General features: G+C 46.3%; 5 protein-coding genes across 11 annotated transcripts; 2 read left to right on the top strand and 3 right to left on the bottom strand.

Moving 5' to 3' along the window:
• Positions 1-476: 476 nt before the first annotated feature.
• Positions 477-9,750, bottom strand: NDUFA8 (NADH:ubiquinone oxidoreductase subunit A8). 2 transcript variants are annotated; one of them, XM_050926852.1, is made up of 5 exons: positions 9,615-9,750; positions 8,658-8,821; positions 6,116-6,281; positions 3,782-3,940; positions 477-1,219 (listed from the first exon to the last, which is right to left on the bottom strand). In XM_050926852.1, the coding sequence occupies exons 1-4, from the start codon at positions 9,663-9,665 to the stop codon at positions 3,803-3,805; spliced, it is 519 nt and encodes a 172-aa protein (XP_050782809.1). In that variant the 5' UTR covers positions 9,666-9,750; the 3' UTR covers positions 477-1,219; positions 3,782-3,802. The 2 variants fall into 2 exon arrangements, with proteins under 2 accessions (XP_050782809.1, XP_050782808.1); XM_050926851.1 differs by lacking the exon at positions 477-1,219 and having other exon boundaries at positions 3,697-3,940.
• Positions 9,751-9,895: 145 nt separating this feature from the next.
• Positions 9,896-26,405, top strand: MORN5 (MORN repeat containing 5). 3 transcript variants are annotated; one of them, XM_050926855.1, is made up of 5 exons: positions 9,896-10,008; positions 11,362-11,509; positions 12,202-12,313; positions 13,286-13,417; positions 26,183-26,405. In XM_050926855.1, the coding sequence occupies exons 1-5, from the start codon at positions 9,962-9,964 to the stop codon at positions 26,263-26,265; spliced, it is 522 nt and encodes a 173-aa protein (XP_050782812.1). In that variant the 5' UTR covers positions 9,896-9,961; the 3' UTR covers positions 26,266-26,405. The 3 variants fall into 3 exon arrangements, with proteins under 3 accessions (XP_050782812.1, XP_050782814.1, XP_050782813.1); XM_050926857.1 differs by lacking the exon at positions 9,896-10,008 and adding an exon at positions 10,532-10,823; XM_050926856.1 differs by lacking the exon at positions 9,896-10,008 and adding an exon at positions 10,936-11,020.
• Positions 26,406-26,863: 458 nt separating this feature from the next.
• On the bottom strand, positions 26,864-68,868 carry LHX6 (LIM homeobox 6). Of its 3 annotated transcripts, none has more exons than XM_050926842.1 (10): positions 68,786-68,868; positions 67,830-67,901; positions 67,049-67,246; positions 66,781-66,902; positions 46,744-46,964; positions 37,833-37,933; positions 37,642-37,737; positions 34,967-35,141; positions 32,976-33,079; positions 26,864-31,047 (listed from the first exon to the last, which is right to left on the bottom strand). In XM_050926842.1, the coding sequence occupies exons 1-10, from the start codon at positions 68,861-68,863 to the stop codon at positions 31,027-31,029; spliced, it is 1,188 nt and encodes a 395-aa protein (XP_050782799.1). In that variant the 5' UTR covers positions 68,864-68,868; the 3' UTR covers positions 26,864-31,026. The 3 variants fall into 3 exon arrangements, with proteins under 3 accessions (XP_050782799.1, XP_050782797.1, XP_050782798.1); XM_050926840.1 differs by having other exon boundaries at positions 32,984-33,079; XM_050926841.1 differs by lacking the exon at positions 26,864-31,047 and having other exon boundaries at positions 32,231-33,079.
• Positions 68,869-77,181: 8,313 nt separating this feature from the next.
• On the bottom strand, positions 77,182-95,256 carry RBM18 (RNA binding motif protein 18). The gene is made up of 6 exons (XM_050926853.1): positions 95,186-95,256; positions 94,642-94,760; positions 86,502-86,628; positions 84,837-84,923; positions 81,411-81,496; positions 77,182-79,351 (listed from the first exon to the last, which is right to left on the bottom strand). Exons 1-6 carry the CDS (start codon positions 95,186-95,188, stop codon positions 79,192-79,194), a joined length of 582 nt encoding a protein of 193 aa, XP_050782810.1. The 5' UTR covers positions 95,189-95,256; the 3' UTR covers positions 77,182-79,191.
• On the top strand, positions 95,222-115,468 carry MRRF (mitochondrial ribosome recycling factor). 2 transcript variants are annotated; one of them, XM_050926850.1, is made up of 7 exons: positions 95,222-95,307; positions 97,747-97,955; positions 98,743-98,898; positions 100,155-100,273; positions 104,034-104,125; positions 110,804-110,963; positions 113,518-115,468. In XM_050926850.1, the coding sequence occupies exons 2-7, from the start codon at positions 97,772-97,774 to the stop codon at positions 113,593-113,595; spliced, it is 789 nt and encodes a 262-aa protein (XP_050782807.1). In that variant the 5' UTR covers positions 95,222-95,307; positions 97,747-97,771; the 3' UTR covers positions 113,596-115,468. The 2 variants fall into 2 exon arrangements, with proteins under 2 accessions (XP_050782807.1, XP_050782806.1); XM_050926849.1 differs by lacking the exon at positions 95,222-95,307 and adding an exon at positions 95,315-95,434.
• The last annotated feature ends 4,862 nt before the right edge of the window (positions 115,469-120,330 follow it).

Genomic DNA, 120,330 nt, shown 5'->3' with positions numbered 1-120,330 from the left:
GCATCTCCACAACAATTAACATCCCTCTTTGCACAAGCAATCTGGAAGCTCAGGATTAAATCGGCATAGAGACTACACTACTCTCTCACGCCCAGAGTGGAACTCTCAAAGGTCAGGCACAACTACCTCAGCTAATTCCAAACAGAATGATAAAACAAGCTGGGTTTCAAAAGACCCAGTGTCCTAATTACAGGAAACAAATTGTGCTCATCTGCAATTCTGAGTTTTATTGAGGGAATACTATTAGGAAAGGCTGCCTTACTAAAATCCCCCCTCAGATTCTGCAGACTCCCACAAATTGGCAGTGAAGTACGGTCATGCGGTACTTGGTGGCTTATCAAACTACATCATACACAGGTGTCTCCCTTTATTGAGCCTTGCCTTTTAAGGTAGAGAGCAAGCTGCATACCAGTGCCAACCAAAAAAAATTATGGGATAAGAATTTATGAAGATACTTGAAGAACAGAAAGAAAATGAAGCATCTTAAATATTCTATTGGAGGTAAGTCACTCTTCTATCCCAAGATAATGTGTAAATTAAGAATTTTCAGTGAATCTGAATACATTTTAAACATTCAAAAGTTATTCAAATCAAATGTAGCAGAAGTTATGCTGTAGTTCCAGCTCATAATACCAAATCAACTTCCATTTATTATATTTTTCCTTTCAGCTCAAAACTTTTGCACCATAAAAGAGCTGAATTCATTAAGCAAGCCACACAAAAATGGCATGCACGGATCATTTGCACTAAACTATTAAATTGAAAAGGAACACATCTTGTAATTATATTTCCTTTGACTATACCCTAACCTGACCTCATCCTTTTTAACCAGAACAATTCTTACACAACAGTTTCTGAATACCAACAGTACTGGAGGATGGAGATGGACAAGTTTTAGTCTTTTCATTTAAGAGATGAACCACGGACCTGAAGTTGATCGAACTCGCTAACTGCCGGATTTAAAATAGGGCCATCTTGAAATTCAGCTCCAAACTGGCCAACAATATAGTTGGCCAAAAGATGATGCTCAAATTTTGCCCTAATACTTTTTCTACCACATTTTCAAAGCAGAATAGTTAAGGAGGCACTGCTCACGCCCCACGGTATACGAAGGCTGGCAAGCCTAGACACTCCTCTGTCCTCATGGCAGGCCAGGAAAGCTCTGCTGAATTCCTGTTGATTTAGTCACTTCATTTCCCTTCTTCTTCCCTTGGATCTTCTAAAAAGGAAGATTGCAGAGATGTTATGGAGGTCACCACAGCTCAGTAACACATCCAATGGGCTTCAAAAATAGGGTGACGTGTATAATAGGATGAAAACATGTATGGCCTGTTTCCCCTTGGTACCAGTCAACCTACTCTGGTTCATAGGCTGTACTGTACATAAACGGTTTACAGGCAAAGATCTATAAAAAGTTCCCATAGCTCCATAGATTGTCCTGGTATGAGTCCTCCCTCAAATCACCCAGAGTTCTCACATGTATTGGGATAAGAACACAAGCCTTTAACAGGACTTTGAAGCAAACTTATTTTTAAACTTGATGGGTCCCACCTAGCTTTTTGCATTTACCAAGTGCAACTTCATCCAGCTAGACCATTCAGAAACTCTGTCCTCTGCATCATGGTCCTCTTGAACTGGCTCCTATTGAGGTATCCAAGCATATTACAGAAATAGTATGCCAAGTTCTCCTCTCAGAGTGGGAACAGAAGGCCTAATTCCGTCCTCAAGCACATCATTGTAAATATGGACTAAACCCATTAAGTGACTGGAGTTATTCCAGGTTTACATAGGTAGAACTGTAATCAGTCACTAAAGATAGGACCAGATTCTGAAGGATGCACTCAAAGAATATATATCTCATTGAGGAGAATTAAGGTATTACATACACTAAGCAGCAGAGGAAATCTAGGTTTTTGTTTAGCAGAGGAAGGCTAGTAGTATTAGTCCAGAGCTTCATAAAAAAAATTTGAAAAAAATCTTTATCCAATTATTCAAGACCTACATTATAAAAATGTAGCCAAAAGTGGCAGTGTCTATTCACATCTGTAGAATGTGCTATTTCCCCCCCTGCAAACAGAAGATAAAGAAAGCACAAAGGAATCCAATTTGTAAAAGCTATAATCAGTTTGACTTTCCAATACAACATTGATACAAAAATTGGCAGATTCTGAGGCTTGGAAAGAATCCTTACATAAATGAATAAACCCATGCTTTACCCACGCTCTCAATGAATAAGGGCAAGATCATAGCCTATCCTGCACAAGGAAGCAGGGGGATGCAAGGTACCTCTTACTCCCTTGCACTGGAGTTCTGTACCATTGCTTTCTGTGGGCCTGGGAAAGCAGGCAATACATTCCTCCCCCCACAGGCAGATAGGCAGAAAGGGCAGGAGCGGCCAGTCTTGATTTCACCTCACCAACTTATCAGAGCAGCAAGGAGCATGTGCAGCACCTGTATAGACTCACTGCAGCTTAATCCCTCTACAGAGGAGACTGTCACTTCAATTCACAGTTCCCCAATGTCCCTCCCAATCTGCTCCAGCACCATACCACCCAAGCCTTTCTATGGGCTAGATTGCAAAACGACAATCTAGCCCTAAATACACAATATGGCCTGAACTGTAGTTCTCTGGCTTTGGTACAGAAGTTACTTTGATTTTCCTGACCCTTGTGTTGTCACAGTTACCATGTCTCTTGTCCCTTGGATGCTGCAAGAGGGAGCAATTAATGATTTTATTATCAGAGTTGGCTAGTGAAAGGAAATGGAGAGCTTCAGGTGCTGTCACAGTGAGGCTACAGGTAAGTCCTTGAAGTCAGGATCTCTACATAAAAAGGACTGTTTTGCTACGACACTTTGCACTGGGACGTCTTACATGAGTAGCCACAGGGACAAAAATGCACATCAGAAAATAATTTTTGAAGGTCCAGCTGTATAGCATAGAATTCTCGTGTAACAAATACGCTCTCCCTAGTGAAAAAGAGCTGATGAAGGATGGAAACAGATAAAAATAACACACATGAAACATGACCAGTCACTTGTGAATTTAAGTACACACATCTTGACATCTCAAGTAACATTGCATTTCGAGCCAGCAATCTTGGAAACATGGACTAACTACTTAAAAAAAAATTCATGTATCAAATCCTAAATTTGAGGTTGAGTCACCAGTTTTTACCTCTACAGATTAGTCACCTTCACAAGAGGTTTGTCGGAACCACGACACAGACACACGCAGACATCATCAGTAGCCTTGGGAATCTAAATTGGTGACCTGTTTGGCTCCTATCTGGCTTGTTTGAACTAGAACCTCATAAGAAAGGACGTTTGTTGGAAAGAAGATGGATACTTGGAGGCACAAGTATATAAGCCACCAATGCAAATTCTGGAAATCTGAACAGTGAAGAACTGGTTCAATTCATTTTGCATTCTCCCATTTTTTAATATTTAGTAAGAATGTAACAAAAGAACTGGACCATACTTACATACACTGTTTGGCAAATCTTGGCATAAATCTTATATTCTCGTTGCTGAATGACGGACTTTAGAGACAGAACTGACTGTGTTAAGTGGCTAAAAGGACATTATCTTTTAAGGCCATAAGATTCTAAAATGCTTTTTAAAAGGAAAAACACAATAGTATAGGGGACACCGTTCCTAAGCTCCTGTGATGTATATAGAAAAATCTACCAAGCCAGGTGAATTATGGGTTTTTTAATCATTAAGGATTGCATCCAATACACATTGGACAAGATAATTTACATTCGCAAAGAACAGAGCTTACTACAGAGTTGTCGGTCCCATTTTACCAGTTCCAGAAAAAAAGCCTGCTGCCATATTTAGCAGGCTTCAAATCTCCTTCAATGGGTGGATTTGGCTCTGGTCTTGGTCTGGAATGATAGACATTCTCAGGGATAGGTCGGTCTGTCTGCACTTTTGTGACCTAGAAGGAAAAGTAGTACACTGGAATTTTTCTTGTAGTATTTAATAGACAAAACTACATTAAGCCAACGGCTCAGAGGAGAAACAATAAAAGTGGCTTTAATGAGTCATGCAGCAGAAAAAGAAACCATCCATTAGTAGAATTAATCAAATGCTTACTAATTCAACACATATTGCTTGAAGACTCTGCAAGTATTTAGTAGAGCACCTTACCGTTTAGTGGGCCAAATGATCATAGTGATAGACTGCCACAGATACATAGGGCACATTAAGGAAAAGACTCAGTCACATTTCTACGATCTAGATTAGGATAAGAAAAGCAGGAAGCAGTGACATCACAGAGTGGTCAGGGAAGAGTAAGATGAAGCAAAAACAGTACAATAATATGGTTACTTAGGAGAACAATGCATGTGTCAAAGGTTACATTATTATTATTATTTTTTTAAACTCAATAGCTTAAGCACTTCCTTGAAGGTAAGCTTCTAATTTAAAGTCTAGCTCCCATTTACGCCCAATACAACCCCCCTGACTTAAGTGGAGCTACATGCATGCGACATAAGAATTTTGTCTTGTCAACAGTGGGCGAAAACCTCAGCACCTTTGAAAGCTGCTACTTTGCAAATAAAGTAAAAGTATACACAAGTATGCAAAAGTATGCACAAAAAGTTCCTGTTTTAGCTGTTTGAGGTTAAGCACCTGAACTGGCTCAAAAAATAAGTATAGAAAAAACTAGCAAATGCTGTGTTGCCTAAACTTGTATTTTTGAAGGCAATTCTTAAGGATTATCCACACAACAAATTAATATCAAATGTTTAGTAGAAGTGTCCATTTCAAACCCAGCATATCCTTTCCTCCGGTCCAAGGTCAAACATACAAAAGAACCAGCACAAGCAAATCAATGGAACAGTAGTGTGTACACTTCAGAGAACCATCCCTGGCCAAACATTTTTCCTGCAGCTATGGTAGCAGGAATTTATTTTGTGTCATTCTGTTTTTTTTAACTGATTAAAAATTTAATTAATTGAAAATTTACTTAGTTCTGCTGTAAGCATTTTCGTTTTTAAAGCTTACAAGCACTCAAGTATTGTTAGTAACAGATCAAGAACAGAACCTCTCACCAAAGCAAGCACACACTGTAGGAAAGAGAGTTCATAATCAAAGATTCTCCATCCCAGAGTGTGCTTAAAGGGCCTCTACAGTTCTGCCACAGGCTTCAACAGAAGGTTGAGAGCTCATGAATAACTTGCCACTTCCATTGCAGTAGAAGTGGTAATTTGAGATGTAGCATACGAGGGGAACGTTAATAAAACGGACTGCAGAATCTGGCCATCCAGCTAAGGAAGAGTTGAAAGAGTGTCATGCAGTACACTGGAACATTTTTTCCAATACACTGAACTGACAAATGGAACACTGGTACATGAGAAAGGAAAGCCGAATTCAAGACAATATGAAAGCCACATAGGGACCCAGAAGCAGAAGTGGCCTCCTGGGTTGCCCAGTCAAGTTTCTTGCTACACCTATTAAACCAGAAATAAATCCACTGTTATAGTGGAGAAGTTATGAACCCTGAGCTGTATTTATTGCAACATAACATTCACACAGAGTATCCTAAAATGTTTTACGGAACTAAACATAACAGCTAGTTAAAAAGAGTAGATAGAAAGAGATGAGGCATATGCAACAGAAAGATACATTTCAGACTAGATTTGAAATGAGATGAAGAAATACGGGGGGTTATTCCAGGTGACAAGAGGTGCAGAGAAAGTTCTTGTACCAAAAGTGCTGAGACTGTGTTAAAGCAGCACACATCATCACTTGGAAATCTAGTCTGTTTAAAAACAGTTAAAAGTAGTTTCAGCTATTATGCGTGAAGAGTGACAAGACGTGAGGCAAACTGGAACAAGTACACAGAATGCTTTCAAAACCTGACAGCACAATTCTGAACTAGTTTCTCAGATAAAGGAGAAGCAGTAAATGCAATTCAAGACTACAACAAAGGAGACCATATAGGACCTGGTTGGATAAGGTGATGAACCTGTGTCTCTGAACATCAGAAAGCCAGCAGCAGCAGCACGCTGCACATACTGGGGAACAGGGACTTTGAGGTCAGAGAGAAGGGAGCTGAAATAACCAGTGAGAAAGGTGATGAAGAAATGGGGCAAGATTTCCTAATTACCTTAGACAGCTCTCCCAGATCAGGTCTCACCCAGCCCAAGTTCTCCAGCACACAATTATCAAATGCCAGCTGCTGTTTTCGGCAACGACGAAGCTCTTGAAGGTTGGTATAATCAATACAAGTCCAGTATTCAGTAAAAGGTTCTGCACAGTGTGCCTTAATCTTCCTATAAACAAAGGATTTTAACTGTGTTATTTTGGAAAAGACAAGGTAGCTTATAAGAGCTACATTAGCAAAGTTGGCACTCTCCCATTCACTCCAACCCAAAACACATGAACCAATTTCCAAATGGTTGCCATTCAGTAGTTATTTACAAAGTTTATCTTCCAGATGGTATTCATAAAATTGTTAAAGTCTGGTAATTTTGAAAGTAATAGATAAAAGAAAGATTAGTAATAAATAAAAAAATTACGACACATACGCCTGGCATTTCACAGAACACTACTCCTCCCTGTCAAGAAGATCTTACAGTCTAAGCATATGAATTTATAAATCCACATTGATCTCAAGAGAGGTCTGTATTACCCTTTAAATAACTACAGTACAATTATTAATATGATTGTTAAGCTCAGTCAGCTTTCAGACACCATTCTTACATCTCACTTGGTGCATGCTTATTTTAATAATATAATGTGAATGCTCTTTTCATGATATTTAACTACTTCCAACTTTTGATTTTAGATTCTGTGACCTCCGTGACTTTTGCAATGGCTGGTGCCTGAGCTGGGGAGTCCCATTGCCATCAGCAGCAGTTTGGGTGTGTGGGAGGGGGCTAGGGGCAGAGGGTTGGGGAATGCGGCAGGGCGCTTACCTAGGGATGGGAAGCTCCCCAGGTGGTTCCCACTGGCATGGCCCCCCCCACAGCTCATAGGCAGCCGTGGGGCGGGGCGGGGCGGGGCGGGGGGGGGGGTCTGCGTTGCACACTGCCCACACTCGTGGTTTGAGCATTGGCCTGGTAAACCCAGGGTTGTGAGTTCAATCCTTAAGGGGGCCACTTAGGGATCTGGGGCAAAATCAGTAGTTGGTCCTGCTAGTGAAGGCAGGGGGCTGGACTCGACGACCTTTCAGGGTCCCTTCCAGTTCTAAGAGATAGATATAGATACATATAATATGGAGATATACCTATATGAAAGCAGGCCCCATCCCTGCAGCTCCCATTGGCTGCAGTTCCCGGCCAATGTGGCAGCCAGCGCTTGTGGCGGGAGCAGCAGAGCCCCTGCCATCTAGGAGCTGCAGGGACACAGCCGTGTAGGAAGCCCCTGCCAGCCCGTCTCCCCCAGTGCCAGCTGGGGTCACGAGCCACATCACAGAATTTAAGGTCAGAAGGAACCATTATGATCATCTAGTCTGACCTCCTGCACGATGCAGGCCACAGAATCTCACCCACCCACTCCTGTATCAAACCTGTGTCTAAGCCATTGAAGTCCTCAAATCATGGTTTAAAGACTTCACCCCCAGCACCAGTGGACAGCCCACTCCCACAATTTTAGTCAGGGTGGGTATTTTTAGTAAAGGTCACGGACAGGTCACAGGCCTGTGAATTTTTTTTAATTATTTATTTATTTTTTACGACCTGTGACCTATTCATCGTTTTTACTAAAAACACCCATGACTAAAACATAGCCTTATCTATTATTAATATTTATAGTGTAATAGCACCCAGAGGCCTCAATCAGGATCGGCCTCACCTTGCTGGGTGCTATACAAACACATACAAAGAGGTGTTTTGCCTCTAAGACTATGATCCTCCAAATATTTCTATGCACATGATTTCAGTCATGTGAGGGAAGTTCTGTACTTATTTAAATGTTTGCATCATTGTCCCCCAAGCTGACAAAGGATGGGGAAAGCAACTCACATAACAAGTCTGACGTTTTTTAAAGTATGGTCCCAAGTTACTGAAGCCCAGATACTCAAGATCATCATCTTCAGACTTTCAAACAAAGCCAACTTGCCTTGTGGCTGAGCCCAAACAAGAGAAGTCAATAGAACAGAAAGAGCGTGGGTCACAGTTTTCTGAACAACTGAAAGCTATTGAATACTTTGCCTTCCAACCAGCAGAAAGTGTACACTGACACTCTCCATTGAGGAAGCACTGCCTCCAACCCTCAGGAGTTCAAGTCTAGGGAACAGCAACAGTACCTCAACAAAAAGTTTAAAAATAGCATGATCATCTCAGCTATAACTAAAGAAAGTTGTTATTGTAATGCTTGTGTAAATGGTACCACACAGGCAGAAGCTATGCCGGCTGACATTTCAGGACAGATTACCTCCTCCTATGTAAATACCTTAAGCAGACACGTAGCAACATACAGCACATGCTCACTTCATGACCATACTCTTTTGGAGCACTAATTAAAAATGAAGTGTGTACTGTGTCAAAGTGCTGAAGCATGAAATATATATATGATTTTAATACTTTAATCTTGGTTTTGATACGGACCACGTATGTTACAGGCTACTTCAATGTGAGTTTTGCCTAAGTAATATCTGCAGGATCCAGCCCTAAAACTGGATTTGAAAAGCCACCTGAGATTCTTACCTGAAAAACTCTAGTGCACATTGATTGACTTGCTTCCCTTCCTTTAAGCATTTCCGGGGGTCCTTCTCCTCCCAGCGGCACAGCATGAACTCCTTGTTGGGCTTGTCACACTGCGAGCCATAGTGATGGGCTGCAGCTTTCAGCACCGAGGTGCTGACGCTCACCTGAGGAGTTGGGGGAGGAAGTGTTAGCATCAGCGTCAGTGCACAGCCCCAGGGCAGGGCCCACCACTAAGCACCTGGAAGGTGGGACTCGGGCACAGGGTTTCTGGCCCCCCTCTGTGTTCGGGGTCTGCTCTCTTGCACCCCGCTCGCACCACTCTAGGGCACGTGACCCCACCATGAACAACCACAGCCTGAGATGGGGGGGAGGGAGGGCAGAGGGCCCTGACCCATGCCCGAGCCGGGGGAAGGGTGGGGGATGCAGGAGGCCTAGAGCCCAGAGGGGGATGCAGGGGCCCCAGGGGGGCGGAGGCAGGGGCCCCGGAGTCCGGAGGGTGCGGGGGGGGCAGGGGGCCCGGGGGGTGCGGGGGGAGGCAGGGGGACTGGGGGTGGAGAGGCAGGAGGCCCGGGGCCCGAGCCGGGGGAAGGGCGGGGGATGCAGGGGGCCCACGGGGTCGGAGGCAGAGGCCCCGGAGTCGGGAGGCTGCGGGCGGAGGCCGGGGGCCCGAGCCCCGGGGGGGGGGGCGGGCGGGCGGAGGCCGGGGGCCCGAGCCCCGGGGGGGGAAGGGGGGCGGAGGCCGGGGGCCCGAGCCCCGGGGGGGCGGAAGAGGCAGGGGCCCGGAGGCCGGGGGGGCGGGCGGAGGCCGGGGGCCCGGAGTCCGGGGGGGCGGGCGGAGGCCGGGGGCCCGAGCCCCGGGGGGGGGCGGAGGAGGCAGGGGCCCGGAGTCCGGGGGGGGGCCCGGGTCGGGGGCCGCCACCAGCCAAGGGGTCCCCGGAGCGGAGGGGGAGCTCTCACCTCCTGCACATCGAGCTCCTCCAGCGAGGGCACCTGCAGCGAGCCCGGCATGGCGCTAGCCCGCGTCCCCGTCTCCTTGAACTCCCCTTCGGCGCGCGCCCGCCGGCCCGGCACACAGGCAGGCCCCGCGCCACTGCGCATGCGCCACCAGGTCTCACGGAACTAGTGCGCATGCGCCACCTCGGAGCCGGCGAGAAGCGGGTCGGCAGCGGGTGCTCTACATGGGGGCGGAGCTTGTTCTGTCCCCGCCTGCTCCTCCTCCTCAGGCCCCGCCCTCCGGCTTGTTACCGTGGTGACAGTTTGCTGCCCAGCTGAGGCCAGGCCCGGGCGCGTCCCGGGCGGGCACCATGGAGGTCACGGGCAGCACCTACTTCGGGGACTATGTGCATGGCAGGTGGGGGCTGGGCCCGTACACTGTGCAGTGCGGGGTCTGACAGCCCCCGGCCTGAGCTGCCAGGCAGGGCGACTCCTGGGTGGGAAAGGGCTGGAGGCTCTGTCCTTGCGCGCCCGCTCGCTTGTGCCCGCAGAATTGCAGGAGTGGAAGTACCAGCCCGGGTTGGCACCTCTTTGGCAATTGGGACCCTTTGATGCCAGAGCGGCAGAGCCCAGGATGGGGAGTGCGGCGTAGCTGAGGTCTAATCCTGCTCCTGAAACAGCTTCCAGTGGCCCTGGGAAAGTCACTTAGGGCCAGATTTCTAAAGGTGTTTGGCACCTAGAGATGCACATAGGTGCCTAGTGGGATCTTCAAAAGTGTCTCATCAGCTGTCTCCCAGCTCCCATTGAAATCAATGGTACTTAGGTGTCTAGGTGCTTTTGAAGATCCCACTGGGCACCTGTCTGCATCTTTGGGAGCCGACCTATCTTTGCAAATCTGGGTCTTAACTTCTCTGCATCACTATCTGTAAAATGGGGCTAAAGTTACCATGCTGGGGGATGTGAGGATAAACCGACTTCATGTTATCTATCACTCAACCACACTGCCTTGTTGGAGACACTGGAGAGTGATAGAAAGATCTAGGATATGGCCTATTAATAATTGTAAATAGTGTACAAATGCTGCAGGAAAGGATATTGGTGATTCAGGAAGTTACATGCTTCCTTCCAATGCCATAGCCTGCTGATAAAGGGTGCTTTGCTGCTGTTGTCATTGTCACATTTTGGATGAGATGTAATCCCGACATCTTATGGTTATTGAAGATTCCATGGCAGGTGTTTTTTGTTTTTTTTTTCAAACCTAGGAGTGTTTGTCCTATTGTCCTGGCCAAATTCTTAAAGGCTGATTCAGTTTTGTCTCCCTAGCATTCCACTTGTAGTTCCTGTTGCAAAAGGTGGTTTCACATCCTGTCCTAAACTTTTGGGTGATGTTGCTGGGACTGTTAAACCCTAGAAATGGCTGTGGTTAAATGGTGGGTACATTGATCCCTGTTTGTAAATCCAGTTTGAAATGCATTTAGTGAGGGTTGTTGGATGAAAGCTGCCTTGTAAATAACAGCTATTATTATTCACCCTTTCTCAGGGTGCTTAAAAATGGTCATCAGTTTTCTACTGTTCATAGCTTCTGATTTATATTTACTATCAACCTCCCCCTTCTTCCATTTGTACATTTTTAAAATTATTTTTATAGGTGCATCCCCTCTAAACCAGGTTAATTTTTTAACCAGTAAGGCCTTCTTTGTCAGTTGTGGGGTTTTGCCTTTTTGGACATCTAGCCAAGTGTTCTTAAACAATTCCTGATTATAATTCACAGGATTGAAGGGAAAGGCCGCTATACTCTCCCAACTGAAACCAAATATAATGGCACAATGAAAGATGGAATGTTTCATGGCAAAGGAACCTTGTATTTTCCTAATAGAAGCAAATATGTAGGAATCTGGGACTGCGGAATATCAAAAGAGGTATTATATCACTAGTCCTTTTGATGTGATGCTGAAGACTTAGAAACATAGCAATAGAACATGAGGAGGTTGGAAGTTCACCTATGCCAATCCCCTGCTGCAGTCATAGGAATCTGATTGGGTGGGGGTATGCCCATCTTATCTAAAAGCTGATCTCTGCTCTGTACTCAAAAGAACGTTAAAACCCCTTTGTTCCCAAAGGTTACTGCCAATATGCTTTAGGGGAAATTCTCCCTGGTTCAAAGACTGTACATTCAGAAATGTTTGTATCATGAAATAAGTGAAAAAGAGTTCCGTGGCACCTTATAGACTAACAAACATATTGGAGCTTGAGCTTTCATGGGTGAATACCCACTTCGACGATGCTTTTACAGATCCAGACTAACACGGCTACCCCTCTGATACATGAAATAAGTGGAAGCTTTCAAATCACCACCTTTCCCATTGGTGGCTTTTTGACTCTCAATGTTGGCTTCCCCTATTGCATGGACAATAGCTATTTCCTACTGAACAGGGAAATGATTTGGTTATGGAATGTGGTTCTTATGGATCTGCAGGCATTATTTCCACCTGCACTTAAATATATTATTTAGTCTCAGATAACGTGCATCCTTGGTAATGGATATAAAAAATTGTTATTCTTCACTCCATTCATCACACTTATTAGTTCGGTACTTGAATTTGTTTTGCAGGGGAAATACACCTTTGCAGATGGTCTTGAATTCAAAGATCAAAAATGGCATTACTGTGATGGCTATGACAGAAGATTTTATACAGAAATCTGTTCTGGCCTAAAACCAGCAGGTACTGTGTTGCATTTGTGTCTGGAAGGATTTAAACCAACAACTGTGTTTATTAAGAGAGATTAATTCACCTACATGAGTAACTTGGAGTAGGAATATTCTGGTTTATTTCAGAACTCCATCCACATGACACTAACAAATGTAGTGAATTGTCTCTTCTTGAGTGATCATGTCATGAGGGCAGGACATTTGTTACCTTGCAATTTCTGACATCTGATTAAACTTTCTAAGGGTTTCACATTCACTGCATTCTAGACATATTTATATTACAGAGAACTGGGACATAAAACAAAAAAAATATATTACCTTGCACTCATAATTTTTCATAATGTTCTAAAGTACCTGAAAGAGTAACAGAAATCCACAAACAGCATGGTACATGTAATGTGTGGCTCGAAAATGACAAATTTTGAGTGGATACAAAAATATATACTTACTTTATGTCCAGCCTATAAAATTTGTCTGTTAGACACATTTACTTGTTCATCTATGACTAAAAGGTGAAAAAATTATGTGATAATCACTGAATAATATATTGACATAGTGAACTGCAGTCTTACTATACAACATTTGAACAATGACATGTCTCTTTAAGCCATGGCTAGACTTTCTTGGCCTTACTTTGGAGTGTTTGCTGCATGTTCATAGTATTAGTCTTATGGGCTAAATCACAGGACTGTGAGTAAGGGTAACCAAGATCTCTTCCTTTCTATGCTAAACATTTTCTGAGTGGGCTGCTCTGTGCTTCAGTTTCTCCATCTGCAAAATGGTCATAATAATTACCTACCATAGGAGTGATGGAAATCCTAGTTTAGTAAAGTTTATAAAATGCTTTGAGATCTTGTGATGGAAAGTGCTATAGAGATATAAAATAATATATATTTATTATCATAATTTATTTTGATAAAAGAGTACAGCTGTAAAAAAAATGGGATTTTTTGTTTTTGTAATAAATTACACTGTGTCTTTTCAGGTATCTCTCAGCTTACAGATTTAGATCCTCCCAGAACGATTCCACAAGGCTGTTATGACTGTGGTGATGGATTCTATAATACTATTACCAGAGTTGTCACTGATTACAAACTCAGGTTTTTGAGGAATGCAGGTATGTGTTTTATTCATCTTGAAGTACAGTGTAAGTTGACTTTCTTTCACATACATTCTATCATGCATGATTATAGCTGAAATTTAAAAATCTGTGTTCAAGTTCCAGATCGTTTGTATCAATTAGTTAATTCTAAGGAAAGTTGTATAAACCATCCTGCACATTATTTACAAAATTAGAAGTGATGTTTTCACAGGCACATATGAATAAATGCATTTGATTCGTGTTTAATAGCTTTTAAACCCAGGAAGACTCATTCTCCATTGTGATGCCCAGCAAGACAGTGTTTTCAAGATAGATATCTATCTTTTCAATGGGCTCAGTCCCGCAAGGTGTCAAGCTCTCTGCCCTGGTCAGTTAAGTATGTGCTTAACTTTAAGCACGGGAATAGTCCCTTTGATTGCAATGAGACTGCTCACTTGCTTCAAATTAGGGACATATTGAAGTGCCTTGCTGGATTGTGTCAGTGCTAACACTTGCAGGATCATGTCCTGAGTGCATTTACAAATCTGGATCTTGTGTTGTGGGAGGAGAAGAGAAAAGAGGGGAGACTAAATGAACTGGAGGTATCATCTGCTACAAAATATACCCTATAGTACTTAGCCTGTTTCATAAACTCTCAATAAATACTGATTTAGATTATTACAAATGGCACTGATCCAAAATACTAGAGTGGGCCTACTGATGAGTAAGATAAGTAAAATGCTTTCCAAAAACACAGGAACCTGCACAGATTAGTACAGGCAGGAACGCCTAGGAATTCAATTTATTGTTTTTTAAATGTATGCTTTGAACTCATTGTTCTTAGCTACATTTATTTCTATAGCCTACAGATTGTATCAATCGATATTCACTAACATCACTTCATAGAATGCAGTCTAACAAGATAATTAAAAGTAGAATATGCAGTAGATTATTCTGATCTCTTTTCTGGTAACATTCCTTTGAGAATCCAATACTAGCGTAAAGTTAAATTTGTCAATATGGGTGTGAAGGAGGAATGTATCATGTAGCCATACCCTTCCTCTAAGCACACGAACACAATTGAAAGATCCAGCACTTGTTCGACATCAGAGGAATGTTGACTTCCCCAAGAGAAATAATTCAGGGCACAAGGCCACTGCAGTTAAAAAAAAAAAACAGCTGTAGGCAGAAGAAACTGAGGAAAGAGGTTGGAAAGACAGGGAACAGATCCAGAACTATTCCTTTATAGGTTGGTCAGGAAAAAGCAGAAAAACCTCCAGGCTTCAGTCCAAGTCTTGAAAGCATCAAAAGCAGATGGTAGGAAACATTCAGGAAGCTCTTACAACAGCTTGACAGGTTTAGCCAAATGACACCATCTTCCTCAGGTCTGGGAGTGGGATTTGAGGATACTCCAGCCCCAGCCTTTCACCCTTGTTTGTTGCGAAGCTGCTTGCTTCATTGCTGATTGAGCTAGCAGGGAAAGGAGGCACTCTGCCTTTAGCACTGATACTCCTGCCAAACAATCAATGAATCAAAACATCTTTCTAGCAAGGAAAAGAGAAGGCTCTGTTTGAATTTGTTGCAGTTTGCTTTTCTTTAATGCAATGTGTGTACACAGATTATCATAGAGATTCCTGCCTCAGTTAGCAGGACTTCAGCTTCGCAAATATCAAAGGCCTGAGGCTCATTTACGTTAAGGCCCCTCACTGCCAAGTGGTGCAATGGGGTCCTAGTGTAATTGAGACCAGGTCCAGGGTGCATAATGAAAACAATAGTTTCATTTCTCCTAGTGTTACTAGTCAAGGATTTCATTTTTAAAAAAAAATTTTGCAATTATTTCTCAGTTTATAAACCATTTCTTCCTTGGGGATATATGGAAAATTCTGTAATCTGTTCGTGTGCTTTTTGGATCTTTTCTTTTTTTCCCCAATATCATCTAATACACAACATTGCAGACATAAAGAGAACATGCTGAAATACCTATTTGTGAGAAGAAATCCTGCTCACGTTTTTCAATCGGTCATTTTGGAGTTAGACGCCGCTGCTGCCACTAAAGGAGTACAGCCTTTGAGAACTCATACCTCTGACTCCATTTTTATTGAGCGACCAGTACAAAGACCTGAAGATGAATATCCAGAGTTTTGCATCTTTAAATTAAAAGCATAAAATATGAGATTTTAGATTTGCTGTCAAATGGAGAGCAAATTCCAGGGTTAAAGGAGAGCTATGGCATTCTGGGAGTGTAGACACTAGACCCTGTAGTTTTCAAAGATAAATTAGTTAGAAGGAGACATCATTCTCTGCTGAGGAGGTGGCGTGAAAGGGGATAACTGAGTGTGACTAGCCGCTCTGCCCCACTGATAACAAAACAAAGAGGTTTTTGGTGTAATATGCTTTCCTTCTGCTTCCGTCCTCCTGATGCTAACTTACCTGGTGCAACCCCTGCTCCTGCTTCTCCTAGTCTGAGAATGATTCTTCTTTGCTACCTGTTCTTCATGCTCCTCCTCTAGGACTTGAATGGTGCATAGGCCTTGGGGTTGGCCCTCTGCATGTGGAATTGCACCTGATGTACCTTTGTCTCTTTATAGAACATTAGAGAGGAGGGGAGAGAGGAGACAGAGACAACTCCTTCTCTCATTTACACCAGTGTAAATCCAGAGTAGGTTAATTGAAATCAGTATGTTAACTATGGATTCACACATGTGTAACTAAGAGCACAATTTGGCCAAGAGACTCAAGACAGGCTATTATTTATTGAAAGGAAAGGTTTTTTTAATGCTGGAGTCACAAAGCTGCCAATGATCAAGTTATGATTTCGACAAGCCTAGAATCTTGTGACTTAAAGGAAAAGTCCCAGAGTGCTCAAGTGTAGAGTTTCTGAGTAAATTGTTACAACCAGCAGAGGTTACAAGTCAGGAGTATTATTCTGTAGTTTAAACAGCTGTATATTTAGAACATCAAGAGTTTAATTATGTCACTAATATGACTCTATAAGGTTGAGATGGCACTTTAATTCTAAGCCTCAATAATCACATGCTTGCAGCTTCCTCCTAACATTACCCTTGGGACTGAAACTTCTCATGCTTGGTCTGAATGAACCTGGAAATGAATCATCTTGGAATATTTGAAGAAATTCCATTTATCCCTTCTGGATCATCCAAGGACAAAATCCATTCAATTATTGTGTAGAAGTGTGTGGCTATCCCTCCCTGTCAGTATCTGAGGGAAGCCACGCCCCCTGACAGTTGGGCTGCTCTTCAGGCAAGGGTTACTGGGGAATTAGCAATCTCTGAGGCGCTAGCCCTCTCAGCAGGGCCAGACAGCAAGCCATCTGGGGCTCAGGCTCAACAGGACCACAAACAATCTTGGGGCTCAGGCCCTCAGACAGGGAGGAGCACCAAATGGTCTTGGGGCTCAGGCCCTTGGGCGAGGGAGCACCAAACAGCCTGACATCCTAGCTTTGGCAGATAGCAGACAAATGCAGGCCTCTTGGCCTAAGGTAGGGAGGCTGTCATCCCAGAGGTGGGGTTGGCAGCAGGAGGTAGGGGGACCCGGGCCCACCCTACTCCATTGGGTGCCAGCCTAGGGCCCTAACAGTGACAGATGGTTCCATCACTGAGTCAGCGGGGATCCAGCCAAAACACGCTGACCTGGATTCAGGCAACAACACAACTGGACTAAAGTCTGGTGTCCCTGGGCTATTTCCTACACTCCCATCATTGTGTACCTGTTGCTCAGGGTTGTCCTCCATCTCCCTGGGGTATACAGTCCCAAACAGCTCCTTGGCGTCCCTAACAGCTCCTTGGCGTCCCTGTCAGCAGGTGGCTCTGGGAGCACCTCTGGGTCCTTGGTGCAGAGTAGGTCTCCGTCGGGCTCATGCCCCAGCAACGGACGGGAGACATCTGTCTCCTGTGGTGGCTCTCACCCAACTGAGCTACCTTTTATACTTCCTGTCCTGCCCCTCTGCTTCGGGCAGGTCAGGCATGGGTGTCATGGCTCCGCCCACCCAGGGGTAGGCGTGGGTTCCTCCCCATCAGTCTCTGAGGAACGCTGTGCACCCTTCTTGCCTTCAGGGGTTTTGTCTTACAACTTAGATGTGGTGTGTACAGAGTACTCGGTGAGGAATGTGGGCTTTGCTTTGTCTGAAGAAATGTAGTTGAGAAATAAAGCCATAATTATCTGAAAATCATGTGTTACTCATGCACGGTGTATTACTTTCCATACCGCTCTTAGCAAGTACCAAATGTGAGCAGATGTTTATGTGCTCATTCTCTCAGCCACCAGTGACTCTAGCTGACATCAGAATTGGTAGAGGGGCGAGGACTTGGCAATCTTGCAGACCTATGGATCTTTCTAGATATGAGGCAGCAAGTTAAACTTAAAAAAATGTTCTACTGCAGGAGAAGAAGTACTGTACTTTCTGAACATCATTCTCCTCTGATGTTGCCCATTCTATTGATGTAGGTAGTGGGTGAATGCTCTGATTCCAGACTTGCCCCTAAATTTGCCTAAAGAATGTGCAGATTCTTTTGGCAGATGCTCTTTGCACAGGTACTGGAAAAGGAAAGCCCTTCACCACAAAAAAGAGAATAATAGTTTCATTCTTTGACTGAATGTAGGTTCCTAGTGATTTGAATGTCTACTTATAAGACTAGATTATTTAGTAATTTATATATTTGTTTCTTTTTTATTAGATTTAAGATTCTGAATGTAGATGAGCTCTAGCTCCAGTATGTTGAAACTCTTAAAAGCTCTTTGAATAATTGTTCTATGGATACTTGTTAAGCTAAAGAAATCAATTTTGATCGACAATAAAAGTTCATGCTATTTCAAGTGCAATGCTACAGCTATTTGCTGTTGTATATTTAATCATTTTGAATTATATGTCATGTAAAAGATTTTAGCTCTGGGGCATTTGCCAGATGGCTGATTCTGCATTTCACACAACAAAAGAAATAATGTTTTTGTAAAGCTCTGAAAAATTGTTGGTAATCAGTATATTCTTCAAGGAATGGGATCCAGACCTGTTTAGAAAAAAATAAGCTTTTGCAGAAATTAATTTGACGTGCTTAGGCTTTACCTCTGGACTCTGAACAAAACAAATTGTGTCTATTGTTTGTGGATTTTTTTTTATCAGTTTGACAAATCCAGTGAATTTTAAATTTTACATGTTTTTGTGACAAGTGCAGTTTGTTTGCAATTCACTGATCTCCCTTCTTGGGGCTGGCAAACTTACTTCTCCTGAAAAACAAGCAAAGACAGGTGAAGAAAAAGTTGTGCTCAGGTCTGTACATAGATATAGGTACAAGCCTATAACCCTTGCTCACACAAGTAGTCCTTGTGAACCTGAGTAGCCTATTGCTTTTTTCCCTCAACAGCTAAAACAGTTGTCCTTGTCATCTCCTGCCTTGGCTGCTGCTCACTCCTCTTTCTGAACGATCTAATATTCCCATCATTCCAGTCTAATCCCACCAAAATGCCATAGCAAAGCATTTTACTTGTCGGCCATCTGACCAAGTTGCTCCCCTTGCTTCCCTTGACCTCAAGTCTTGCTTAGTTTTACTCCAAACTGTGTCTTGTCTCCTATTATGTTCCCTGATGTCTCCTTTCCCCGCCCTTCTTTTATTCCCACCATTTATCTTCTTCTGTGCTGCCCCATATTCATGCTAATCCTCAATGTCCCACTCCCCCACCTTCCAAAGCCCCCACTTCTGTGAAGGCCCCAGACAGAAAATATTGGATGAACAAGAGGGACAGAATATTTGTTATTATAAACCCCTTCCTCTGGGTCTCCTAGTTCATCTCATCTTTCTGTGAATATCTTCTAAACTGTAAGCTTTTGGGGGCAGGGCTTGTCTTAAAGTCTGTCTTGTGCCTACCTGACAGACAGCATTTAACAAATAATGGATATCAACTGACTTTCAGTGGGATTTCGTACAGGGGTAAGGGTTGAGGAAATACCACAATCACGTCTTCTGCAATACAGGTCTGTCGCATCTTAACGCACATTTAACATGCGCAATTTCAGCTTTACGTGGTCGGCAAAAAAAAAAAAAGAGAGAGAAAAATAACAATGTTAATACTATACCTGTAGCGAGGGTGATTCCCCCTGCCATTACACTCAGTGTAATTTTGACTATATGCGATTTTCGCTTTACGCGCTGACTGCGGAATGTAACCCCAGCGTAAGATGCGACAGACTTGTACTAACAAGAAACTTACCAAATAACATGTTTATTTAACTCACTTATTTACCTTAGGAACAAACTGCTCATTTGGGTGGTGAGAAGGAACCCAGACATAGGAGAGCGGGGAGAAGATTGCTGGGATTGATACTGGGGACTGCTGTGGGGCCAAGTCAAGGGAGCTGAATGGGAAGACGGGGGGGTGGGGAGGAATTCAGTGTGTTTAACTGAAAGAGAAAACACCCTAATCTCATATAATGAAGTAGCTGTGTGCCTGTCATCACCCTGATCTCTTTGGTTGTATCCCTTCCCCCATCCTTCATCGGCATTGTCTTTTGAGATTATGTGCCCTGTAGTATAGGGACTGTGTCTTCCCTGTGAAAGCATCTAGCCCATATTGGACATGACTGCAAAATACATACTGATGTCTTCCTCGCAGCAAAGGGCTGTGCAAGCTACAGCTATAATTGAGAGCTCTATGCTATATAACCTAGAGAGCATGTTTAAAATTGAATCTGGCGTCTAAGTTTTACCAGTCAATTTACCCCATTCAATAAAGCATTTTATTAACCAGTATGAGTGGCCCTCTCTACTGTAGCTAGCATGGCTAACATGGTGTTAATATTAATACATGCATCACCTAACTAAATTACTGCAATCATTTAAACAACTGTAGCCTGTGCTGATATATTGTTCATTGTGGTTTCCTGAGCCTAATATAATTGTCGCTTTGAAACTTGTGAAGGTTTAAATTCCAAATAGCAGCATGCCAAGAACAACAACTTTGTTTGTGTGTTAGCCATCCCACTGTGAATCCACTTAGAAAGTTTTGACCCAAACAGTATAGGAGCTTGTGTTCAGCTATACAGTACGTGTGAAAACAAATTTTGTAGGAGATGGAAAGTTCATTTTGAGGCCATTTTGGATTTACGCAATTAAATGGAAATGGAAGGGTGAGAGTTTGTGTGTGGAAGTAAAGGTTAATTAGATACATATTTTCCATTTTCTTGCCAACATTGATGTTGTTGAGGTTAGGTGTGGCAAGGAAGGGGGTGCTGGAGATTTTGGGGGAGGGGCAGTAGAGGTGATGGCTGTGATGCTATCACAAATGGCTATAATTGTGGAATGGAAGAACATGATAAATTGCACCATGGGTGATGGGAGGAGTCAGGTATGTGAGACAATGAACAGCTGTTGTTATTTACGGAGCACTGAGAATATACTTGGCACTAACTTAGATTAGAAGACGACATAGTTTCTGTTCCAAGGAGCAGACAATGCGAAGGCCCTCTTTTGCAATCTTTGCTCAAGGCAAGTAGCTCTTACTTATGCTAGTAGTCACATTAGCTTCAGCAAGACAGCTCTTGGGGTTAAGAATTGCAAGATCAGGCCCTAACACAGATGCAGACAATCAAGTTCTAACATATAGGATGTATAAGGGAACAGTGCATGGCTTTCTCCTTGTAAGAGTCACCGAGTATTAATGCCTTGGGAGATTATAGAAAGATCCAAACAGGGTTAGCAGAGTGGTGGAGGCCTGTTGTTGGCTTGTAGCAGACTGGAAGGTAGAGTATTGCAGTTTGGATGGAAACGTAAAAAGGCACAGATATCATTTAAAAGAATCAAATGATATATTCCAGTGGCTCATCTAGCAAGACCTCAGTTTGCCTCAAGACTTCAACTGTATCTCATGCAAATTATTAGATTTCACAACTTTAGAATAACATAACGTTTATTAAGCAAACTTGGCCTCCTTGGATTTTATCAATGTTTTCATACAAAGCAATTTCCTTTATTTTCAAAATTTGAACATGAAAGTAGCCCGTTTTAGCAGAATATATTTCATGAATGTATATTCTACTGAGGCCGCTGAGGAAAATGGAGAAAGAATAAACTTTTAAAGATAAATGAGCTGAAATAAAATTCAACACACAATGTGAAGAACCACATACTGCCCAATTGTGCCTAGGATGATAATTTACAGTTGATTAAAGAGTTTGTGTTTAAAAAAAAAAACTTAAGGAAAATTACTTCTGAAGGTGAAGATGTGCTTAGACAATCATATTAACATATTCAAACAATCGCAGTTTGTAAAATAGTAATTACAACAAGCTATCTGGTAGCATTAATCAAACGTCAAGGTTTAAGTCCATTTTCAATATTGATGAAATGTGATTCTCCAGTCTAACCCTGGTGTTGCGGGGTTATGGAAGCCGCCAGCGACAGAAAAAGAGGAACGTGTAGTTAACAAGCAGCTGCCACAAAGAAGGATCGGCATCTGTGATTTAAATTGTTAGCTGCACAGTCAGGTAGAGTGTAAAAAGGGTAGTCAAGAGGCTGTTAAGTCCATTGCTGCCAATTATTAACAATCAGGGAGGAGCTTTAAGACTTGTTCAGTACAATAAACCCAGTTTGTCTTGTTTCAGGGGTTACTACTGAAGAGGTTGCAGCTGCACTGATTCGAATAGCCCTAAAACTACAGTAATTATCAACCAGTCTTCTTTAGTGTGGCAAAAGTATGTTTAACCACAGCTTAACTCTTTCCGTTCTAGTATTTCTCTGCCTCCTTACACATAGCTAATCCCTGGAGCCATTCTGATCTATATTTTTGTGGTTCCTCTAGCTATCCTGAATAGGATCCTTCATTTTCCCTTACCTCAGTCTAAGGAATATTTGTGTGGTGCCCACCGGTTGGATAATAGTCCTAGAGGTTCCAGATATTTTGCTCAAGGTCCTTCATTGTGGATATGGAGTCCCTGTTTCTTTTTGTGGCTCCCAGTGCATTTTACCCACCTTCCAGGGCTGCAGCCCCATCTAAGACAATGATTAGAAATCAGTGGGACAGTAAGCATGAGTGGAAGTACGCAGACAGCACGCTGCCAGCTCATTTCCACTTTCTTTTCCACTTGAGTTAGTTCTCACCTCCGTATGCAGTTTTCAGCAAGTTTTTCTCTTTTTAATGCAGCTCAGCTGTGAATAAAGCATTAGGAGGCATAAGAAAATAATACTGAAAATATGCCAGCCTCTGGTAACATTTTCTTCTGGGTGAGACTGTAAGTTCTGATCACCCAATCTCAAAAAAGAAAGAGGTGTCATCTGTGGATGAGTGATGAATATGATTAGAAATATAGAAAGGTTACAGTGGTTTTGTTTGGAGAAGAGACAAATAAGAGAGGACATGACAGAGGCATACAAATAATGAGGTATAGGTAAAGTAGATCAGTTGCTCCTATATGTCCTTTTCCCATAATGCAAAGCATGGAGACATGCAATGAAACTGAAAGGCCACCAACTTAAAATATCCAAAGAAATGCTTTTCTGCACCATGCCTAGTTAACTGGGTGAACTCATTGCCACACGATGTTATTGCAGCCAAAAAGCGTAGGCGGATGCTAGGCATAAGTCAATCGCTAAATGAGAGTGGGTAGGAAGACGCTTTCCCTATATACAGATTATTGCATAATTCTTCACTATGAGGTTTCTTGTGTCTGCCACAGTCAGAGACTAAAACCTGGATTTGTAAGCTCTTTGGGACCAGCTTTTTGTTCTGTGTTTGTACAGCACCTTGCACAATGGGGTCCTGGGCCATGACTTGGGATCCTAGACACCACAGTAATACAGATAATAATAGATGGCTCACAGGTCAGCTCCAGTGAGGTAATTGCTATATTCCTCTGAATGAAGCAGGGGGTGCCCTGAGGTAGGGCAATGTGCTGTAGTCCCTTCACCAGACAGGCTCTTCTTTCTATTCAAAGTGTGAATTGGTAATAACTGACTCCATTGGGACATCTCCTTACAATACAGCCTCTGTGAAAACTGTATGTAGTCTTTCTCAATGCTTATTTGCTGATACTTACTGTGCATAGAATCAGATCACTGCATGAGCTGAGCTATGGTGGTGTTGGGCCTGGGTGGGAGACTAAAATCCTTAGAAGAAAAGGCTTAGGTGCATGTCATTTACTGAAAAATGTTTCCTTCTGCATCAAGCTGGATGGACCAGGATCCTGTTGAAAACTCATGAACTGAAGTCAAAAACATCTTGTGCCTTTCATATTGGTCAGCTGAGCACCAGAATTATATGACCAATGCAGATTCAGTATGAGGAAGGCAGTTTGCTCACTTCATGGAACTCACCTGAGCAATACGATCTTTATCAAAGGAAGCAATGGATACAGGTGGTGTTTAGCAGGTGGAGTTTTTGATTGATTACCTCATTTTGACAGAATCAGACAATTTAATTTTCTTGCAATTATTACAAGTCCGGAGTAACAACTGTTACATCGAGGAGGTACATAATCACATAGACACTAACAATCTGGACACTACCTAGCTCATCTAGATACTTCATGGCCTCATCTTGTTAATATCGGAGCATCTGGAGTGCAGAAATAGAACTTGACATGCAAAATAATCACAGCTTGCACATGATTTATTGATACTCCCTATCCTGGGCTCTGGGACCCTCCCCTCTTGCAGGGTCTCACAGCTTCGACTCCAGCATGAGCCGAAACATCTGCACTGCAGTTTTATAGGCCTACAGTCCGAGCCCTGCAAACCCGAGTCAGCTGACCTGGGCCAGCCATAGGTGTTTTATTGCAGTGTAGACATACCACAGGGGCCAACTTTGCAGTCCTATTACAGCTTTCAGTGGGATGTGTCCACCTAAGGACTTCAGTGTCAGACCTTAAACAAATTCAGTGTTTTTTCTCTTCTTTTTAGTCATATTTTTTAAAAAGTTATTCCGGTGGTGCTTATTTTCTCCTGGCTTATTTCCTTTGAGACAGAAAAAAAGAACATTGTAATTGTGGGTTTTATTAATGTCGCATTCGTGCCAAGGAATAGAGCAAAAGCTGTATCCTAACCTGCTGAGGTGGACAGAGAAAGAAATGTATCCACTTGAGTATTTTATCAAAATGTCACCGTATCATGCGTTAACAGCAGTTAAAGCACAGCTACAGGCTAAACTAATAAAAGTCTTTTCCACAGCCCTGCTCATAGCAGTAAGCTTTAACAAAACATCATACCTGCGTGTGGAATTGTGAGAGAGGTGACAAGCACAAATAACTGCTGTGGGTATAATTAGTAACTGTGTGCAGAAGAGTAACACACAGTAGTGTGCTCTTGGGGAAAACCTCCTTCGATGCACAAGCATCTCTGACTGCTGTTTGTAAAGGGTGTTGTGACAAGTGCCACCATTTAGACTTGGGACAGAAGCCTGGGCACATGCTTTGGTTAAGTCTGTAGCAGGGCTCAGCATGAGAAGCATCTGACAGGCCGTTTCACTTGACCATGAATGAAAAAAGATGCTAAGATGGCAGGGAAAAAAAGAAAGGGAAACAGAAAAAGGAAAAGACAAGAGCAGATAAGGTTTGATCCAAAGCCCACTGAAGTCAATGGGACTTAAGAACAAACCTAAGATTTTAGTGAAGGGCACTTCTTTGCCATACACCCTTTATATGCTTCTCTCCTTCTTAGACCAGCACAGCTGCATTTATATGACTTTTTAAACTTAAATGTTGCTATAGAAACATAATAAAGGCTAACTCATAAGCAGACGTCTCCCTTCAGAAGCTGATTCCTCACTACCAACATTTTTTTTTTTAATCTATAATTGACAAGGTCAGTATGTTCTCTTTCAGGTAAGCATTGCTACAAAATCCTTGACATTTGGAACTAGGTTCATTAGAAGCACAAATTGCAAACATTGATCAGAGTTTGTAAAGATGACAGTAAACAGAAGTAGCTCTGCTACAGTATGTGTCATTTGAATAAGAAAAGAGATACTGGTACTGTTTAAAGCAATATAATTAATATTTTTATCTGATCTACTACACAGATTTTTTCAATCACCAACACAAGTAAAAGCCTATCAAACAGGTTTTACAGACAGGCTGCTTTAGTCTCTTCAACTACTACTGTTTATCAAGTTATAATTTTCTGTAATTATTCAAAATATTTCTATTCCCACGTTGCTGGATAGGTGCTTTCTCCAAATTGCCTTTTTGGTTTCCACCTTTCACATGGTTTCTGTGCCCTGACAGATAACATGACAGACATTGAATAATTGTGAGAGATACAGAAGATTGTCTAAAGTACTTCCATCAGCTGGTACATCAGCTTGTTGTTATCTGTTATAAGGTGGCATTTTTGTATAATTACGTTGGAAGAAGAGCTGTAAAAAAAAAATCCAAATGAACTGGGGCTTTGACTCTGGACTTTTCACCAATTGCAATTTTCATAAACTGACACCAACATCAGTAAAGTTTTATGTCCTCATTACTGGTACTGGTATCCACTGTAAATGACCATGAGGCCAGAAATTATACTATATACAAGGAAGTGTTACAATTTTTTGCACGAGTTCCCAACAGTTAATGTGACGAGATGGCCTAATGATCAGATCTATTACCATAAACTCTGTCACGTCCTTCTGTTATATATGTTTGAATCTTGGCAAATGCCAACAAAACTGTACACAGGATCTGTTGGCTAAGCAAGAAGTATTTTAAAAATGCATTTATTCCTCAAAGAAAATACTCTCTCTGATCTGGACTCCTCTATGCAAAAGGCAGATCTGAATCTGTAACATTTGACAATTTCTTTTTCTCTCCTTCAGATGATGATGAACATGAATGGATCATTCGCACCTGTCGGAAAGGCTGGGATGAAATAACTGGATTTAAACCTAAACAGCTTTAGCTTCTACCCTGATTTTGGAAAACAACATCTGATTCATCCTTAAGTCTGAATGTCTTTGTGGATTTAGATCAGTCCATACCATTATGTGATTGTAGTTTTATAGCCTTTGTTAGCATAATAAAACTGGAACCATCCTTTAATCAACTATGTTCACGTGAAGCCATGGAAATAAGCTTACTATACTTATCCTAATATTCCTGAGAGGTGTGCAGTGTAGTAGAATCAATATATACACATTATTAAGCCTTAACATACAAACAATTTACTAAAGAGACTGCCTCAAATTCAGTGCTGAAGGCATTCAGCTCCATCTTAGCATTTTTCCCCAGTTATCTGTCCGGGTGTATTTCTTTACCCTCCTTTTGCTCAGTACTTTGATATGGATTGACCATTGTAATAACATACACCAGTTATTCTTTAATGACTGGCTTGCTAACTAGGAAATTATACCCATTTACCGGGAACATTTGTTGAACTCGCCTTTAACAAAATAATAAAAGAAAAACTGGGTGGGTTGCTGTTTGATTAGTAAGCCAGAAAATATTTTAAAATCAAATAAAGTGGAATTACATCATTTTCTTGATGTAAGTGCCAGCACTTCTACTTCCATGAACTTTATTTATTACACAAATCAGACATTTACAAAGCACAACATTAAAAGTATGTAACAAAACAGACATTGGTTTTACAAAAAAGTGCTTACAATTTAGTTTTTGTTTTTTCAATAAATACTAGTCTCAACTGTCCACTCATTCAAAAGGATTTTTTAACCATTGTAGCCAAGACGTGTAATTGCAACATGCTACAACAAAATGATCTGCTTTTGAAATAAAATTCTGAGAAGTGTTTATAGTTGGCCTCGTATTACAAGGTCTGAATATATCAGTGACAGCAGTAGTGCAGGATTTAGCCCCCACCCCAAGCATTACGTTGTGTAAGCATCATTAGCTAGGGCTTTGGGGTTAACCACCATGAGCCAAAAATCAACAAAATGTTTTGGGAATAAAATTTTAAACCACTCCATTTTCAGTCCCTCCCCACATCACATTTATTTATCGTATTAAATTCTAGTGGAAAGTTCATCTTTCACTGGCTAACCGCACTGGGTTTAGTGTATAACATTTTCTGTAAATAGCCACTGGAATACTGTAATATACAGAGTCTGCACTACTGCACCATAACCCATTTGGCAATTACTGAATAACCTAAGTAAATGAGAAGGACTAAAAAAAAAAAAAAAAAATCTACAGAGAGGAGATGACTGCGAATGACCTGAGATAAGGTTTTGTTCAATGGCAACAGTCAACGTGCAATGCATTGTGAAACAAAGTATCGAATAAATTAGAGGATTTCTTACATTCTTGGTACAGTTGAGTATTTTCCATACACAATATTTAGCTCTAAAACTGCACAAGCTGAATTGCTTCCAGTTCTTCCAAACAATTTGGGCTTAATACATCAGAGTCTGATTTCTGCAAAGCTGCTGTGGCTACTTACTGAAGAGTTCTTCCTTGAGCATAAGTTGTACAGTGCAATACTCTCTACACGGCTAGTGGTGACTCCACTTACACTATATATATTTCGTCAGAAATGTCTACACATTAGCCCTGTGCTTTGCATTCTGATCCTGTCAGTGGTAACAGTTAAAATAATTTTGATGTACAGTACATATCACAAGTCAAATTTGATCAGTAACTAAGTAGTTGTTTAGCAGACATATTCTGCAGTCTCCCGCTCATAATGCACCGAGACAGAAGAAAAATACATCAAATCTTTGTCTCCCGCAATAAAACCGGGTTGTGGAAATCTCAGTTACCATGATGTGTGGGGTCAAGTTACAGTCTGGAGTCTCATCCTCACAGTCTTAAACTGAACATCTACCCATTACTGTATTACACTAGTTCCACAACAAAACAGTCATTAGAATGAGCAAGCAGAGATGGAGGAGAAAGTGGCCCTTCCAAGCAGCATGTCACCATCAATGCCATTTCATGTGGACACAGACCAATACACTACAACCTCCTTATAACACATACCAACAATCCAAATGCTCAGCTACAGGAAACAAAAGGCTGTTGTCATTCTCTCGCTCATTGTTACATACAAAAAGAAAAAAAATCTGGCTTATAATTGACTGAAAACTGATGCAAATTTCTACCAGTCACCTCCTCAAAGGGGCGATAATACTAAGTTCTGGAACAACATTAACCAATCAGACCACAGATGCAGATGGGTAGACACCAGTCTCATGATGATTGAATTCAAATGGAAACTATTCTTAATCTTTCAGGAGGTGAATAATAGTATTTTATGGACTTCTAACTTCATCTGCCCTTTCAAATGTTAATTTAAAGTGTGGATAAAACTTTTAGCTGTTGGGTACAGTTGGCCTAGCTGAATTATCATAACAATGAATATATGCAACGAGACATATTGACTTGTTATTTCAGCAAATCTCAAGATGTGTTTTTGCTCTCCTACTTCTCTGGTCAATATATTTTGATGTTCACTGCAACAGAAGTCCAGAGCTGCTCATTATGCAATTTACTTTGCGAAGTTACTTGGGTGAACACCTCCTCGCCGTGCGCTAGACCCACATGCCCAGAAAGCTTTGTTATCATGAGATAATGGGGTACAACTAGGGAAAGTGCTGCAGTGCTGGAAATACTCACTGCCTAATGGTAGTGTGATGGCTGCCATCTTGACTGAAACTGGAGATTGGACCAGGGACCTCCAGAGCTAAAAGCAGGAGTCGCTGCAGCTTGAGCTATAAAGCCAGGTTGTCTAGCTGGTGGACTCAGCCTCTGCGGATCAGGCACAGAGAGGCACAGGTCTCACAAACTGATTGGGTCACATTAGGACCTCACATTCTTGGAAAAGCTGCCTTCAAATCTCACCAGCAAGGTTGGCTGGAGCACTCACAGGAGAGAGATTTTGTTAGGGACCAACTACTAATTTCAAATATTGTTTACCTTTTATTACTACTATCTAGGAAAGATCTTTGCAGTGTTTCTTTCCTGGCTTGGGACAGAGTTGTTGAGCCCTTACTCAGTGATTGCAATGAGGCTGCTCGTGAGAGTAAGCACTCATCAGAACAGGGTGAGCGCTCCACTGCCCGGCCTTTTCTGAGCTGTCATTTTGAATTGTGGCTTAGTCAGAGCATTGTGCTCCCACCTCAGTGAGCATTAGCCAGGAGTAGCTGGGAAACCCCGGAAATGAGGTGCAACATAAAGACCGAGATAATCATAAAAAAGAAGCTGCCAGATTTATTAGCATCGCCTTTATCACATGCTGTCCTTGCCTGCTGCATGAACTCAGCCGTTGCTTGTTCCTCCTGGCCCCATGTGTGCAGGTTAAACTAGTAATTTCACTCTAACTATATTGAAAATGTAAAGCAAAAGATGTAAAGTGATCTCTTAGAAGTTACAGGCTTGATTCATGCACTACTGGGGCAGGGGAGCAGGAACTGAACCCCTGAGGCCAGCAGAGGCTGATGAGCGCTGGGGGCTGATTCACAGGAATCCCTCCATCAGGAATTCCACCAAGCAGGGACAGCTTTGACTAGCTGCTAGGCTACCAGAGGAGTCCAGCTAGTGGAGGCTGCATAAGGGATATGCTGAGTCCTACCCATTCTCCTGTTGGAGAGTGCCCATTTTTGTATGGATGCAGACTAGCTACACCACCAGTGGAGCACTGGTGTACAGAGACCTTTGACCCTTCTCACTGGCTAAACTTTTGCGACTAGGATTCTTCTGCTGGGGTCTGTGCCAGAGTGAATCAAGCCCAATGTACTTAAGACACATCTTTCATTTGGAATTTTAGTAGCAAAATGTATTGTTTCCCAACCCCAGTGGGTGCAGTGACCAGCAGTCTGGTGCAGATACACTCCTGGGATCACTCATTCAGGAGTGAGAAATGACTCCAAGCAAAAGGCTGCCAGGAAACAAAGATGTGGCTGATGGTCCTTGGGATGGAGGTGTGTCCAGCACGCTGAGGGCAGGAATAACAGTCAGGAACCTCTGAGCACTAAGCATGGCTGTGACACCCACTCCCTTTGTGAGCTTGGGCAAGTCATAAGCCTCTGTCTCAGTTTTCCCACCTGTAAATTGGGGAGAAGGAGATTTACTTACCTACCTCATGGGGGGAGTTAATGGATTAGTGGTTCTAAATCTCTTTAAAGATGAAGGGCCATATTTCAGGCTAGCATAACTATTAACTTCAGTAGAGTTACAACCAGCAGTCAGTTTGGCTCAACGAGTGCTAAGTGGCTGAGCTAACGGGCCTGATCCAGATCTCATTTACACTAACGTACATCAGGCGTAATCTAATGGAATCAACAGTGTTACACTGGGGCGAGTCAGAATCAGGCCCAAGTACTTTGCTCCCTCCTCTCTTTGTATTGTTAGGTAATAATCAACACCACCTCTGGCTCAGCATGTAATGGTCTTTTCCTGTTCCATGATGCTGGAAGCAACGGTGAAAGTGCAGTAGGATCACTAATTTGGGCTGTGCATGGCAGTGCCTTAGGGACTCATTGTCATTGTGCAGGTCCACAAGAAACAAGCAAAAACCATGACTGTTGGCAGTGCTGCTGGGAGGCAAGAACATTGGCTATCAGATGCTGTCGGTGCGAATAACAATGCTGAACTGAGTTTCTCCTGCGTGACCATCAGAGTTGCCTTCGATTTAACACCGTGTTTCAGTGACTGAGGGGCAGCGGTGGTGGGAACGCTATGGACAGATGAGGAAGAGTTCGCGCCATCAATATTGAAATAGGATGACCTAGCGGGAAAAAGGTTAATGGAGAGTTAGCTACTTACAAAGAAAAGCCAACGCCTCAAGAGAAACATGTTTTCAGGGAGCCCTGGCAGTCGTGTTTCCCAGCTGGAAACCAGAGGCTTGCTCAATCAAGGATTTTCCCCATCAACCAACTTTTTAAAAAAAATAAAAAACATGGTTTGAACTTAAGCTTTAGTGACCCTTTCTACAGAACAAAGCCACTTCTTGAAAGAAGAGTTGTCTTGTGTAGATCAGGAGTCAGGAACAGGAGACGATGGGACTATGTGAATAGCAGCCTTCATTTAAATGAGCTTTACCCCAAGGGCAGATCTTTAGCTTTTCAATCATAGTACATCTTATGCGAACTTTATGTCAGTGGTTATTTTGTCTGCACCATAGAAGCCTCCCGTACAGCCAGTCACTGAGGTGTTTTGGTTTTGAAGAATAAGATCAGGACTGTAACCAACTTCTTTTAGTCTATCTACTCAAAACAACAGAGCAGCCTGGACTAACAGTACAATCTGAGTATGTGCACACATGCTCCTCTTCATTGCAAATGGAACCAGGGCCCTAGGTTTATTTGGGTAGGGTCCTCCATCATTTTTTATTGTCAGTTGAATCCTATTACAAACCACATATTTGGAAAAAGAAATCACTTTAAAGTGACACGGTGGTGAAGGCAATATATTTTATTGGACCAACTAAAAAAAGATATTACCTCACTGACTTGGTCTTTCTAATATCCTGGGACCAACAGGGCTACATCACTTCAGAGTGACTGTTTTAAAAAGGTAAGTAACATTTGGGACAGCCCTGTACCCTCAGCATCTGAGCCTGAGACATTTCTTAAGCAAAAAGCAAGAGAGTCCTGTGGCACCTTATAGACTAACAGACGTTTTGGAGCATGAGCTTTTGTGGGTGAATACCCACTTCATCAGATGCATGCAAGTAAGTTTAAGTGACAAGTAGTTTAATTGAAACCAGTTGCACTACTGGTATGAGTAGAGTTTGCGTGTGTAGGGGCATCAGAACTGTTTATCAAAGAGTTTGATAATCCAGGGTTGCCAAACAAAACACTGAACACTTAGAAAGGACAGAGCTCAATGTCTTCAGAAATGGGTGCTGAAAGCTGAAACCAACGGGAGCTGAACGCCCCAGGCTTTTGAAAATCAACCCACCGCTGAATTGCCTAAATAAAGCTTAGGAGCCTAACTTTAGACACGCATTTTAGAAAGTCTTGGCAGGAGGTAAAATGTTTATTTGAACAGTAAGCCACACACCGGACATAGTGTTCAGCTGAACCATACTGGTTCATATCCAGTAGTTTTCTGTTACTGTTTTGAGACCCAGTAGCCTAGTATTTAGGGTTGGAGTTTTGGGTTTTGTTTTTTTTTTTTTTTAGTGATGCCAGAGTCTCCAGGAGAGTTTCTCTTTCATGTTAACTCATGGAAAACTGAAAGATCAGTGGATGGCAAAGGCCCTCTCTACGCAGAGTTACTGTGAATGCCCCTTTACCACAAACCACATGGAAAGCTGGGTAATGAAGCATGAGAAAATGCTCATTACTACATGGAAAAGGGAGAGACCAAACGAATGGGTGACGGTGGATCAGGCAGGATGAATCAAAAGACTTCAATAACTCTAAGTGCAACAGCCCAACACATCACGAGAACACCAGGTGCTGAAAGGCGTACAGATGACAGATATTTTGTCAGGGGTTGGTGAGTAAATCCAGGGTCACCAGCCATGGGGACAGTAGGGATGAGCTGGTAGCAGCTGGGGAGATATTCGGATGAAGCAGGAATGTTTGGTGGCATCAGGGAACAGCTTTCATCTGACAACAGGCAGCACAAGGCTGTGGCAATGATATTATACAAACTTTACTACAATTCATGCTTGGACTCCAGGCCTGGAACAGGGACTACATTTACCTTCTCACCCCTATTAGATAGTGGTCCTTCCATGTCTGCTTTGAGGTGCACTGGTGGAGCAGTGTAGGGAAGTCTACAGTGCACTTGCCCACACTGTACCTGACCTGTGAATGAGAAGAGGGCTTCAGCCTCTGTGACCTTCAATCAATTATTCTTTGTGCCAGAACTCAATTAGCTGCCATTACGCTATAAATAACACCCTCCCTCTAGGCTAGGCAGCCAGGATACTGAGCAAGAAATTGGTCAGGACTGAGCAGTAGGAGGAAGGTAAAGGAAGAGTAACTTGTACATCCTTGCTTTGTTTCCATCATGCTGATGCTTAAAAATTAGCTTCTACCAAGATGCATATGGATCAAGAGAGGGGGAACCTTCTGATTTTTTAAAAGCAAAATAATCCAGTGTAATCAATGTACCCACCTTAGCAGCCCATTAATGAAGTGGGTGTTCTGGGACCCACCATTCACAAATGATTAATCAGCACTTAGAATGATAGGAAGACAACTGCTGATCCCAGTCATGGGAACAAGACCACTCAATCTCCAAATAAAGTAATAACTACATGGTGATTAGCCATCATCCCCGATTTACAAGGAAAATGGAAGGAGGAATAATGACCAACAACGTAAAGCCAATACGATGACCTCAGCTGAGGATGAGGGATTCTGTTGAAAGAGACCATAACTATGACTTCTCCTTTATCCATTCCCTTCTCCACCTCTCTGATTCTCTCCACCACAGCTGGCATTAAGCTCTTTGATCTGCTCGGCTGAATAGATTCTTCAGAAAGCCCCAAAGGCCAGAGTTTTTCCAGGGTCCTGTTCTCTATAGGGAATCAGGGCCTCCTCGACCATGGTCCACAATTAATAAGACGTCAGACCCTGCAGAGAAGAGTATCTGCACCATTTGTGCACTGTACATTCACAAGGAAGTTCTTGATAGCGGGTATCTATGCCACGGCACCATTAACCTCTTTGAAGAGAGCTTCTCTTGCTACAAAGCCCTTACTTTCCCCAGCGGTTGGGTTGCCAACTTTCTATACACTCTTGCCCCGCCCCTGCCCCACCCCTTCTCTGAGGCCCCACCCCCACTCACTCCATCCCCCTCTCTGTTGCTCACTCTCCCCACTCTCACTCACTCATTTTCACTGTGCTGGCTCAGGGGGTTGGGGTGAGGGCTCTAACTAGAGGTGTGGGCTCCAGGGTGGGGCCAGAAATGAGGAGTTCAGGGTGAAAGAGGGGGCTCTAGGCTGAGATGGGGAGTTGGGATGCAAGACAGGGTGAGAGCTCTGTCTGTGGGGCCAGGCATGAGTGGTTTGGCGTGCAGGAGGGGGTCTGGGCTGGGACAGGGGGTTGGGGTGTGTGGGGAGTGAGGGCTCCAGCTGGGGTGCAGGCTCTGTGGTGGGGCCAGGGATGAGAGGTTTGGGGTCCAGGAGGGGGCTCCAGATTTGAGGGAGGGGCTGAGGGTTGGGGCACAGGGTTACCTTGGGTGGCATCCGGTCAGCAGTGCAGCAGGACTAAGGTAGGCTCCTTGCCTGTCCTGTCTCCCCCCAGAAGCGACCAGCAACAAGTCTGGATCCTAGGTGTGGGGGGGCAGGGTAATGAGTCTCCACGTGCTGCTGTCACCTGCAGGCACTGCCCCCAGCTCCCACTGGCCACGGTTCCTGGCCAATGGGAGCGCGGAGCCGGTGCTCGGGGCAGAGGCAGCACATGGAGCCCTGTGGACCCCACCCTCCACCTAGGAGCAGGACCTGCTGGCCACTTCCAGGGTGCAGCATGGTGCCAGGACAGTTAGGGACTAGCCTGTCTTAGATCCTCAGCACTGCCAATCGGACTTGAAACAGCCTGGTTAACTGTGCTAACCAGCGCCACCAGGATCCCTTTTCAACTGGGCGTTCTGGTCAAAAACTGGACACCTGGCAACCCTACCCAGCAGGCTCAGCTCCTTTTCTGCCCATCATGTACATTACACCATGTGGTGTGGTTGACACTTACTTTCTATGTATCCGTGCAGAGTTACCATCCTGGCCCTCTCAGGGCTGCTAAAGGGAGAATAGTGGATGTCATCAGAGAGCGACGAAGGGATCCGGGACTGGGGGGCTCCAGAAGGCGGCACCGTGTGCTGAGGCGTGTGCTTTTTATGGCGTGCTCTGCAGTTTTGAAACCAAACCTGCAACGCCAACAGAAACCAAACCATTTGGGTCAAGCAAAATCTGAACTGAGATTTGACCGATCACAGAGACCTCAACAGAGTTGGAACTTCCTTAGATTCCTTTGCACTGGGAAATCTTCCTACCACCACAATGTGTGGGCCTCGATGGCTTTATTTTTATATGTTAGAGCAGAAGTTTCACCTCCATGAAGCATGAACACCAGGGCTCTTTGGCTGCATGGTTACTATTAATTTGACTTGGCTAATAAAATGACACAATCCAGCTTTAATGCAATGATGAACCCGTTGGGCTTGATGCAGGAATCGGTGGGGGAAATTCCATAGCCTGTGTCATACAGGAGGTCAGACGATCATAAAAGGTCTCCTCTGGCCTTAAAATCTATTAGTTTTTAATGGAATGCTACCAGCTGTTATCTTGGTCTTTCAGTGCTCAGAACCAAGCTCGGTGGAAGCACTTAGTAGCCTTATTGTAACATCTTGGGAAGTTCCCCTATTATGTTCCTGACCAGGACTTTGGACCAATCAAATATAAAGATGTTCCCCTTTGCCAAGGGTCCATCCCAGGTTTCACACCAGTGCAGGCTGAGACGGGACGTTGGATGTGTCTTCACTACAGAGTGAACGTGGGTGACTGGCACAAAATCTGAGCCCCCAGGATAGACTAGCCCTGCCTGAGTTTAGTGTCCTCAGTGATGCTGCATTCACCTGTGTGTGTCACTAGAACTTCTGGGGACATATCCCAGGGTCCTTTGTGCTGCAGCAAGCTGAGATGCTCTATGAATCCTCCTCAGTGAGTCCGGGAAAAACCTGTCGTCTTGTCTTTCTAGGCACACGGGGAGAATTGTGGGAAGGCTTTGGACGACTATCAATACTTGAGTGCTCCACTGCAAAGCAAGTGGGTTACCATTGTGACTCAGGCTCTAGGTGTGTGTGTGTGTGTGTGTGTGTGTGTGTGTGTGTGTGTGTGTGTGTGTGTGTGTGTGTCATTGCTTGGATTAAAGGAACATCCAGTAACTTATGGCGGTAGTTAGGATGCGGAATCCTGCTTTTTCTGCTAGAGTAAGATACACATGAATGGCCATTTTAAAAAAAAAGTGCTAAAGTATGAATTTTATTTCTCGCTTTTACATTTTTTTTAGAGGTAGATCAGAGTACAAATGTTCCATGACTCTGAGAAACCCTCTCTCTTTGGTGGAGAACATGGATACTAGACCTCAGAGAAGGAAACACAGGATTATTCCTGACAAATTGTTTCCTGATGAAAGGTCCTTTTTTAGAAAAAAAAAAATCTGCACATGGAATCACCCAATGTATACTCCACTTGGTCTTGGGCTTATTAAAGAGCCTTGTAACTGAGGTCTGAGCTGGATTTTGTTCTACTAGACATTTAAATTTGCCTTTGGCCGAGCAAACATTCATGAAAGTTGCAGGTTTGTTTTAGACTTTCAGGTTTCTCTTACTTGCAAAAATATGTCAGTGCAACATTAAATCTGAGAATATAAATGCACCAGGGGGACAGGAGGTTCAAGATGAGAGTCCTACAGGAACTGTACTTACTGCTTGCAAAAGTAATACTACTTAGATGTTATACACAGCTTTCCATCTGTAGATCTCAAAGTGTTTTAGAAAGGATGTCAAGGCACATATCCCCAATTTACATATGGGGAAACTGAGTCAGAGAGAGGAAGTGACTTGCTCAAGGTCACCCATCAGGCCAGTAGCACAGCCAGGAACAGACTCAAGCTCCTGTGTCCTATGCACTGGGCAGCATTTCTATCCTACTCTCTATCGGTATTACCTTCATTGCCTCGTTGCACAATATACACAACGCACCCTCACTGCGATGGCTTCTGCAATTTCCTTAGGTATTTTCGTCATGGCTGTTGAAGTCCCTCATGTGTTTAAAAACCTCACTCGTAATGTTTTCCAATGTTTCACTTGGGCTGCTCCTTGCTATCATTCTAGTGAACGAAATTCATCGAACAGCTAAAGTTTCTTTGTATTGAGGAGTGTTTGTTCTTGGAGAAGGGTGCTCGGTTGTCTGGACTGATTTTCAGTGACAAGGTAAAGTGGATGGTGACAATATTAAAAGCAGTTTCCCCGCCCCCCTCCCCCCGCCTTTAATGTATTTGCATTGGCTTGGAGCTAGATTTCTTTGATGACACAAATTTGAAAAGAAGAAAGAAAAGAAGGAAGGGGTGGGGGGAGAAAGAGTGGGAAATGGAAAAAAACCAGAATCAGTGCTGGTATAATTAATGGACTCTTCAATCAAACACATGCACCTGCGAGTGGGCACCTGCTAGATCCAGCTAATCCAGCATGGCAGTTCCCAGCAGTGACTCGGTGATGGTCACTCCTACCAGTCATAAGAGTGTGGTGATTTAGACTAGTGATTCCAATGAATCTCAGTGTGGAAAAATCCCCAGCACAGGTACAGCATGGCAGTAAGTGACACTGCAAAGCATCAGAATAGCAGAGCTTCTCCCCTGACTCTTACCTGAATGACTCTCCTACTAAGTCCGGTCATATCTGCCAGTTTCTGAAGGGTCTGTGCATCTGGGTTGTTATCCTGAGCAAACTGTGCCTGCATGACCTAGGGCAGATGGACACAGGGAGAACAATCACCTTGACTCTTGTCCAGCAATGTAACCCCCCTCCAGGCAGAACTCCATGGCCAGGCCACTTTACCTGCAGCTGCTCCGCGGTGAAGGATGTCCGTGCTCTCTTTGCTGGCTTGGGTTGGCTGTCCTGCTCAGACGGGACCGCTCCTTCTAGCGTGATCCCATTGCCTACAGGGAGAGGGAACAGTTCTGAGCACACATCACTATGGTTTGAGGCTCATCTTTGTTTGCACATGTGGTTCCTGTATACGGTGGAATGCCAATTACAGCCCACTCACGGGAACCCAGAACCAGTCATCTAAGCGAAGGAGATTTTCTCATACAGCCAGAGCAGAAGTAAACCCTTCCCCATAGGACTGTCTGGGGAGGTCACTGAAAACAGGAGCTTGCTCATAAGGGAGAGTTCTGTGTTGATGGGATTTGGGCTACTAGTTATTTTAGGTTTTGCAAAGTGACTCAACCCCCCGGGACCTGACCCGGTGCCCCATTATTCAAGCCAGCTCCCATTGCAGAGAATAGGAGTTTGGCCTGGCTGCAGGATCAGGCCCGGACCTCAATGCACAGCCCAAGCTGGAAAATTCAGGAGGAGGAGGGTGGGAAAGAGAAAGCATCAGCATTGGAGCAGTCACTTTGCCTCTAGATCTGCCCCAAGCAACACAGACCCTGCAGCCCAGCTTTGTGCCAGAAGCCCCCGAGAGCTGGGTTCCCTGGCATACCAGGGACATGCACTTCCTGCCCGCTCCCACGTCCCGCACCTGGAGTGTGGCTCCCCTGCAAGGCCTCACAAGGGGACAGGATTCCCCCCGGGGGCGTTAAAAAGTGCAGAAGTCACGTGCATCAGGGCCGGCTCCAGGGTTTTTGCTGCCCCAAACAGCAAAAAAAGCCACCATCACGATCAGCTCTACCGCTGACGCTCCAGTCTTCGGCGGCAAGTCGGCTGCTGGTCTTTGCTCCGAGAGGGAGTGAGGGACCTACTGCCTAATTGCCACCAAAGAGCCCGACGTGCCGTCCCTTCCTGTTGGCCGCCCCAAGCACCTGCTTGCTGGGCTGGTGCCTGGAGCCAGCCCTGACGTGCATGCAAAGCTGAGTTGTGCGTTAGCGACTGATCCTGACTGGCAATTAGCACAAGCACCAGCTGCAATCTATAGCCAGGGGGAGACATTTCCCTTCCAGCAGCTGCAGACAGAATTCCTCAAAAGGAAACAAAGTTCTGTGGTTCAAACAGGTCTCAAAGCAGCATCCTGCCCAGGGGAGTTAGCAACGCACGTCCTCTCCTCACATAGGAGTGAAGAATTGTTGTCCAACATCTCTCAGAAACGTGGCCCCTATTTAGGGTGACCAGACAGCAAGTGTGAAAAACTGGAATGGGGGTGGGGGGTAATAGGCACCTATATCAGACAAAGCCCCCAAAAATCAGGACATCTGGTCACCCTCCTCCTATTGCCAAGCACCTGACAGGATTTATCCTCCCGACAACCTGCCAGGGCCATTATCCCCAGCATACAGACAGGGATGGAAGGCACAAAGCCACGAAGGTACTTGCCCAAGGTCACACCCACTCTGTGGAGGAGCAGGGAACTGAACCTCAGTCCCCTAAGAACATAAGGTCCAACCCAGAACGGTCGCTCAATGGTCCATCCAGCCCAGGATCCTGTCTTCTGACAGTGGCCAATGCCAGATGCCCCAGAGGGAATGAACAGAACAGGGAAATATTCCCCTGTTGTCCAGTCCCAGCATCTGACAGTCAGAGGCTTAAGGACACCCCGAGCATGGGGTTGTGTCGCTGACCATCTCGGCTAACAGCCATTGATAGATCTATCCTCCATGAACTTATCCAGTTCCTTTTTGAACCCTGTTATACTTTTGGCCTTCATAACAGCCCCTGGCAATGAGTTCCACAGGTTGTGTAAAGAAATACTTCCTTATGTTTGTTTTAAACCTGCTGTCTATTACTTTTATCGGGTGACTCCTTGGTTCTTGTGTTATATGCAGGGGTAAATAACGCTTCCTGATTCACTTTCTCCACACTGTCCATGATTTTATAGACCTCTGTCGTATCCCGTCGCATAGTCAGCCAACAACATTAACATTGGCGCTAAATAGTTTGAATAACTCCCGCACCAGCTTTGTATGGGCTGGCAAGTTCCTAACAGAGCAACACCACTTAGCATTGACAATCTCAGCTTGGCACGGAGCAGGTGTCATTGCACCGTCTCCCCTTGCCCCAGGTACATGTATGATTTACACAACACTGGTGCCTAGGAACCCCAGTCCGGATCTGTTGTGCTAGGTGTTGTATAAACGCAATGTAAAAGGCAGTCCCTGCCCTAAAGAGACCCCAGTCTGATTAAGACACAGCACAAGTAGGTGTATCAGGTAACTGGAAGAAAGGCGGAAATGCAGGACAAGGGACAAGCATTTAGACACCATACCAGCCAGTATCGGTAGGCACAGCAGAAGTAGGTCTCTCCCTTCTGAAACTCTTGACTCTGAGCACTGAATCCAGGCCCCACTGAAGTTGTTCAGGGATTAACCTGGGCTGGCCCTGGACGTTTTGCTTCCTTGCATTACCTATAGCTACTGTGCCAGCCTGGCCCAGGTGGTGGCACTTTTACCTCTGGGATAAACTATGGCGGGGGGGGGGAGTTCAAATGCAGAACCAAGCCTCAAATGCATGCTCAGTGGTGACCCTGCAGTGCCATACTCGAGACGTGCTGCCTGGCTACACCTGCTGTCCTTCAGATGAGACACTCCAGCGAGGGCCATTCTGCTCCTCCCTCTGACTGTCCAGCTGGATGATAAAGGTCTCATGGCACTTTCTGAAAGAGGATAAACCCCACATCCTGGGCAACATTCCCTCCATCAGTGAGCAGGTTCTAGCACTCCTGGCTTTTGCTTAAGGTATAATTGTTTCCCCACTGCAGTTATATCCACTGTCAGTATCTGCTGTCACTTTTGAGTTTGCAAGGTCCTTTGGAATCACTTTGCTTTAGAAAACCTAGTTCTGCTCTATTGATTAAGGTGGGACCCACTGCAACAAGGCAGCTCAGTGGGATCAGAAAAGCCCTCTTTGTTAGCTCTCCTGGAAACCTGAACATTGTTAACGAGTTAAGCGAGTGCCAAGACACACTTGGGGCGCGTCTCATGAAGGAGATGTGGCTTTACTGGCAGGTAGCCAAGTCCCCAGCTACACCGCAGAGGAGTCCCTGTTTGGGGTCTCTCAGGGTGAAATTCCCAGGCATAAAGCTTAGACACCACTCAAGTTCCACTGAAGCATAATGGGGGTGGGGGTTGAGGAAGTTCATCCTGCCAGCATGCAGGAATCACACCTTCCATTACCCCTGCCCTGCACTCTGTCTCTGGTTAAAACTAGTCATTTCTATGGCCTTATATCTGCCATGTAAGTAGCTTGCAGGGGGTCTTTCCAGCTTCTTCTGCCCCCCAAATCCGCCTCCCACCTGAGGAACATAAACCCCTCAATCCTGGAGCCTGGATCTAGGACTCCTACAAATGGGCAGTGAATAAGACCTGTGGTGTAGGCCATCTGTGTTCCCTGTCCTTCCCGGCCATTGCAGGGTGCTTCCTTGTGGTGTATTTCCCAGGACATATGCAGCTAAACCACAGCAATGGGGAAAACAGGAGAGGAAAAGGATATTGTGCATTTGATTCATGCACGTTCAGCCCGAATCAGTTTGCATCTGAAATGCAGAACCAGGCTGTGCCTTGCCAGCACCCACCTAGACGCCCTAAAGAGCTCTGGGGAGTGGGGCTGGGGCGCGAGGTCAGGTCAGGCCTCTTGGGAATATTAAAACCTTCAACCTCCACAAAGTCATGGAAATGGCACCACTATAAGACCTGCTTCCACCGAGTGATTCCTGAGCGCAGGGCTCTCTCCAGGGTCCTCGGGCACGCTAGGGCTGGCCATGCTTGGACTGGCTGGTGAAATGCTGGCGAGTACCCACTAAGGGTGGGTGCCTGAAGCAGGCTCAGCAGCTCCCGCTTCCCTGCGCCAGGAGCTGTTTGTTTTGTAGGCTGCACCGAGCTCCGATTGTCTTGGCCCACACTGAAGGGCTTTCTCAGCCAGTTTGACTTGTTCCTGTAGGATGATGAATGGGATTCAGGCTTCAGCTACATCTGTTTATTTTTCTTATATATAAAACCTCATGTGCAGAAGAACTTGCTTTGTAATTACCGGGGGGGGGGGGGAGAGGGGAAATGTGTGGCCCTCTGCAATTCTCCAGACATTGCTCCTCTCCAGACCCTTCCCATCCTCTCTCAGAGCAGCCAGCGCTCGGGAGGTGAGCTTTCAGATGCAAGGTTTCCTTGTTTGCTTCTACTGCAGGAAATGCTGGCCTTAAGCTGTAGAATCATGTGGCACAACCGCTCCACCCAGCTGCCACTAGGCTTCCTCCTGCTGCTTGCCCCACACGGCTGTTGTGATCTCCATTTGGAACGATCACCCTGTGCCTAAGCAGCAGGAGAGACACAGCATCTCAGCTGGTGTAAACTGGGGAAGCTCCAACCACTCCAAGAGAGCAATGCCCATTTACGCTAGCCAGAGAGCCGACCCATTCCCACCAGCTGGGGATCCGGCTCTCAACGTTCAATATCCGCACATCAGCACAAGTGACATCTTCCCCCTTTAGTCATCTTCCCACCAAGGGCTCGTCCAAGCAGCAATACACCCGCATTGTTACAAGTATCACTCTACCCCAGGCATCAGTCTGCCATATGGACTGACGTCCAGCAAACAAGCATCCCAGAGTCAGGACCCTCCCAGGATGATTTGACATTTTGTTTTCATCTCGTTGCTTAAACCTTGTAAACACACATTGATTATTTGCATGTCGTTTTGGATAATCGTTTCCACATGCAGTCGAGGATGGTGCATCACATTCATATCCCTCAACAGCACATCCGCCCGAGTTCAACACACACTGGCCTCCCCAGCAAACAGAAATAGAAACAATATTTAGCACTTCGGCGCCGCTTTCATCTGCAGAGAGCTCGGATGTTAATTAGAGGGTAATAAATGGCAGTGGAAGGGACTGGGGACAAGACTAGCCCCCCCCATGTGAAACTCTCTTATTTAACTTCTCTTTCCCCCATCCCTTCCTCCTCAGCCTCGTCTGTGCTCCAAGAGTTTGGTGGAAAGATATGAGAGACCATGATCGAGGCAAGAAACAAACAGCCTGTGATCTCTCCTGATCACTCCTATTCCAGTCTCATAACGATCCTTGCGCTCAGCTCTTCCACACACATGGTCTCTGTTAGCATTAGCCCTTTGGCCTCCTGCACAGAATAGCTGTAGCTTCTGCAGCACTGGGGAGGTCCCAAGGTTCTGCCCATGCCAGGAGAAACCCTCACCCTAGGAGAAAGTTGCGCTTCATTCAAAACCACTGTAGCACAATGCAGTCTGGACTGAGCTAAATGAATCGGCTTGATAAGCCAGCAAGAACTCCAACACCATCCCTCAGAAAAACAGGCCAGCTGCATGAGGGGACGTGTGGAAATGGGGACACGGTTAGGCCGTGATTCCTGACTCACCCACCTGCACTGTACTGTGGGAAGGGTTCCTCTCAAAAGGGTCTATTAAATGTTTACTTATGCAGACAGACCCAAGTGCGTCTCTCCATCTCAGCACAGAGAGAGCAGCCAGGGCTGGAGGAGACCTACCAAACTGAGTAGATACAACACCCGGGCCAGATCCTCTACTAGAGTCAGTCTCCACTGAAGTGGTGGGCCTGCTGCTGTGCCCTGTGAGACTGACCAACTTGCTTTCACAGCCAGCTTCGATCACAACCAGTGTGTCCAGGGGCACTTGACACCCTGGAAGGGCTCAAACAGGGTTTTGAAAGCCTTCACATGCCTTCTTGCACCCGACAGCACCTCCTCTGGGCCATTCGTATGGAAATAACGGTCTGTCAGCCTCACGGCAGGGGTTTAGCTTCAAACGAGCATTTAGACCACAAAGCAATTCCTGCACCCTGCTGATTCCTGGGACCATTCCTTCTCCCCTTTCAGAAGGCCATCTTTATGGGTGTAGGTCTTTTCCAGTGATAATTTCGTTGGCAGCACAATGACTCTGCAGGTGTCTGCACCTCACTCCATACGAACAGTCAAATAACAAAAGCAAACAACCAGCATGCACCAGGCCCCGTCTCAGTTTGCAGGGACAGACACTCCGCTCTCATGCTGGGGCAAGAGGAGACAGCAGTCCTAGATTCAGCGTCAGGGGAGGCAGTTGATGGGACTGGCCATGGGTCCCTGGAGGCAGTAGGCCTGGTAGAGGAGATGCCACTGCTGCTGCTGACTCCTGCTGTTTGTCTTGACTAAAGATAAATCCCTTGTAATCATGAGCACTCGTTCATCTTCACCCATTCTACTGGCCAGGGACACCGTGAGGCTCACGTTATGGGCCTCACATCTAGCAAGCTTTCTCAGGGCATTTCCACCTGCCTTTCTGCATCCGGGCGATTGCGTTACACCTGGCTTCTGCCTGACCTTGGGTGTGAGAAAACTCCTGGCTTATTTGTGATAACCGCAATGTGCAGCACCACCTGCAGACAATGCTGTGGGCAATTCTCCCAGGCCATCTGAGCAAGACGGTGTTCTTTGTCTCACTGTATAAGCGCTCATTATTATATGCCTGTATTTTCTCCCATAGCTGCATTATCGCCTAACCCTTGATGTCCCGCATAGGTCCAGAATGTCTGAGACTGGGGTTTTCGCACACATAATGTGCATATCTGTCAGCAAAGCACAGCTCAGCCTCTTCCACTCTGAAATGCCCAGCCATGGAACAGTGCATCAGCTCTTATTGAGCTGGGAAGCTGAAGAAAAAAGCAGGACAGTGCGAGGATCTCTCTGGCGTTGTGAGCTCACGTCCTTGCCAAAGCATTCTAGAGCCGTCACCAAAAACGTCAGCGTGAAAGCAACTTCAATGATTTAATCGGCACTAGGTTTAATGGCAGTAACCTGTAAAATTGCTACAGGTTCAGGGACACAGACAGCGTCCCTGCACCTGACACTCAGCCAGCGTCAGAAACAAAGCTCGCACCCATGGCACAGTCACAATGCAGCGTCTCACAAGACTTGCTGACATCAAGGTGAACTCACCAGGGACCCAAATCCTAAAGCTGAACTTCGTCAGATTCCGAACATGCCAAGTCACCCACTGACCAGCTGTGTGTAATGCACGAGAGCAAGGGACGGTGCTCAGACAATCCAACATTTCAATCCTTGGGCCTCCCCACCTGGCCAGCTACTCCACATCTTTCAGGCCTAATTTCGCCATTCCCATGAGATCCTCTTCCACCCCAGCCCAGCTGCCTTGTTCATTTCCAGCAGCGAGTTCTTATTGTATTTTATTGGTGTATAAAATACAAACGCCAGCACTCTCCACCCTGAGAGCAGTTCAGCCCCCCACTGCCCTGTCTGCGATTAGCTCGGCCATTCGGGTTCTCTCTGTGGCATTTGAATGTTGCCACTCAGGAAGAGGGAGCTGGAATTAGTTCAAGGGGAAGGGAGCTGCTCCGTTTTGCATTCGACCTCTGCTGCTCCCTGAGAGGTGTGGGACTTGATTGAGAAACCAGATCCTTGCTGTCTCACTCTCGAGTTGTGCTTACAGTAAGGGGAAGGCCAGTGCACAGCCCAGCACAACTGGGAAGTGGCGGGATCCGTGGGAGGGCAGGGCCAGTGGAAAATGAGGGGAATGTTTGGTCTGACTGCCAGGTTTCCCACCTTCTAGATTTATGATTCACGGACTCAAAATCCCTACTGTTTCCTGCCCCGCATGCTACAACGGGAGACCAGCAAACCAAGCAACAACTCATCCAATCAAAGCTGAGACTGGGGCCTCCATTTCCTTGAGAGAGAACTAGCGGTGCCCAGGCCCTCCCACGTGTTTAGGGGCAGCTGTGAAAGAGAATGACAGCACCACCCCCTCCCCACTGCCTAGCGCTACCGCGAGCTCTTTGCCAAATTAGGCCCCTCGAGGCCACCACTTTGGATCCTGCAGGGATCCTGGTGGCCCAGCAAGTCTGGGGAAATGTCTGCCTCAGCTCTTCTGTAGGAAGGCCAGGGAGGAGGAGGAGAAAAGGCTTATTTTGCTCCCAGGAGGCATCTAAACATGCCACCTACAGAGGTAGAGCCACAGGACAGCTGGGAAAAGCAGCACCAGCGGGAGGCTCCGAGGCAGGAGAAGAGGCAGCAGACAGCATGGGATGGCTGTTAGCAAGGGGAGGGCCATTTCTCACCAGGGGCAGCAGCAGCATGGAGCTCAGCGCTGCCGGCGGTACAGAGACTAGCAAGGTTAGTGGAAAACAAATAGGTTAAATTGGCCACACCACCCCAGTGGGAGGTTTAACCCTTTGGAGACTGTGGGCACATCCCTGCAGTATCTGGAAAACATCAGGGCTCTAAATCAAAGGCTCAAACTCTGTCTTGGGGCATGCACAGACTCCTGTCCACTCTGGACACATTTGAGGGTAGAAATTTGCCCACAAAGAACATGCCCACCAGGGATGATGAGGTTGGTGTTTGCTGCCATCTAGACTGCCCAGCCTTCCAGGTAAGCATCGTCCAGTTGGGACGGTGGAACAGTGGGGGAGTTGAGAGCCATTGAACCAAACTGCAAACCCTGTATATGATGGAAACCACGTCAAGCTAGGGGGTCCAGCAGCACCCCCAGCTCCCAGGGGGAGGGGGATTCCAGCAGCACCCCCAGCTCCCAGGGGGAGGGGGGTTCCAGCAGCACCCCCAGCTCCCAGGGGGAGGGGGGTTCCAGCAGCAGGCTGTTTGAACTGGTCCTAGCACCAACGCACACAGAGACGGGCTAGCACTATGGCTTAGTTACCTAGTAAAGGAACAGGAGGGGAAGGTGGGGAAAATCCGCTTATTCGGCCATTCTACTAACATGGAGGGTGACATTCTCAGGAGAGCGCGGTGCCAGCGAGTATCCCGGAGGGTCTGCATACCATTTTCAGCTGCTCGCTTGAGGTTCTCTATCATTGTGTCATAGTGAATCCGGCACAGCACTTTCTCTTCCACCAGGCCAAACTCCTCGCCAGTAGACAGCTGCCTTTTACAGGAGAAGCAGGCAAAGCAGGCAAGATGGTAGGCATTGCCGCGGGCTCTCCTTACCCAGTCGCTGGCATAGATCTGCCTGCCGCAGCGGGCACACTTTGTACCAAATCGACTGGAAAAAAACAAAAAAGACACAGAGAGAAAAGGTGAGAACTAAGACAGGCTGCCGCACCATGATTGTCATTCAGCTTTATCAGTGCTACATGCCGCAGACACAGCGACAGAGACAGCACTTCCCTCAGACAGCTCCCATTCTAACCAAACCAGACAAAGGGTGGGAGGAGAAAGTGCTGCCCAGCGAGGTCGGCGGACTTGCACACAGGAGCTTAGTGACATGGCTCTTGACTCCTGGTCAGTGTCTTACCGCCTCCCATAGTTCTTGTGAAGGGACAGCTCTAAATACAGGCCAGCCTCACCCGGACTGGAGTGAGCACCACTTCCCTAAGCTGTATTCAGTGTTATTGTCACCGCGACAGTCCCAGGATATTAGAGACACAATGTGGGGGAGGGAATATCTGTTACTGGACCAACTTCTGTGGGGGAAGAGACCAGCCTTCGAGCTTACCCGGGGCAGAAGAAGAGCCTTATCGCCTGCGCAGCATGGTGCCACTGGAGTGCCCAGATGTCACGGGCAATGCACGAAGAGAACCTTGAGCTAAGAACAGTTCATGCTGCATTAAGCCAACCAACCAAAGCAGAGGTCCAGGAGTTAGATTTGTTTTGGGGTCCCACACCCATTAGTAGAGATGAGAGAACCCCACCTGTATTAATCTGTCAAGAATTCATGAGAAATCTCAGCCGTCTCCCCAGGAGACAGGGTCCAGGCCAAAAATCCACCATGGACACTGGCTATCTCAGCTGAGGGGCCAGGGATGGGCCATGGAGACTCAATTCTCCCCTCTTCCCCACCCCCATCAGAGTTTAGGTGCACTGCCAGAGAGGGGCAGCATTTATGGTACTACCTGGGCCACCCCTGTTCTGGGGACTGGGTCCTTTGTTCCCCCAGGCTCCCAAGCCAGAACCTTTCACCATATTCACTGCAAAGAACCCAAGAAGCACATCAGAAGCTAGAGAAGGTGGAATGTTAGAGGCACTGAGAGCCCTGTCTCAGGGGATTGAGTAGGACAAGTGCATTTGGCATTCAGAATAGACTGTGCCACCAGCTGGGGGCAGGCGATTCCCAAAGCACTTGGTGTTGGCCTGACTCGACTCTCATTGAAATCAATGGGAGTGAAGTGGAGAGTTTTGGAAAACACCTTCCCCCCACGGTGAAATGCTGACCCCATGGAAGTCAGGGGGGTTGCCCATGGCTCCAGTAGCTGTCACCCGTCCTGCACACTGACTCTCGCCAGAGCCCTGTGTTATAGTCTCAGGAGACACTTAGAATTATTAGATCCAAACAGTTTAGTGAGACTTAGAAAGTTCCAGCCCCATGAAAGCCAAGCAAAAGGGCCAGGCATGGTAGTGACCTCAGTAGGTTTCTGGGGGTCAGAGACTCAGAGGCACAATCATAGGACTGGAAGAGACCTCGAGAGGTTAGTCCGGTCCCCTGCACTCATGGCAGAACTAAGTATTATCTAGACCATCCCATTTGTCTAACCTGCTCTTTAAAATCTCCAATGATAGAGATTCCACAACCTCCCTGGGCAATTTATTCTAGTGCTTAATCACCCTGACAGAAAGTTTTTCCTAATGTCCAACCTAAATCTCCCTTGCTGCAATTTAAGCCCATTGCTTCTTGTCCTATCCTCAGACGTTAAGAAGAACAATTTTTCTCAGAAGGAGAAATAGAATTAAAGGTCTGATCCAAAGCCCACTGAAATCAACTGAAAGATCCACTCCTGGTTTTGGATCAAGCGTTCGGATAAGAGCTGTAACGTTTGCCTGTGGCAATGGCCTAATGGATGATAAATTCATAAACAAGCGGTTGAGATAATGTGGTTAAATGAATCATCTTTCAAGTCTGTGGGCTTTTTATTTTGGTCTTTGTCAATGTAACATTAGGGTGGGAAATGTGTAAAGCTGGTCAAAAAATAGTTGACAAAACTTTTTTCCTTCGAAATAAGCCAGTTTTATTGAAACTGAAATGTTTCAAAAAATGTATCAGTTTTGGTGAAAATTTCCTTGGGAAGGTTTCCCAGGTCCAAGATGGAATTCCTGTGGAGGGGAGAGGGGAGAAATAGAGCCCAGAATAGTTATATTGCCTAGCGGTCATGACACTCATCTGGGGCACGGGAGACTTAAACCTGGGTCACCCACATCCTGGTTGAGTGCCCCAATTACCGGCTGTTCTGGAGTCTGTCTCTCTTGAAAAACTTCAGAAGGGCTGCACTGAAACAACAACATTTTGAAATCTCAAAAATTGTAGCTCCATGGAATTATTGTTTTCCAGCCAGCCCTAGAAATTTGTTAGAGCCGTTTTCCCCGTTCCAGTGAACTGGACCATGTTATTTTCAAATACTATACACATCATCATTTGCTTTTTTTAAAAATATATAAATAAAAGTCTTTTCACTGATAGAGGAAGAAAGTCAGTTGATTAATTTATGTCAAAAATATCATTTCATGTTATGTCCTTGAAAAAGCAACAAAAGTTCCCAAAGCGCCTTGTGTTCTGTGCTGTACGTCTAGGACTATTCTTAGGTTTATGCAGAACCCAGAATGTCCACTGATGTCCATAATGCCTGATTCTTGCAAGTCTCTGTTGCTTGTAAAGGGCTCTATATTTTACAAGAGAGAATCAATGTGAAATCCTTAATATACAGATGTCCCAGTCACCTCCCCAGAGAACGGGAGCCTTTTTGGGGACTATTACATCCAGCTCAGTGAAATCTAGTTTGCATTTTCCTTCTGATTTTTTTCTTTTAAATGTATATTTATTGTTCTTTAACAAGTAAAAAAACCCCAAAAACAAAACAAAAAAACCCAGCAGCAATGAAGCAATGGAACAGACCATTTTCTTTTCTTTGTGACAACAGCGTTAATGTCAGTCCTGAAATTATTCTAGTATCAGATAACGTTTCCTTCACATACAGTCTAGCGATATTATTGGGGTGAAATTTGTTGCCTTTGTCTAAAACATCAGCAGGAGACAAAGGATACAAGATGGATGGGCCATCTAAATCCCTGTGTTATAATGTCAGTGGAGACCTGGGATCAGACAAACTGCTTGTGTGTTCTGGTTTTGCTGCTCCCATTTTTCAATACTTGAATGTGGCAGGCTGGCCATGCCCGAGCCCAGACAATCTCTTTTGCCACTGGTCTACCAGCTAGGAAGGGCCAAGAAGGTGCAGAATACGGTGCTTCGTGTGTATGTCAATTCAGTCTCTTACGTCTGCACAGCGCAAACTTCCTTTCAGTTTTGTTCAACACTCTGAAAGCATCGGCTCAGCGTGCAGCGGCCGTCAGAAAGCAAACAATGTCAGGAATGATTAGATAATAAATGAGAAAATATCATGCCACTGTGCAAATCCATGGTACGTCCACACCTTGAAAACTGTGTGCAGGTCTGGCCACCCCATCTCAAAAGAGATATTATTAGAATTGGAAAAAGTTCAGAGAAGGGCAACAAAAAATGATTGGGGGTATGGAACAGCTTCCACATGAGGAGAGATTAAAGAGACTGGGACTATTCAGCTGAGAAAAGAGATGGCTAGGTGGGATATGACAGGAGTCCCTAAAATCATGACTGTTGTGGCACAAGTAAATAGGGAAGTGTTGTTTACCCATTCAAATAACAAAAGAACCATGGGTCACCCGATGAAATTAATAGGCAGCAGGTTTCAAACAAACATAAGGAAGTATTTTTTCACACAACACACAACCTGTGAAACTTGTTGCTAGTGGCTGTTGTGAAGGCCAAAAGTATAATGGATTCAAAAACAAATTAGATACATTTGTGGAGGGTAGGTCCATCAATGGTTATTAGCAAGATGGTCAGAGATCCAACCTCATGTTCTGCGTGTCCCTAAACCTGACTGCCAGAGGCTGGGTCTGGACAACAGGGGATCGACCACTTGAAATTGCCCTGTTCTGTTCGTTCTCTCTGAAGCACCTGGCACTGCCCAAAGTTGGAAGACAGAATACTGGTCTAGATGGACCATTGGTCTGAACCAGTATGCCACTCTTATGTTCTTAGTCTGGGATGTTTTATTATTACTGGATCCATTTTTATTCCCAAAGATTTTTGAAAAACAAAAACCATAAGACACTTGCAAATCCTTCATGTTTCCAGACTCATCTTATGGCTCAAAGCAATTTCAACCATTTCAGCCATACAATATAAACCAACTGTTAATTAAACTACAAACCCCACAGAGCTACCCCAGACTCACCACCCCTCACCTGAGCATTGCAAAACTAAGCAACTTTCCATACTCTGTGCCACCAAGTGCATTGTTTCCAAGAATTCTAATGGCCCACAATGGCCCACATGCTCATCTCACTCCCTGGACCGACTCCACTCACTTCAACAGAGTTTGTTCCAATTTACACCAGCATTAGTAAAAGGAGATATAGGCTCTCAGTGTATGAATCCCCACAGAGCTAGTGTTGAGACAGTGGTACAGTTAGATGGGGCAAGACTGGAATCTGTTCAGATTACTAATTACAAAACTATATGAGAGGAATAAAAATGTCTGAATTTCTGAGTCTGACCATAGCTGACCAGGAAAAAAAAAAAAGAAAAAAAGCAAAGAGAGGACATTTTTGCACTGAAGTTATACAGAGATCTGACTAATGTACTTCAGATGGGAACATTGTAAACTGACTTCTTGCCAGTCAGTTTATATAAAAGCACAAACAAAAGAACTGTATTAATTTTTTTTATTATTATTTAGAACTAAACATCTTTCTTGCAACTTGGAACAACGTGCTATGTAAACAAGCTTACACACTGAACTATAGAGACATAAGGGGAAGGGTCAAGCTTAAGCCAATTAATAACACCCTGTAATGCCACAAGTCTTAGCACGTCTCACCACATTTCTCCTCCAGAGCACTCGAAGCGCTTCCTAAAGCCAGGAGACTTTCATTATCCCATTTTACACATGGGAAACTGAGACAAGGGGTGTGCCAGGGACAGAGTCTGAATTCCCAATGCATTGGAAGGCTCTGCCATTTGAAATTCAGGGAACTATCCAATCAGTTACCTCCCCTGCTCTGCTCAGCTGCTAAGCTTAAAGACCACCTAGTGTAATGGTGCAATCTGGGAAGCTGCAGCGGAGAGAAGAAAACCTAAGGCTCAACCATGCTCCCACTAACTCAAGGGGAGTTTGCCACTGATTTCAGTAGCAACAAGATTGGGCCCCTTAGGCTTTTCCATGGATCTGCTGACTTTTTCTGACCCCCTCGCTGCAACGTAGGAGAGGTTTGATTGTGACATTCCTTTTTCACCACACCCCTGCTTCTCCCCATCCCACCTTAATACAAACTGGACAAAAGCAAACTTGATACTGGGTACAAATGTGCGGGGACAGACATGCCCAGTTGTTATTTACCCACCAGGCGCATGCAATCGTTCGGTGATTTAATGCACTCTGCAGGCCCCATCCTGTTCCCACCAGGACTGATGGGGCCGCCAATAGGAAGAGGGTGGTGTCCCTTTGTATAGTTTGTGAGCCCTCAGTGGTGCTCACTGGGTTCTGTGTTTGTTTAGAAGCTGCCCGAGTTGCAGTGTGTAGTCGCACGTTGTGCACAGCTAGCGCCATGATTAGTTGAAGCCTACGCATTCCCTCATGTTACGTTTGTCATGTAAAGTGACAACTGATAGCAACACTCCCAGGCACTTCAATGGTGAGGGCACAGGGGCTAGAAATTAACTGAATTTTCCATACTGTACTCCAGCGCTCTGCCAGGCACTCAGCTATTGGGGTGTGATGAGGTCTGCTCAACAGATGGCCAGACCCTCACGCCTTCAAAGGGCTGGCTTCTTACAGGCCGTTCTGCCCATGCACTTATGTCAAGGAGTGTCAAATCCATAAACCAGCATAGCCCTCTGCAAAGGCCATGATGCTGGTATATTTCTAAACCAAATCAATCAGAGCCTCTTAAAAAACAAACAAACAAACAAACAAAAAAACACAGCTTCCCCCCCAAAATACTGAGAGAAGGATGTTTACATTGTGCACCACAGCCCCTGTAAAAATCCCTAACCTTGGGGAAGCTGCATTCCCGGAACATTCATGGGAAAAACTGTTTGGGTTCCTTTTGTCTGCGATTAGAAATCCAACACCCTTGGGAACTGAATGGCTCCGGAAATTAGTAATGGGATAGGAAGCCTTTCACCTCTAAGTCACCAGTCCTGGCTGTGGTCAGCAGTAACTAGAAATGACTGGCATTCAGTTGCCTACATGGAATGAGTTAGCAGTTTCAGTCTAGCTCCCAACAACGGGCCCACACCACTCAGCACGTCCCCGCAGGGCAGCCTCAACAGGAAGGGGCAGAATGGAGTGGGCTGTGGAGGCTGCATTCCCCTCCTCCACCTTGAGCTGGGTGGCCTGAGAACAAGGCTGTCGCATGACGCAGGAGGAGGGAGAGGAACCTTGCACTGTCACTCTCTGTGCTGTGCCTGGTCTGTGGATACCCAGCTGTGAGTCCGACACCAGCACTAAGGGTGGGGGGTGGAGGGGTGAGAGAGAGAGAAAATAACCCCTTGCTGGGGCTGAGGCCAAATCACCAGCTCTCACTCAGAGTGGATTTTAACAGCCAGCCCAACGGGCTGCTCCGGGAAATGCCAGCAGGCCTGTACCTCTGGTGCTGCGGCAGCCCCAGGGACAAGGTCCTTTCTGATCTTCTCTACCAGATCCTTGCTGTAAACAGTGGAATAAAATAAAATGGAAAAAAATCCTCTGGGCGTTGTCCTGTTACCGCCTGGGCTCCAGGAGAGCCAGAAAAGAGGACTTGGCTGTAATCTCTGCTCCAGGGACGTCCCGTCCAGCATGTACCGTAAGGTGGAGAATGCCAAGCATTATATAACTGCTGCTGCATGGGATTCGAGCCAGCCGCTCGGAGAGGAGATGGGCAGCCATGGACATGCTATAAGAGGAGATAAAAGATACAACGCTGGAGGCTTTCCCAGACAAAATTTCATATTCTCCTGATTACAGGCTCAGTCCTGCATCTCCTCACCCCACACCATGTAGCAGCACTGGCTTTGATGGTCTCTTACTGCGCGCAAGAGCTGCCGGATTGGGTCCAGCAGCGCGTGGTTTGTGACTGGCTGACCAACAGCTGCATGCACTCCATCACAGCTAACAGGAGATGGACAGCGGTGGTGACATTTCCAAATCTCATCTTGGGCTTTGCAGAGGTGGATGTAACATCTGGCAATGGAAAAGTGCAAACTCCACTAAGAACCTCCTTTTATCAGCAGGCTCTCTGCACTCTGTTACACAACCCTGCCATGCTTTAAGATGCTGGCTGTCACGTGGCACCGTGCTCCTTGGGAAGGCAGGCTGGCAGCTGCAGCAGGGATGATCCAGCATCACTGAGTATGTATAAAATCCTGGCCAATGGACTCAGGCCCATGCCTTCATAGAACAGAACATGCCATGTATCCGACGAAGTGGGTATTCACCCACGAAAGCTCATGCTCCAATACGTCTGTTAGTCTATAAGGTGCCACAGGACTCTTTGTTGCTTCTCACAGAACAGAACATTCTGCTCAATGCTGTCAGCATCCAGTTCTGCTCCTGAAGAATTAGCCCCCAGGTCACTAAATGCAATTAATTGACAAGACACGGGAAGAAGCAACAATTTTGCAGTGAAATGCGCGCGAGGCAGCATGTGCATTGCTCACAGCAAGGAAATCAGCCGTCTTGCCGCATGTGTGCTCCCCTAAGTGAGGAAAGGGGAGGCTGGGGGGTGACCAGAACACGTCATCTTAACGTGATCACTCCTTACTGTAACAGGGATGGCCCAGGAAGAAGAGAAGCTCTGGTCCCCTCTCTCGCTAGGGATTTACAGGCCACACTCAAAGTAGCAGCACTCTCCCCAAATGTTTACACTGCACCTATCACTGTTAGCCGAGGGCCTGCTTAGCTCTCTGCCTTTGGGCTAAAGGATGCATTTCTCTGCAGGGGTGGGAATGATCCGCTGGCATTTCTGCAGGTGCCTGTTTACCATTATTCCAACGGCTGGGCTGGCCACACAAAGGGCAGGCCAGGTTCAGATCAACGTGTACAGTTGAAATGATACATTAGGCCTGTGGAAAACTGGGGGGGGGGGGGCACGGGCACATCCTCCCACTCTAACAAAAGAGACCTGCATCCAGCTCAGAGCCAGAGACTGAGTGTGGCTAAACAACAAACAAAGCTGGTTTCTGTCTCCCTCTGCTTTGCTCCTATGGGAATTGCTTCTAGTTTGGTAGAGGCAAACCTGTGCTGCATTCAGAAACGCATTCCCCAGCCCCTTGCTCATCTGCCTTGGCTTCAAAATAAATGCTTCACCTGGAGCAAATGAGGAAAATACTAAATGCAAAGACCTGTGTTTAAAGGAGACAGCTCTAGCTACAGCAACATGCAATGTGGAGATCCTGCTGTCCTGAGCTCAAACGCCCCGTGCAGAGGGGGCTGCAGACCAAGGTGCAATCTGACATGTCATGTCCGCAGGGAGCCTCCCCAGGGCAGGGCTGCCCACAGCCAGCTAAGACATTTAAAAGGGTGGCAAACACTGGGGTGCAAAATGGGGTTTAAACATGGGGTTTAAAATGTGCCAGCTGAGAGGTTTTAACACCGCCACATATTCTCCTAGTCTAGAAAAACCCAGACTAAATCACTAGCCCTCATTAGCGTGGTAAAATAAGTTCAGGAAACATTAAAAATATTGAAATGAAATTTTGAAAGAAGCTAATAATACAGTTATTTTGCTAAGTGAAAGAACATAGGAGGGGGTCAGATGCCCCAAACTTCAAACTCCCCAGAATTACTGGTAAAACTGTAACAAAGAGATTTGTCTGTTAATGAGACCTGCGGCTGCTACTTTTCCAGCAAGTCACCCAAAACCTGGCTCTTGGCTTGGTAACGTTAACCTAAACCAAAACTAAATGATAAAACAGCAACATTTTATTAATTATAATGTATTCAATTAATTCTAGTATACTGTAGATTTGTTGATGTTTCAGCTTTGGGGGACACTAGTGCTCTTTAATTTGAAGAAGTGACTGCCGGTGGACGGACGGACGGACACACACACACACACACACACACACACACACACACAGTGCCTATACACACAAATAGTCAAGAAATACAGTCTTAAAATACTAACCCCCTGGGAATCATTATTTGTGTGTTAAACCCGCCTCATCAACAGAAAACTCCTGTTTAATACGGTAATTCTCGCCTCTGGTAAAAGACCGTAGATTACTGTTTATCTGGCTGTTTAAAATAACCGCGGAGCTGCCTATCCAAAGCTCTAGGCAACCTCACACGCTCTCACAATACAATTGACATCTCAGCGGCGTTAAAACGATTAATTCAGCAGGTGCTCAGCCTCCTACCGAAACCCTTGTCCGCCCCTTCCCGGCGTACGAAGCCCGCCCCAGCCCTTGCCAACGCCCTGACAAACCGACCGGGAGAACCGCACAAGCGGCTCCTTCCCTTTTCTTTGCACTGGGGTTCCGCGCGGCGCACTCCGCGTGTGCAAAACCGGAGTGGGTTTGAGCACTTTCACTTCGGCTTTTCAGCGTCTGGTTCTCGAGCCTGTGGCTGGTTGGGATCAGAACGGTCCCGGGCGCTGGCTGCAGAAATAGACGAGAACTTCGCCTTCCTTCAAAACCCAAACCAACCCCAACCCCAACCCCAGCCCCACGCTAAAACCTCTCTGAATATTGCATCGTGTAAAGCCAGCAACCCCTGTCGCTAGAGCTCGTGGAAATCGTTTGCCTAAAAATTCGCAGTGTTTTCAATCGAAAACAATTGTATCGTGAACAAAATATTTTCTACCACATAGTCTGGTTCTTGTAAAAAAAACTGGTTTTTGTTTTGTTTTTGTTTTGTTTGTTTTGGGGGGGGGGTTCAGCAACCGGAAACCAAACTTGTTAATTAAAAAATTTAAAAACTTTTGGTTTTAAAAATTAAAAAAGTTTCTGTTTTTGGTCGCCAATAAACAGATGTTTTTAGTTTTCAAAAAAATCCAACATTTGTCAAAGCTTTTTTTTTTTAATGAAACTGACACTTTTACATCAAAAAATTACATTCGAAAAGCCCCAGCCAGCTCCCTCCTCCCGCTGTATTTATTGATTGTTAACAAGAAAACGGTCTATGTGCTTGGCCTGACTCGGGGTCCTGTTGATTGTTTTCTTAACAAAGGGAAAGGAGTTGGGAGTGTAAGGAACCCTAATGACTTGAAGTGATGCCTGCTCCTCTGCTGGGCACCTGCTTGTGAACAACCGTGTGATCACCAAAGTGCATCAGCTGGCACGCCCGAGCCAAACCCCCGCTGAATGCGCCGCACGGACACTGCGGAGGCCTCCAGAAACTGGGAGCCACCTTCTAGCACATCAAACAAGCGGCGGGTTTTCCAGCCCTGGGAGGCCAGGAATTGGATCTGCACCACTGCCCATTTCCTCCTCGCTGCACTGTCACGTTAACTCCGCAAAGCCCGTAACTCAGCTCGCACCAGTATTGCCACTGACTTCCCCCTGGCCTGAGGCGCTGCTGAGAGAAACCGAGTTAACCAGGCGGCTTTCAGCGCCGTGTGAACGGGCGCGGGAATCTGGCTCTGTAACTAGGATGCTGCTGCCCTTGCGCCTCCCCCGCGGGGCTGCTCGGAGTGTAAACTCCTCATTCCCCTGGGCGCGGGCAGGGGTGACACACCCGGTGCAGCTGCTCTTGCACGAGGCACGTCCGTCCGACCAGGGGCGAAAGAAAAACGCGTCTCTTGTAAAGTCAGTGGCGCTGGGCTTTGCACAGTGGAAGTCCCGGTGCGCGGCTGGCCAGACGCGCTCTGTGGCTCCCGGGAGGGGCCGGGAAATGGGCTGTGTGCGGAAGGGGTTTCCCCACCCCCGGTTAGACCCTGGCGAGGGGCGCTGCCCGCGCTCGGAGTGTGTCTAGCCCAGGCTACTGGGGAGCGACCCGAGACCAGCCCCCCGGCGGGACCCGCTTCTCCCCGAGGGGCCCGCTCGGCTCGGCTCGGCCCGGCCCTGGCACGACCCCACCCAGCGGGAGTTCTGCCCGTCAGTGGAGCCAAGACTTCCCGGTTTGCTGGGCCACACCGGCCCAGGGGCTAACGGGCGCGCTGTGAAGGGCAGATCCCGGCGGCAAGGCTGGGCCGTGTCCGGGGCGCTGTTCGTGGAGCTCAGGTGCTTTGGGACCGACGCTGCGCCCGGCGCTGCAGGGCCCGAGCTGGGTGCGGAGCGGCCGGGAGAGATGCGCAGCTTGATGGCCTGGGGGGGGGTTGCTTTGTTGGGGTCACTCGACCTGGCTCTGATTGCTGATGTGCGGGGAGCAGCCGGGAAGCCCAGGCATCTGCTGAGCGGGATTTTAAACCGCCGTGACTGCGCGAAACCCCAGCCCGACCGGCTCCGCTCCCTGTCTACACGCCAAAGAATCCGGCGCAGCCGCAGCGAACCCAGCGCGGAGCAGCGGCCCTACACCTGGTCTGGGCGTAGCCCCGCTGGGGACTCCCAGCGACCGCTCGCTGAAGGGCTTCGAACGGGCAGTCTATCGCCAGCGTCGGTCTGCAGCCACCCCCGGTTGTGTGCACACCGCCCTTCCCCTCTCTGTGTCTGGACACACACGGGCAGAAGGGGTTCGGAGCCCTGCCCCCCCCAAACCCCGGCAATGGCACAACACGCGGCTGTGTGGTGTATGTGGGTCACTCGTACAAACATACACAGCACGTGTGCAGAACAATTGGGGGTGAGAAACACCCCCCCCCGGCCTGAAATACAAACGTGTGAGGAGATCTGTGGGGAATCACCCGCCCCCAATTTATATGTAATTTGAATTCTACAATTAATGTCGATGTAGAGCGGTTGGGTGTGCGAAATAATATACGCACGTTCACATTCAATCCAGGTAAATGGCACACACCACAGGCACAGCTGAAACACGTTACACACACGTGCTACATTCCTACCGACAGGAATATTGATTCTCTCAATCGCGCGAGGTTCCCCCCGCCCCGCAGACACACAGACAGACCGACACACACATACCCAGGCAACCCGCGCCACGAAGCTCCCTGGGCCCGGGGCTGGGCTGGCATCAACCCGCTCCCCAGCTCGCCCGGGTTTTCCTTCTGCCCAGCGAGCCCCCAGGGCCCCTCTGAAAGCGCCTTGGCCGGAGCCAAGAGCCGGCCCCACACGCCATAGCCCCTCTCCCATGGCGCGGCGGCCGCGCAGTTTGCACAAAACCCAGCGCTCCTCTCCCAGAGCCTTAGTGCCCCAGCATCCCGCCCCCCACCCCCCCACAGCGAGCCCCAGGCCAGGAAGTACATTGTCCCCCGGCTGGCGAACCAGCGCAAAGGAGCTGGGCGCGCCGAGCTCTGCCTGGCCGCGGAGCTGGGCCTCGGAGCGGATCGCCGCTACCCTGCGGAGCTGCTAGACAGCGGGTTTGCGCGTGTTATTCAAAGCCCTGAGAACAGTGAGTGGGGCTCCGCTGTTCGCAGGTGACTGTGCAAACGGCCCCGTGACTCACTCCCCAGGCCACAAAAAGAGCCCAGATTTCGCAGGCCGGCAGGCAGAAAAACCAACCGCGCCCCATCATTGATATGAGAACGTGAGCGAAGAATTCACACGGCACAGTGACCTGGGCAGGCGGAATGGGAGTGACTTCGGCGTCACCTGAGAAGTGGCTTGTTTAGTCACCCCCTTTTCACCGTGACACCCAAACAATCACACAGCAAAATCCTGGCACCAGCATGAGGTTTGCCCGCAATTTTCACTGTTCCTCCTGCTTTCTTGTTACTTCCTCACCCCTGTGTCTGTCTGGTCGAGTCACACTGGAAACTCTTCAGGACAGATTAGATCTCTGCAAAAGGAATGTGTCCGTACAGCGCCTGGCACTCGGGGGCCCTGATCTGGGTGGGGGTCGCTGGGCTGCACTGACACCCACACACTGACACACACACACTCTCTCTCTCTCTCTCTCTGCAAGACGCGTCGATACAAATCCCGACCCGTCGAAGCAGCAGAGCGAGAGCCCACCTGGAATTCTCGGGTGCCTCCAACAGCTCCGGCCAAGGGCCCTGGTTGCGGACTAGAACTGCCTCTGAATGCCCAGTACTCGTCCCCCGTCCTGGCACCACAAGTTTGTAGCACATCCTCGGAGGAACCAAGAATCCTTGACAGCAAGAATCAGCGGATCTCCTGGAATTAGGATCTTCCTCCCCATCCGCTCGCCCCCACCCCCACCCCAGCTTGGGCGCCCAGTCTAGTTTGGATAGCAAGTTCTGGTTAACTAATTGGCCTGCGCAGCGCCGTGCACACGACTCGTGCCCCGCTCCGGCTCCTGCACAGTCCGGCCAACCCCCTTCTGCTCTCAGCCCCTCGCAGGAAGGAACAGAACCAAAGGACACGTCAATAAGCCAGGCAGCCCAAGTGTCAGCAAACCGTGCCACCTGCTGCGGTCCAGCCCCTGGGCTGGTTACCTGAGCCGTCCTCCCCTGGGGCAGCCCAGTTTCAAAGAGCTGCTCCCGCTGCTGTCTGCCCCATACCGAACTGGGCAAACCAGCCAATGTCCCTTGAAATCTGGCCCTGCCCATGCGCTAGAAGCTACATCCAGTGCGCGGTCCCCTGTGCCGCTCCTGCCATCCGGATCAAGGGACCTTCCCCTCCTCAGACAGTCTCCCCGCAGCGGGATACCTGAGCTCGCTCGGTACATTCCGCCTGGAGGACGGATAATAGCCGGTAATTCTCTAGCACCCATCCCCTGCCAGCCAAGGATCCCGAAGCGCTGCCACGCCCAGGGCAGGCTCGGGCGTTTGACAGCACCTAGCTACACGCCCTGGCCGCCGGGGCGGAGCGCCGCACGCAGCATCCCGCGGCTGGGGAATCGAGGCACAGGGGCTGCAGTTATGCGAGCCTTGTGGCCAGGACGCGGCAGGCAGAATTCCTGTCCCGGGCTGACTGCGAGGCCAAGGCCTGGGCTTTGCGGCTCCCCTGGCAGATGTCACACGCTCGCCGCTGGCTTGGGCAGGGACCCTCTGCTGAGGTGGGGGCAGAAGCCCGCCCGGAACGGGACCACTCAGCATCTCCCGCACCCCCCAGCGCGGACCTGGTCTGCACCCAGCGCGGGCCAAGGGGCGGACAGGCGCGGGAGAGGGGCTGTTTTGAAAGCAGGTGCCGATTGCTTTGTATGGCCTCGGAACCGGCTTCAAACCCGGCGAGGGTCCGAGCAGCTGCTCCGCAAAGGCGGGGAACAGAGTCACGCTCCAGCGAGTGGGGCAGACTCTGAAAACGGGGGCGGGGGGCAGGCTGAGAGCCCTGCAATGACTCTCTGGTTTGGGGGGAGCCGGTGCGAAACAGCCTGTGGCCGACCTCCCCCTGGGGCGCAGCTCGGTCCTGACTCCGATCCAGAGGGTCCCCGCAACACTTTACAGTCTCGAGTGGATATACATGAACCCTGGGCAGGAGTCACTTTCTTCCCGGCTGGACCGCAGCTACCTCGGAGGAGGGCGCAGCAGCAGCTTCCCAGCTGCACGGAATGACACCCCGCTCCCCGCCAGGAAAGGGAGAGGACGCCCTAGCCCCGTGACACGGGGGGAATTTGGATAGGTGAAATGTGAGTCTCAGAGCTCGGGCGTGGCCGGGACGCCACGGTTCATGCTCCCTGTTACCCAGCTACTCCCGGAGAGAGCGCGCAGCTGGGATGCAGCCATGAGCGGCGTTATAACAGATTTCAGGGCACAGCACGATAAACTCCTCCCAGACAGGTAACCGCCAGAGATTCGCCTCTGAGGAGACAGGAGCCGGCTAGGCTCTGCAGTTTGATTGCACCGTCAGGGTGGGATTTCCCCACGTGCTCGCTGGTGACCCAATACTGAAGCCCAGGGACGCTTTGCCAGTGCCTGTCATGGGAGCGGAGTCAGCTTCGACAATCCCTCTCGCCCTCCAAATGCTCCGGCAGGCGCGGCCCAGAGCACCCTGGCGCTGGAACGATGTTTAAAGTGGGGGTGAGAGCCATTGAACCAAACTGCATACAGGGTTTACAAGGGAAACCGCTTCCAGCCAGGGAGCTCCAATGCAGAGCACCGGGGCCTTTGCCCCCCCACCCCCTGTACAAGTTCAGAGTAAAGTTACTACTGTTAAATGCCTTTAGTTTTCAGCACATCTCTGCTTCAGCAGAGCTGCGCGCACACACACCTCGGAACAGAGACCCAGCGAGGGGTTTTTACCATGAACTCTCTGGAACGGTCTGTGTTAAACAAAGCGCATCTGAACATTAGTTCTTCAGAAACAGCTGAGCGGACCTTCCTCACCCTGCCCGGAACCATTCACTTGGGGCTGGGAGGAATTTCAGCCCAATCCCCGAATGGCAGCAGCGTCCTGACTAGAAAGGGCTGGGAGGGAAGGGGCCCTCAGGATCAGCCCAGGGTAAAGCCACAAACACGTGATGCCGGGCACACGTTTACGAAGTGTCCAGACCAGCCTGTACAAACGTGCTAGCGTCTTCCACTGAACTGTCAAACCAAGGAGCTGCAGAGGAAAAACACTCTAGCTGCAGTCAAGCCCTGAGCCACAACTATCGCTGCAGCAGCGCTAGGAGGCCGAATGAAACAAGACTCACCACAGACATGCACAAAATTAAAGTTTTGAAGATTCATGGTTAAAGCTCTCGCACAGCCCTGGAGCCCCCTGAGAGGGTCCCACTCCTGCAGCTCCGACTCCCACGAGTCATGCCGTCCCGAGAAAGGGGTTCCGGATCAGAGCCAATATTCCCAAGGGGCATAAAAACCACAGCCTGCTGTGCCAGGCACTGCCGCTGCTCTCTGTCACGTGTGAGTCACACAAAGGGAGCATGCGGCTAGACCTGCCCAGCCAGCAGCGCTACCAGAATCCGAGAAACAATTCGCTACAGGTGACTCCAGACATGCGGAGGTGCCAACACTCCTCTATGGGCCACACAATCACGGGAGAACAGGAAATGAAAAACACAATTGCCAAAATATCTTGTTTTCTACACACCATCTCCCCCCAGCCACCTTTCAGAGGAGACCTGACAAACTGTGGGGCGGGGGGGCGGCACTTGATTTGGACATTAAATAGCCCAGGCGGGCACTCAGCGTAAGAGAACGGGGGTGGCTGCGTTTGAGAGGCGCTGCGCGCATGTAGGTCCGTGATCCCACTGATTTCAAAGGAACGACTCACGCGAGTAAAGTTCCTTTGCGGGATCGGGGCCACAGTTTAGGACATTCGTTGAGATCGTTGGAATAAAAGGCACCGTAGGCATGTAAACTATCACCACGTTTCATGGTTTCCCCAGAGCCAGCCCTGTTACAAGGCCCTGGCCGCCAGCTGCGTCCCAGCCCAGCCCCTAGCTGCCAGCCCCTCTCCCAACACGCGAGGAAGCGGGACTATTTTGCGTGCGACTCTTGCACACGGTCATTCCCATTTCCTGCCTTGGGTTTCCCCGTCCTCCTGGGGGCAGACAGCAGTGGGCCGACCAAGCTGAGCAGGGGGGGATGCAGAGCGAGGTGCTTGCACCAAACCTCCAAACCCAGCTGTGGTTCTGGACATGCTCATTGATGGAGGCCCCCTGTCCCCACTCCTTGGGTGCTTCAATCGCTGGGGCACTTCGATTCAATTCTAGTGTAAAAATCCCTCTCTCGCTGCCCGGGGTCTCACGCCTTGTAAGCCGAGGCTAGAGTGTTTTCCTGAAACAAGTCGGGCTTGAAGCCCAGCTCCGCCGGCTGTGGGCTTGGGTTGGGGGGTTTTAACGTACCATCGAAGATGTTGCAGGATGATCTGAGGGCTGGAACACAGACCTTAGGGATGCCTTAAAAACGGAGTCTGCTTAGCTATGGCAATTACTAAACTCTGCAATTGACCTTCTTTGGCAAAAGCAGGGATAGTAAATCCGGTCCTGTCACATTTCACACCCCAAAGGAGAAACGAGGCGGCACTAATCGAGCGAATTCCTTTAAGGATTTTTTTTAAATCTCGCCCTTTGCAACTCCTGGTTCATACAACGAAAGAAACAGAAGCCGGGGGAAATCAGCCTGCGCAAATATCTGGGGCTGGGGGTGGGTCTCTCTCTAGCTGCTTGCGACGGGTACAGCTGAGGAACGAGGCCAGCTGGCCTCTGGGGCCAGGATTATGCGCGAGAATTTCTTCCTAATTTAGCAGTTTCTGGTGATTTGCTGCTAGCAGGGCCCTGGACGCTAAACAAGTAGGAGGGAGAGGGAGAAAGAGAGACAGACCTCCGCGTGTCCCCCGGGGTGGGGAAGCCCCTTCCAGGGCGCCAGAAAAGGCTACAAAGACCCCCCAACCCCCGGCCGAGGAATTGGGATGGAGTGAGCGCGGCGCGCAGGTTACCAGGGGAGGGAGGCCCAGAGACGGGGACAGGTCTAGCAGGGACCCGCGATCCATGAGCCCCACCCGTCCCCACCACCAGTCAGTTTTAGGTTCAGGATCACAGCCCCCGCCCTCCCCAGGAGCGCAGCGCAGCGCGCTTCCACGCCGGCTCTCCCCCTGGGAGCATGTCCTGCTCCGCGCCAGAGGCTAAGGGCGGCTTGAATTTACCCCTTGTCTGCCCTGCAGCTGGGGTCACAGGCGGGTTAGTGCCGGTGCGGTTCCTCGCCACGTTACTGCGATCTCTAGGTCTGCCGGGGAGAGGCGGCTGCATGAACCCGCAGCTACACCCAGCCCGCAGGGGACGATCCCGGGGCAAGTCACAGGAATGACCAGTCTGGAGCCTCCGGCATGACAGGGTCTGCCCCTACCTGGCCCCTGGTCCGGCCTGGCCCTGCTCTTACATCGACAGGAAGCGGCGGATTCGTTTAAGCAACGTCGGAGGCGCCCGAAAAACGGGTTTTGCAGGATTTCCCCGTTTGCACTGGAGTGGAAATGGGAGGCTATTTCCAGCGGCCGGGGCCAGGGCTTACGGCTGGGGAAGGGGGCGGCTTCTTCCCCCGTGATCCTTAAGGAATAAACCGCCCCTGGGCCTCCCTCCCCAGCCTAGGAGCACTGCCCAGGGTCACCGGGGCCTCGGTCCCGTCCATGTTCAGCTACCCGGCAGAGTCCCGCGGCTGCGTCAGGGGCCAGCGCCCGATTCCCTAGGCTCAGGCTGCAGGCTCCCGCTTTGGGGAAACCCTGCCTAGCCCCAGCCCTGCCTCCTCCTCCCCCAACCCCCTGCGCAGGGCCAGGCTGAGCGTGCGGGCTTTGGGCAGCTGTCTGCGCTCCGCGGACCCGCCGCTGGCAGTGCCCGAAGCCGGGCTAGGTCCCTGCTGCCCAGGCAAGCCCAGGGACTCTCCCGCTAGCTGCCGGGCGCGGGGCGACGTCCCCCAGACGCAGGAAGGCACCAGGCTCTGGAGAGGCTGGTTCTAACCCAGGGACGGTGCTTCCCCCCCAGCGGAGAGGGGTTCCCTGCAGGGGGCAGATCCCGGCTACCTGCTGTGGCTAAGCTGCCCGCCCCCGTTCTGTGGGGGAGTCACCTCCCCGGGACACCCTGGGGCGGCTGGTGGGTAACGCGCCTGACCTCCAGCTGCTGCACCGCACAGCGAGGCAGCGTTTACACAGGTCGACTGGTGGTGGTGGACGCCCTGTCTGTACACCCGCCTCATCCATCCATTCCTGTGACACTCGGGAACAAGCCCCTGCCAGGCGGCTGGGCGCTTCGCCCTGCTTAACCCGCCGAGCCGCCCCGCGGGGACTTCAGGGGCCAGCCTGGGTGTAATGAACCCCCCACGCCCGCCAGCCATTAGCTAAAGGGAGCCGATGCCCTGGTCTCTTCCTTACAGGACACTTGTGCAGCTACCTGGGGGTTTTACGGTAATTAGCTCAGGCCCCTCCTTGCTCCAGGAGAAAAATCCCCTTCAGGCCAAGGTCCGGAGGCTGACGGGGCCACGGGGACACTCACCACCCACCGACTGCTCCTGCAGTTACAGGTGAACATGTCCCAGCAACACGCGCCTGGGGCCGGTCTGCAGCTGAAGCATTGAGCAGAGCAGCACTCCGGGCTCGTTCATACCAGGGGGAATTCGGAGTCACTGGAGCGACTTTAGCAGAGTCACTCCGGATTTACTCCGGAGGCACTGAGACCAGAATCTGCCGCTCCTCCCTCTGAAAACGAACGGTCCTGCGCTAGTGACAGTGGGGCCAGAACCCTACAACTCCGGACTGAAGTGCGGCTTGTCCCAAGCAAGTCTCATAGACTCATAGACTCTTAGGACTGGAAGGGACCTCGAGAGGTCATCGAGTCCAGTCCCCTGCCCTCATGGCAGGACCAAATACTGTCTAGACCATCCCTGATAGACATTTATCTAACCTACTCTTAAATATCTCCAAGGATGGAGATTCCACAACCTCCCTAGGCAATCTATTCCAGTGTTAAGTCTTCAACTCTCCTTCCCCCCAGGCTGGTCCCAAGAGCCTCGCCCAGCGGGTGGCAGCGCCCGAGCTGCAGCTCCCTTTAAAACGTGCAGCGATGGCAGATCAGGAAAAGGCACCTTTTAACCTAGCGTACCCGGGGAGTGCGCCCAGCGGGGACCAGCCCTGCGCCCGAGGGAGGGAGCCGAGCGCTGACCAGCCCGCCTTCCAGGAAACACACACACACATCCTGGACCGGGCCCTTTGCTACTCCGGAGAAGGACGAACCGGCCCTACGCACCAGGCCCCGTTTACACAGCGAGTCTGCAAACCGAATCTGCCCTGTAACGGCACAAATTGCCGAAGGGAGCCAAATCCCTGGATTCAGAGCTGGACTCGGCCTGCCGCACCCGAGATCCCCGGCCAGCCGGGCTCGGCGGCAGAGCAGGTCTCCTACCTGAAATAATCCATTTTACAGAAGATCTCCTTGTTCTTGATGTAGCAGCTGTTCTGCTGGCGCAGGGAGGTCCGGCACACCGAGCACTCCAGGCAGCGCACGTGCCAGATCAGGTTGTTCACCTGGGACAGAGAAGGGCCCTCTGTGAGCTGGGCTTGGGGCCAGGCATGGGCCCCCCTGGTCCTCCCCAGCAAGTCCCCTCGGCCACCCACCGAACTGGTCCCCGCTCCCCAAGGCGGGGCCCCATTCCGCCCTGCCCGGTGCTCACCTTGAGGAGGTACCTGTCCAGGATCTCCAGGCCGCAGCTGGAGCAGACGTTCTTGCCGGCTGAGGGGATGGAGGACGAGGAGGAGGAGGAGGAGGAGGAAGGGGGGGAGCAGACGGACGGGGTGGACGGGGTGCTGGGAGCCGAGCGGACATCTTCCTTATCCAGGGTGCTGGGCAGCGTCTCTCCGTCCGACTGGGACTGCGGAGAAAGCACCCCGAAGCGGTCAGCCAGGGAGTCCCCAGCGCCCCTTCGGGGTCCCATTCATCCCCCCCCCCGTGGGGCTCCTGCCGGGATCAAGCAGGACCGAGTAGCAGCACCCCAGAGCCACCCCCTGCCCTGTGATTCATTCCCCCACAACCCAGCTCTGGAAGAGGGAGCCGCCCCATCTCCCTGCAGGGCCAGTCCCATGGGGCCCGGGCCAAAGGAGTCGGAACAGCGCGCACCAGAGCCCGCTCCTCTGGAAGTCAGCGGCAAAGCTTCCGCGGGAGCCGGATGAAGCCCTACGCGCCACCGGGGAGCTGGGGCAGCGCGGTGGCCGGTGCGTCCTGGCTGGCCGCTGCGCTCAGCCCTTGGCCAGGTCCGGGGCGCACAGGCGGTTTGCGGAGCCCGGCGCAGACAGCTCGCTTTTCTTTGGAGAGTTGCCGTCTGGTGTCCATGAAGCCCCATCGTCCTAGGGACAAACTCCCCAGCTGCCCCATGACAGGGGTGGGTGCCTGCGCGCCCCAGCTATCCTGGCTCCCAGGAGCTCGCTACCTCCCACCCAGCGGCCCTGCAGCCTTACCATGATCTGGGGGTGCTTGCTGTCCAGGCTGCGGGAGCTTCCCTTGGAGAGGGGGCCGTCCTGGGCCATCACCTTGAAGGAGAGAGCGGGAGAGATTGGCTGGGGCTCTACCCGCCTGGGCTCTACCGCCTGGGCTTCATGGCACCCTATATAAACCAGCTCAAAACAATAAATAAGAACTTTCTAGTGGCCATTTAAATCCTTTGCAACAAAAGCTGCGTCTCTTTAATGAAGCAATTTGAATGTGGATTGAATTCTCTCCCTGCCTGCACTTAACCCGGGCCTCTTGAAGTAATCGCTCGGTTCCCATGCGAGCCAAGGCGCTGAAAAAACACAAACTACCTGCAATTAGAAATTGCCGTAAATGCCCAAGATAAGAGGTATCCAGAGTGTCAATTCCAGCTGTCAATCAGGGAATCCATCAGGCCACCCAAAGAATTGCAAATTTGATTTTTTTAATGGTAGTAATTAAAAATCGAAATTCTTCCCCCCGCGCTCTGAAACACAGAATGCAGCAGAAAGCGCCTGGATTGAAAATCCTCCCCATTCAAGTGCGGGGGGAAAAACAAACCCACTTTCTGCTTCCAGGTCTGGGCTTCAAAAACCAGCCCGGCTGCAGCTGATATTTAAAGCGCACAGAGGGCAGCAATTTTTGGATTCCTCGCCTCTCGTCTCCCCCCCAAGCCCGGCCCATTTGCGGTTATTAAGCCCCTATTCAGGCAGACAATGCCCAGCGCTTCCTCCTGATTTGCCTCTGTCTTTGCTAAATCACTTTTTTCGAAATTCCTGAGCCATTTGCATAAACGTGCGGGCTCCGCGGGTCGGTGCGGGCTCCGTCTCCTCGCCCGGCGCTCACCTTCCAGCCCCCGGGCACGGAGCCGTTCGCAGCTCCTCCGAAGCAAACGAATGGAAGCCAGGCTCCGCACCCCGGACCCCCTGCCCCGCTCCTCGCTCACCTTCCCCGCTGGGGCGCCGGCGGCCAGGGGCTGGCTGCCCTGGCGGAGCGGGACCACCGGCTCATTCTTCCAGTACATGAAGAGGGCGGCGCGGGCGGAGAGACGCGTCCCGCTCGGAGCAGGGGCTCGGCGGGTCCAGCACTCGGCTCTTCCTCCTCCCGCGGCGCCCGCCCCGGGAGCTCAGGGGGCCCGGGGCCCCGCCCCGCCGGGGAAGGCCGGAGGCGGCGGCGCTGGAGCTGCCGGGAGAAGTTTCTCCAAATTCTTCCTTCCACTGTCCCCGGCGGGCAGGACGCGCGGCCGGGCAGGGGCAGGGGCAGGGTCCGGGTCCGGGTCCGCCCCGCGCCTCCTCCAGGGCAGCCCGGCGGGTGGGGAGCAGGAGGCCGCGGGCAGCGCTAGGCAGCCGGGGAGCCTTGCCCCCCAGGGCCCGTTAGGTTCCCGCGGGCAGGCAGCGCTGCGAGCGGCTGGAGCTCCCGGCGGTCCGAGCCGGGCACTAGCCCCACCTCTGCGCCCTGGGCGGGGCAGCCACCTGCAGGGGCAGCGGGCCGGGCACAGACACGTGGCGCCGGCTCAGGCGCGGGGATTGGCCCTGGCGGGGGCAGGGGGCTCCTCGCTGAGCCCTGGTCCCATAGGAGCTGCCGGGCTCCGGCCCGGGGCCCGCTCGCCAGCAGCCAGCCGGCGGGCACCGCCGCCCCTGGGAGACCGGAGAGGACTGCGCGCTCCCGCGCGTCTCCCCAGCATTATAGGAGGCGAGGGCTGGAGGTGACGGGGAGGGGCCCGGAGGCTTCTGCTCCTCTCTCCTCCTAGCTCGTCGGGAGCCAGCGCAGAGGCGGGGCAGTGACCTTACCTCTGTTCCCAGGGCCTGGGGTCTGCCGCCGCCGCCGCCCCCTCCTGGGGCCTTGCGCAAGGCCCTGCGCTCCGCGCAGCCAGCCCGGCCCCGTGGGGAGCCGGTTCATTTCCAGGGAGCTGCACCAGAGCGGAGCTTGGCTCGCAGGCCTGACCCCCCTGAAACGCGGCCAGAGGCCCGCTAAGGAGAGAGGTGCCGTGTGGATACCTCGCCCAGAGGGGAACAGCCCTGCAGGGAGTTGGACAAAGAGAAATTAACCCCCGCCCCGTAAGCGGTTCTATTTCAATAGGTTCCCAAACTGCTCCTGGGCGCGGGCTTTGAAAAGGCTCCCTAAGGAGACAGTGCGATGGCTGGTCCCGTAGGGGAGACAATGTCCTGTGCAGCCAGCCTGCAGCCGGGGTCCCGTTTAAAGAGGGCTCTTGAACATCAACGGGCTCTATCAGGATTAATGCTACTGCGGAAGCAGTTAGTCTGTTCATTGCATGATGCTAAATAAGCGAGCAACAGCCTCTCACACTCCTAATTAGATTGTGGTGTTAATTTACTGAAGCAACCGTAGCCTTTTCTGTACACAAACATTGCACCAGTCTAACTACAACATTGGTCTGTCGTTTGATTCAGTTTAACCAGTGCACATCCTCAGTGTGAACGCGCCTAAATCCATTTACCAGATGCAACTAAACTAGTTTGCGGCACCTTCCGACGGAAGGAAAAGCATCTAGGGGAGGTGGCTGCATCAATGTAAGGATGAATCCCCACGCGCTTCTCATGACATTGGTAGAATTCTCCTGTGTAGACAAGGCCCCGCGAGTTACTCATTTAACCCAACCTTGGGGGCTGGAGGGCTACGGTCAGACACCTGCAGCTTGGTTAGAGCCTGAGCTCCATACCAGTGAACTGAAATGGGTTTGAAACCAATTTGGTTAAACGGGTGCTAGTCCCGTGCACACACTCATTTGGGGTTAAGTGGTTTACTGCAGCTTCATTTAAAGCAATTCCCTTACACAGTGACGTGAAACTGCAGCAAGTTTGAGTTCAATCACAAGAAGCTCGGGCAGGCAGGGGCTTGCAGCAGTGTAATGACATCGGTCTAAAATCACACCTTTAGTTAACCTCCTGCAACTTTCTTGTGTAGACAATGCCTACAGGTCCCAGATAAGGGGCCTGCTCTTCAAAGGCACTGGAGTTTTCACTGAACTTTAAGAGACTTTTCTAATAATAGGCTAATAGCATCATGTCTCCATATCTGTTTCAATGGCAGCTCCCCCCCCCAAACACATATGGGGGCATAGGCCTCACTCCTTCAAAACACATACTCCCATATCTATAACATTCAGCATTAAAGCAGCACCATTGACCCACCTTACCGCTTCCTGGAGAGGGTTTATTTTGTTACTTTACTATCTGCTTAGTCACCTAACTTCAGGCACCTCCGTTTGAAGATTCTGGATTTTGTTGATTTCTGCTAGGAGAACGTTCAGGTTGGAAAGGAGACAGCCCCAGCCTGGCAGCACACCAGTTAGCTTTTCCATTGCAGTTGTAGCTAGCAATCTTGGTTTTAAAGGATTTCATTAGTAACCTGATAATTCTAAAGCAGAGAACCAGCAGCAGTTCCACCATGAAGTAATTCTAGGAAAGTAACATGAGATGATGAAAGCTAGAGATGGATACTCCTGGTTATTAATTTTGACAGCTAAATTGGTAAGCAAAGGGGAAATCAGATGAAAGTCATTTTAGAGTAAATACAAGACATTACATTTAAACATTTGGGTTGTGACAAAAAATGAGGGGAACCAAGAAAATTCAAATGTAAGATTAATAGTCCACCCTTCCCTCATCCCTTTGGGCCTCTCCACAATGACCTGCCAGAAGGATAAAGTGACAACAGGAGCTGAGACAAGTGCAAAGGAACCAACCCTGGAAAGAACAACGTAGGCCACTTCTTCATACTTACGGGTTCTGAATTAGCTGGGAATTCTTCAGAAAAGGAATAAGAAAATGTGGGGAAAATAAAGAAACTGCTCAGGACACAGCAATGAGACTTTGGGTTGTATTAAAGAGATAAAGAATAATGCAGTATTAGAATGGCCATAGCATAAAAACAATGGCTAATTGGAGTTTTTCTGTATTCGCTGTTGCTATCTATGGAAATCAGGAGCGGATTCAGTGCAGAGATTGGAGCTCTCCAATTTAAGCCTGGTTCATACTACACAGTCGGGTCGATGTAAATCACCATGCATCAACCTAATTATGCAGGTGTCTACACTCAACTATGCCTCCCATTGTTGTAAGTGTCCCATTACGGCAACACAGTAACACTACCTCCTGGAACAGTGTTGAATCTAGTTAATGTGCTGTGGTCAATACAGTGCAAGTGCAGATACTGCATGACCTATGTCAACCCCAACAGTCCTCCTGCAGCTGTCTCACAATGCCTGACAGCGGCTGCTCTGTGACAGTGACAATTGTGAACTCCACTGCCCAGGGGTCATGGAAACCAGGCGCCACTCTCCTTCCCTGTGTATTTTTGGGATGCCTTTTCCTGATCGTTCACCTTGGTGAGCACACCTAACAGCTCTCCCGAACAGCGGGCTGGTGCCTGGAGTGGACATGAGATATTGGATCTCCTGGACCTGCTGAAAGAAGAGGCTGTGCAAGCCCAGCTACAGACCAGCTGTAGAAACGTGGACATCTCTGAGCAGATTGCACAGGGCATGCAGGAGAAGGGGTATCACAGGGATCAGCAGTAGGGCTGCAGGAAAGCAAAGGAACTGAGGCAGGCATACCATGAGGCCAGGGAGATCAACAGTGAGCTGGTGCTGAGCTGCAGACCTACCGCTTTCACAATGAGCTGCATGCTATGCTTGGTGGAGACCCCACCAGTACCTTGCAGACCACCATGGATACCTCTGAGGTGCCTGAGAGACAGACCCTGCCCTGAGCAGTGAGAAGCAGAGGAGGATGAGGGACCTGTGGCAGGAGGCTCCAGCTATGCAGTGAGCCAGGGTCTTCTGGAGATTCCACCACAAACTAGCCAATCCCACCAGCCAAGCCTGGATGAAGAGGAAAGAATCTTGGGTAAGTGTGTGCGTGCAAGCTCTCTCAGTGTTTAAATGGGACGATGACGCCTGGCTCTTCCCCAAGTTAGCAGGACACAGGTATCTGCTTGTCATTGCTTTACTTGTAGGAGAAGAGGTGGAGGTAGAACAAAAGGTAGTTACCTGCTTTTCATTTCCCTGTAGGGTTAGGCAGGGCATGTGAAGCAGAGTGTTTACATACATAGGGATGTCCCTTGTATCCTCCTGAGAGGTCTTGATGAAACTTTGCTAGAGATACTCTGCAGTCCTCTCCCAAATATTTCTAGGGATGGCTGCCGTATTTCTTCTTCCACAGTAAGACGCTTTCCCATGCCACTCTGTGATTACTTTAGCAGGCACCACTGCAGGAAACAGTCTAGTGGAAAAAGGTTAGAGGCTGCTTTGGGGCACCAGCACAGTTCTTTGTGCCTCTGCAGTGAGGTAGTAGCTAAAATCACCACTGTTACGAATCCACTGGATTAGTGTTATGGAACAGTCTCTCGGAGGAACACATTCAGTGTGCCAGCCCCATTAGGGGTCTCACTCTTCCTCCAGGATGAGCCACTGGACCTTTGGCCCTTCAGCAGCCCAGCTTCACACCATGAGATCCATTCAGCACATCCAATTGAAACAGACCCCTGAGGGAGACTTGTACAATTGAAGTGAGCAATGCACCTCCTCTGTCACCTCTGCAGTGATGCCCAGCCAGAGTGGTCAAATAGAAGAGTTTATTAGTCCACTGGAACACAGCACAGGAAGTCCTTGGTTAGCACAGAGTAAAGAAAGTTACAGCATAGTCCATCCTGGTTGGCACAGAGCCCAAAGCCCTGTCCCTCTGATCTCTCTTTTCCCAATACAGGCATACCCCCAGAAGCCCTCAGCAGCCAACCCTTACTCACCACCTCCTCAGGCCTTTGTTCCCCAGCTGGACAAACACTGCTGGGCTTCCTGCTTAGAGGTGGGCCATCCATGGTCAGTGGTAGCTAAGTATCAGAGTCATGGTGATCGGATTTGTCATGGTCTTCTCAGATGCTCCATTGATATGGGATCTAAGTTCCAGACAGCTAGGAGCCGTTCACCTGTATCTCTGAGCCTCTGCACAGGGCAGATGAACCTTTCTAGCCCTTAGCTAACCCTAGAACACATAGGGAAAATTGAGGCACAATGGATTCATTAAAAAAAATTACAGAAAATCCCACTTCATCACAAACACTCCCTGTGGCAAATAGTGACAGTGCTCAGAACCATTGCCCTGTTCTTGGACCCATGGAAATAGGGACTGGATTTTATTGTTTTATGCAATCAAACAATTATGGCCTGATTTCCCTGCTCCTTGCCCTCTTGGCAGGCCATACTGACCACAGCAGTGGCAGTAAAGTGGTGTTGTGCAGAGGTGGTTCAAAGTTGAAATGGCAATAAGCATGTCTTATTTAAAACTCTAATGAGCCTTAGGGAGTTCTGAAAATTATCTTTTGCCTTCCATTATGACTCTAAATCTAATGATAAATCTGTGTTATCCATAGGTGTTGCCATTGCAACCTTGCGGGGTGACCCCTCTACACCGATGGAATGCCTGACCCTGACGTGGAGGAGAAAGCAGCAGACTAGGGAGGACATGCTCTTAGAGACCCTGCAAGCCAGTGCTGCATCAGCCCAGAGGGTGTGGAAAGTAGATGTACCAGACAGCCTGGAGAGGGGGAGAAGTGGACAGGAGAAAGGCCCAGGTTCTCAGCAGAAAAAGAACAGGGAGATGCACCAGGAGAAAAAGGAGCTTCTCAGGAGCAAACGCAGAAGCTGCAGACTCTTGCTGACCTACAGGTCCAACAGTCACGGACTGGCCTCTCTTTGCAGTCAATGGAGAACTCCACGTCAGCACCTGCCTATACCACCCCCACATATCTCACAGACAACGCGCTCCACCATCTGTGCCAACCACCACCTTGAATTTTTTTTCACTATGTCCCTTAGCAATCTATCTTCAAAGAAATCATATCTCCCAGGTTTGTGGTACTTCCTGCGGCTCTGCAGACACCAGAGGGTCATTTGGTCTGTGTTTTTAATATTCATGACAACAGTGCAGAGCTGCACAGGATCCCTGCTTCTGTCAGAGATGGCAGACAGTGACAAGTGCTGCACATATTTGAGAGATTTTTAAAAACATGAAAGTTATAGGATAGGGGAAAATGGCACAATGGGAACTTAACCCTTTGGTCCCAGCCCCCTCTGTGCAACTTGGGCATGCCCCAAAACATTGTGAAAATTCCCCAAAGGTATCATGCCAGAGGGTAGCATGTTGCAGTGGAATACCTACCCATGATGAGCCACACTTTGTGTCGATAAAAGCACTCCTGGTGAGTACACAAAGACCGACACAAGCAACCAAACATGTATGTACACAAGCAATATACCAACCCTAGTGGCTTTACACTGGCTAACTTGCATCGACCAACATTTGTAGCATAGACATGGCCCGAATCTCTGTCACGACCTTAATCTGTGGCCTTAGGACCAAACCTTCATTCCTTGGACACTCAAACTCCTGCTGTTGCTTAATCAAATTCAGCCCAGGATCAGGGGGTGGATCTCCTCTGAAGTTTGAGGTACACACATATACCAAAAAGTGGCACTATTTACCTATGGCTGGTGAGGAATAATAAATATCTGCCCAGTGCTTTAGGAACGCAAAACAATAATTGTCAAATATTAGTAACTTTACTTCCTTTCTTCTGTCCTCAAGAAAATCGAAGTTGGATCAGCTGTGATGGTGGTAAGAGCTGATTGTGTCACTCAGCATAGAAGCTAATATTGTGTGAGATTTCTAGAGTAACAAGTAGGTGAGATAATATCCTTTACTGGACCAACACCTGTTGGTGAGACAAGCTTTTGAGCCACACAGAGCTCTTCTTCAGGTCTGGGAAAGGAACTCCCAGCACCACAGCAAAATGCAAGGTGAAGCAGATTGTTTAACTGAAGTAAGGTGTCTTGTGCAGTCTCGTGGATTCTCTTCCACAAAAGGATAGTGGCTCATGAGTGTTATATATGTAACTAACCTTTCACACAAGTATGCAGAGTCATGGGTAGGTACTTTTATTTGGAAATATACCAACAAATACAAATTCTGAAAGTTGAAAGACAACAAAAGTTAAATCCCAGCCCCTTTGCATATGGCATTCATTCTTGGTCACCCCATCTCTCAAAGGGCAACCCAGACGCAGTACATTGATGCAAGATGAGATCCCTGAAGAGGCAAGATTACAGAGCTCTAGAAATGAAAAGAAAAAAAAAAAGGACACTAGCTTCACTGATTTCAGAACAAAGTGCAAAAGCCAGACCTTTTCTTCACAATACCACCAGTGCCATGGACTCAGCCCTCCAAGCCTCTAAGGTTATGTCTGCCGTGTACAAAATGGTTTTTTGTTTGTTTGTTTGTTTTTACATCCAATAGCTAACATAAAATCTTAGTGGAGACAACAGGTTGATCTCAACACCAAAAGAGATTATCTTCAGTATAAAGTGTGCTTATGACACTATATGATCCATAAAGTTCTCTACTGCTCACTTCTATAGAGAAGATTTACCTGACATTTGCTATCGCCCTACCATCCAATGCCACTAGGATATTAGCAATCCCTTCTCTGAAAAAAACCCAAAATATTAATTTGAAATAGTTTAAGTCTGAGGTACAGAAACTCAAACTTACATTATTTTTGCTTTTGTAGAGTTTATAAACTCCTTGATTCTATTCCAAACGGCAGGCGAGGGCCAGCACCTCAGAATTAGAAATCCACTAAAATAATTGTAATGGAAGCACACAGACACTCTTACCAGTATATTCTTCTATCAGCTTTGAATTGTGGCAGAGAACAAAAATATCCACAGGCACTGTGAAAGGTGTCATGTTTATCATTTAAAAATAAACATTAGCTGGAGATTTGTTAGTCTGAAAGCAACTATATTCATTTGATTAACTGTTGAATCGTAAATCTATAAATGCTGAGAGCCAACTTCCCTTCAGCTTGTAGGGGAAGGGATTTGCTGCAAACAAAGCACTCAAGCCTGTCACTACCAGGAGTCCTACTGAAGTCTATTGAGGCCACTCCTGGTAGTCAGCCCTATTCCAAGTATGTGTTTGCAGGACTGTTCCTTAAAAAGCTAGTTAGAAATAACAAGAATGAGACACACAAGGTAATTTCTCCCCCTTATCCCATCATCTGGAGTTGGGTCGTCATATTAGCATCCACCATCTTCATCTGTGGAGCAAAACTAAGGTCCCCCTGCTTACCAAGGGTACAGTAAGGTAAGAGCTCTGGCATACTGATGGGTGTCAATCGATAACTGAGTTATCGTACAAAGCTTTTTTCTACCAACAGTGCAAACAGTTCCATTTACAACATCAGCACAGCCCACCAACTGAAAGGTCCATTTACTCCAGTCATTCACCATCCTACGTTACTGGTTCTAGTAAAGAACAAATACAGAATTTAGACATCTATTTATTCACAAAGAGCTGCAAGAGCCTCAGCAAATGATCGTATTTTAAATACAAATAAATATCACAGTAGCTTTCGAAAGGGAACACAACCGCATGCCTGATTCAAATGTAGCTATTTCTAAATTCATATTAAAAAGAGAATTGACCAGCTTGTTTTAAATAATGAGTCTAAATCCTCTGAGGACTGCAAATGTGAGACCATATCACATAAGTGCAAAAACCTAAAACAAAGACCTAGTTGGCAAAAATTTTTAGCAGACAGCATTGTCATTCATAGGGGGTGTGACACCTAGAAGGAGGCTCACTTTGTTCAGGTACCTGGGTAACAAGTTAGAAATCAAACAATCGCTAAAGACCTACTTCTACACAATGATCCATTTCACGCTTTGAAAACAGTGCATCTCTCATACAAGTGAGAAACTATGGTCTAGATAGATAGTTTAGAGGCTTTAAGGACATTTTATGCAGAACTGTAATTATAAACTGCATTGTAAAATAGGTGAAGTTTTAAGCATACAAACCTTAGTTTGCCATAAAAATGAGAAACATTTGGTCTAGAAACCCAGGCAGTTTAGAGATAATTATCTCTTGTTTGGAAATGTACTGGTTATCAGTCTGAGTAAACCATTCAGGCCTGACTGGCAAGGCAGAAAACTATATTACGGTTATAAGAACTTGCAGGGAGAGATTGGACACCGTGGCAAAATAGAAGTACATCTACCGTACCAGTGCATGAAGCTGTCTCCATCACAACTCCCACTTGTCACGCATATCCAACACTATATTGTGCACATAAAGGAATTAAATGTTTGCAGTTTTATGGATCTTTTCTCAGATCTTTCGGCGTTGCAGAGAATGTTTAGGGAACAGGATGCGCCGTGTGCTGTTTTAAGTGAAATGCCAGTTCAGATAAATTAAATCCTTTCTAAAGCAAAGATAATCCCTACAATACAGTAGCACCACTATGCCACAGATCCCTGTCACTCACATTTTCCTAACAGTCAGAACCAAGCGTCTTTGCTAACCAATCAAAAAAGGAATTAGCCTAGTTTGGGTGGATTTCTGAGGTAGTGTTTCTGACAGATCTCTGGGGCAGCAACATTACAGTGTCACACTGTCACATCTGGTTTATGGAGAATAACTTCTTAGGGGGATTACATTTATGCATGCTAGATATGCGACTGTAAAAACTTTAAACAGCATTTTCACATCATAAAATTTACTGTTTTGCACATGAGATTTCCAGATACATATTTTAAGTGTTGCTATTTTAGAAGCACGGAGTAAAATTCAATTATGTATAATAAATTAATAATTCCAATGCACTGAGACACATACTTGGATTTCTACAACTGTTCTGAAATATTAACATTTAAAATCCTTTTGCTGTCCCATGGTTAGATCTGGCTTTAATTTAACAAATTGAGGTGCAAAACAGATTTGCTGCCTTGTGTAAAAATATTGCATGTATATTTGCTAAAAACACTGAAAAACCCATTTAAAGTTAATTGTATGGAAGATGAAAAGGACTTTTTACGGTAACTAGTGAATGTTTATCAAAACTCAGTGTTTTCCCTCTGCTTAAAAAATATTTAAACCAAGCGGAACACTTTCTATGTTTGAAGGGAAAAAAAAAAGGTACTTTCTTAAATTTAACACTCAGAATTAAAATGGAACATTCCTTTGTTTTGCTTTTCTTTCTGCCAACTGGCTAATGTTTCTGGTCTTACTAATGAAACCAGACTAGCAACATGGATTGTCTAAATGTTAGTCACAAGTTTTGGATGGAACCTTATTTTTTCTGGACAGCATTCAATTCTGTGCATACACTGAGTTATCAGAAAATTTAAAATGTTATAAAACATTGTAGCATATACAGTGAGACTGGGAAGGACAGTGCCAGCTGAGCACAATCTACAAAGTACAAAAGCACTGGAGGATTTCAGAGGTGTATAAAACAGTCTTTCTTGCTACCATTATCCATTCATAATCATCATCTTCTAAATTTCCAGGCAGTTCTGGAGTAAGGAGTAGTCCTTTTTTTATCAGGTGGTTTGAAGTAGGAATGAGCTGGTGGTGCTGGATATTCCGCATCTGGATTCTCTGCCATCATTTTCAGCTTGGCTTCAATGGCTTTTATTTTTGCACTGACACTAGAAAGGAGAAAATAAAGTGGAACAGATAAAGTCTAGTTTGTCTTTTACCAAAGACTGAACAATGTTCTCAAATAATTCAGTATCTCTTGCATTAGAATATTCAGATGTGTCAGGAGTAATTAGAAGGTAGCTAACGTTACCTTCAGAAAGGGGTTAAAAGTGGTAACCAAGAATCTACCAACATAAGGACTGATGTACAATTGCATTTTGAATGCTTTGCATGTTTTTGCTGGTGGGAGATCTAACCTGCACTAGTGCAAACAAAATAAGGATCATCCCCCCCCAGCAAAGAGAAGTTCTCATTTGCTTTGAACCAGGAAAGCATGCCTAAAGTCTTCTCACTACACGCAAGTAATGCTACTTTACAACTGGTCTGAGCACGTTGTGATACCACCCTGGAATCAGCCTCATATAAAGCCACTGGAAGCTGCAGGGAAAAATGCAAGCCAGGCACTTCCTTCAACCTCAGAGTCAATGGAATTTTCCAGTCCCGGGTTCCAGCACAACTGTGCTGCCATTAATATGGAGAGACTGTTTTTCCAGCTTTGTCAGAGCTCCTTGCAAAGGAAGAAACAACTCTTCTGCCCCATCCCAAATTCCCAGAGCCCTCTGTCACCAGCACCCTCCTCGTAGGTAGGGCGAGGACAGCACCCCCTTCTTCAGCTCACATCAATGCAGCTCCTCAATCAGAACACTGGGTGTTTACTACAACTCCTACGTTCAGCCAGTGAAAACAGTCCCAAGCGACGGTGACCACCAGAAAATGGCTAGTACTAGTGCTAATTTCTATAAGGTGCAAATTTTGATAAAGTTCAGCCTAGTTTTCTTTACTTACTGGCAATTCAGTTATACCCAGTCCTAATCCCCATATAATGCTTCATTTATAGAGTGCAGAATAATTATACACATTTATATAAAATATTTAATTCAAGGGTCACAAAGTGCTTTAAAAATTCTAAACCTCACAGCTTCCCTGTGTAATAGGTAAACAGTAGTTTCAATTATATGGTTTCTCTTAGTGGACTATAGAGTGACCTCTTTTCTCACTTCTTTATATGGAGTCTTTCCTCTTGAATCTGCTCTTTTAGATCCAATCTTTTGCAACCATGATTCAGAACTGTTATCTGATGAACAGAGCATAAAGTTATTTGCTAGTTTATTCCTTTGGAGATGTTTAACTTGTAAATCACCAAGGAAACATCTTAAGAGATCAGGCTAAATCAAAATTAAGTAAGGTAGCATCTAGGCGTATAGTTTTCCCATTGGTGTAACAAAGGGAAGTTCAATGGGATTGTCTCTCTTTCCTGACTCTCATCACAAAAAACATGCACAAGTCTAAAAGGACAAGCTCTATACTGAGAAAGAAAGAGAGAGAGGTGGGGAGTTCAAAGATCCATAACAGCCCCTCCCAATACTTTCTGGCACTGAATGTGATGTGCAGTCCTCTACTCCTGCAGGTCTCTCTCACTGCATTTCTCCAAGACCAGGGCTCTATCATAACGAGAAGTGTTCAGTATTTTTCTAATCCACAATTTTTACTTTCATTTTGGAGATGACAGGGAAACTAGAACATGTTTTTCTCATCTAGAATGTTCTTCTAGAGCCATAAGTTAGAGAGGTTGGAACAGTTTCTAGGGCAGCTGAAATTGCAGTATTCAGAATATTGCATGGTGCACACTCTAATCAAACAGTGTTCCTACTGTGGCTACCAGGAACTGATAGAGACAAACAGCTATTACTGAAATACATCTGAAAAATGTGGGCATTGTTAGTCAAGTGCGGTCATGTGACTATGATGCATTACTTTTTTTTAAGTGCACCAGGGGTTTCATGCATCAATAGAGAGAAAAGTTAAGTGTCAAAATTGCTCTGCATCAGATCAGTTATTTTGCAGCCTGACCCACATTCAATAAGATACAGTAGTTATAGTAACTGTTTTAGTTAGGATCCAGAAAACAAAAACAGAAAAACAAAAAACCCCAATTATGGGCCCATTTCTGGGAGTTTTGCCCCTGGTTGACTGATTTGGCCATATTTTAATTATGGAGGTTCCTACCTTAGGTTAGACTGGGTTGGCTCAGTGCTGGAAGACGGTTCAAGACTGATTGGAAGAATTTTTTCATTTTTATTATGATCATATCTCTGCGGGTGAGAAAAGAGACTTTTAGTAATGATATTACTAAGTGAACTTGAATTGAAGACAAAGGCTCAGAAACACCAGGTTTGCCAATGGACACACCTCCAGTCTGGATTAATCTCATTTTATATTCTGCTGGCAAGAGTCTGTACAATTTTTACGAAAAAGCCTTTAGGTTAAGCCACACAGTAAAATGTAATGGTCCTAATGAATGTATTTGTTTTATTTGAAAATGCTTCTGTTTGGTGTTCACATATAGCTAGGATGCTGTATGATTACCATGGGCACTTGATTTTGGATCATTAAGGCTTATCCTACCACCATTTAACATGCTTAGAGTTGCTTCTTATGAGCACGGTGTGTGATGGTGGGGAAATATTCGAAGTGTGGCACATAACAAATAGAACCATTGGCCCAAGGCAGGGGGTCCCAAACTTGGTTTGTGACTTGTTCAGGGTAAGCCCCTGCCAGGCTGCGAGACGCTTCGTTTACCTGAGCGTCTGCAGGTACGGCTGCTCGCAGCTCCCAGTGGCCATGGCTCACTGTTCCCGGCCAATGGGAGCTGTGGGAAGTGGCGTGGACCAGGCCACCACTTCCTGGTGCTCCCATTGGCTGAGAACGGTGAACCGCAGCCCCTGGGAGCTGCGAGCGGCCGTACCTGCGGACACTCAGGTAAACGAAGCGTCTTGCAGCCTGCCAGGGGCTTAGCCTGAACCAATTTTGGGAAGCCCTGGTCCAAGGTAAGCCTACCATAGAGTACTAATAGATATGACCTTTGTAGAAGCACAGCGTAGAACCAGAAGGGAACAGAGAGCACTTGTTTCCTGTACAAATGCAGTCATATGGAATTCCGCTGTGGAAAGGTAATGCATTCAACAACAGTTCAGAACCAGCCCCCTTCAGCAAGAAGGCAATTTGTGAGCCTCTCTTTTCTGACAGCAATGGACCTCCTGAAATATTTTCAGTGTGTTCTGCTTCCGTGTTTCGCTTGGCACAAATTCAGGTTTGTTTTTCTGTAGAACTGCTCAAAACAACAGCATCTAGTAAGGTTTTTTTCTTTTTAAAGCCTTGGCTGTTCATCTTAAAACTATGTAGCATGGTGCTGGTATTGCCTAAAATAAACACTTGTCACAATAGGCAAAAGCCTCCTGCAGTTAAATCTTTCCATTCAGAGAATTGCAAAAGCTGTTGCAAACTGAACTAAGGTATTTTGCACATTATTTGTGATACTCCCACACTGTTTGTGCATTAGGTTTTTCTGCAGAATTCCTCTCCAAGCAAATATTTGCTGTACTGACAAATTCCATTTATGGTCTGACCATTTTTCATATCTTCTGATAGTGGCCAATCCCAGGTGCTTCAGAGGGAATGAACAGAACATGGCAATTATTGAGATCCACCCCTTGTCATCCACTCCCAGCTTCTGGCAGTCAGAGGCTAGGCCATGGTTCTCATCCTGCAGGCCATTGCGGCCCAGTCAGTTCAGAGCCGCGGCCCATGTGACATCCTCAGGACCATAAAGGTAGTATTGGATGTGGTAAATAGGTTGAGAACTACTGGGCTAGAGACACCCAAAGCATGGGGTTACATCCCTGGCCATCTTGGCTAATAACCATTGACGGACCTATCCTTCATGAACTTATCTAATTCATTTTTGAACTCAGTTATACTTTTGGCCTTCACGACATCCCCTAACAAAGAGTTCCACAGGTTGGTTGCGCATTATGTGAAGTACTTCCTTCGGTTTGTTTTAACCAGTATTAATTTAATTGAGTAACCCTTGGTTCTGGTGTTATGTGAAGGGGTAAATAACACTTCTTGATTCACTTTCCCCAGACCACTCATGATTTTAATAGACATCTATCATCCCCCCTTAGTCATCTCTTTTCCAAGCTGAAAAGTCCCAGTCTTTTTAATCTCTCCTCATACCCTTCATCATTTTTGTTGTCCTTTTCTGTACCCTTTCCAATTCTAATACATCTTTTTTTTTGAGACGGAGCAACCAGAACTGCATCCAGTATTCAAGGTGTGGGCGTACCATGGATTTATATAGTGGCATTTACCATCTTCTTGTACAGAGGCGCTGACTTCCCCAATTCCTGGGGGATGCTTGACCTCCATTCTGCCCCAGGCCCTCCCCCAAATTCCCACTTGCTCTCTGCCCTGTTCTACCCTTCCTCCCACCTCTTTCTGCCACTCCTCCCCCTCTACCCAGTGCTTCCTGAATGCTGCTGAACAGCTGATCAGTGGCAGGCAGGAGGTGCTGGGAGCGAGAAGAGCTGATCAGCGGGGCCGCCAGCAGAAGGGCTGGTGGGGGAAGGAGTTGATCCGCAGGGTGGTTGGTGGGTGCTGAGCACCCACTATTTTTTTTCCAGGGGTGCTCCAGCCCTGGAGCATCCACAGAATGGTTCCTAACACGGTTAGCTTATTTGACTGCTGCTGCACATTGAGCAGATGTTTTTAGAGATCAACTATGACTCCAAGATCTCTTTATTGAGTGATCTCGTTCAAGATCGCTTGCTAATTTAGATCCCATCATTCTGTATATATAGTAGGGATTATATTTTCCAATGTGCATTACTTTGCATTTATCAGCACAGATCGATCAAACTTTGCTGCAAAACCAACATGTGTCAAAATGAAAGGTAGAGCTGATTTGTTTTTTTTAATAAGAAATGTGTCGCTTTATAAATCAGAAGTAAAAGAATCTACCACCTGCAGTGCTTTAGGAAGCAGAACAGAAAAACTAGGAAATGCAGAATCAGTAACATGCCCTGTACAAAAAACAGTACTGGGGGAAGAAGTGATCTATATTCTCAGCTTCAGGACATACCACCACCACTAGCTGATCTCTTGAGGGTAAGTTATTACGGAGATTCTAAAACCTTCTTCTGAAGTATCTGGTCAGAACTGTAGGCAGGACGCTGGCTTTGATGGATCACTGGTGTATTCCTGAGTGCCAGTTCCCATGTTCCTAAATTTGACTGGAATTATATCAATATAATTGCTAAAAATCTGATCCTTAATATTTAGCATGTACAACTGATTATGACAAAAGACAAGTAGTCTGCAGAGAACATTCAGTACACAATTTCTAAAGGGTCAAAATATTTAAGGAATAAGATGGGCAGCAACATTTGTATAGCAGGTTATGAACAAAGTAAAAGCTGAAAATCAGATCACACAAGAAGCTTACACAAGTTCTGAATGCTGAAGTGAAACGTTAGAGTACAGAGAAGGACAATTATGCAACTCTCCCTGTTTTTGATCTAGCACAGAGAGAAGATTTTTGTTTCAAATTATGCATCCTCATAAGACTGTTGAGGTCTGCAGTCAAAAGCTTACCTTTACTTGTGCATGTGCCCATCGCACCACCAGCTTCTTGGAGAGGGCCAGCTTACCATTGAGACACTGGATTGCTTGTTCTGCTTCCTGCACCGGAAGACAGTTCAGAAAAGTAAGTTGGTTTGTTTATTATCAAAATCTGTCCAAGGACTCTTTCTTCCATGTACAAGACTGATTTACAGAGATGGCTGACTAACACCATAAAAACAATCTATGCTACTGTTCAGTTAGTGTTTCTGGGAATCCCAAACACTCATGCAAGCTATAATGCCCTCATAAACCATTTCAGAGATTACTCACAAAGAAAATTTCTTTATTCAAATCAAAATAAAAGCATCACAGAAACGTCCAATGAACCAGATGTAAGGAACATTGGAACAGTGTTTCAAGGAGGTTTAAAATTGCTCTGTTTCCTATGGGAAACACCTGCAATTCACTATTTGTATTTCTCTCAGTATTGCTCGCCTAAACTATTGACTTTACACCTGGACTCTGTTCAATAACCAGTATTAGAAAGATCTGAGAATGAGACAAAGAGATAGAATATGAAGGTCAGCCACAGACCACACAATACAATCACAGATTTCCTGAATCCTTAATATTAACTGGCTGATCCAGACCAGGCCCTACTGGATCCTGCTATTTCTTCCTATTCAGCTTATTTGTCTGTAGCTGCCTCTGAAAAATGAGCTTCAAAAGGTTCAATTAAAGTAGGGGGGAAGACGATAGTCACTAGTATGTTGTTTACTTTAACTTTGAGTTAATTTCTTGCTCATTACTTTAAAAAGCATGAAAGTTAGAATTACAACAGCATCTTTCACTCATTCTGCTTCCCCAAAGTGCTTCTATGCAGTGATCCCGCTACTGTTAGCAACCTTCATTGCAGCATTATTTTCCTCAGTTCCTCCCTTGCATGCATCAGTGCTCCAATGTCACTTCCTGAGCCACAAGGGAGTGATATTGAGCTGTATGTTGTGGCTTTACCCCACCTCCTTATTGGCGATACAGCAACAAAGGAAGAAGGTTGCACCAACAAACACACTTTACTTGTGCACCTCCTCACAGCTACACCCAACGTTTGTGACTATGATACTACAGGTAACCCAAATTTCAACCCATGCTTTATAATGTAAGATAAACAGCACAGGGATCAGAAGGGAGTATTTCTTCCCCCACTCCCAACAGATGCACAGCATTACACAGGTGGAGAATTGTACGAGGGCAGGGTTTGGGTCTTCCTGAAGCATCAGGGGCTGGAAGAGTAAAATATAGGGAGGAAACAGCAGCAGTAGTCCTAGGTTTAGTATGCTACACAATCTGAAACTAAGAATTTATATGGGTTCTCAACAAGCGCCTTAGTATCCTATTAGACGGCCATCCAGTAAATCTAATGGCTTGCCCCCCATTAGTGTCAGTGTCAAAAATCTTTAACAAAACTGCCCCAGGGAGGCGGTGGGGGAATCATCACTGTTACTTCTAGGGACTGCACCATATGGGTGGGGTGGGTATGCAGAGGAGTTTATGTATCGCAAGGCACTTGGGCACCTCCTTTTTCCCTTCATTATTGTCTTCCATCTCATCTTTCAGTCGATGTAGTTAATTTAGGCAGTAAAGGTAATCAGCCAGTCACAAGGATCAAATGTTAAGAGAAAAAAGGCCACATACCTGCTTGGTTTCAAAATTCACAAAACAGTATCCTCTGGGCTGCCCCTCCAATGCACCTGACTTATGGAACAGAAAGTCAAATTGCTTTACTTTGCCAAATTTCTGAAGGAGTTTGAGGAGATGGTATCTGAAAAGAACACACACAACACAGACATTTATAGGCAACCTTGCACAGGAGGTTACAACAAGGAAATTTAAAAAGCGTGAAGAAGTCACCACATATAATTCAGTGATTTAAATCCTGTCTCGTGTGTTCTCTTAAGAGTATGCACCCATTCCATATATTTGCCAACCAGTCCAGTATACAACATCCCTCTGATATTCACATCTCAGAAGCACCCAATGTCATTGGTGGCTGTTTTGTCAACTCACGGCACAAAAGCCTTAGAACTTAATCCACCCACAGGAGTGCCATCTGAAGGATTTGCAACCTGGACTAAGATGTGAGTCAGTCACATTTGCATGACACTAAAATGAGAGAATCAGCAACATACTGGAGGACAAAACTCCATAAAGTGACTGAGAAGTGACAGAAGACCAGATAGAAGGTGGTCAAATTTCGCTTTTATGTCAGCCCAGTGAGACCTAGTGATATGTTTCTGGTTGAGGCATATAATCATTGACATGCGCTAAGCGTTTAATTTCAGCTATGGACATGAAGGTTACAGGCACGTTGAATTAACATTATCTTGTACTATTGTGTGTTTTGTTAGGCAAAGTATAAAAACCAGCCACACAACTGCACATACAGCTAAGATTTTGCACTTGATTTGTCTGCTTTGCAGGCTAGTGCACTAGACACAAAATAAGGACTAATATTGTTGGTTGAGTTAAAGCTGTTTCTACAAGTTCTCTGAACTTATGTTGTTTCCTTCCACCACAGTCTCTGGATGATGGCAGCTGATTTGAGAAGAAAATAACTGGACCACACTTCACCTGGCTAGACTTCTTCCTCCATAATAGGAAATATTACCTAAGAGTTATAGCAGGGAACTGAATCAGGTCTCTTGGGAGCCAATGACAGGTCTAACAGTGACTTGCTGTACAGGATTAACAAGTCACCTGACCTCTCTGTGCCTATTTCCCACTATGTTAAATGAGAAGATTAGTTGTCTCTCTACCTCACACTTAATGTTTGCAAAACACTTTGAGATTCTTGAATGTAAGTAAAAAAAATAAAATAAAAACCAGCATATGCACAAACTCAAATTCAGTGGTTGACCCATAACTGCCAGTGTGTCAAGGACCTTCAGCAAGACACATGAATCTCAAGAGCACACAGACATTTCCCCTAACTATAGTCCATTTCAAACATCTTTTCAGACTACAGGTAAGAAAGTTCCAGGAATTTGAGTAAGCTTCCAGGACTGGCCAAAGTGGACATGCAGGATGTGTGGTGTTAGAGCAGGGGTTCTCAAACTGAGGTTGTGACCCCCTGGGGGTCACAAAGTTATTACCTGGGGGGTTGCAAGCGGTCAGCCTCCACCCCCAAGCCCCACTTTGCCTCCAGCATTTATAATAGTGTTAAATACAAAAAAAATGTGTTTTTAATTTATAAGGGGGTGTCGCACTTCTAGGTATGCTGTGTGAAAGGGGTCACCAGTACAAAAGTTTGACAAACACTGTTAGAGGCTGAAGGTGCAGCAAATCTTCAGGCCAGTGGTGGATGTGGAAGTTGTTTCAGACTGGATTAAGCAGATTTTAATTGATTGCACAGATGAAATACTGATGTGGTATTTCCTACACTATGTTCTTCCAAAAGACCTGTACACATTCAATCACTGCTTAGGGGAATATGAACAAAGTAGACATCAGAAAATATACTGAAAATGTCTAAGCAAAATTGGAGGAATTAACAAGATGCTGGCAAACCTCACCACTCCCTCCCTTCCTGTTGCATCCAAGGCTATCCAACCAACAAATCCAGACACATTTTAACATCTATTTCTAGGATGTGGACTCCTGAAGTGCTAAATTCCTCAAGATATGGAGACCATTCCTTGTTGAGTCCTCCAGACCCAGGAAACATTTTGAAATTCCAGGGCCTTTTGAAAGCCATTTTCAGGTAATTAAGTAATGTTTTATTAGCTATTTTTAGGAGTATGAAAATAGAGCCCTGACCAAACTGTTCTTTCCCCAAATATTGTTTCAAAGTAGAAGGAAACAATGTTTCTGAGCATATTTTGTTCAGAAACAAAAACACCCCTAACTTATATAGTTACCTTGCCAAAGGGAACAGAGTTTGTTTTTCTTGTGAGAATCCACACATCCAAATAGTGACTATTTATTTTTACTTTCTTGGCAGCAGAATGGTAGTTTGTAACTGTCCTAAAAATACAATAATCTGGAAGATATCTCCAGCAGATTATATTTAGGTCACATTTGACACAAACACCCTTTATCATCAAGCCACAATTAGCCAAATTTCTACAAATGCTGGCTAAATCTATTCTGGATGAACTAACCAGAATTGCAGTCTTGTATGAGTAAAAAATGGCAGGCTCTGTAGATGCCTCTTAGCTATTGATACTTCTAGATAATTAATAATAATCAAAAGCTTAACCAATGGGGTTTACAAGTAAAATGAAATTTAGAAGTGAAGGAAGACCTGCCAAGGAAGTATGGAGTCTGAAAAAAAAGTGCTCTGTTGTACAAACTCTATGCCTGAAAACTTTCTTAGACCAACCACTTGGGCTACAAGGAGCTTTGAGCTAGTCACACAGATGTGGCCCCTCAGATTGCTCCAGCCAACCTCAATTTCCACTTCCTGTCATCTGATGTAAATGTGAGACAAACCAGCAGCTCTCCCATTTCCTTTTCCTTTGGCCTTCCTCCTGGCACCCTGAGCGCTATTCAAACACACTCAAGGCTTCCTCTGAACAATGCTATCCCAAGGATACTGAAAAGGTACCGGGCCACATGCTAAATCTATTATTACTGGGAATTTTCCCCCATAGGGAGCCAGTAAATGTCTGTAACAACAACTTATGTACACATTGTTTTCTAGGTAAAACTCATCAGGTTGGAATCTTAGACAAGTAGCTGCACAGTGGAGGAAGGAGAAAAACATACTCTAGAAGCTTACAAATAGAGCCATTTGATGGCCACTGAGAAAATGGAAGTCATACATGTGTAAGTGTGTAACAAAGAGTAACACTGTAAATACAGTATTTTCCTTTCCAAAATATTCTTCAAGTAATAACCTCAGAATGCTTTGCAGACAATAAGCCTCAACTGCTGTGAGGAAGGCAACTGTTACACCCATTTTACAGATGAGTAAACTAAAGCACAGCAAGGTTAAGTATCACATCACAGCAGGTTAGTGGTAGAGAGCAGAATCCAGATGTCTGAACACCCAGGACTTCACTCTAACTCCTAGAATAAAAGTTCCCAAACTGTGGTCTGTTAACAATGGGTGGTCTCCAGAGGACTTGCTGATAGTCACAGACAGATGTCTGGTCACGTGACACGGTGGAGAGGAAAAAAAAAAGGATTTTTTAAAAAAATAAGGTTTGTTTTAAATTAAATACATTTTTCTTTTAAAAATAAACTAATTTAACATTAATGTTGAAGTTATGACAGGCTGTATTAAAGGCCTACATTTACTATAATCAATTAAAATCATTTAAAAAAAATAATGTTCCAGCAGTACATTTGTTGCCAAAGTTTAAAGAACGTCAAATCACTGAACTGCTGGAAGTCACTGGCTAAGCACCTACAACCAGAGTTTGTTGAAGTGCTAAACTTGCTTTTGACAGCAGTATACTCTTCTGCAGGTGCAGAATATTTGTTTAATTTCAGTTTATTTTACTAGTTCACTTCAGTGACTAGGCCATTTAAAAGTTGAGAAACTGATCGTGAGCTGAAAAAGCAGGAAAGCTGGTTTTCGTCTTCCATTCTATGAACAAAAATGAGGTGAGAGGATGAGAGCTACTAGTTCTAACATCTAGACTTGGTGACTAGAAACAATCAGTTCAGTTCATTAATTACAGATACTTCCTTTGCTTAATAAATCCGTGAGTTTTTAAAACAAAACATGTCTTGATGAATTTTTTCTTATGTATGCATCAAAACTGAGATAGTTTTAACTAAAAAATATTTTAAAATGCTCTTTTTGTTCATTTGAACTGAATTCCAATTTTCGTCCAAATATAGCTTGATACAAATTATAAGTAAACAAATCATACTCTAGTAAATAAAAAATATGTCATTCTCCATTTTTTAACAAAAGTTGTGGAGAATTCAGAATCTGAATAAATGCATGTGAAAATATATAATTGCTTAAATAAATGAGGATAGTTATAGTGTATCCTCCTGGTTAGCAAACAGAATAATCAAATTTGGCATAAAGACTACATTTAACTGCAAGTCAACATGATTTAATGGTTACCAACCAGTGAGAATCAACCTCTCTTTAGGAACACTCAACCCACTCTACCACATGATGCAGGTTTACCCTCTTTCCAGCTGCTACGCTGCATTGGACACTTTCCTAATACTATTTTTCCATGTAAACAATTACTGTAGTTGCCACTGAGATATTATGAAGGAGAGGAGGAGAGGTTGTGCAAGCATGACTGGGAGAGGATATGTCCATGGGAATCTCACAATTAAGATGCAGTACAGACTATGAAAAAAAGAGAAATTCTGTGTGAGTCTCCCGATAGAATTATGGCCATGGTATCTGCCATGCAATTCATTTTTGCATGGGTAATAGTCTCCTGATCACCACATACTGGTGATTAGTAATCTGTGGGAAGCAACACTCCCTATGCTTAATTTACAACTTTTTAATATTCATAATTCTACTGAGATTTGTGCTCAAACGTGCACATTTTCTACTGTCTTTACAGCACCCAATTTGTGGCTATGGGTTGCTCTTTAAAGGGCTTCATGACTGTACGAACTCAGTGTTGGGACCTCCATTTAAATAAATAAATTTAAACCCAGTTCTTGAAGGAATAACACCAGCTATTGGCATCAAGATGGTTTTACTCAATTATAAAAAGATGCAACATACAAATTCCAGTGGGCAATTCCAAGAAAAAATAGGGATCGGCTGCAAACAAGGACTGACATTTAGTTTTGACATGTACTTGTCCTCCTGACTGGTAAGCACAACTAGAATCCTATGAAGGGCAAGTAAAAGCACAAGTCAGACTCTGAAGTGATCAAGAAAAGGCAGGAGACAAGAGATCTTTTCTTATATTTAAAATTTTACAGAAGTAACTTGAAAGATTCAGCTTCTTTACTCAGCACTGATAGTTCAAAGTGAAAAGGGTGCTGCAGAGAAGTAAACACAGTTTGTTTAAGCCCTGTAACTGTAAATGACTTTGTCTTCTGCTGAAATGATTTTTAACTGTACAGTATTACTCAGCAAAAGACTAGCAATCCCTGTGTTTCCTACTGCAACAGTACCCTGGGTTACAGGAGGAACTACAGTACTTTTCTTCTTTCACCGTTAGTAAAAATAGAATACTCCCACAAAACTGTGACTCAGACCTTTGTTATGCTAACACTAGAATATCCATAGGTCTTAAACCAGAATTACAAAAAACTTTAAAAAAATACAATTCATTTAAAAACAGATACTGCCAATAATGTGCAATTTTTTTTAGTGACTATTTTAGTGCTGAGAAAAAAACCCTCAGCACAGGTACAGAAAGAGAAGCAGCTGTGCAAGAATCACCCACAACTACTCACCAATATGTTTCAATTCTGTTACAGGAGGACTGCCTCCGAGGGTGAAAGTGGAATTCAGCCCTCTGCCTCAGCTGAGACTACCAACAAGTGGACCAATTAATGCAAAAGTAACAGTGCTTTTTTTTTTTTAAATGAACATCTGATCACCAGAAGGAAGTGGTCTGAGACACACCAAACTAATTTCACACAGGTCACCTAAGAGCTGCCAGATGTAACAATGTTCAGCCATTATTGATCTGGGCTGGATCTGAAGCGATGATCTACAGTAAGAGGCTCTAACAAAAGGTCTTAAAACAAGATGTAAGAACATCGCAGGAAGGGATGCCAGAGGAAGTTATACAGCCAATCTATTTAACAAGCATATTATACTCCTTCCCTCACACTGACCCTGCATCCTGAATCCCCAAGGACTTCACAAGCAAATATTTCCAAGGGGCCGCATATCTAATCATGTCATCTTGTGCAATTATTGAATGCAGACAAACCAAAGACATACAAATGTGGGGCAAAAAATGGTAAATAATGCAAAAGAGGTGGCAGTAGCCCAGAGCTGAACTACTGAAGAGGACATTACATTAATGATGGACTCCACTTAGAGACAAGATTAGAACACTGCTCCCTTAAAAGGAACTGCACTTAGAACAAAAACGTAGCACTTGCAAAAACATAAGGAGCAGAACAAAAATTGGTTCCATGACTGAGACACACAAAATAGTCTAGGGAAAAAAACCCTATTTTCCTGAAGTGTGTAAACCCTTGATTGTTCTATAAAAACTCCTAAGATGTTTAGTGTACCAGGCAACTAGCATCTAATATTTTTACAGCAATCCACCTACCTCCCTGAGATTTTAACTGTACACTTCAAATGCTCAAATTTGTTACCACAACATTTAATTTGCATTTAATCATTCCAAGGCCAGAGAAATGTGATGCTTACACATTTATTATAGACAGAAAATCTTAAGAGATTAGCGTCATGTTATATTCTGTATAGCAGCTGTTCAGTTACTACGTTAGTTAATTCCCTGTTCAGTCCACATCTAACTGCTGACAAGGACAAGAGAGCAAAATAACCACATGGATCTTCCTGCAAAGTGTCCCAACAAGCCTAAAGTTCCTGAACACATTTTTAGAAAAATAAAAGGATTCTTTTCATCTCCAGATTTCCCGTCTTGAAGTGGCTCTGGGAAACTTCACATCAAATGCACTAGCAGTGTAGCTACATGAACTCTCTCACAGCACAACTGGGCAGCAGGAGCTGTACTCTATATCTGCTGTCAATCTCTGGAGTCCTTTCTTACTATTTCACACCTCTCTCTAGGAGGTACTGAATCATGGTGGTACCCAAGTACTATCCTGGCACCCAGTGTGACCCAAATGAAAACAAGTCAGCAATTCAGGCTAAGCACATTGTTGCTCTAACTAAATGGTTTTCAATCTGGGGTCTGCAGACCATGACTATGATTTCCAAAGGGGGGACACATCTTCACTTGAAACTTTTTAGGGGTCCGCAAATAAAAAAGGTTGAAAACCATTGCTTTAACTCATTAATATTATCTTCTAGATCACTTATGTTATCAAATCATAAAACAGAGAAGGGGGCTATTACACTATTTAAGATACCATCTTGATGGGATGTCAAATGTCAACTCTTTAGCATCCTCCTCTCTCATAAAAGGGCCAGGATGACTCATCCACTGTACATTTGTAAATCTTCAATGTTGTTTTCAGACATCACAGTTACTTATTTCAATGTCACTTGGGACTAATTTTAACACTTCAGTATACAGTGGACAGTGCTGGGTAAAAACAATTGGGAGTCAGATCGATACCCGGCAGCCCTTTCACTGGATGGTCTGTCTCTGATTTGCATTAGTCACTAGATACTACCCAGCACTCTTGGTTTACCGCATCCCAAGGGAAGCAAAATGAGCACTTGTTTGGAGGCAATTAAATTAGGACTGGGCAAAGCATAAAAAACTGCCAAACTCTGATGGCAAGAAAAGTCTGACTTCATACGTTAGGTGCTTTAGAGCTGTTTTTTAAAGTATCCTTAAGCAGGTCTGCAGCAGCTGGAAACTTCTAATCTAACTTTTACCAGTATGGTGGGAATAGAGGAAAGAATCAAGAGTCAGGAACCAGGCAATGTTTTAAGCACAGTATATTAACCTCTTTATCCCCAAACTCTTTGCCAAGGTACCACACAAGGCTCTTAAGGATTAACAGCTCCTAACTATTCCAGATATCTCCAGAAATCATTAATCTGCCATACATTATTGAATGGTGCTGATTTTAATGGATAGCAGAGGCACAGGTGCTGTGGAGGAGCAGCAGTCAGGGCCGAGAACTCCAAAAGTCAACACATAAAGACTTGAAATGCCCCCAGCATCAGTTATCAGCGCTGTGATTTGTGGAAGTTAAAGCAGCTCAGACTTACTCCGTTATCTTCGGATCCAAGTTCCCAATCCACAGCCGATGGCCCTCCTGCAGAGAGCCCTCGGAGAGGATGGACGCATTCTCCAAAGGCAGGGTTTTGATTTCCGCCGCCATCAATCTCTGCACATGAGAAATGAGATACTGAGAGACAGCGGGGGGGGGGGGGCAGAGCCGCCGCTTCCCTCCCACCTCCCCCTGGGCCAGGGGAGGGGTGTCAGTGACACAGGACACGTGGCGGGGCTGTTTATTGAAGGGGTGGTGCAGAAACCGGGGGGGCCCTGGGCAGGGGACAGTGACAACCCCAGGACCAGAGACAGACCCGGACTCGTACAGGGACGCGGGGGGAGGGCACAGAGGGTCCGGAGGCCGGGGGGGGGGCAGGCGGGACGAGGCCGGGGGCCGTTGCCATGGCCAGGCCGGGGGTGACACGGGCAGGAGTGGGCCGGGCTGGGGTCACAGGGAGGGGCGGGGCTGAGGAGAGGCCGGGCCGGGGTCACAGGGGAGGGGCTGAGAGGCGGGGCCGGGCCGGGCCGCACCGCACTCACCATGGGTCCGGCACTCCGGACCGGCGCAGCCAGTGGCGGCGGCCTCCACCCCCCTAGGCCCCGCCCCCTCCCCTACTGTGGTGACACGCCACGCAAACGTCTGACGCAAGGACGTGTCGCAGGTGGGTGACGTTGACGCAGCGTGCGGGGCGCCCCTTCGCGGGCTGAGCGGCGAGTGGGAGCGCGGGGCCCAACTACGGGAACCGGGAGACCGAGCGACGGCAACCAGAGCAGGGGGCGGGGCTTAAGGTCCGGGGCGGGGCTGAGCGAGCTTGGGGGCGGGACTGTGTTGGCAGCTTGAGAGCAGGGCACCTGGGGGCGGGGCTCGGGAGCGGTGGGTGGAGCTCTGGGACAGAGCTCCGGAGTAGGGGGCGGGGCTTGCATCACGGGGCAGAGCTCCGGTAGGAGGGGGCGGGGCTTGGGGGCAGGGGAGGAGCTCCTGAGGCCAGGTGCCCTCTTGGTCTGTTTCTGACGTAGGGCTTCACAAGGGGTGTGTAAGGGCCATGGAGGGGGGGAGTCTGTTGTGCTTGAGGTGCCTAGGGTGATGGCTGTAAAACCCAGCCCCTGGCAGCCTGGGGCTGGTAACGATCCCATGGCATCGATATCACTGTGAACTCCTCCCCAGAGCCCAAAGCAGGACACTATCTTCTGCCTCCCTAATTTCCTACGGCTGTTTTTACCTGGGTGTGGTATTCCTCACTTCCTGTCCCAAACTGCAGGGCAGCACTGCTGTGTGGTTACTAACCTGCCACCACATCCTACGCTGTCTTTCCGTCTTCAGTGTTGCCAGTTCTCACAATTGTTCGGTCTTGCAATAGGTGTTATTTTTACATAAGTCTCAGCTGCTGGATTCATGTGAATACAGGAGAATCCCAGCTGTCACTTAATTTTTTGTAAAATGTTTGTGGCCCTCCTGGTTGCAGACAAATGCTTGAAAATGTGTCCTGTCTGTACCCTAGAGGTTCAAAAGCAAGGCAGCAAATAAGAACCCCCCCACATTTATTATTTATTAAAAAAAATTAAGTTAATCTCATAATATTCAAATGCATGGAGTTGGCAGTAGTGTATTATTATTCACTTGTTTTGTGGCAGCATTTCGGAAGCTCAGACAAACGATCCCTGTTGTATTGTGTGCTCTAAAGACAAGACAATAAGTAACAGAGAAAACAGTCCCACTCCCAGAATACTTAGAATCCAAATGTCACAAAGGATGCAGAAGTTGGACAAAACAAAAGAAACATAAAAACAGCCATAGTGGGTCAGACCAATGGTCCAGGTAGCCCAGTAGCCTGCCTCTGACAGTGGCCAATGCCAGAGCTTCAGGGAGAGTATAGAGAACAGGGCAATTATAGAGTGATCCACTCTGTTTCCAGCAGTCAGAGGTTTAGTGTTGCCCTGAGCATGGCTTTGCATCACTGACCAGCGTGGGTAATAGCCATTGATGGACCTACCCTCCATGCATCTGACGAAGTGGGTATTCACCCACGAAAGCTCATGCTCCAAAACGTCTGTTAGTCTATAAGGTGCCACAGGATTCTTTGCTGCTTTTACAGATCCAGACTAACACGGCTACCCCTCTGATACTTGACACTACCCTCCATGATTTATCTAATTGTTTTTTAACCCCAGTTATACATTTGGCTTTCACAACATCCCCTGGCAATGAGTTCCACAAGTTGGCTGTGTGTTATGTGAAGTAGTACTTCCTTTTGTTTGTTTTAAACCTGCCTAATATAAGGGGTGTGGGTGAGTGGGAGGATGAGGTATCAAAAGCAGTTTAATGCTTGCCATTTGTCTTAAGCAGTGCCAGATGGTCATGATTTGTACACTTTACAGCAGAGGTAAGGTTTAATTAAGGATTTTTAACAGGCTAAGGAGGCAGCTTATAAGGCCTACATTACCTGAGTATCTGAGCATCTCAGAGATGGCTGCATTTCAGTGGTGGGTGAAATGATTCCTGTGTGTAGCAATAGGGGTGAATAAGATACCACTGACTGTCATGTTGAACAATACTGTTTCTTTGCTCCACCATCTGTCTACATCCACCTGTTGTCTGGTCTTATATTTAGATAGTAAACTCTTCGGGGCAGGGTCTTGTTCTGTTTAGATAGTGCCTAGCACAATAGGGTCCTGGCCTAAGTGCTACTGCCATACAAATAATAAATAGTCATTATTTTAAAAACAGGAAGGAGACTGAGGGATTCTAGTCTCAAATTTTGTGCCCCTGAATTTTGTGTTTAAATCTGTATTCAACTGACATATAAATAGAGCATCTTGTCAAAAATGTGATTTCATACATGTGTTTAGTGTTTCCTTCTTAACGCAGCCTCCACACCTCCTTGGCAGATGTCAATATTAATGCTATCCGAGTATATTGGATCCAGTCATCCTGCCATTGAAATCAGCAGCAAAACCGACTTGATTTATTAGGACCAGAAGCAGGCCTGTTGTCCTCTGATCTTTATTGTGGACTGACAGTTTGATACTAAACTTGAAACCATTTTTACATGATGATGATTGTAGAAGATTGTTCTTGTGTCACCTATTTTTCCCTTTGCCAGGTGAATGAAAGAGTAGTTGTATGCCATGGCCATGGCATTAAGGTGTCTCCGTCAGCTACCTCCCCTGCTTCATAATTCTTCCTCAGGACTAGTAAGGCCACCCCTACAAGTACCTTTGAGGCATACAGGCTTGATGCTGAATGGCTGCAGGCAGTGTGTGGTCCACCAGACAATGCTGACCAGACATCTAGCTACCAAGAAAGCCAAAGGTAAGAAAGAAGCCTCTTTACTAGAATTTGCAACTTCTAATTATGTATCCTCTTCCACCTCTTTTTCTCTGGGAAGTACCTTTATTTTGGTGACCAGAACATTTTATTTTCTTCAAAACTCTCTAATCTTTTAGCCCTTGCGCAGCTGAAATTTAATTTTAAAATGGTCACTTAGCACTCTTGTTGCTGGCAAGGGGACTATTGCATGAGTAAGGCCATTAATCCCTGATCCTCACAGGAATCCCGCAAGAGTTCACACCTGTAGAGATCTTTGCAGGATCAGGTCGTTAATTAGCAATCTTCATGTTCCACATTGGAATTAGTGTTAGAAAACACACGGAGCATGATGTGCAAATACATTTTGGATCACAAGCTCATCATTTACCATCTTAAAAATATATTTCAATTTATGCTAAACTCCAGTTACTAATCTGAAAGTAGTTGCAATGGCACCTTTTTCTTTTCTAATGTGAAAGCAGCAAGGAGTCCTGTGGCACCTTATAGACCAACAGACGTATTGGAACATGAGCTTCTGTGGGTGAATACCCACTTCGTCAGATGCATGTAGTGGAAATCAATTATATGCATCCCACAAAGTGAGTATTCACCCACGAAAGCTCATGCTGCAGTACATCTGTTAGTCTATAAGGTGCCACAGGATTCTTTGCTGCTCTTACAGATCCAGACTAACACGGCTACCCCTCTGATAGTTTTCTAATGTGATTACTCAGTAAAAGACCATGGTATTGTCAGTGGTACAGAAATTAATTGTGTGTTCAATTTTCAGCTAAGGGGAAAGGGCAGCCCCAGGCCAGAGTGAATATCAATGCTGCCTTAGTTGAAGATATTATCAGTCTAGGGGAGGTAAATGGTGAAATGCAGGCAGTGGTGGAAGCCCTTAAGGAAGAATTTGGGAAAAATCTCACTATAAGGACCTCACCAGGTCAGTAACTTGCTTGTATAATTCTTTACTGTCTATAAATAAATCCACTGAGCCTTTCCAGCCCAGACCTGTGTCTTTCATTTTCTGCAAATTGATTTTCTTTTTATTGAGTTACTCACTGGGCACCCAATTACTGCAACCTTGAGATCCCCAACTAAAGACTTTCTTCACCCTGAGCTTGACCAGGAAGAATCCATTTTTGTTAATAACTTCCTGAAAATGGCTTTTGTAAGTGGGCGATGTCAAAAATGTCTAACTGAACTGTTTGCAGATGTGATGAAGAAGCAAGTTGTCAGCTAATGGTGCAGTAGGGCAGGAAAAATCCAATTGCCATTAAATTAGCCTTTTGGAAATTGCCATCAGGCTGGTGTCTGGCATATACAGACTTCTGCAATGCATATTTGTGGTTAGTGACCTTTACAAACCCTATTCACTTAGTGAATTTTGTGTTCGTAAAGAAACGTGAATATATTTGACCAAGCTACAGTTACTCTAGCACACTGAATACACACATTTGTAACATGTATCCAGTTTCAGGGAGAAAACTTAACATTAAACAATGGCCAAATACGGATCCTTCACCACCCCTAACTCAGTCTCTAATGGAGTTAGAATGTGCAGCTCAATTGCTTAACTATTTATTTTAACCTCAGGTTTGTTTTTGTTTTTTTTTAAATCATACTGATAAAGTGCCCTGTCTCCCTTGTGCTTTCTGGCCTGTTAACATTTTGCAGCAGAAACTACAAAGCAGATTAAGGGGATCTTAGAGTGAAATAAAATACTTTAAATTAAATACTCCTGCACTTAGTAAAGAATCTGGGGGCATAGAGGAACACCGCCAGCTTAAAAATCATATAAATCTCCTTTACTTGTGTAATAAGAGCTTAGATCATTTATATTGCAAGAATTTTAAATACATAATTTCCACTTTACTATTTATGTTCGTTGTTTACCTTTTTCATTCTGGCAATGAAAATGAACTAGTGAGTTTCACTTTCTGGTTTTCATGCATTAGCATAATCCAATGAAGTTTGGATTGCAAGGATGTATAAATACAAATAGGACTGCTTGTTCTGCAAGGGAAGAACAGACCTATTTTAAAAAATATATTGTCTTTTCTTCTAATGTCTGTATGCATGATATGAAGAAGTAGGAGTATGAATGCATATTGTAATTGCAGTGCTGTTTAGTTTTTTTTTTAACATAAAAGTGCTGTGTAATATTGACATGCTATTGTTATTTTGGTTTATTTTAAGGCGCTCTTGATCATATAACTGTGACAACAAAAGATGGAAAGTTTCCATTAAACCAGCTTGGACAAATCTCACTGAAATCTCCTCAGCTCATTATAGTAAATATGGCTAGTTTTCCAGAGGTACGTGGACATGATTGAAGGGATATGAAGATCCAAATGGAAGGAAAAGGGGACTGAGCAGCTCAGAGGCATAAGCTTTTTATCTCCTTTCAAAACCAAAAGGAGTATAATTACTGTAGGAATAATAGGATGAAACTGAGCAAAGGAAAATTTCGACTGAATGGGGCAAATTCCACTCCAGTAGAATTAGCATAATTCTTATTGACTTCATTCTGCATCAACGTCACTTCCTTATCTGACAGTAACAGAACTAAATGTTTCACTACTGAATGTATGTGTTGACTTTCCTGTGCTGTCCTGTGTTTAGAGTACCTCACCTTTGAAGCAGCAATGGAATGTTGTCATTGCTACATGATGCTTAGATTGAATTTGGCACAGTATCAGGGGAAAAATTCCTGAGAGAGCTCTTTTAGCCTTATGGAATAGTCTCCTATCACTTGAGTCATTTAAAACTGGCCTGAATAAAGCTAGAGATAATATAATATAGAGGAAAATTCTGCTTTGCCATGGCCTAAAAGGTCTTTCCCTTTCCAGTATCTGTGTCACATACAGCACTCTTTGCACACATACAAACCTCCCATTGACTCAGGAATTATGCATACAGTAAGAATACTAGATCTGTTCTGCTATTTATGCCAGCCCAGCTCCTGATGAAGACAAGTCTATATCATGAAACCATTACATGATGGTAGAGGACTGAAACACCCATGAAAGTTATTTGTCTTTCACTTGTGTCGATGGCAGCCTCTGAAAGTCTGTGGCAAAAGTAGCATATCCACTTCTGAATAGATTGTGCCACTCCCGTAGTGGAGTAAAGTTGGGCATTTAATTTCCACCATTATCAGTCCCAAAGAGAGGGCTTTTGCTCAGAATAGTGACTGTAAAGTGTCTCATTGGGCTCTGTAGATCCTAGTTAGTATGAGCAGGCACAGGTCAGCCATTGCCCCAGCTTTAGAACTGGATGTTTGCCAACATTTATCCATCTTTATTTTTCAAAGGTTTCTCCCAGTTAATTAAGCCAGCAAAGTCTCCAAGGAGGTCATTACAGGACACTTGATGCCACAGGGCTTCTTAAAACATATCCAATGCATGATCATTTTCAAGAACTATGGGTCCAATCCTGTGAACTGTTCAGATCTAGGTCCCAACTAGAGCTGAACCCCTAAAGTTTACAGGTGAGAAGGTTTAAATAAGTCATTGTGGGACTCAGCCCTTCTGCAGTGAGGAAGTGAGAATGGCTTTGAACCAAATGCCTAGAAATGGAATATTGTTCTCTGTATTATCGCCCCAAATCTAGTTATTCCCCAAACCAGGTACCACTTAACTCTTGAATGCCAGCTATACACTTCTCTAGCTGAGGTTGTTATGTTATCTGTTTGATGGAAATAACCTGGAGCTACTGCTTGGATGTAGGAGGATGGGGTAATGCCTAGATAACTTCATGCACTATTGACCTGGATGTGTTGTTTACAGCATCTGTCTGGTGCTTGCATTGTATCAAACAAAGAATAAACATTATGTCAAAAGAGCATGTGAGAGAAAAGCACAGTGGAAATGGACCTCCTGGGCCAAACCCTGTTTGCCTTAGTCATGTGCAAGGTTTAGAAAAAACAGATGTTTTGTGAGGTTTTTTTTGTTTTTCTAACAGGAATAGTTCATTTGCTGGAACGGAGTGGGGGTAATGTTGTATTTTTCCCTTTCCTTTGTCTCAGCCAATGTATATGTTAAACCATATTGCTTTAACTGAGCATTTCCTTCCCATAACCCAGACACTGGTTTATAACATCACATGTTTATGGCTTTAAAATGCTGAGCTAATCTACTAGAGGTTTTCTCTGTTCTCAACGTCTTTAGCATTTCTTAACTTTTAAATCCACTTAAATACTAGCAGTTGTGTTTGACACCAAGTTGACATGATGCTCGTTTGCCTGCAAATGCAGCACAGTTTCAAAGAGCGCCTTGATTGATAAATGGTGCATACTGTAACTACAATCTAGTAGTGTAGCCTGCAGCTAAAGTTAACGATAGGAAAAGAGGAACAGAAACAGCAGCACTATTTTAAGAAAATTTAATACTGTTAGAAAAAAAATCAAGGCTTCTGTTATTGCCCATGTTAAAGAATGAAATAAATTGACAGGGCATGATGGAAGTTTGCTATCAATGTGTCTGATAAAATGACATTTTAGCTATAACATGACCATACTGTTTGACTACATGATCAGAAATCGCTGAACAATGGAACCCAACAAAAGTCCAGTTTGGGATTGATTGGGTTGCTTTCAAATGGGACAGTTAATGCTTGCTGTTTCTGAATATGATCCACACTCTTTGCTGCCTTTCTCGATAACATCAGATCTCCAAATGCTATACTAAAAAAGAACTGATTATGTGCTTTCCAAAACACCACTCCACATCTCATGGGATAGAGAGGATTGTAACCAAGCCTTGCATTTGAAGGGGATATTTTTGTTAAAGAGGCAGTTTGTCTTTCATAGATCATATAGAGAGAAAATGAAGCAAAAGATGTGTGCATTTGAGAATAACTTGTGTAGACCGGGATCTGTGCTCTGATGAGGCCAGGCAACTCCCTTTAACGTTCTAGTGGGTCTGTCAGGAAGTTCTCTTGCAGGTGAATTTTAACGTGGGAGATGGCTATTACGTATAGTGTCTAAAGCCCTGATGCAGCAGAGGATTTAAGCACATGCTTAGCTTCAAGCACCTGAGTGTTTGGGTCCATTCTCAGTGTTTTTCTCTCGTGTTCTTTTGGCTTGACTTTATTTTGCATTTGAGACAATACAAGTACCAAACAGATGCTGTAAAACACCACAAACAGGTCAGTGAGTCCATATCACTTAAATGCTGAAGTACTCTGCTGAATCAGGGTCTAAATGGATGGTTAAGCCCTGTGTGCCAAATTCAGCTCTGGTGTTGAACCGTTGAAGACAACTGGATTCATCCCCATCAGCCCCAGTTTCTTTAGGTAACATATTAACCCTATTTGTCTTTACTCCAATTATATGTGACGTGGAAGCTGTTGGGTAAGTTTGGATCACTTTGCTGTTTACCAAGCGTACCTGTTGTATTGGGCCAAGCGACCTTCCAGCGCTGTCCTGTGTACAGGTACCTTGCTGTCAGAGCAGTGCTGGAATGTTGGCATTGCCACATGATGCTGGCACACAGCAGCTACCAGGGAAAGAGTTATAATAAGTAAATAATAAATTATGAGACACTTAAATAAAGACAACTGAGCCTGGTTGTAAAAGCACTGGTTGCATTCCTCAGCCACAAACTAATGTCTGGATTTAACCCAACTTGATTGTAGTGCCGCATGAGTTAAATTAGTAACTTTTCTAAATTGGCACTATGCAATTTCTAGTGTAAAACATTCAACTGGAATTTTTAAAGTCAGAGAATCTTTCATCTCTCTTTTCCCCAGTCCAGGCTGTCCTATGGGGATTTATTGTGGTTTTGATCTGCATTGCCTCAAACCATTCAAATAGTTTCAAAGAAGCAAAACTGTTTTCTTTTGTTGTTGCTTTCTCCCCCTCCCCGCCCCCTAATACCCTGGTACCAAGAATGGGCGTAGTTTGCAATTCCATTTGATCAAAGCACTCTGCACCAATGTAACTTCCTGATCGGCCTGGTAACAGAACTAAATGTTTCCATGTTCTGGTGAGATGGATTGCCAGCTATCGACAGAGTTCTGGCATCTGGTAATAATTATTTACTAATTCCTTTTACCTTTTGATCTGGTTTACAGAATACAGCTGCAGCTATCAAGGCTATAAGAGAGAGTGGAATGAACCTGAACCCGGAAGTAGATGGGATAATAATTCGGGTGCCAGTTCCTAAGTAAGTAATTATAATGACTGTCTGTCTAAATTCATGGTTATGTGAGATGATGTAATGGGCTGCAGTGGATTTCATTTGTGATCCTGGTGCATATACTCCGGAGGATACGAATGCATGGTTACTGTAAGGTCTTGACACAGTCGCTTTCCATATTGCTACATCTGGGGTTTTAAAAAACCCAAACCTTTAAGAAATATCTGATGGAACCTCTTCCAAGTGTCAAGCCAGAGGTTTCTGCGAATTCTCCAGCATTCCAGTATCCATTCTTTTGATACATGGGGCTCCGCCTTGCTGTTTTCCAGTTCCCCCTATGCAGAACGGAGCTAGGCAGTGGGTGGCCGCTGCATTTAGGAAGGCATCAGCGGCAGTGGCCAGGCACCTTAAAGTCTAACTTTCTTAAGAGAGCTGAATTGAGTACCCAGGTCATGGCCTGATTCACCACTGCCTTACTGTAAATAACTGGAGTTACGCCAGCATATAACCACATTGATGCAGTGATGAATCAGTAACATGGAGATGAACCATCATCTAGCTGCTGAAGGAGTGGCAGGAGGGAGTGACGGCCAAGAAGGCGGGAGGGAACTTGTAATTGTCTGCTTCTTTCACTATTTCCATTAAATTGCTATGCAGTATTGCTGTGCAGCTGTTATACAGCCGTCAGGTTCTACCCCAGAGGCAGCTGCATTACAGTGGTGGCTGAAACAGTTCCTGTATTTATAGCAGTACGAGTCCAGAGTAAGTCCATTAACTTCTGGATACAAACCAATGTACTGGAGTGTGAACATAAGAACGGCCGTACTGGGTCAGATCAAAGATCCATCTAGCCCAGTATCCTGTCTGCCAAGAGTGACCAATGCCAGGTGACCCAGAGGGAATGAACAGAACAGGTAATCATCAAGTGATCCATCCCTGTCGCCCATTCCCAGCTTCTGACAAAACATCTGTCATTGTTATGGGCACATATCCATGGTGTACCTGAGATGAATTAGGGTCTGATCCATCTCCCATTGAATTCCAGTCATAGAGAGCTGATGCTTGGAGGGGCGGACATCAGTGTATGTTACAGCCTCAGCCCGTCAGGCTGCTCTGAAGATTAGTGATGTATCTTCATTTTATTGGGGATTTAATTATGCAAATTACATGACAAAAACCCCAACAGGCCAATCAGAGCATGGCTTTATTTTTATTCATTCTGACTTCCATAAAATGCTTCTCCACAGATCTAGAGACATGATTAGGTCACTAATCTAATACTTGGGAGACCTGGGTTCAGATTTCTGCTCCACCACAAACTTCGCGGGACCTTGGGCAAGTCCCTTAGCCTCTTTGTGACCTCGTCTGTACAATGGGGATAACAGCCCTGCCTTACAAGAGTGCAGTCAGGATTATAAATTAGAGATTGTAAGGCGCCACTGTCCTATGGAATGGGGGCCAGATAGGTACGTAAGATAGATCTAAATGTTGCAAAAATACAGACAATTGGTGTTCCAAGCCCCATGAATTAGGGCCCACATCTCGGAGAATGGTCTGGAACAACTTGCATAAGAGCCCCTGATGGAATCCTACTGTATATTATGTGTATTTCCAAGTAGGTGACTTTGGATAAGAATAGACAAACTAAAGTTTGCTCGTGTTACAGATCTGCTTAAAGAATTTACACTGCGTTTCAAGTATTTCAATCAGAGAAGTCTCTAATTGCTGCTGTCCGTTGCTTTGAGGGAAGCCAAGTGGAATTTTCATTCCATTTGCTGGTTCTTTTTTTTTCATATGCTCTCTCCCCTTCACCCTTTCCTAAGGAGTGGCAGGATGGAATAGGAGGGCACTATTATCTTCATAATTGCCTAGGATCTTGGGTTGCCACACAGTAATTTGATTTTTAATGGGCACTCAGGTCACCCCTGAATATGAATTACAGGGGAGGAGAAATCCAGAAATCAGTAAATACTTTTTTTTTTTTTTTTTAAAGGGTTGTCAAACAAGTGTGTATGTTCTCTCATTTTCTTTTGTGGTGCTGCAGATGAGGACTGCAGTCGTGCTGCCTGCCTACCCACCCATACGGTCAGCACTAGGAAATGCGTCCTGCTTATTTCATCGTCCCCTCTGGGGTATCACTGCTGTCATTCTTAGTTTCATTTTTCCTGGGTATTTGGCAGGTCAGGGAGTCCCAACTTAACAGAACACAGTCTCTCTCTCTCTTTCTCTCTCAGTCCTAACTGAGGACAAATGACCAGCAGGTCACTACGTTATTTCAGATTCAGCGCCGTTTCCCACCTGTTCTCTTGTGACAAGACTAAATATTAGCAGGTTCAACTAGCCTTTAAAAAGGGACAGCATTAACTTGATTAGTTTCAAAACACTTACTTTTTTAAAAAATCCAGTTTTTGATGAAGGTATCTTTTTTTAAAATAGATTTTTGGATTTTTTTTAAATTCTTTAAGTTTTTGTAATTTTTTTTCTGCTTGATATTTACAAAGGAAAAACTCACTGACTAGTCTAGAGAAACAGCAGCAAAATTGACTTTGCAAAAGTGATGTCAAATGTGCATAGTAAAAAACCCGAGATATTTTCCTTTTATCTTTCTTTAGAAAGAGCAATTTTAGGTGGTGTTTGTACCTATAGTAAATACACCACTTTCCACACGGAAATGTGATTGATCATGTTTGACAGTGTCCCTTTAAAGTGATGTTATTGGGCTATGAATCATTTTTAATAAAAATCCAACTACTCTGCAATGTCAGGTGGTGTTGATAACACACCACGGTAATTTCAGTCCTGATCCAGCAACCAGATACATGTGGGTCAAACTTTGCATCCACATCGATCCAGTTGCAAGATCACAGCCTGCAATTATTATAACAGAGAAAAGTAAATTAGATTGCAAAACTGTTCCATGTATTCTATTTGTTTTGTTTTTGTATTTCTCTCAGCTTAGACAATAAATAGAGACTGGTCAGCTTTATTTTTGTCTACTTTCACTTTCATGTCAATTTCCCTTTAGGGCCTCTGGCACAAACCGGCTTCAGTGTTTGTGTTGCAAACTCTGCATGCGCAATGTTTATTTGTATTAAAAAAAGTTTCTGTTCAAGTTTAAAAAAAAAAAACATGAGAAAATTTCTATCAGTTTGATTTCTCAGCCAGATCCGACCTGACATTGTGCCCTTTGTGGTATTGCCTCATGGCTAGGGCCATCTCTTTTTAGATCTATTGTGAGAGACTGGATGTTGTTTACAAATGAGTAATATTTTTACACACACTTGACTGAAAGTCCAGTGAGTCATTTGAAAGTTCAGTTACTCTGCTTTAATTCTTTTCTTTAAGAAGTAGCCACAGTCCCCAGTATGGGGCAAACGGGCTCATGAAATGTCATTTAAAAAAACTAAGTGTTTTGGAACCTTGTACTCCAATTCTTTCATCATAACAAGAGTTTGTCATTCTCACCTAGTCCTGGGTAATTCATCTTGCACGTAAACTTTCAGCATGTATCTCAAATCATACAAGCAGAGTATCCACTTGCGCCTATGTACCTCTGTCTGATCCCTCTCACTCACAGGAAATTCCTAGCATTTATGATACAAAACCATTCTTACCAATGTAAATGTCTTTCAGTGGAGATCAGAAGTGGCCTGCATTGTTTTCCCTCTGTGTTTGTGCATGTGCCTCATGCTCATAAGAGAGCATTGAAATGCGGCCACGTTTGGATCACTGGCTGCTGACGGAAAGAGACACAAGGAGACATCACTAGCAATCTGAGCCCTGTGCACTTGAAAAAATATTAGGTTTAAATAGCCAGGATTCGGTCCTGGTTATCTGCTCGCAGCTCCATGTTAGTGGTGATATGAAGTGGCACCACCCCAGCAGGAGCCTCCTGGAATTCTAAGGGTGGGGAGTGTCCACACCCCAGCACAGAGCTGGTTCTGTGGGCTGGTGTGAAAGGGAAATGGAGAAGGCACAGGACCTTGACCCTTTTCCCCACTTCTGATTAGATACCTCAGGCTTCCCCTGCACCACTTTGCTTTAAAGAGGAGACAGGGACAACAGTTCCTACATCCAACACGAAGTGTGCCCAGATCAGCTGTGAGGTTAGCAGAGCTGGTGCCAGAATTGCCATGTTCAGGGGGATGGATGGCCTTTAAAACCAGCAGCCTCACATAGATGGATTCCTTAGCAGGAGCAGTGGCTGCCTGAAAGAAATAGACTTTTTGTAGCATTATTGGTGGTAGGAGCTCAGAATCTACATATAATCTCAGTGGAATGTAAAACCCACAAAGAAAACCCTATGTCACTACGGATTGATAAACAGAAATGGGCATTAATAAAGACAGATAAGGAGGTATGTGACCTTGTGCCAAGAAGCATAGGAAATCTGGCAGCACTGCGTAAACAAACATTTCCTTAAAGGTTCAGCAGCACTAAGCAGCCGAGCGATACCCTCAGCACGATCCACAAAACATTCACACATGTGAGGAGATGAGCAGCAAATAGCAAACTGGATCTACCACACGTGGGGAGCTCTAGCCACAGACCAACACACCCTCTGCCTAGCAGGGAAGTAAGTGAAAAGAGTCATGTAGAGATTCCAATGCCCAGAGATGCTCCCCTAAAAATGCTGTCTGGGAACCTGACCTCATTTACCCCTATTTCTGAACAGTATCACTAGATAAATTCATGGAGGAGAGCTCCATCAAAGGCTATTAGCCAAGATGGTCAGGGATGCAACCCCAGACTCTGGGTGTCCCTAAACCTCCAACAGTAAGAAGCTGGGACTGGACAACAGAGGATGGATCACTTGTCTGAAGCAGCTGGCATTGGCCACTGTTGGAAGGCACAATCCTGGCTAGATGGACCACTGATCAGACCCGTATGGCCGTTCTTATGAACAGACTGTGCTGTTTTGGTATGTGGCTGTTTTCACAGGCCACAAGACTTCTGGTTCATAATTTTCAGAAGAGAAGCCCTGAAAGGATTGGTGTTCTGATTCATAGTTTCTCACTCCTAGGTCAATGTCTCAAATGCAGGCTCAGGTCTAAGATGACAGATGTTTGCCTGTGTGAAATAAACTGGGTCACCATCCAGGCATCTCCATCACCCTTCCCATGGACACAGCTCAGCAGAGGAGACAAAGGGCTATGGAGACAAAACGCCTGCCTCCAGACTGCAGCTGCAGCACATTAACAGAGCAGTGTGGTCATGATGCTAGCACTGCCACTGTCTGCACTGGATCTGTCCTGGACTTATGGTCTCTGGGTCTGTCAAATCTTGCACGTTTTACAGACACTAAATTCATTCCTAATAATAATTTAATAATCAGCTCTGGAAAGTCCTTATTCCCTCTTGCCAACCTGGGGTAGAAATAAATGAATGAGCCTGTGATTGGTCAGGGCCTCTGCAAACATCTGCCTTGAGCAACTCAGCTGCTGAGCGAAGAAATCAAAGGGAATGTGACTTATCGGACTGGAAGCAAGCTAGGAAAGGGTTCAGAAACTGCCAGGTAATGAAAGACTCTTTGTAATTAATACCCGCAAAGAGGCAGAGCTAACATTGCTGTGGGAACCCTAACTCCCCATTTCCTGATTTCTGTGCAGGAAGAGCCTTGTCTTTAATGTTGCAGTGACCTAGCCTGTTGCAGTCAATTTCTAAATACTCCTGTGAAATGTTTATTCTGCAATATCTCCCCCTAGCAGACAGGCATTCTCTTGCTAATGATATGTAGCGCTTGCAACAGGCTTTTAATCTTCAAGGTACTTGGAAAACATTAGCTAAATAATCCTCACAATAGGTGCTGTCAGAGCCCCGTTTTCCACACCGGGAGAGTGAGGCATCGAGAGATTAAATGACTTGACCAGGGTCTCTGAGGGTGGCAGTGTCTTTGCAGCTCCAATGCCCTATTCTTATGCTCAGGAACCTAGATGCCTCTCCTTTCTGATCTAGAAAGTGAAGCTACCGGGGAATCATGGGAGTTTTCCCTGTGTTTGACTGCAGCACCTGACCCACTCTGAGGAGCTGTGTCTGAATTACAAGCCTGGTTTGAAATCTCAGTCTGCTAGAGTTGGATACAAATAAATTGAAATCATTATTTTAGAAAATTTTGCAGTATTGGTCTCTTCTCAAACAGCATGTTAAATACAGTGGAAATACCAGTCTAGTTCCCGCATGCTAGTGATGACTGGAAAATGAGAGAATAAAGAGATTCACCCTGTAAGCTGTATAGCTCCCAGATCTGTTTTTCAGACTCTTGCAGTTGCAAGGAGAGGAGAAGGGGTTTCCTCCTGCCCCTTCACAGCTTTACAGCAGGATTACACTTTTCAGCTCAGTGTCTCAAGTTTTGATATTCCCTCTTCACTCTTGCAGATGCCTTGGCAGCACAAAAAAGAAAAGCCTAAACATTTCAGCATGGCTTTCAGGCACTGCACAGAAAACCATAAACGTAATAAGATCTGATCCAAATCCCTAAGCTACTGCCATGCTTGTTGCCTTCCACTCCAGCCCTGAGACTTACATGACTTACTTTGAAAGGTGGTGGTCCCAGACCCAGGAGGAACTGTTTGAAAGAGGCCAGCGTGGACAGGATCAGTGGATTGTACTTCCTCAGCCTGCCGGTTTATCCTGCACACACACAACATCACAATGAACAGATCAGGTCCATGCTACCCCTAACGCCCTTTACTTCTCCCTGATTAGGGTAACAAGGGAACACCGTGAAAGCCTGGCCAAACTTGCCAGACAGCTTACGAACAAGGCTAAGGACTCCTTGCGAAAGGTTCGGAGTAATGCCATGAACCAAGTGAAGAAGGCCAAGAGCACAGTGTCTGAAGACACCATTAAGCTGGTAGAAAAGCAGGTATTTTCTCTCCCCAGGAGTGCGTTGGGTGTGTTTCCTGACCTCCCAGATGGCCCTGTCCCATGGGAAAGATCCAGCTGTGCCAGGCTTTGGTAACAAAAACACAGATTTCAGGAAACCCTTGTTAGGAGCTGGGTTTGAGGGGAGCCTGAGGATGGGGTGGGCATGGCCCTATTTTTATGTTCGTTTTTTAACAAGTCATAACTGCTGCTCCCTCTGCCTTCCATGGAGTGATTTTGGATTTGTTCAGACCTGAAACTCAGAGTCAACTTTGGGGCATGAACCCATGCAAATTGAAGGGGTCCGGGGAGGGAGGTAGTAAAGGTTCCCACAAACTTTCAGTAGCCTGACAAGCCTATTGCAGCAGCATGTGCCAAATACCCCACCCAGCAAGATGGCCAGAGTCCCACCCTGCTGCTTGAATCTTCAGGGGCAGTTTTATCATTGTCATTTATGCAATGCCGGAAGTGCACATGGACTTTGCAAAGCACATAGGGCCAGATCCTCAGCTGGTGGGAGTCAACATTGCTCCATTGACTACAATGAAATGACACTAATCAAACGTTTGTAACCTTGAACTCTGCTATGGCTTTCTGGCTAGATTCACCAAGATACTACAGCACATGCCTAACTTCAAGCATATGGGCAGTCTCACTGAAGTCAGTTACTCATGCTTAAGATTAGGCACATGCCTGAGTACCCTGCTGAATTAAGGCCTTGTTTGTTAGCAGTAAGCTCTAGGAATACAGCAGAGAGCGCGACTTTGCTTGCTTGCTGCTGGTAGACGTTAACTTTAGCTATGTCTACACTCTGAGCGAGGGGTGTGATTTCCCTGCTTGGGCTAGCGTGAGACCAAACAGCAGTGCCGTCGTGGGAACACGGGCCGTGGTGCTGGAAGCACGACTAAGCCATGGGGAATTGTACTTGACAGGGCTCCGCTGTGCTACTGCATTTACTCTGCTATCTCTACTCACACGGTTCCATGAGAGCTAGTGAGAGCACGTGCACAAGAGCAGGGAAATCCCATCCCTAGCTCCTGGGGTAGACAAAGCCATAGTAGCATTAGCTCTCGCGGTGGCGGGGATGCTTTGGTGTTAAACAGGAATTATCTTTTGAATGTGTCCATGTGCCCAAAGGCTGGTGCTGTGGGCACCTTTGATAAACACTTCCTGGCATAAAAGTTTGTGCAATCAAAAAGAGGCGGCATGTTATAAACAAACCCCAGTTCTTCCAGAGCAGTCAGGTGGCTTCTTGGATTTGTGAGGTTAGTATCTCAGCTCAGATTTTGCTTGTGCCAGGGATTTTCAACATAAGGCAAGTTCACCTCCCATGTACCTGGGATCCTAAAAAACTGTGGACCAAATTGATACTGGACCCTTCTAAATAGGCCCTGTAAGACTGGAGTGTGCAGACCCTAAATCTGCACACAAATAGCGATGGTATGTGCCCAACAATCACCTCTACCTGTATTGCACATGCAGATTCCCATCGAACTCTGATACATGGCTGTTGCACCAAATAGGTGCATGCACAACTCTGGCCAGCACAATTTAGGAGGTTCTTTTGAAATTTTGGCCTGTCTCCGGCCTTAATACCATGATCCTGGAGCACCAGGCTGGGCTTTTGGAATAGTGCTGCATTCTCCATGGCAGAGGGGAGTAAATCTGTCTGGTACTTGATCTGCAAATAAAAGCAAAAGCTTCCACTAGCAGACTGCCCAATTCATTACAACAGCAGGAAGGCTACGGCAAGTAAGGAGACGAGTCCTTTACATTCTGGCTCTGACATCAGGTGTCCTCCAGTTTCACCGGCAGTCTATCCCACATTAGGTCAATTAAATAGACTTGGCAGAGCAACTGGTCAGTCTCAGCCAAGAGCTTTTCACCAGGAGCCTTTCAGAGACCGGAATGAATTGTACGGAGAGTAGGTTAAATGCTGCGTGTGTGGGAGTGTGGGAGATGCAACCACTGGCGGGATCTGGCTAAGGGAGAACTGGATGCTGATGGAGGAGTCACACAGGTCACTGGACGTACTGTGTGGTAATGTTCAAACCCGTATCAGCAACACTGGGCACTCCTGTGGTGAGTTCCATTTCAGTGCCCTTTACCAAACATTCATCACAACGCACCTGTGCTTGAATAGGTGCTATCATTTTACAGCTGGGGAAATGGAGGCACAGAGAAGTGACTTGCCCAAGGCTGCAGCAGGAAACAGTGACAGAGCTAGGATTCGAAATCAGGAGATCCTGTTTCTGAGACATGCATGCTCAGACCATTCCTCATGTACCTCTTACTGTGTTGGTGGGAACATGCATCTGTCAGGGGTTTTGACAGCTTGTGAAATGTATTTCTGATCTTCCACACAGTCAGTTGGCTTCCCGTCTCAGTTACTCCAAGAACAAGAACATTCCACTGACTTCAGAGGAGTGACTAGATTTACACTGGGAACAGAATTTTGCCTGCGGGGTTGCTTTGGAGCTGGGACTTTGCGTTAGGAATTGCCTGTGTCCCATCTTTACAAGGATCTAACTCAAGGCCATGTTATGTTGCTACAGATCCAGCAAATGGCAGACGACACTGCAGCAGAGATGGACAAGCTCCTGGCAGGGAAGACCAAGGAGCTCCTTGGCTGAGTGCAGCTTGGACAGACACACAGTCAGCAGTGACTATGGACTGCAGAGAACCGTGGACCAAATGTTCCATGCTTGGTCATAGCAGCTTAGTGTGACTGTCAGGGCAGACTGGGTCACACCTCGTGAGTAGAGTTATGCTGTGATTACTCAGGGGATTGGCCCATGATCATTGCTGGGAATGGGGGAATCTAGTCTGTATTTCATTGATTCAAGCAATGACAACTGAATTTGGATAAAATAAGGTTAAGAGGAACTGAGGAATGGCTCTTAGTTGTCAACCTTCCCCATGGCAGCAGCCTCTCTCTGCCATTGGCATTAAAGCACTGAGTGGTGGGGTGCTCAGATTAGAGAATGTTTGTCCCCTTTGCAGATCTCTTTCTTACACTTCCTGCCATGACATTCCCACTTAGGGCCTGTCTACACTAGCTAGGGTCAGTTTCTCTGGTGTAACTATATCAGTGTTGCTAACCAGGTATAGACAGGGCCTTAAAGTCAATAGCAGCAAGCAGGGCCACCCGGCCATAAAGCCTGCCCTTCTGCAGGTGTCTCCCCCAGGCGGCTTGGCTGAAACTCATGCATTGGACAAAGGCACTGCATAGATTTGTCCCAATGGAACAAGAGTGCTCAAAAAACAGGGCTTTCACTAGCTAGAGTCCAGCCACACTGAGCAGAAGGTTGGTCTCGCAGGATCTGCCTTTCAGAGAAGGCCCGTGTACCTCTCAATTCTGAAGTCTCTGCCTAGAGTTTTTGGGTTCCAGCTATCCCTAACCATAATACTAGGGGAAGAAAAGGAAGCGACCAAGGGTAACTCACATGTTCATTGCCCTGCTATGAACCAGGTCATTTGTTTCCAGCTAAAATAAAATCAAACGGAGATATTAAAAAAGAGACCAGGCAGTTCCCTGTTACTCCATCCCCTTACCTTTGCAGGAGAGTTTACGTACCGCTCGTCTGCAGCCTGGCCCCTGTTCACACAAAGGCTCCCAGCACGGTATGTCGGGCGGGTTGCAGCACACCTGGCAGAGCAGCCCAAATCTCCTAGTGGCTGAATGAGGCTGCAGTTACATCTAGCAAAACCACAAAGCTCAATCGCTTGCATGACACACGTTGATGGGCTCAGGCCAATCCGCAGTGGACCAGTGTGCACGTAAGGTGCAGGTTGTGGTGAGCCTCGTGCTTGTTGGCACCCTTAGCAGAGAGGCCAAGGAGACTGGATGACCCTCTACCCGTTCAGGCATAGAGAGAGGCATGCTGGGAGGGGTGGGGCAGGGAGGATGGTATTTCTGTTGCCCAGGCTGGAGCAGTTTCATGGATACAGAGAAGATTTGAAACTCCCGAGCTGTCAATCCAGCAGCTTTGGCCAGCACTAAACTCACCTATCGAGAACTCAAAAGCACAGCGCTAGACGCCTCCTGAAAGCTACATTCTGGTCCCCACCCTGACTGCAGGGTCTCAGTTTCCAATGGGAATCATGTGCATGGTTTAGGGCACCAGGGGAACAGAACTTGCTCTAAGCGCTGGATGCTTTGTAGCAGTTTCCTGCCCCTCAGTATCGGCAGGTACATCCCAAGAACACAGTTTATCTTCATAAACAGAGGAAATGATGAACTGGGGAGTAACTCTGCTCCAAAGGCTGTTTGGTTCTGAGCAGCGCGGAGTTCTCTGTAGTCTTTAAATAAACAACCAAAAAAAAAAAAAAAGAAAGTTATTTTGTGCACAGACCAGGGGGCGGGGGCGGGAATGAAAGATTTTTTATACTTGGGCCCCACATGTCAACAATTTCTCTGCTTTGTGTATTTTGGCCGAAAGCGTCTATCATGATAAATGAATAAAGGAAAATGGTAAGCCCAAGGCGGTTACACAGCTCAGCAAATTGCTTTCAGCTGATTACTTTATTTCTTTTGACATTTATCAAATAGTTTTTTGGTTTGTTTTTTTTTGCCCGTTGTCAAGACTGCTGGGCTGCACCAAGAGAAGAGCTCCTCTCGTACCTGCATAGAGGTGACTGTGGGGAACCATGCCCACGCTCTTAGACCCATCTGTATGTGGAGCAGGCATGAGAGTTCAGAAGCTCTTGCACTAATTGCAGCACGATCGAACCCAGCCTGACATTCGAACGACTCTCACCTACTCCAGGACTGGCTGTGCATACCTCATCTACTGTCATGCTTAGAGGAAAACTGTGGGGAGAGAAAGGCATTGTGGGGTCGGTCACAGGCTCCTGAGGCTGCCACCACATACCTCCTAAGGCCGTTGATGGAGCTCCAGACACTACCTGTTGTGTCTGAGAGCCATTAGGTGGAGAAATACCCTGGAACACATACAGCTGTACCAGCCCCATTACCATAGCACTAGCTCCATCTCATTAACTAAACTCATGACACCAAACACTACCAGACAGGCTGGGCATGGTTCGTGCAATGGCCAGTGCATCTTGAGCCACACGTGTGAATCCCTGAGCCTGTGCACCTTACGGTGGGTCCTGAAGGCTGCCGGCCTCTGGCCAAGAATAGAGGAAATTGGTTCCATTAGCAAGGACACAGACATGCCGCTGGATGGATTCTCTTCCATCAAACCAGACATTTAGGGAGTCAGTCAGCTAATGAATTTACTAAGCCACAGGCAGTTATTTTCAGATCATGGCAAAGCAGGGTGGTGCCAGAGATTGGGGAGGGGGTGCGAAGGGAGGGGAAAGCAGACTTGGAGGCCGATCTTTAACAACAGGAAAAAAAGAGCAATGGCTTTGCAAGTTAGGGTAACCAGCCCTTCGTAAAACAATGGCACCAGTAGTAAGAAGAAATAGATACGTCTGAGAACTAAAATCTGCTTGAATTCTCCCCATGTAACTCCCTTGTGGTCATTGCAATTAGTGCCCAGCAGAATGGTAACAGCAAGACAAGTGTAAACAACATGCACCTATAAGGAACACATCATGCCATGCAATGTGGATCACCCTTCCGTTCACACAGTTAGCCAACGAGGAACACCAATTGGTGTTACCCCTTTGGACTGCAGGAAAGCCTCTCACGCAGCACTTTGCAAGCAGCCCTGGAAACCTGGATTCGCACAGGCACTTGTGTGGAGAACTGGCTGAAGGGGTAAACGAGTGGAAATGATCAGAGGTCGACTTGTGAAGAGAAGGCCTTGGAGGTGCAACAGAAATCACTGTTCTGGCTGGTTTTCAGAACTATATTAATCACGTGGCAGAGGCAATATAGAGCAAGTTAATTACACACGCTGCAATACGGAATTTGGGCAACATTGTAAGGGCTCAGTTGGGCTGAATCTGCTTTCCCCTTTCCTGGGTGTAAATCTGGAGTAACTCCAGGGGAGAATGGAGAGTACAGTCAGATCCTCCATGGTCCTGCAGGTTACATGGTTATTTGCATTAGTGCAAAGTGAACATGAGACGCTACCCTTGTGGTATGGCAGCATTTTGTGCCCATTTCTATGGGAATGATGGCACAGGGCAATACCAAGTTTGGTGCCCAGCTTTTAATTTAGTTCCTCCTCAGGATTAGGCCCTTAGTGAGGTCTTGCAAGTAGCAGCAAAGACAGAAATAACAGAGGGTGTTGGAAAGACAGGGGGGAATCCTGGCCCCATTACCGTTAATGGGAAATCTCCCATTGACTTCCCTGGAGCCAAGATTTCGCCCTCAGTCAGGCAATAACAAAAGGCAACTGAGCACATGCAAATACCAGCAGATAAACGTTGGGAAAAGATCATCCCAGCCACGCTAGGAGTACTGGGAAATCAGCAGTGGCATGAGAGTCATAGGGCCAAACAGACTGAGTGTAAGAGAACGACGCCGTTGACTGCACTGGGCTGCCGCAGCTGTCCCCAGGGTCTGATTTGTCATTTAGTCGCAAATGACAGTGGGCAGCCAGCTAGCTACGAGATCGCAGTAGAAAATAGCATGTAAAAGAGGAAAGGAGCGGCCTCTTTATCTTAGCAAACCCAACAGCCCAAGATTGCACTATTCAAACCCTATTGTGTGGTGTTCCCGTCCTGGCAACATATGTGTCTGATCCCTTTCCCTTACCTGCCTGTCTGACGTTTAGGGTGTAAATTCGGAGGCAAGATCTGTGCCTTCCTTTCTGCTTGGAAAGCACCCATATTGGGCTCCACCAGAAACAGCTCCGAGATCACTTGAATGCCATTGTGCAGAGGCTGCTGCGTGTCCTCCACAGCACTGTGAGATGGTACTTGCTCCGGTTTTGCTTGGCTGTGGAAAGAAAAGCCGGGGCATTGATTTTAAATAACCTGGGAGAGACCTTTCCCATTCGAGTTAATAAAAAAAAAGACAAGGTAAAATTCACCCCTCCGCAGAGGGCCAGCATGAGGCCTGGGGGCTCGCGTAGCTCAGCGATGGGTGCAATACAAGGCCCTCACTAGACCAAGACAGAAATGCCACCAGAACCTCAGAAGAGATCGAGGACTGAGATGGGACAGACGAGTGATGCAGAGGCCTCATGTTGTGTCCATGCATGAGGGGTTTTCACCCCACTGCAGACATCTGCGGTCTTGCTTACTGAGAATCCCTTGGTTAGGTCTGTGCTATTGAATTCGTAATTGTGGCAGGGTAGCGGCCATGGGTTTTGGAGCGAGGACCAGGGGAAATTCCAATCCCCTTTGAAAAGAAAAACCCACTGTGGAGACAAAATGCAAACTGGAAACAAAACGAAGGAAAAACTCTGAGGAATCTGCAAGCTCTCAACATAGTTAAAAACCAACACTGCTCTTCAAAATAGATGTGATTGCGCTCCTTATGAGTCATCGAGCAGAGCCACCAAGATTGCTTTGCACAGAGGACGAGCCTGGGCTCTGATTGTGTGCTTCCTGGATTTGTATAAAACAGAACATGGATGGCATGTCAGAGTTTACAACTTGCATACATTTTCGACAGTGAGCTTTGCAAAATGTATCAGTGTAATCTCTGCCACCTATATTCAGTGTTGATTAGACACGATTTCTAGCTGGATTTTCAGAAAGCTCAAGTGCTTTTTTAATCACTACAGAAGCTCATTACTGCTTTCCAGTGACTCTTATGTCCTTCAGTTCTCCTTTCCGATTAGAGTCTATAGTCAGATGAATATTGGATGATTTCATTACATACAAATGCAATCAACAGTTTTGCATAAATTTCTCCTCTTTTCTTGAGTTTCAATTGACCTCAGCACCCGTGGAGGCCGGTGCAATACACATGTAAATGAGCTGGAGTTGCTGCAAAGCCCGAGATGCAGAGAAACAAAATCAACTGTGGGATCATATTTGAGCTTTTAAGAAAGACCAGAATACTTCCTACTTGTCTAGCCCAGCAAAATGGTACCTTTAGCTGACTGGGAGTTAGGGTCTGCTGGGTTTGGTTTCTGGCTATGGACGAAGGTCCAGGAGAGGGAAATACCCAGCTCCTGGTGCTAAAGGCTTAAGTAGGAAGAGTGCAACTAAAAGACAGTTTGGGTTAATAGGTGTAACATGGGTGGGAGGTTAGTTTAATACGAAAACCATATTTCATAACTACAATGGCGTGTAAGTAGGGGGTCAGCAGACATGGAGCTGAGCAATGGAAGCAAAATAATGTCAGAGTTTTTCTAGGGAGCAGGCTGATGCCTGGTTGCTTTATGGAATTCCTACCGAACGCTAGGTTAGGTTCTTACACTTCTGGAAGGTGAGTCAGTCCTGCTACCTGTCTAGTGTGCTGCAGGCATGGTGCTCTTGGAAATGCCCATTTCACCAGGCCTTGGGGCCAAGAAAGGGAAGGAATGTCTAAAACCTGGACTCTTATAAAGAGAGGGAGCAATAAAAATGCAGGTGCATGAACTAGCAACATGCTCTCGTTCCCGTCACCCCTCCCGGGACTCACAGCTGCGCTGGGCGTGTGGCTGAGCACACTGATCTCTGCTGGAGAGAACGAGGCCGGCTCTAGGGCTGGCATGGATCTGTCGCAATATCACCCCTTTAACGGCTGAGGCCTTGAAAGGAAATGTCACCCCTTTTCCTCCTGACCACTCCAGCACCGCAGCCCCCTGGGCAGGAGGCCGGTGTTTGGAGCAATGTTTCTCACATTGCAGGTACACCAGGTGGGCTGCTGACACTACTGCAGGGGTGGATTGTAAGCAGGGACTGTCTTTTTGTTACAAGCATGTGCAGTGCCTAGCACAGTGAGGCTGGCTGGGGCCTCTACATGCTACTATGACACAAGTCATCAATAAGCCTAATGTGTGCACAGTGGGGTTACCACCCGGCTGGTATTTGACTGGCCTGGCCTGTTTTTTTATGGATTTTCCACTTGCTGGAAAAATAATGTAACCTGCAGGGTTTTTTTAACCTAGGTCTAAAGATTTGCATTATTCTCACACTACACTGGGATGTTAAAAGTTTCTGTGCTCAGCTAAAGATGCTGCAGCATTCCCACTTCTGCAGTTTAAGCAGCAACAGATCAAAACCGTTGAAAATACATCAGCTGTCCACCCACCAACACACAAGCGCACCGTGCGGGTGTGAAAAAGGCCTTGAGTCATGCGAGAGGGAGGAGACACATGAGATCAGGGCGACAGTGCCAGTGATCCTACTACACCTCCAGGAAAAAAATCTTGCATCAGAAACTTCACATTCAAGGATAACTGGCAAAAGGAAACAAACTACAAAGACTGGCTGGCAAAATGTGCTGATAAAACAAACACCAGTTCGTTATCAATCTTATCTAGAAATGTTCTTTCTCTAGATACTAGAAG

Source organism: Gopherus flavomarginatus, chromosome 17 (assembly GCF_025201925.1).
Source record: "Gopherus flavomarginatus isolate rGopFla2 chromosome 17, rGopFla2.mat.asm, whole genome shotgun sequence".
NCBI classification, from domain to species: Eukaryota; Metazoa; Chordata; order Testudines; family Testudinidae; genus Gopherus; species Gopherus flavomarginatus.
Note: the sequence above shows the minus strand (reverse complement) of the source record. Positions and strands in the feature narration are given on the sequence as shown.

Excerpts from the sequence above, each read along its gene's own strand:
- NDUFA8 (XM_050926852.1), bottom strand. The coding sequence starts at position 9,665 with ATGCCGGGCTCGCTGCAGGTGCCCTCGCTGGAGGAGCTCGATGTGCAG. Across the intron at positions 8,822-9,614 it reads AGGAGCTCGATGTGCAGGAG|GTGAGCGTCAGCACCTCGGT; the intron begins GTGAGAGCTCCC and ends CCAACTCCTCAG. Across the intron at positions 6,282-8,657 it reads TGTGCACTAGAGTTTTTCAG|GAAGATTAAGGCACACTGTG; the intron begins GTAAGAATCTCA and ends CTTTGTTTATAG.
- MORN5 (XM_050926855.1), top strand. The coding sequence starts at position 9,962 with ATGGAGGTCACGGGCAGCACCTACTTCGGGGACTATGTGCATGGCAG. Across the intron at positions 10,009-11,361 it reads GGGGACTATGTGCATGGCAG|GATTGAAGGGAAAGGCCGCT; the intron begins GTGGGGGCTGGG and ends TATAATTCACAG. Across the intron at positions 11,510-12,201 it reads ACTGCGGAATATCAAAAGAG|GGGAAATACACCTTTGCAGA; the intron begins GTATTATATCAC and ends TTTGTTTTGCAG.
- LHX6 (XM_050926840.1), bottom strand. The coding sequence starts at position 68,863 with ATGTACTGGAAGAATGAGCCGGTGGTCCCGCTCCGCCAGGGCAGCCAG. Across the intron at positions 33,080-34,966 it reads TCTGCACGGATACATAGAAA|GTCAGGTACAGTGTGGGCAA; the intron begins GTAAGTGTCAAC and ends TCTCATTCACAG. Across the intron at positions 31,048-32,983 it reads AGGACCACTATCTAATAGGG|GTCATCCTATTTCAATATTG; the intron begins GTGAGAAGGTAA and ends TTTTCCCGCTAG.
- RBM18 (XM_050926853.1), bottom strand. Across the intron at positions 86,629-94,641 it reads TTGGATCCGAAGATAACGGA|ATACCATCTCCTCAAACTCC; the intron begins GTAAGTCTGAGC and ends TGTTCTTTTCAG. Across the intron at positions 81,497-84,836 it reads GGGCACATGCACAAGTAAAG|AGATATGATCATAATAAAAA; the intron begins GTAAGCTTTTGA and ends TCTCACCCGCAG.
- MRRF (XM_050926850.1), top strand. The coding sequence starts at position 97,772 with ATGGCCATGGCATTAAGGTGTCTCCGTCAGCTACCTCCCCTGCTTCAT. Across the intron at positions 98,899-100,154 it reads CACTATAAGGACCTCACCAG|GCGCTCTTGATCATATAACT; the intron begins GTCAGTAACTTG and ends GTTTATTTTAAG. Across the intron at positions 110,964-113,517 it reads TTAAGCTGGTAGAAAAGCAG|ATCCAGCAAATGGCAGACGA; the intron begins GTATTTTCTCTC and ends ATGTTGCTACAG.